The 144,179-nt window shown below is 34.7% G+C and overlaps 1 long non-coding RNA gene across 1 annotated transcript; it reads left to right on the top strand.

Annotated features, from left to right (window-relative positions):
* The first annotated feature begins 47,117 nt into the window (after positions 1 to 47,117).
* LOC140685535 (uncharacterized) lies at positions 47,118 to 105,001 on the top strand. The gene is made up of 5 exons (XR_012058791.1): positions 47,118 to 47,205; positions 50,288 to 50,376; positions 101,634 to 101,705; positions 103,559 to 103,590; positions 104,923 to 105,001. It is a non-coding gene; the product is annotated as an uncharacterized lncRNA (long non-coding RNA).
* Positions 105,002 to 144,179: the final 39,178 nt, after the last annotated feature.

Genomic DNA, 144,179 nt, shown 5'->3' with positions numbered 1-144,179 from the left:
TTGGAAATTCTTAGTGTGCCAAAGAAAGAATGGTTGTTGTTTTTAATACTGCCTTTTCTGGTCTGTTTCCCTAGCTGGTTGTTATATTGTTATGTTATATATGCCATCTACTTTATCTTCCCCTAGCGTGTCTCCACCACATGACTCTTCCCTTTCCTCCTTTTCTTACAGCTGCTATGTGTGTGTTTGTATATACATGTGTGTGTGAACATTTTTTTAGCATTGTTTCAATAGGAAAAGCAGTAATTAATGTACTCAGTCAACCCTCATTAACTACTATATATAAAATAGATAAACAACAATTTTTACCATATAGCACAGGGAACTGTATTCAATATCTTGTAGTAACCAATAATGAAAATGAATATATGTGTGGATATGTATGACTGAACTACTATGCTGTACACCAGAAATTGACACAACATTGTAAACTGACTATAAATTTAAAAAATAAGTAAATGAGCTATATAAGAGAATGGTTTTTAAGTTTCTAATATGGTGTGCCTTTAGAACTAAAATTTATTGCTAAGGGAAAAATCTACCCCTTTGAAACTGAGCAGATTTTTTTTCTTAAATCTTAAATCAGTGTAAAAAGTATTTCTGTAATAATTGCAGTTTTTTTTAAATGACTTAATTTAAGTCTACTTAAAGAGCCAATAATAAGACTCACTGTCTATAAGAGCATTTATTTTTAACCCATCTGAAGCAGGAAACCTAGACTTTATATTCTTTATTGTTTTACACTAAACCGCTGTCTAGCAATACGTGGAGTTCTTTAAAAAGCAGCAATGTAAAATAACCTTTTCAGGGGTGCGTAATATATGTGTATATATGTGTGTATTATCCTACAGGCATGTATTGAATGCTTTTTGTGTGCTGAGTGCTGTTCTATGTACCAAGCATACAAAAGTAAACGAAATCCCCGCTTCCTGGAGCTTAAATTCTATACGTAACCATAAAGTAGGCTCCTATCTCCATAACAGAAACCAAGGCATTCATCTGACACCCACATAAGAGAAGCACTTGTGACACTCATCATGATGTGTGCAGCCTGGGGAAACTTAGGCAATGGGAAGAAATTACTTAGCATGTCTCTGCAGCTCAATGACTTGTGAACTCTGAAACACCGTCTTTCCATCCTTACTTCACTGAAGACCTATGAATAGTAAGAAACTCAAACATAGCTCGAGAAAGCATAAGGGAACAGTGCGGAAAAGTAGTCTGGACTTTAACATACCTAAATTCCGAAGCCTGTTCCTGCTGCTTGCAAGCTTTACATTTCCTGTCAATACAGAAACCCACACTTGCTTATACCATTTAATGTAAGAACTAGTTAATACAGATCCTGTGAAGGAAAAAAGTGGCTCAGACAGAGGTAAAATTTGTTAGTCAGTTGATGCACATCAGGGAAAATCTGAAGAGCAGGTTACTCCCTAAGCAAAGCAGCATTAAAGATTTACAAGTAAGGAGGAGAGAAGGGTACCTGTCCAGGTGGTCTGGCCCACGTCATTGTTTTCTTAATCTGCAGCCATCACAGAATTTGTGGTTGGAATGGCTGGAGGGGGTTCCATTTTTTTCATGTCTCTTGCTTGGGATCTTGGGTTCAATCCCGTTTGAAAAACTGTCAGAACAGCTCTTTCTGGATCTGCTTTTGTCAGACTACTTGTGACCAGATGCTGCTCACACTCAGGCTTATACAGAGCTTGTACACTGAGGGTAGAAGGAGACAGATCTTAGGGATCGTTTTGGAAAATCTCCTGTGATTGATAGATCAGTTGATAGGTTGGTAGATAGGGAGGAGGCAGGGAGAAAAGCTTACTTTATAGGGCTCATTACAAAGCTCAAATGTTATGTCAGTTTAAAAGTGCCCTGGTTTTCTACTGTCTTGAAAAAATGAGAATTGTGAGCGTGATAGTTGAACTGCACTGCTTTACTATGCAAAATACAAAAGGGAAAAAAACTCAAATGGTTGTTGTATACAGTTAACTTGAGAGTAATTTATCTGTAAACCTGCTTTGTCTGGTGATTACCTTAGAAAAGTGTAAACATGTAAAATGGAAATATTTGAATGTGCCTTAATTTAGAAACTTAAGAAAATGTGCACACTATTTTGAGTATCTTCTACTCATTGGTTACATGAGAATTGATGGGCTAATTTCCCCACCTGACCTGGTGAAAAAAATGTGCAAAGTAAGGAGTTTAATTTTTGTTAAAGATGATTCTTGAGAAATAACTATCTGCTAGAAGTCTCTTTGTCCACATTTAAAATGTGCCACACTCTCATTCTTGAAAGCAGTGATCTAAAATTTCTTGCTTGTATTTAATAAGCAGTAAGCTATTTTGAATGAAGGACCAGCATATACTTGTAAGATACCTTTGAACTGTATGAGGATTAAGCAACAGGTGTGCTTCACTAAATGCTCTTTTCCTTCAATATGCGGGTCCTTATGAGCCCTTTCTGTAAATAGTCAGAATCTAAGTATTGCATTTTTTATGTCCTTGCGGCAGAACCAAGGGAAACTTAAATAGGGTCAATGTATTTTGTACTAGAACACTTTGGAAAAATATTCATACTTGCCAGAGTTAATTTCTAATTTTGTACTCTTGAGATAATAGGGTTTGGCTATAATGAAATTACTGGAAGATTTTGCCATTTTTTGTTTGTTTGTAATAAAAGATACTGTAGCCAATTTTTTCCTACAGTTATCATCAAGCAATCAAACGTATTTGCTACAGAAACATGTTTCTTATATACAGACCAAATATTAAGAATATGAGCATGCTGGTTCCAGCGGGAAAAACTGTCAGACGATTTGTTAACATTATGTCAGTAGGAAGCATAACACTGTCAGAATTTTGTTTCCTCTTTAGAATGGAGCTGGGACAGTTAATCCACTATTTTTTCCTTCTGTTTTCAATCCGAAAACCAGTAGATCAAAAATATGTTCAAGAAATAAGAACATACGTAGAGCTGACACAAAATTGTCATTCTTGTAACCAGACCATGCAAAAATTATATCCAACTTAAGTATTTACTCTTGGACGTTTGGATAGACTTCTTTTACATTTTTTATAGTCTATACCAGTGAAGAATTAAATTATGCATGTTTCAATGCCAAGCAGGCCATTCTATCTCCCTAAAGTATAATTAACCAGAGATTCTCACCACTTACATCACGTCTTTTAGAGATTTTTCTCTCCTTCATGCAAAGGTGCTGTAAAGGCATCTGAAAAATTTACATCACATGTTTTAGACTGACACTATTGCCAAAATTGTTAATGCAATTTGAAAAAATTTAAATACCAATAAACTATCTTCTTTTTTTTAAATGGAATGCGGTACCTTCCTTAACAAACGTATCTACTCGCATAAGGTTTCTTTCCCATGATTGGCAGCACCACGCATGTAATTACCAAAGTCAGAAATCAGGGCATCGGCATTCATGTCTCTCCTTGTCAATTAATCACTAAATTGATTGACTCTATCTTTAAATATTCTGAGTTCCTCCACTTCCAACTATCCTTGTTCTCATGTATATATTGCAGGCAAATGTTAATTCTCCTTTGAATAAGTGACAGTCTTCAATCATTTCTCTGAAAGCAGCCTGGGTGAATTTTCCAAAACGTAAATTGTCACCTCTCCTTGCCTGGCTTAACATTAAATTTAAGATGAAGTCTAAATGCTTCGATGAAGCCAATACATTCTTTATTATATAATCCTAACGAACCAGACTTGCCATTTTCTCACTGCTTCTGAACCAACCACAAAAAAAAATTATCTTTGTTTTATTTTTCTTTCACCTTACTTTTAGACTTTCAAACGCATTCTCTCTAGTTTAAAGCTTTGTCTCCTTCCTCTTGCCCCATTTTGTCTATCCATCAACTACTCATAATCTGGCTTTCAAGGTTTTCAGTCTTTCCTGATCCCTGAACTGAGTTTATTGGCTCTTCAGCGGGCTGCTGTTGCTTATCCATATCTTCTGCCCAAATGTCCGTCACACTTTGACACCTTCATGGGCACATCACAGCGACTAGCTCAGTGCCAAACACATGATAAACATTTGATAAATCCTTGTTGAATGAATCAGTGGATGACAGCTAAGAGAAATAGAGGGGAATATAGAATCATTAGTGTATCTGTATTATACAGTAAATTCACTTACATTATTTGTTTTTATTGTTGGATTTTTTTGGGGGGTGGGGTCAGTAGATATCATTTTAAAAAGTATACACATTTCTATTATGTTAGTCTCCTTTAATTAATTCTGTTTCCTCTGAGTAAAATGACCAAGTGGGAGATTTTGAGGAAGATAAAGGTGAGAATTCTAGACAGTAGAACTGGGCATAGATGCATATTCTTTCACTAGTAAATAAGAGAGAAAATGATGACATTTAAATATAGGAGGAATTTAACTCTTTCAGAATGATTGACTAGCAATGGAGCCAACCAGGACAGCAGCAGAGCAGAAGGAGAGGAGCGTCCTCTTTGACATTACTATCTTGGTAGGTACTTCACAGGATTATCCTTGAAAAAGAGGGAATTTTAATCTAATACTGTTAGAACCTAGAATTTAAAAGAGACATTTTATAATTCATAAACATCGATAGTGACAGTCTAGAAACATTGCCAAAAGTGTAAGTCTGAATTTGTAATTTTGGGCACTAATTATATTTCTTAGCATAACGTAATTTTAAAATTATGGTTCTCAGAAAAGAATTATTAGGAAAAATAATGTTAGTGAAAACTTCAAATATACCATATTTCTCACTTTATGAAATCCACTGTAGCAAACACAAGAGCCTTCACATTCATGTGCCCGTCACAGAGATTATTGAGGAAAGATAAAAGCATGTTGTTTTCATGTGAAAAAAAGAGCCAAACAAAGGAATGAATCAGAAAAATTAAGTAAAATGGTCAAACAGGAAAATACTTCCTGTTTCCTTTTGCGCTTTCAGAAGAAATTTTACCAAGTGCCTATAGAGAAATATCTTCATTTTTTAAGCTATCCCATTATTATTACTACTCTATGGGGTATTTTAATTGCATTTAATTCATTACTTTAAATTAAGTTATTAAAAGCACATTGTATATAAATTTAATTTTTGAAAAAATTTTTTTCAGAGTTTTACCTCCATCTGCATATGATTAGCTTGACTTTCTAATTAAACATGCTTCTTAAATTTTGCCATTCCCACCTTCTTCCAACAAGCACTTGCCAAGCTCCAACCCGTTCGCTCCTCAGGCTGTGACCTTCTGCCTCAGGCAGTAGGTTCTGCAGCTCTTCCCCTCCTCCTTACTTCTTGTTTTGTTTTGCTTTCAGTTTTGTTTTTAATTTCTCCAGCTTTATTGAGATATAATTGGCACAGAACATCCTGTAAATTTGTGTACAATGTGTTGATTTGATACACTTAATATACTATGAAATGATTACCGTCATAGCATTAGCCAATACCTCCATCACATCACATAACTACCGCTTCATTTTTGTGGTGTAAACATTTAAGATTTACTCTGTTAGCAACTTCCATGTTTATACAGTTGACCCTTGGACAAGGAAGGTTTGAACTGCACTTATACACAGATTTTTTTAATAGTAATACTGTTGTCCTGCTATGATACTACACTGCCTGCAGTTGGTTGAATCAGCAGATCCAGAACCATGGATATGAAGGGCCAACTGTAAGTTATACATAGATTTTCAGCTGTGAGAAGGGTCGGTTCCCCTAACTCTGCATTGTTCAAATGTCAGCTCTAACAGAGTATAGTCAGCTATGTTCACCATGCTGTGCATTAGGTCCCCAGAACTTGTTTATCTTATAATTGCAAGATTGTACCCTTCATCTAGCATTTCCCCATTTCCACCACCTACCAGCCCCTGGCAGCCACCATTCTACTCTCAGTTTCTGTGAGTTCAGCTATCTTAGATTCCACATGTAAATATCACACTTGATTGTCTTTCTTTGTCTGATGTTTCATTTGGCATAGTGCCTGTGTTGTTACAAATGGTAGGATTTCCATTTTTCATCACTGAATAATATTCCGTTATATATACCACACCTTCTGTATCCGTTCATTCATTTCAATCCAGCAATCCTGCTTCTAGGTATGTATCCAAAAAATTAAAGCAGGACCTTGAAGAGATACCTGCACTCCCATGTTCATGGCGGCATTATTCACGATAGCCAAGATATGGAAACAACCTAAGTGTTTCCTTTATTTTAACTGCGGTTCTTCTCTGAAATACTGGAAGATAGAGCAGAACTAGATGACAGGGAAGAGTAGACAGTTTCCCATCGCCTGCGTTTTGATCTCCTGTTTCCTTCTTCTTTCACTCCGTGTTGCTACTTATGTTTCTAGGACAACCCACTTAATCTCTAATGTTTTGTGAAGGTTTGTCCAGCATGAATTCTTGTCTGCTTAGCACCCCATTATCTCATATCTGTGCTCTTTTCAATATGACAGCTAATTGCTAATGATGTGTAAAAGGAGTATTCATTATTCATATGCTCATAAAAGAATAGGGCTATGCTTTTATAAGTAATTTTTGTATGAAAATATTAAAGCAGTAGTATAAAATAAAATAAAAACTACATTATCTTCACCCCAAAATGACTATTTTCAGCTATTTTATATTTTCAGTTTCTCTTCAGTTGACCATATAATCATACAATTCATAGTAATTAAATTAGTAGTGTGGAATACATTCATCTGTTACTCATTCAGCAAACATTTATTATTTACATTGAGCTTGATGTTTATTGGGTGGTGCTTTGCCAGGGTAGCTTCAGACTACAAGGAGCTTATTGGGTATTTGGAGATATGACTTATGCCATACAGAGTGATAGCAACTGTATTAAAGTCATGTTGGAGTGTTGTGGAAACACATCAGCGAGCAACGGGTCAAATTCCTGAGAAGGATTTCAATCACAAGTGAAATGAGACATAGAGAATACAAGAATCTCAGCATTAAAGATGGACTACGGATTACGCAGTGAACAAGGTTCTAGCAAGAAGGAACAGCCAGAAAGAAAGCAGGGAGAGGAGGGAGCGTGATGTATAAGGGAGCCGCAAGACTGAGTGCAGAGTGCGTGGTAGGCTTGTCCTTGAGTGTGTGCAGAAGGTATCCCCAGTAGGAAGTGTCCTTCCAGATAAGATCAGTGATGTGTGGAACTCTTAGTAAGTATTAAGCACAAAATGATGTGATTATTTATTTAGGAAGTTTTTGTTTGTTTGTTTGTTTGTTTTTGGTGAACAGAGAATAGACTTCCAGAATCAATACTGGAAAGACTGGAGGCATGGGGGCCAGTTATACTACAGAAGCTGCACTAAATCAAGCTTAGAAAAATGAGAGACTGAGTCATAAATAAAGTTAAATTGCTAGACCTTAAATTTGAGGGGAGTGAGAGAGGAGATATTAACGATTCCTAGGTTTCTGGATTTTCCAACTGAAATGTTTACAACTGTTGACGTCTCCATTGGAATTTGTATCAGTCAGGGTTATAGGCTGATAGCACCACCAGTGTGTTCTCCACAGGTGAAAGATTTTGTTCACAATTGTAGGGACTCTCCAGGTAGAATCTATGTCAGTCAGGGGTCAGTGAGCCATGGAAGATGAGTGAGAGTGGGGCAGACCTACAGTGTATGCAAGTGTTTTATCTGAGAGGTTCAGAAGCTGGGAACATTCCTTGCTTTTCCTGATAGTGTTCTTGGTAATAATAAGATAAATGGTGATTAATAAATCGTGGATGGCGTCCCATGGAGAACAGACCTTTTGGTCAGTGAAATTTAAGGAGCTTGCAACAGTTTGTCAGTCCCACCATGGTGCTTCTCTTTGTAAGGAAGGCTTAAGGGCACAATTTGAAAACATATTGCAGTACCGTATGTAGTGTACCTCTATCTTTATGTCCTCTGTGTCTCAAGCTATGTCTAAAGTATCATTCCCTCCTTCATACCTCCCACCTCTGGGGGTGGTGGTTCTCCCAATACCACAAAATCAGTGTGTCCCATCTCAGTAGCAGACTTCACCCTGAGAGTGGGCCAAAGGTTTGATTTAGTTAATTTTCTGGCAGTAGTCTTGGGCAATTGCCTCATTTGATTTTGCCTGTCTCACTGCAATACAAATGGATCATCTTCTAGTAAGAGTCATAAATCTGGCATGCAGTGCTAGGCTCTGCGTCCGAATGATACAGTCCTTTGTTTGCACCCAGTCTGTTACCGTAGATGTGTTTCCGTGTCTGATTTGATAATAGATCCAGTCAGCAGCAGTGGCAATTGGTGAGGTGCAGACTTGATTAGCAGCTTGATTACAGCTGGCCTCATCAGAGACGAGGCCCTTACCATGAATGCTAGTCAATGTCTCATCGATTGCTTCTTAAGGGAATTTGTCTATCAGGAAATATCCCAAGCTGGGCCAGACAGCACCCTTATAACAGCCAGACCCGCACTGCAAAAATCTCTGACATAGTTTTGTCTCCAAATGAACTGTGGTTGGCTTGATATACACAGGAGGAGCTGGGCTATAAAGTTTGCCAGGCAGTGCAGTTCTTCCTTCGCAAGTGTTACATGCCCATGCCCATTCCTTTCTTAGGTGAACAACCCACAGTTCTGATGATTCACCTGGTTTTGCATATAGTGGTTGCAAATTTTGCCTTTTCATGCTTAGTATGGGTGCATGCCTCTGCAACTTTTATCTCAAAGGGGCCTGAAACTTCTGCCCACCTAGGTGGACCTAAGGCTGAAAGTCACAATTGTGACAAAATCCATTGGCCCTGAGGATGAATAGCAACAATCAGGGTACCACTCAAGCAGCTGCCTTTGAATCTACTTTCCAGTACTTGGCCTGCAATTACCCTAGTAATTCTTTCTCATTAACATGCAACTAAATAAAGGACCATTTAGCCTGAATAACCATAAAATTTGGTCATTGTTTTCAGTATTGATTCCCATGGACTTCCATCAGATTCTGTAAATTGGCTCACCAGGCTTCATCCTTCCTCTTCTAGAAAGTGTGTCTATCAGTGTCCCATTCTTATTTCCAAAACTGTCAAGAACTGTGAAGGGTCTGAGATGTTACCCTGTATGCGAGTTTACAAACTAGCCCCTTAAATTTCATAGATGCTGTCAGAAGATGTGGCCCACAAAGACAAAGGAATCGGCCACTTCAGTCGTAGTAGTCAAGGCATCATGTTTGTGTTGCACCTGTTCTGTAAGCCCATGTTTCTGAAGTGTGATGAGAAGAAAGACAAGTAACATCTGCACACACAGTGGGTTAAACTATAGGTGAGGAACTTTTTTCTTAGGAAACCCAAATCTTCTATCATAGGCAATAAGCATTTACAATGGGTGATAATAGGCAGTTATATGCTGGAGGGAGCTCTGTTTTCCAAGGCTGTTTGCTATACAAATATCCTCAAAAAGATAATCTAGAACAAAGGCAGTAAGTGCCTCTGCTCATAAGATGTGCAGGAAGGGAAGACATTCATAAAGAATTGTCTTGCAACATGCAAAGCTGGCAAAAAGAAAAGTAAAGGAGCAAAGAACAAGATTTCCCTTGAATAGAACAATTGAAATGACTTTTTCTGGGACCTTGCCTCATGCATGGATGAAATTCTCAAAACCTGTAGCAAAATGTTTTGTAATAATATTAGATTACAGCATGATCCAGAAAGAGAAATGCAAGACCTGCTCTTGGTAGGCACAAGACTATGCATTGAAACTGTTAAATAATTTTCAAAATTATATTGGAGAGAAATTTGGCATTGGATGTGAAAGAGTTACTGAGACTGGATTTCCCCAGCCATCACTTTTTGGACATAAGAACATGGACCTAAAAGCCCTTCCAAAACTTCAGCGTGGGGAAACATTCTGAGCGGAGCACACAGTCTCGCTGAATTAAGAAGACAGAGATAAATGTTCAGAGTTACAAAGTGCCTGTAACAGAAACTTGTTTGCATCTCATCTTTACAGCTTCATTTAATTACCATTTTTCATATTCCTAGGGTTTCATGAATTATACTATATATTATTTTTGTATTTACTCTAGTTCTCTATCAAGATAGTATAAAAAGAATACCATACAAAAGTTATAAATGTTAAATTAGAGAGTTGATCCTTGGGTGGGAATCAAGATACAGGTACTTATTCCAAGGAGATGGTTTCAAAGTAAAGCATTGAATGTAGCCTGAGGCTTTATATTTTCCCTTTTGTAATGTAATGAAGTTTTACTTTTTTAAATCATGGAGTTTTATGTCTGTCTTTTATGTAAATGTTAGGTTTTAAAAGGTTGTACCTTTTCTAAAATTAATGTATTAATCATATGTTCTTTGGCAGGAACTAACACACAGCCCTGTTTTAATAATGTATTAACATGGCTTCTCAGTATGATTGGAAGCTTACATATAGCTTAACAGTATTTCTTCAAAGTTTGTAAAGGAATTTAGAAGTGTTTTTTTTTCCAATATTTTGATTTAGGGATTGTGTCTATAAGTCTATTTTTAGAAACATTTGACTAATTTATGTTTTTGAAGTAGTGGCTCTGTAATCTTTTTATTAATTAGTCTTTCGGTATGACCACTAATGATAGTCAATATTTGGACTTGCTTCCAACCTTCTGGTTCTTGGGGCATTTCTTCAGTTTTTGAGGATGTTTTTCCCAGCCGTTTTAGTGTTTGTACTTCACTGTTTATAAAAGTTTATGTGTGTGTATATATATATGTATGTGTGTGTGTGTGTCTATGTATCTTATAACCAAGTGCATATTTATAGGATAAAATGTCCCTTTATATGAAGATAATTTAAAGTTATAACTTCTATTGTCATCCTTTTAATTTTATATACATACATATATTATTCTGTACTTTATACTACTTTTATCTTTTTGACTAATGAATTTTTATAAATTGAAGTTGATACAAATTACCATAATAACTTTAAATATTTCATCTTCTATTTAATTGTCACAAATTGGCCAGTGAGGGCCCTTTTAAGATGGCTTCAGCACATCTGACAACTTTGAAAGTATCCTAAATGTCAAGCAGTGACAAGAGAGTTCCCACCAAGCCTTTTTCCTATGCAAAGCAGTGAAATCAAGTTTCCTACAAGGAGCCCTAATCACTTTTCATTGATATTAGTGACAAATGAAAATAACATCTGAATTATTTTGGAGGAATGTTCATGAGAATTTTTCCCAGACTAAAGTGCAGCTATTCTATGAAAATGCTTTTAGAAATGATGGAGCTGGAAGATATTTCTTTTTGTAAGTGATTTCCACATTACAACATACACCTTTCTTACAGTGTGAGACTTCGTAGACACAAAGGATATTCTCATGTCTTGATGGTATGTCCTCAGTTCCTTTTAGACTTCAGGCCCAGTATATCACAGAATAAATCAGCCTTTCTAGGCTTACTTGCTACAATTCCTCAGGCATACATTTAAAGGAACATGAGTTGACACTTTCATCTCCCAGCCCCAGTTTCCAAAGCTAGAGTTCTTGAAATCATTCTTTCTCCCTCATTAACTTTATTCCCCACATCCAATGTGTTGTCAGGTTCTCTTACTTATACTTCCTGGATATCATTAGAATCCACCCTCTTCAAGGTCATTACTGTCACTGCCCGTGATCAGTGACATTTCTCCTCTCATTTATTGCATTATCCTCCTAGCTTGTCTCCATTCCTTAAGCTTTGACCCTCCCCTGCAATTCCTTTGCGGGCTGCTGTCAGTCATTTTTATAGAAATGAACACATGCTGCAGTTTCATTTCTTAAAATGCTTCCACGGTTTTCTACTACATTTAGAATAAAACTCAAATGCCCAAGCATGGCATAGGAAACACTTCATTCTCCTAATAGTCTCTTAAGACTTTCTTGACATGTACATTGCTTGCTAAACTGAAGACACTTTTTCAAAATTGTCACTTATTTTCCCCTGAATCACAACCTTGTCTTAAATGTTTTTGCTAAACTAATTTTTTCTTCCCCTGGGGAAATTTTATATATATATATATATGAGTCCAAAAGAGAAATGTAGTATGAAGTACAGAATTAAAAGGGTGACAATAGTAGAAGAGTTATTTTAAGTTATTTTTACATAAAGGGGCATTTTATCCTATAAATATGCACTTGGTTATGAAACATACAGATATGCGCATATACATAAACACTTATAAAAGTAAACTTTTATAAACTGAAAAGTACAAACACTAAAATGATCTGAATATTTAACACTTTTTTTAAGGAGGTTACCTAACTGCTTCTGTGGTAGGTAGAATAATGCTCCCTCACCTCCCAAGATACCCATGTCCTAATTTCCAGACCTATGTTATCTAATGTGGCAAAAGGATTTACAGATGGAATTAAGACTAAGGACATTGGGGGAAGAATGTGATCCCACATTACCTGGTTAGGCCCAGTCTAATCAAATGAATCCCTTAAAGGGGAGGAGGAAGACAGAAGACTGAGTCAGAAAGAGGTGGCGTGAGGGGAACTGGACCTCCTGTTGCTGGCTTTGAGGGGAAAAGGAGGAGGCTAGAAGCCAAGAACTGTGGCAGCCAAGAGAAGTTAGGAATGGGCCTTAACTTACAGTCAGCAAGAAAATAGGGACGTTAGTCCAGCAGTTGTAAGGAGCTGAATTCTAACAATAATACAGTTGCACAAGGAGATGGATTTTCCTCTTGGAGCCTCCAGAAAGGAATACAGCCCTACCGATATCTTGATAACCCATGCAAGACTTCTGACCTATAGAACTGTAAGGATATCCTTTGTATGTACTCCACCGGCAATTAGGATGATCCTTATTAAAACATTCATCTCACACTATTATGATGTCAGTTGACTTGTCACTGTCCCCAGTAGACAGCACTCCTAGTTGGCACAGTCGAGATTCCTGTCAATTTACAGAATGCCTGGAACATAGTAAACATTCAATAAATGACAGAAAAATTAATGTAAAAATATAACACAGTACATACATTTAATTTATCTTCTGTACTTTATTATAAAGATATTCTTAGATATTTGATTATTAAATTATCTTCTTCCCCTTTGTTTCTTTCTGTTTTATCTTATTTTCATTTTCTAGATTCTTTTTTTCCCACTCTTCCTTTCTCTTATCACATCTGCCTCTTTCCACAAAAAATACTTCCATATCTTCCAGATACCAATAGATTTGGCCATTGAATACTTAAAATTGTTTTCACACGAACAAAAAAGAAACACAGCTCAGTACAAGTATATTAAATTTGACAACTTAATGTAACTTATTGACAACAAAATTATAGCTTATTTTTATAAGCCATTGACAAATAGATGATACTGAGCACAAAAATCATGGGACCAAGCAAGGTACTGTCATATTTCGATTTGAAATTAGATCATGGTAAATAAATGGGAGAAATATCTATAGATTACCTTTGAAGTGACAACTATGCACAGTATCTTATTGCAACTAATTTTTAAAACTTTTTAAATTCCATAGAACTGTAGGTTTACAAGCAAATCCTATTAATAAAGCATTGGTTAAGAACTCAGCATCCTTATAGTGATTATAATTTTCTGTATGTGAACATTATATTACTTATTTTTAGGAATCCTAAGTTTTCCATTGCATTTTCAATTAATGTTAGGTTAATTGTAATACAGTCTTAGAAATTGGTCTGACTTTGATCTGTACTCATTACATGAATACTTTGAAATGCAGAAAGGACCTAGGAAGAGAGAGAGAAAGCGTGTGAAGAAAAGCATGGTATAAATAATAGTGTGTCTCTGTCTTGCCATCCTGGAGAAGTGTTGTTACAAATATCACAATACTTCCATGCCAAGCTGTACACTTGTCCTCTCATTTCCCCTGTCTCAGCATTATTTAAAACTGAGATGGAAGAGAGATATTATTTTTACATCTAACTAAATGATGTTCACTTTGGCAGCCCATTCCCATAAAACTGATCATAATATTTATTTTTATTTTCTTTTTGAATGATACATATTTCTCTCCCAGCAGTTAGACAATGGTGGAACATTTGATAAAATGATATTTAGGAGAATACACGTTAGTTACAGGTAAGCAGCTTCTGTTGGATTGGTCTCCTTATTTTCAATATACTGCTTCAATACATATATTCACTATATTCAATATACTGTTTATTCAGATTTGGAAACTGCTGTATATAATCTAGCCCACCAGACGATGAGCACTTTGTTGGTTTAAGTTGTGCTTTAGTCAACAGAACATGTTTTACTTCTTTTTCTACATTTTTAATCACAGTGTTCAACTACTGAGAAGGAGTCCCCATCATACTTCTTTTTTTTTTTTTTGCTTCTTTGCCTCTTACTCCCTTGTCATGGAACAGGTTTCAGTTCCTCTGCAAACAAATTCAAAATAATGCTTATCTGTTAGTTTTGGTGTTTTTTTTTTCTTTCTGTCCTCCTATTACTCAGAATTTTTTATTTTGTATGCCTTTTATAACACTTACATTTTCCCTTGTGATTATAGAATTTCTTGCCTATAAATTCTTGTTGAACTAATATTTACTCAAATATGATGATCTTTATACATTACATTTGTTTGGAAAGTCCTTTTCTCTTTTTTTCCCCCAAAGCAACACTCTTTTAGGCTTACTTAATAATGACTATTTAAGGACTCACTAACAAAAAGCATGTAGTTTTCCAGTGATTCACACTTGAAGTCCTATGGTAGATGTTAGTAAAATATTCCTACTTCAGCCAAAAAGATGGAGTTGTTTTGAACTTACAAACAACATTTATTTGGGTTACTCATTTTTCTTTATATCAAAATAAAAATGATTAATTACTATTAATTTTAATAAAATAATATTTGCAAAAGAAATCTTATCTAAACATATAGCAAAATACCATACATTACTTCTAAAATAAACTACATTCTCAGCTGAGTGAATGTTTCTGATATTTACAAATGGTCAATTGTATGTGTATCTACTAGTTAACCCCTTTTTATTAGCAATAGCCGTCCCTTCTGATATTTGAAGACAAAACTGCGTAAGTTTATGTTTTGTTCCCTTCCTTATCCAGTCACCAAAAATTAGATTTGCACATGTTGAGGATAAGCAACCTATATTTATTACAGTTGATACAAATGCAGCTTTTGGTTATTAAAAAATAAGGCATGGAAACTCTTTCTGAAAATCTGCTATAATAATGAATCATTAATTCTTGAATGTATCAATAAGGATACCACAAAAAAGAAATTTATTGAGAATCAAAATGAGTTTTTGACCTGAAAACAATGGTAACTGTAAAGCAAATCAGGTTGAAGTATTAGTTTTGCAAGCTCTGAGCACAAATTGATTAAGTAATACCACCTATTACATATAGTGCTGTCTTTCACCTTTATATCCTATTCAATATAGAGCTAGCAAAGCAGAAATAGATGTAAGGAGGGCTAATTTAATGACATAACACTGGCCAAAATTACTCAGATATGTATATATATATATATATATATATATATACACACACACACCAAAGAGAAGTTGATAATATTTAGATTCCTAAGAAGCAGATTCTTAAAAGGTAATATCCAATGTCAAAATATGTAATAAATCAAGAAGCCTAGAAAATACCCAGGTATTATTTAGACAACTAATTACTTGTTTCTTGACAAGACAATAGATAGTGGCATGGATGGCATGATAAGCAAAAGAAAAGGAGTTAAAACTGGAGAGTGGTTGTCAAGCTAGAAAATGAAAAAGTGATGGGAGAGACTATGAATGGGAGAAATATTAGAGGAACAAGGGGATTAAAAAGCAGCTGGCAAAATCTTAAGGAACAATATTTAAAATATGAATTAAATATTGGAACTAGCATTCATAACATTAGATTGTTCTTAGATCTAAAATCCAAAATACCTGGTATGACTCAAAGAGTCCTAGAATGTCTGGATCTTTTACCCGTTTTACCCTTGCATGCTGTATGCTCACCTCCAAACCCTTCATCCTCAGTTCTCATCCCCTTGACTCCAATTCCTAGTCTACACAAACACTGTTATTTTTATTCCTCAGTATACTCAAATAGTTAATGTTTCAGAGATTCCAGTCATTCACAAGGATCTAGACATTGAGATATATTGAGATTTCATCATCTCACTCACACAGTATCTCACTCACATAGAAGAACACAAGAAATTTTAACAGCGTTAGAAATACTCTGGTCTCTCCACGAAGACCAGCTCAGAGGGCTGTCCTTAGGTATTGAATTTCTATCCAATAGACCTGCTCATTGAACACTAGTGTTTAGTAAATGAAGCCTACGTAGACAGCGGGGTTGCCCATTCATACTTAACTTGGCCATATTGAATACATAGTGATGAAATGTGGTTGTCCATAACATTTAAAGAGCAATGTCATATCTGTTATTGTCAGAAGCCCTGTTGCCTTTGTAGGGGCAGAAAACCTTTTCCTTTCTCCCTTCTAGTTTCTTTGGCTGGTCTAATAATTAAATTGATATAAAGTAGATTAGAAGAAGAAAAACAAGTTTAGTTGTGTATGTACAGGAGTCCCATAAACGTATGAGACACAAAGAAGTGACAAAAGCAGCAGCTTTTATACCTTTTAGAAAAAGAAACAATAAATCTGCTATGAATTGAATAGACGAAGAAGTTTGGGATCAGGGTAGTAAATTAGGAAGAAGTAACACAATTGTTTATATAGCCTTCTTGGCCCTAAATTCCCTATTTCTAGTGATTAAGGATGACTTCTACCTCCTGTACAGTGAGAGTACCTTCCCCATGGGAAATTTACTTCTTGTTTTCAAGGGGACAAAGGAAGGTTTGAGTGTCCTTCTTGCACTGGCTGTTACTTAAGCAACTTTAACTTTAAATAACTGATATGCCAAAATGGCATATTTGAGAGTGTCATATCCTGCCCCCTTTCACCTTCATAGATGAAATCTTATTGTCCTAGAATATTCCACTTTCTTGACTGTTTGAATCCCTGTTTGCTTTATCAGCCTACCTACAATACAGCATCATTATCTCCAAATTGTGTCATTGCATTCCAGGTGTTCACATGTGGCCATATACGATGCTCATTAATTAAATACCCAGAGACTTCTGTGAATTACCAAATGCTTCATTCACTGTGATTCATTTGAAACATTTCCATCATAATTGCTTCATTAACCAAGCTTCTACACTTGTGATTTTTTTTTCATTTGTTCCCTGGAAGTGTTTACTGACTCATTGCAAATTAATTATGTCTGAAAATGATTCATCAAACACTGAATTGAAGACAGTCCTTTTTAATAAGACATTGGCTACTTCTGTTGGTTGCTAGTTATTTGACAAAGGTATTGTCATCAGACTATCACCCTAGACTTGCACTTTCTTACTAATCATTAGAAGTGTGAACTTCACTACACCTGAGCTCACAGAGTTGTCTGGGGGTGTATTTTTATGACCTTTGGAGTACTGTATAACTTTTTCAGACCTCAGCTTTCCTTGTCTGTAAATAGAATATAAGTGTGAGCAAATGTTTAGGCTTACAGTGAGTATTAATGAAATAATGCATGTAGAGCGCTTCACCCATTCCTGTCACATGAATGTTCTACAAATAAGCTATTTCTACTTTTATTTTACTACCACTGCTGCTGTTGCTAATACTTCTGTTATTACTGCTGCTAACACATTACTAAAATATGCTTTTAACTTAATTTTGCTAACTTGTCTATTTCATATCAGTCATAATACCATTTAGTGATACTGTATCAGGCCATGTAATTAAAGGCAATGGAAATATGAGAAAAAGAATGACCAACATGGATATCCTTGGCAGAAGTAAATTAAGGAATTATTTGTTCATTTTGACATCTTACATTAATTCATTCAATCATTCCTTTATTCAAATGAGAGACGCTATGTGATATATGTCTTACAGTATGTGTAGGAGTGAAAAAAAATTAATAAGGAATGGTTGCTAATTAAAGATGCTTACATCAGATTTCTTTGATCTATTAATTATCATTGAAGCCTTTGGAATATAGATCAGACATATTTCAAAATTACTGGTGAGGAAGACTGATTCTTATTGGGCCCTTGTATTCTTTTGGTGATAAGAAGAGTACAGTTTAATGTGGATGAAAAATTAAAGTTATAACTTACTTATAATCAGATTGTTATAATAATATTAATCATTGAATCTATTTTCAGAGGTTGAGTGACTATATACTCAGAGCTATAGTATATAGTATATAGTTTATGCTCCCTTTAAAATTCTAAAATATGTCTTTTATATAAATGTAAATTTGTATTTCACAATAGTCTTTTCTCACTTTGTCTCTGGCCCAATGTAAATAATGCATGATGACACATTGTTCCTGTAGAATAAAAACAGAAGAAGAATCTTAGATATTACCCATTTAGGGGACAGTTTCTCCAGTGCTTATGACAAAGTTATAGCTAATGTTAATTGTTGTCTTGGTTACAGTAATTCCTTTTAAAGTCCCGTACAGCTTATGTTGTAATTGTTGCTAGTTGAAAGAATGCTTACATAACATCAGTCACATGTATTTATAAAAAGAAAATATTTGCTTGACCATGTTTGGGATATTTAACTATTTCTCACAGAGAGTCATTTATTACATAGACAAGATATGTGTGCAGATGTGTGTGTGTGTGTATACATATAAACAGAAAACTTGGACTTTATATTTATATGTAGGCACATATTTTCATTAGTATAATGTTTATGTACATATACATAATAATTTTGAAAAATGAATCAAAAATAGTTATAAAATTATATCATTCTGTTTTTTTATGAAATATTTTTCTAAATTTATTACCCAACAAAGTCATTAAATAAGTGCTTAACTACTATCAATAAAACAATGTTCTCAGTTGAAGTATAATTTACAAGTGTGCATTTGATTCCTCCAAATTATTCAGAGCATTCAAGAGATAAATATGACATTCAGATTGACCCTGTTGATAGATTATAACCGACACAGGTCCCCAGATATATCAAGAATGGAGTGAAGATCTGTACACACATTAAAGCTTTATGCATCAACAGTATTGTATTTATTGCCTGGAGAGTGTGAAAGTACTTACATATAACGTAAAATCCAAATATGTAATTTTCACAAAGATAAAGATTCTTACAAACTGAAATACTAAACTTTTTGCGCTTCTGTTGGTTAAATCATCAAGAGGAATAAAAGACACTTTGTCGCAAGGAAATATTGCAAAATTCTGCATTCTGGAAATTTACAAAGCAATAAAATGTAGAGATGAAAAAAGGAATATTTTGGAGAAGTAAAATTATTTTATATGATAGTTGTTTTATATTATAGCTGCCACATTGGATATTAGCAGCGGTAGTAGAGATATGGGAATAGAGGAGATAAATACTTAGAATAAGAAAAAAGAATTTAGAGAACCCCTAGTGGGGATCTTTAAAACCTCAAGGACATCCAGAACCTTATGAGACCCAAGAGTCTTTGAAATCCCCAAAATGAGAATCACCATGCCAAGCCTAACTCATGTATCCAGGGACCAGAGAGAAGACAAAAGACTGAGGCTTCATCCAATGAAGCATTGGAAAGTCCAAGTTACCTATCATTCAAAAACCTTAATGATACATGATGGTTTACTTCACATTTAGTTCAGCACTGTTTTATCATTTCAATATAGTAAAACTGTCTGTTTTCAAAAAAGCATCCTTAGATAGGAATTAAAGCCAACTCTAGAAGAAAAGATCAGAGGGTTACTGTGGTTAATACAGTTGTTAATATACTAATTTATTTAAAAGAATGTATTTATTGTCCTACATCTACACTTTTGGTAATGCTTTTCTTTGTCATTTTAAATCAGTCTTCATTAGAAAGTTAAACATTACTGTTGGAAAACACCTTAAAAACAGATAAATTATAGAAAAATGTTTTGGGTGTTTAAAAATGTTAAAAGTCATAGTTGTGAAACATTCATTAAAGGAAATTATGTCTACTTCTGTCAGTTTACTGAACAATTTTACACTGAGAACAAAAATGGTCTATTTTCGTAGAGCGTTCAAAATTTCAAATAGTGGGTAAAATTAGAGTATTAAAAAAGTTTAGACTTCCGGGCAAGATGGCGGAGTAGAAGGACGCTCATAAGTCACCCTCTCCCACAAATACACCAAGACCCACATCTACAGACCCACTCAGCCAACCAGAGCACCTGCGGAACTCCAACAGATCATCGCCCTCTTCAAAAGATAAAGACGCCAAAAATCTGGTAGGAGAAAAGGAAAAAAGAAAGAACAAAAGGCAAAGCAGTGCGGGACGGGTCCCGCGGGGAGGGAGCGGCAAAGGAGGACTGGCGCTCGCTCGCTGGGTCTCCCCTCTCCAATTGAGAGGCCAGCGGGGTGGAGGGGGAGCCTCCAAGGCTCGGATCTGTACAGAGCAGCCCTTGTCTGACAGAACTAAGTTAAACGGGCACAGAGCGTCCCCCCGACACCCAGCCTGAGACACGGGCCGGCAGCGGCGGGCAGGGCCAGGCTGCACAAGCCGGGCGGAGGACGGGGGCGGCTGCACAGAGGCAGCCCCGGGGGACTGCAAGGGGCTGGGCGCTGTGGCTGTGGGTGTACAGGACAGAACAACCTGGGCCCTCCATAAAACAGCAAGGTTGATGTGCTCTCGGGGTAAGGGTGCATACCCCCATCTCTGAAAACCCGCGGAAACTTTTCAGGGGAAGAGGGGCGGGGCCCAGGCAGAGCCGCCATATTCTCTGGCGCTGAACACCCAGGCGGGGGCAGAGGCGAAACCTGCGTCCGCACCTAAGGGCTTAGCAGCCTCAAGGGCCAGACTGAGACGGGCCTACAGCCCGGGGCAGATAGGACCCTCCCATTCTGGTACCCCAGAGAACTTGCTCCACAAAGACAAACAAGCAGCTGGGTCTTGGCTCGGAGCAGGGACAAGGCTGCCCCTCGGTCTTCTCCGAGCCCACCCGCGGAGCGTGACCAGGGCAGAGCGCCGGCCAGGGTGGGGCGCCGGCGCAGAGCGTGCAGCCGCACAGAGCAGCGGAGCTACTAGCAGCGCAGGCAGGGGGAGAGCAGCCCTCCAGCCTGTCGGGCAGGAACACAGCCCCTGCCCGAGGTGCTGGGAGGGGGCACGACCCGCCCTCCTGCCTGGCCAGTCTGCAACATCTGACTGCGGCATCCGGAGGGGCAGTGACCCGCCCGCCCACAGCAGAGGAGAGCTGCATCTGACCCCGTGTTAGGAGGAGGCGCGATCAGCTAGCCGACAGGTGCTAGGAGCAGCACAGAAGAGGGCGCCAACGGAAGACCTATGAAAACAAGCTGAGCTTCCAAAACAGGATGAAGACAGAAGGACTTCACATTAAAAGCACACAGACTCCAGGAGAACACCGACAACCCCCTTTTTTTGTTTTTTGTTTGTTTTTTTGTTTTGTTTTGTTTTTGGTTTTTGTTTTGTTTTTTTTTAATCTGTTTTTACCTGTTCTATTTTCAATTACTCTCTTAATTTTTACTTCTTAATTCATTTCTATTTCTCTTGGGTTTTGATGTCCTGTTATTGATTAGACACAGGCTTCAAACACATATACTCATCTCCCCATCCCCTTTTTTTTTTTTTTAAGGTTTTAAAAGGACTTCTCCACCCGATTAATACTCTGCTTCAACCCGCTCTTCTATTATTCATTATACCCTGTTTTCAAACCCTCTTTCTCCCTTCTTTTAAAAATCTTTCTCTCTCTCTCTTATTTTTTTTCTCTTTTTTTTTGTTTTTTCTTTTTTTTCCCTAAGTTCTATTCCTAAATAGCCATTAGATAGATAAATTCCTTAAGATCCAAAATAGACAACTGATACTCCATAAACCACAGTGCCAGAGAGGTATGAGCAAGATGAAGAAGCAGAGAAACCTTTCCCAATTAAAAGAACAAGAGGAATCCCCTGAAAGAACGATCAATGAAATAGACATCAATAGCCTACTAGATCAAGATTTCAAAAAAGGAGTGATCAAATTGCTGAAGGAATTAAAAGAGATAGTGCTTAGAGAGATAAAATATGTCAAAAATGAAATTGAAGCTATAAAGAAGAGCCAAGCAGAATGGGTAAACTCATTGACAGAGATGAGGAATGATCTAATAGCTGTGCAAAGCTGACTAGTTAATGCAGAGGAATGAATTAGTGATCTAGAAGACAGGGCAATAGAAAGCACCCATTCAGAAGAACTACAAGATAAGCAAATAAAAAATAATGATAATAGCATAAGGGACCTATGGGATAATATGAAGCGTCCCAATCTTCGCATAATAGGGGTCCCAGAAGGGGAAGAAGGATCACAGGGGATTGAAAAGGCACTTGAAGAAATCATGACTGAAAACTTCCCAAACTTAAAGAAGGAATCAGATATGCAAGTACAGGAAGCTCAGAGGGTCCCAAACAGGAAGAACCCAAATAGACCCACACCAAGACATATCATAATCAAGATGGCCAGAGTCAAGGATAAAGAAATGATTCTAAAGGCAGAAAGAGAAAAGCAAAGAGTGAATTACAAGGGAACCCCCATAAGGCTCTCAGCTGATTTCTCTACACAAACACTACAGGCCAGAAGGGAGTGGCAAGATATATTCAAAGCCCTGAATGAAAAAAAGATGCAGCCTAGGATACTTTATCCAGCAAGGCTATCCTTTAGGATAGAAGGAGAAATAAAGAGTTTCACAGACAAAAAAAAAAACTGCAGGAGTTTAGCAACACTAAACTCATGCTAAAAGAAATATTGAAAGGGCTATTCTAAATAGAAAAGCAGCAGGATGCTACAGAAATGAGAAACGTACAACTGGAAAGGTGATAACTCATGAATTACAAATAAAGAAAACACGAAATTATAAAAGAAGAAATACAAATCACTGAGAGTGGGAGAGGGAGGCAGGGAAATATAGAATTTTTTTTTCTTTCTTTTTAAAATTTTTTTAACAGTAGGATGGGTTTGAGATCATGTTATTATCAGTTTAATAAAAACGGGTATAGGTTAATAGATTTACAAAAAAGGGTAACCACAAGTCAAAAATTTACAAGGGAGTCAAAAAATTAAATAAAATCCATGATAATACAAAGGAAAATTACCAAACCACAAAAGGAAGAAGAAAGGAACAAAGAGGATATACCAATTCAACTGCAAAGATAAGTTAAAAATGGCAATAAACACACATCTATCATTAATTACTGTAAATGTTAATGGACTAAATGCTCCAGTCAAAAGACATAGAGTGGCAGACTGGATAACAAAGCAAGAGCCTTCAATATGCTGCATACAAGAGACCCACTTTAGGGAGAAGGACACATATAGATCGAGAGTGAAAGGATGGAAAAGGATATTCCATGCAAATGGAAAAGCCAAAAAAGCAGGTGTTGCAGTACTGATTTCAGACAAAATAGACTTTAAAACAAAGGCCATAAAGAAAGATAAAGAAGGACATTTTATAATGATTAAAGGAGTGATACAAGATGAAGATATTACACTCGTTAATATATATGCACCCAATATAGGAGCACCTAAGTACATACAAGAATTACTAACAGAGATAAAGGGGGATATTGATGGGAATACAATCATAGTTGGAGATTTTAACACTGCATTAACATCACTAGACAGATCTTCCAGACAGAAAATAAACAAGGCAACAGAGAAATTAAATAGTACAATAGAAAAACTAGATTTGGTGGATATTTTCAGAGCTTTACACCCCAAAAAAATAGAATATACATTCTTTTCAAGTGCACATGGAACATTTTCCAGGATCGATCATGTACTTGGACACAAAAGAAACCTCAACAAATTTAAGAAGATAGAAATTATCTCAAGCATCTTTACTGACCACAATGCCATGAAACTGGAAATCAGCAACAGAGAAACAAAGGAGAAAAAAAGAAAAGCATGGAGATTAAACAATATGTTATTGAAAAAACAATGGATCAATGAGGAAATCAAAGCTGAAATTAAAAAATACCTTGAGACAAATGATAATGAAAGCACAACCACTCAAAACCTATGGGACACAGCAAAGGCAGTGCTAAGAGGGAAGTTTATAGCGATACAGGCCTTCCTCAAAAAAGAAGAACAATCTCAAATAAACTAGTTAACCCACCACCTGAATCAATTAGAAAAAGAAGAACAAAAAGCCCCAAAAAGCAGCAGAAGGAAGGAAATAATAAAGATCAGAGAGGAATTAAATACAATAGAGATTAACAAGACCATAGAGAAAATCAACCAAAGCAAAAGCTGGTTTTTTGAAAAAGTAAATAAAATCGACAAACCTCTGGCCAAACTCACAAAGAAGAAAAAAGAGAGAGCACAAATTAGCAAAATAAGAAAGGAAAATGGAGAAATTACAACAAACAAAATAGAAATACAGAATATCATACGAGAATATTATGAAAAACTATATGGAACCAAACTGGATAACCTAGAGGAGATGGACAAGTTTCTGGAAACATACTGTCCACCAAAACTGAATCAAGAAGAAACTGAACACTTGAACAATCCGATCACTAGAAAGGAAATAGAAGTAGCAATTAAAAACCTCCCTACAAATAAAAGTCCAGGACCGGATGGCTTCACCGGGGAATTCTACCAAACATACAAAGAAGAACTCATACCAGTCCTTCTCAAACTCTTCCAGACGATTGAAAAGGAGGGAATATTCCCAAACTCATTCTATGAAGCCACCATCACCCTGATACCAAAACCAGGCAAAGACACTACCAAAAAAGAGAATTATAGGCCAATATCACTGATGAACATAGACGCCAAAATCCTCACCAAAATTTTAGCAAATAGAATCCAACAACACATTAAAAAAGATTATACATCATGACCAAGTGGGGTTCATCCCAGGGACACAAGGCTGGTTCAACATACGCAAATCAATCAATGTAATACATCACATCATCAAGAGAAAGGACAAAAACCACATGATCATCTCAATTGATGCAGAAAAAGCATTTGATAAAATTCAACACCCATTTATGATAAAAACTCTCGCCAAAGTGGGTATAGAGGGAACATATCTCAACATAATAAAAGCTATATATGACAAACCTATAGCCAGCATAGTTCTCAATGGTGAAAAACTCAAAAGCTTCCCACTAAAATCTGGGACAAGACAAGGATGCCCACTATCACCACTCCTATTCAATATAGTCCTGGAAGTCCTAGCCACAGCAATCAGGCAAGAGAAAGAAATAAAAGGGATCCAAATTGGAAAAGAAGAGGTAAAAGTGTCATTATATGCTGACGACATGTTACTATATATAGAAAACCCTAAAAGGTCCACAAAAAAGCTACTAGAGCTTATCGAAGAATTCAGCAAGGTAGCAGGTTACAAAATTAATGTTCAAAAATCAGTTGCCATTCTTTACACTAACGATAAATCAACAGAAAAAGAAAGTAAAGAAACAATCCCCTTTAAAATAGCACCCAAAGTAATAAAATATCTGGGAATAAATCTAACCAAGGAGGTGAAAGAATTATACACAGAAAACTATAAACCATTGATGAAGGAAATTAAAGAAGACTTAAAAAAATGGAAAGATATTCCATGCTCTTGGATTGGAAGAATCAATATTGTTAAAATGGTCACACTGCCCAAGGCAATCTACAGATTTAATGCAATCCCTATCCAATTACCCAGGACATATTTCACAGAACTAGAACAAATCATAATAAAATTTATATGGAACCATCAAAGACCTAGAATTGCTAAAGCATTACTGAAGAGAAAGAAAGAGGCTGGAGGAATAACTCTCCCAGACTTCAGACAATACTAGAGAGCTACAGTCATCAAGACAGCATGGTATTGGTACCAAAATAGACATATAGACCAATGGAACAGAATAGAGAGCCCAGAAATGAACCCACAAACTTTTGGTCAACTCATCTTCGACAAAGGAGGCAAGAATATACAATGGAATCAAGACAGTCTCTTCAGCAAATGGTGTTGGGAAAACTGGACAGCAGCATGTAAAACAATGAAGCTAGAACACACCCTTACACCATATACAAAAATCAACTCAAAATGGATTAAAGACTTAAACATAAGACAAGATACAATAAACCTCCTAGAGGAAAACATAGGCAAAACATTATCTGACATACATTTCAAAAATTTTCTCCTAGAAGAAATAAAAGGAAGAATAAACAAATGGGACCTAATGAAACTTACAAGCTTCTGCAGAGCAAAGGAAACCAGAAATAAAACAAGAAGAAAACCTACAGAATGGGAGAAAATTTTTGCAAGTGAAACCGACAAAGGCTTGATCTCCAAAATATATAAGCAGCTCATATGACTCAATAAGAATAAAATAAACAACCCAATCCAAAAATGGGCAGAAGACCTAAACAAGCAACTCTCCAAGGAAGACATACAAATGATCAAAAAGCACATGAAAAAATGTTCAATATCACTAATTATCAGAGAAATGCAAATCATAACTACAATGAGGTATCACCTCACACCAGTCAGAATGGCCGTCATTCAAAAATCCAAAAATGACAAATGCTGGAGAGGCTGTGGAGAAAGGGGAACCCTCCTACACTGCTGGTGGGAATGCAGTTTGGTGCAGCCACTATGGAAAACAGTGTGGAGATTCCTCAAAAGACTAGGAATAGACTTACCATATGACCCAGGAATCCCACTCCTGGGCTTGTATCCAGAGGAAATCTACTTCAGGATGACACCTGCACCCCAATGTTCATAGCAGCACTATTTACAATAGCCAAAACATGGAAACAACCTAAATGTCCATCAACAGGTGATTGGATAAAGAAGAGGTGGTATATTTATACGATGGAATACTACTCAGCCATAAAAACCGACAACATAATGCCATTTGCAGCAACATGGATGCTCCTAGAGAATGTCATTCTAAGTGAAGTAAGCCAGAAAGAGAAAGAAAAATACCATATGAGATCGCTCATATGTGGAATCTAAAAAACAAAAACAAACAAACAAACAAAAACAAAGCATAAATACAGGACAGAAATAGACTCACGGACAGAGAATACAGACTTGTGGTTACCGGGGGTGGGGGGGGAGGGTGGGTCGGGATAGACTGGGATTTCAAAATTGTAGAATAGATAAACAAGATCACACTGTATAGCACAGGGAAATATACACAAAATGTTATGATAAATCACAGAGAAAAAATGTGACAATGAGTGTGTATATGTCCATGAATGACTGAAAAATTGTGCTGAACACTGGAATTTGACACAACACTGTAAAATGATTATGAATCAATAAAAAATGTAAAAAAAAAAAAGTTGAAGCCCTCTGGATCTGACTGTGACAGAGTAAAGGTTATCAGACTACCTCTCCCTCCAGTTCAGTCTGTGTTAAATAGTTAAAACATCTGTACCAGGCATTGGACTGCAGTCAACCAGGATGAAGAGCTTTGGAAGAAGGAAAGATTACGAATTGTGACCCATGTCCATATAGCTGTTTTCCTGAGGGCATTTTCCAAACTGCAGCAGAGTGAAATAGCACTGTTTGAGTCTATAATCAGTGAAAATACCTTTAAAAATGAAGGTGAAATAATGATGTTTCCAATCTCCCAAAGGAAAACTTAAAAGGATTTGAAGCTGTATACCTTTCCTACAAGAAAAATGACCCCCTGATAAAATCAAGCAACTTTAAGAAAGAAGTAAAAACACCAGAAACAGTAAATATGTGGGTAAGCAGAAATCCATACTGATACGATAAAACCACATTAATACGATTGTGGGAATGGCATATGTAAAGTAAAATATGCTATAAAATAGCAAAAATGGGATGAGAGGAGTGAATAAAGTTAAACTGGGAAGTTTCTTGCCTTTAGGGGAAGTGATAAAGTACCAATTTAAATTTATATTGCAGGATGTCATTGATGTATGTTGAAAGTGGTAACATAACTAATAAAAATAATAAAGAATAGAGCATCTAAAAATATAATGGGAGAAAAGTTTAACAATGTATTACAACTAAATTATAATAAATAATCCAAAGTAAGATAATAACCTGTTATAGGAGAAAAACTGAATAATTTAAGAGGAAGAAAGAGGGTGAAATACAAGTACAAAAGCATATTGAATTATTAGAAAACAAATAGCAAGGTGATAGACTGAAGCCTATTACGTCAGTGTTTTTACTGAACACAAGTGCTCTGGCAAGTAAAAAAAAAAAAAACATGTAAGGAGAGACTTCTCTGAAAAGACTATTAACAATAGAGAGAGGGTAACAACTGCAGATGAGGAGACATTCTAAGAGAAAGGAAAGTTTCAGGGAAGGATTGGGTGAGCAAAGCTTTTATATGCAGATACCCTGGGAAGGTGGCTGTGGAAATGAAAAAAAGTTTCAGTCCCCCTAAAACAGAGGGGGCTAAAACATAACAAACTGTCAAATGTTCTGATAACAGGAGAGATGAAGCAGCAAATGCTTCTTTGTGATTGAGCACAAAGAATGGAGGTGGAAAACTCCGAACAAAGCTATAATCTGGGGAAGTTCATGACCTAGGTGTCCTAGTCAAGCCAGCCTACAGATATGTCAAAAACAAAGTATGATCATCCATGTCAATTCTTAACAATACAATTAAAGGACAATACAATATTTTTTTTACAACAAACACAAATTGATACTATTAACAGGACAGAACTACATATGAGGAAATAGAAACTTTGTATGTAAAAGACTGCAAAAGTAAATACTATGCACACACTAAGAAATCAAAAGTGTTTTGGGTATACATTAATATAAAAAAATTAGACTTGAAGGCAAGAAATGTTACAAGAGATAAAGAGTAATAGTTTGCATTGATAGAGGAAGTTATTATAATTTAAAAGGGTATACAATTAATTTTATTGCATATACATTTGCAATAAATTAATAGAGATAGAGAAAGATAAATCCAAAATCATGTATCATATCCAAAGATATTAACATATTTTCTCAATAACCAATAGATCAAAATGTATCAGCAATGATGTAGAAGATTTGAATATCAAAAATTATCTCTCTTAAATATTTGGCATATCCAACAATTGCAATAATTCATACTTTTAAATTATACATAAAACAATGATTAAAATAGATGACATTATCATCCATAAACATTCAATAAATTTCAAAGGCTTAAAGTAAGACAGAATTTTCTCTCAACACATTAAGACTCATTAATGTTAAAGCTATTAGAAAATAGTTAGAAACTAAGCAATACATCACTAAATATTCCATGAGTTAAATAAAATAGTAATTTCAGTAGCTTTTAAAAAACCTCTTGACTTAAATGATATTGAAAACTTCAGAACTGTGATTCAAGTATTATACAGAGGGAAATTTACAGCTTTAAATGCATTCATAAAAAGGGAACAAACAATATAAATCAATGATCTACACTTGAAGGTTCAGCTCTGACATTTAAAAGAATTGAAAGTCATAACTCCCACTCTTAAAAAAAAGAAATAAGCAAACTGAAAGTCAATGGCTTGGACAGATCAGAGAACTGAGCTTGTAGGACATACCATCAACTTGAAAACTAGAGAGACAAGTAAATGTAGAATCATAGCCAAGACTGACTTACTTCAAACAGAAACCTTTGAAGCCATAAATTAATAAGATAATGTAAATGGTAATTTTGGTAAATTGCCAGAGTCTGAGTTTTGGACCAACTTAAGAGTGAGAAACATCTGTGGCCACAGTCTTGAGACAGGGCATCCTTTTGTGGATTTTACATCAATGACACATCATGTTAGTATGGCAAAGTGCAAAAAACGAAATCCCTCATGACTCTGGCAAGGGTAGGGGAAACATGGCAAGAGCATTCTTCAACAGAAACCTGCTTCCAAAGTATAAGGACCTTATCCAGCCTGGTGGAATAGCATCAATTAAAAATCGATCCAAGTGTATAACCATAACAACAGACAAAAAAGAAAAATCATAAAATCGTATCAGTTGATAAAGAGAAATCATTTGACAAAAATCCAACAGTAGTCGATGATAACTCTCAGGAAATGATGAAGAGAGGGGAACTTCCACAAAATGACTTTTAAAACATCTTAAAAAAAACAAAATAAACACTATAGCTGACATATAAGGAATGGTGAGAAACTGGACACTTTCCTGTTAAGATTGGGAACAATACAAGGTTGCCCTCTCTCACCATTCCTGTTTAAAATCATGCTAGATGTACTAGATACAGCAATAAGACAAGAAAGGGAAATAAAATGTATATTGAGTGGAAGGAAATAAAACTATTTGTTCACAGATGAAATGATTTTTCACGTAGAATAGCTTAAAAATAGTTTTTAAAACCTACAGTTTAACAGAACAAAATGTTGTATAGCAAGGTTGAATGATATAAAACTTACACATAAATAATAAAAACAAATTGCTTTCTTGTGTACCGGCAATGAGTAACAGAAATTTTAAGTTAACAAAATATATATTACAGTTGCACCAAACAGGAGAAATTATTAGATATAAATCTAACAAATTGTATATACTATCTATATGCAGAAAATTAGAAAACTCTGATGAAATAAATTTTAAAATGTCTAAATAATTAGACATCCTGCTTTCATGTACTGGAAAACTCCATGTTGTTAAAAGGTCAGTTCTTCCCAACTTCATCTTTAGATTTGATGCAGCATCAAAATCCTAACAAATATTTCAGACGTACTAATAAAGTGATTCTAAAATATTTATGAAGAGGCTATAATCTGTAATAGCCAAAACAACAGTGAAGAAGAACAAAGTTGGAGGATTTACACTGCCCAATTTCAAGACTTAGCATAAAGTTACATTAAACCTGACAATGTGATTTTGGTGAAAGAATAGACACACAGATCAGAAGAATGGAAACAGGGCTACAAAAGAGACCCACACATGTAACATCATAAATATTTGACAGAAGAGCCAAGACAATGCAAAAGAAAAAACGATAGTGTTTTCAACAAGCGGTGATGGAACAATTTGGTATCCATATAGAAAAAAATGAACCTATAATCAGGTCTTACAGTTTTTACAAAAATTAGCTCAGAATGAATCATCAGCTTCCTAAACTGAAACTCAAAACCCACTAAACTTCTAGAAGAAAACATAAAGGGAAATTTGCATGCCTTTGTGTTTGGTGATGCTTTCTAGATATGACACCAGAAGCATGATCTATGAAAGTAAAAATTGATAGCCTTGATTTTATTAAAATTAAAATCTTTTACTCTGTGAAAGACATTGTTATGAGAATAAAAAGATGATCCACAGATTGGGAGAAAATATTTTCAAAACATATTTTTGATAAAGGATTTGTATCCCCCCGAAAAGGGAAAACACAGACCTTAAGACTCAACAACAAGTAAACAAATAACTCAATTTAAAATGGGGAAAGATCCAAAGGGATACTTTATCAAAGAAGATACACTGATAGAAAATAGAGATGTGAAAACCTGCTTGCCTGTTTTGTCATTAGAGAATTGCAATTAAAATATCAATAATTTATCCTAAAAACCTGTTGACTAAAATCCCGAAGTTAACAATACTTATTGCTGGCAAGGAAATAGAAAACAGTAACACTGATTTATTGCTGGAAGGAATGCAGACAGTGCATTACAGGAGAATTTGCAAGTCATGAAAAGGTAAGCGTATACATAGGCTTACCGTGATATCTGGCAGGCCTTCCTCTAGGTGTTTTCCCTACTGACTTAAAAATACATATCACAAAAATCTGCACACAAATATTTATAGGAGCTTTACTTGTAATTACCAGAAACTAATGGGAAGCAGTAAAATGGCCTTCAATGGGTGTGTATGTAAACTGTGATAAAGCCATACAATGGAATAATTGGTGATAAAAATACATTATCAAACTATAAAAATACATAGGTAAGTCAATCATTAATGTTTATTGCCAAATGAAGGAAAATAGTCTAAAATGTGTACATTTTGTAGGATTACAATTACATAATATTCTGGAAGAAGCAAAACTAGAGAGAAAGTAAAATGATTATTAGTTGCCGTGTGTTTAGGAGTATTAAGGGAAGAATGAATAGGTGAATCACAGGGGATATTTTAAGATGAAACTGTTCTGTAAGATACTGTAGTGAGGGCTACATGAGATTATACGTTTGTCAAACCCCATAGAACTGTACAGCACAAAGAGCAAACCTTAAAATATGCTAAGGAGGTAAGAATGAACTATGGATTTTAATTAATAGTAATGCATCAATATTGCTTTATTAATCATAATAAATATTCCACACTAATTACTACATTAAAAAAGAGGTAAATTGGGTGCAGAGTATACAGGAGCTCTCTGTACTATTTTAATGATTTTTCTATAACCCTAAACTGGTATAATAACTGAATTCATTCTGCTTAAAAAAAAATCAATGATGTAAAATAAACATCCAGGGTATGAAGCAAATAAATAAATAAATAATAAAGCAAAAATAGTAAAGGAAAATAATAGTATAAAAGCAAAATTCAATAACATAGCAACCAGAAATGTGGTAGAGAAAGTCAACAGTATAAAAGATGGTTTTTGAAAAATACTAATAAAATAGAAAACTCTAGAAAGATGAGTAAGGTAACAGAGTGAGAAACCTCAGATTACAATACTATGAATAAAAAAGGAACATTACTTCAGATTTTAAAGATATAGAGAGAATAATTTGAGCATGTTGCAATAACTTACAAAACTAAATTTTAAAATTTTATTTTATATGAACAAATTCTTTCTGAAAACAATATAATAAATTTTAAGAGAGAAACAGATACAAATGTTTTTACAAAGATTGCTCCAAGTACACCTGGCTTCACAAATAAGTGTTTTTGAAACATTTAAGAAGAGATACTAGTGATCTTATTCACTGTTCCCATCTATAGAATGACAACTACAATCCAATTTTTCTCAAAAGCACATTGCAAATTCTAAACGAAAGTAGCAGAAATAATCCAGTGATATACAGAAAAGATTAACGTTTAGAAGTACAATGTATTCTAGAAATAGAAGGTTGTTTTCACATTTAAATTTTAATTAATATTTTCCACATTAAAGAAGAAAACAATATAATTATCTTACATGCGTTTGATAAATTTTGAGACACATCCCTCATTTTTCCACAAGAATAAGAAACTTCCTCAATTTGATATGGTGTACACATAAAAAAATAGATAGATAACTATTTAATATTTTGCTCCTGAGTGAGAAAAATGGTTGTCCATTATCACCACATCTAGTAACTATTTCACTGTGGGTCTTAAGAAGTATAATAAACCAAGACAAAAAATAACCCAAAAGTTTATAGAAAATCTCTCCCTCCACAAAGAAGCCACTACAAACAGATCATAAGAAGTAATGACTGAATTTAGTTTGATACAGGTAAATATACCTTTGTCAATTACAAAGCAGTTTACACTAGCACTAAAAAATGGATGTAAAATTTAAATAAGTAACTATTTGTTACAGTACCTAAAACAATTAAACACCTAGGGTTGAGTCCAGTAAACATATTATAAATGTACAAAATCTCTATATTCAAAATTATACTTTCATTTAAAGAAAGTTTAAGTAAATGGAAGATTATTTCAAGTTCATGGACTGGCACTAATAAGATGTCATTTCTTCCCAAATTTCACAAGATCCTGCTCCATCCCAGTAAAAATTCCAGTTGTATTTTTTTATTTTTTGGAAATTGAACATATGATTCTAATGTGTAGCTAGGAATGCAGATATCTAAAAGAACCAATGTAATTTTGAAAGTGGAGGATATATGTTACCACTTACCAAGACTTTCTATAAATATATGGTAATTCAGACAATGTCATGTTGGCTCAAGGACAAATGATCCAATCAGAATACAGAGTCCAATTAAAAACCCACACTTTAATTTTTAACTGATTTCTGACAATCTCCACTTTGATTTTTGACAAGGGCTCCAATAATTTTAACAAAGGCAAATTTCCTGGGGGGAAAAAGATCTTTTCAATCAATCGGATATCCATGAAGGAAAAAAATCTTAATCCACTTCTTTCAAATAAGCACAAATTAATTTTGTTGATGCATAAACTTAAATGTTAAATCTAAAGTGATCAAACTTCTAGAATAAAATGTAAGAATATCTTCATTAAGTTGGTCTATGCACAGATTGATTAAATAGTACATAGGAGGCAGTAACTAAAACAAAATGTTGAAAAGCTGTTCTTCATTAAAATTTTAAAACTTCTGATTTTCAAAAGACCTGATCATTAATGAGAGTGAAAAGAAAATCACACCCACACACTGGAACATTCTTACAAATCAGTAAGTAAAAGATGGGTTAAAGAATCGAACAATTAATTCACAAGAAAATAGTAGAAAAATCTTATGGAAATGTTTCATCATCACTATTCATCACAGAAGTGCAAATCAATGTCACAATTTATAATTAATACATACCCCATCAGAATGTCTACTAAATAAAACTGAAAGTACCAAGAATTATTTAGGATGTAGAGTAACAGAGAAGCTACTAAATTGCTGGTGAGAATAAAAATTTGTAAAATCATGAATAAAATGTTTTGTTAGTATGTATTTGAAAAAAAATTGACAGTACCCATCCATACACTTAGAATCAGTAATTGTATTTCTTAGTATATGCCTAATTGAAATGCACCAAAACAGATGGATAGAAGTTTTATTCCTAATAGCCCCAAATTTGTAATAAGGCACATGTTCAGTAACAGTAGAGTGAGTAAATCATGGTATCTGTCTACCTTGGAATTCTGTACAGAGATGAAAACGTTTAAACTAGTCGTGTGTATTTATGAATAAAGCTCACAGATAAAATGTTGGTGTATGAAGTGAGATATAAAAGTGTGTTATATGATTCCATTTATATTAAGTCAAGAACTGACAGAACTAATCTATGGTGTTAGAAGTCAGATGGTGTTAACAAGTTGGGTGTGATCTTGACTGGCTCGTGGCTTGAGGGAGCCTTCTTGGGTAGCAGTTACACCATCTTGATCTAAGTAGTGGTTACATGAGCTACAAATTCTAAATATATAGATTTTATGTGTGTATACCTCCAAAAAAGGAAAATAGGATTAGTTGATCATCTTTGCCTACACCTGTTGTACGATGCATGTTATAAAATAATGCCTTTGACAGTTGGAAAGTATCCTCATTCTACAGTTCACAGAGTAAATTATATATTCTATAAAACACAGATTAATGCACCATTGTGAACTAAATTTATTCTTGATTAGTTTCCTTTTTCCACTATAGTGTAATATTATATTAAAACAATAAAATATTTTAGGCAAGCATACAATTTACTTTAAAAAGAAAATTAGCATCATCTTCCATTGTTATCCTATCCACTAGTATCTTACTCAGAGTATAGTATTATAAAAAGGTTTTAATGAAGTGTAAAATTTCAAGGTTATAAGAACATCATCAAGATTATAAGAACTACATCAAATCAATGTATAGTACCTATATCAGACTGGAATACCTTGAATAATAAAAATATAATTATTTTCCATAGGATTACAGTAGAAATTCTGTTAATATGTGGAAATTACACGATATGGAAATAAAATTCACTAACCTAATAGTAGAAGGAATTCTATCCTAGCTTTTGGAAACTGTTGGAAAATTATATGGAGAGTGCCAATTGTGTGTCAGGCACTATTCTTTATCCTAGAAAAATAATGTATCACTTTTTGTAGTAATAATTATGGTACATATCATTATCCTTTTCATAGATAGATAAGCTGAATTAAAAATTAGTGCCTGCATTTAAAAGAAACCCCCACACTTTTATGTATAATGAATGACATATGGAGGGAATTTATCCTGCAGTCATTATACACAAGTTCCAAACCTATTACAACATTAGCAGTGTGATTATTAATATTGTTTCCACCAGGAATTCTTCCCAAAATGGCATATTTTGGAGAAATTAAATTTTAAAATTTTGGCACATTTTTATTAAAAGTAATGTTTTCTACTTCTGGTAAAGTCTGTGCAATTTGGAGCAAGCCAAAATATCAGAGAATAAGTCTTAATTTTCTTTTTAATTATACTTCATCAGAAAAAATGTAAATTTAAATTGGAATGTAGATAAAAATTTTATTCACATTGTGGTCAAGAACAGAGAACATTCTTAGCTTCTAATATTTGATAGAATGCAGTAAACACCGTTTTCCCTAAGGGGTTCCAAATAAGGGACAAGAGAAAACTGCTAGAGTATTATTTTTTTTTTTTTTGCATTTATCCTTGGTTGTCTCCTTATAGTTCTTTCCTAGACATTTCTTTGCTATTAAGACTCCAGATTGGTTCATAATCCCCCATTTTGCCATATCTTTCAAAAGTGCTCTGCCTCTCTTCAGAATTTTTTTTTTCTGCCAAAAATAGTGGTCTTATTTCTCTTAGTGAATGATCGTTTTAGGCACAGGCATCTGACAGAATTGTAGCAATTCAGAAGTACAGAAAAGTTCAAAGAAAGCAATCTATGAAGGATTTTTTGTTGTTGTTCCTGAAGGAGGTAAAAGACAGGGATGTTCTTTTATCTGCTTCTTGATCCTGTCCTCTGCATGTGACACCTTGAAATGGTTCTGCAGTCTTAGGACTGCTTGTTGGGAATGCATGTGCTGAGGAGGGCAGAACTGAGGGCCACATTCTTATTTAGCAGCGGAATCAACCACACCTGGAATTGCTCTCCTCCAGACTTGTTGCTTTTGGATTTTCTGTAACTTGCAGCCGCAAACATCGTAACTGTTATTTTTCATTTCTTATATTGTGAAGGACTACAAAACGAATCTTTGCCAATTATAGAGTCGATTCTAAGCATTTTAATTTAGCATACTATAAATACAGTAAAAATATTGTTAACATTTGCTATAACTGGGAAGAGAGTCAAAAGGGATCAGATCAGAAAATCGCTTTGGTGGGTTCTCCTCAAGGAATGGGAGCATGGTCCCTGTCCTCAACAAGATCCAAGGCGAACAGTCTCAAAACAGCACCGGAGATATTATGATCAGCCTATGCACATTGGTATTTTGTGAACACAGACAAATATAGTTACACTCAGATGTTCAAAAAATTATGTGAGTATGCTTAAATTAGTTATTAACAAAGGTAAACATGGAAATTGTTAAAATTTAACTTCTTATAAAACTACACTGGACTATGGTACATTCGAAGATCCAGCTTAAGAATGCTGAGGATAATGAAGTACTCAGTCTGTACATGACTTTAGTAGAGGAAGCAGAATTGTCAGTACAGTACTCTCTTTTATCACGTTGAAGGTAGAGTGAAGGCTCATGGCACAGAAAAGGAAATGGCAAAAAGAAGCTTGGCAGAAGTTTTGCGAAGAGTATTTAAAAGTGACATATAACTCTTTGTGATTCCATGTTGCATGTAAATGAGCAGAAGAATGTTTTTACTGGCCTAGCTAGAGGTGGGAGAGAGAGAGAGTGTGTGTGTGTGTGTGTGTGTGTGTGTGTGTGTGTGTGTGTGTGTATACATACATACACACACTGATTCTGTGGAACCCAAGTTTATAAATTTCATAAAAATTTAATACTGTGAATTCCTTCTGAGAAACCTGAAGATCTGTCTGCCCTGAACCTTGGGCCCCGCAGGGCTGAGGCTGCTTAAAGGCTGTGCCCGTTAGCCAGGATATGTACTTCCTCTGCTGTTGGCCGCAGGCCTCACTATTTATCCCTTCTTAAGACATTAAAATCAATAATCAGCTATTATTTACTTTCATACCCCAACCAGCTGAACTCAGTATGGTTGGTGGCCTGGTGCATATCCGTGAAGTGCTTCCAACTTTGGTCTTGGTCTCTTCAGATTGACACTTTCAGTGAACTCACCACAGAGACTTTAATTTTGTGTTTGGTCTTTGGCACTTTGTCTATTTATATTTTGAGTCTTACTTACCTCACTCTGGCTCTGTTCAGGACCCCAGAACACAATTCTTTTCCAGTATCAGCCTCTTTCTGAATTCTGAATGCAGTGTTCAGGCCAGGAATTTGTAGCACATTTTGATACTACGTTTTAAAAATGAAGCGTTGTGTTTTGTTAGAGCACTATTTTCAGTGCAAGCTAAACACTATAAGGAGCTCCATTTTTGAAACAGGACACTAAATCTTTATGGGTTGAGGGAGAAAAAGAAGATAGTCAAAGTGAGTTATTTGTTAATGGGAATAGTAGCTTCTAAGACTAATTATACAGCTTACTCCAGCATCCCCGTCATCATTTTTCCTTTATACTGCTAACTTTTATTGATTTTTGGTTTTTAATTTCAATTTGTAGCACACTTGGGTTCCTTTAGAAATTATTTTATTGGTAGAAGGCATTTTATGGAAAAGATCTGCCTCACATGTAAAATATCAGTTTTTATCAGTGGTTCACATATGCTTTCAACTATGTTTCATCTTTTGCTGTAAGTCAGATGAGTAAAGGAATTTATAATTAAATATATACTATTGATATAGCTATAAAAATTCAGTTATTTATTCAGCGTATGTTTACTGAGCTTCTCCTTTGTGAATTGCTGGAATTACTGAAGAGAAGTGAAATATAGCAGCAGTAAGAATTTATAATATTATATGATACAATATGTTGTGGTGCTTTTACTCTTAAGGCATTCCCTAAATGTTAAATAGTTTGCATGAAATTTCTCTATTATTATTAATGGCTAGATAAAGTAATTGCAAAATTATAGTCAGGTTTGTGAAAACTAAGTTAAACAAACCAAATTATAATCTAATTTCAAACAAAATGAATGCATAAATAATTCCCTACTTCCTGGGTAGGATAGCCCCACATATAGTCTCTATTCCAAAAAAAAATTTTAGCTGTAACTTCTAAGAATTACTCTTTTATTCTTTTCCCCAATAAATGTTCTCATCATTTCTTTTATGCACCATTTCCTATACTTAAATGGACACATTTAATTTCTGTCTCCCTGTCCCTCTCCTTCCCCTCTGCTCCTTTTCCTCCTTCTCTTTTTCTTTTTCTCCTTCTTTCCCTTCCTCCTCTTTCTCCCCCTGCTTCTTTTCCTCTTCTTCTTCTTGCTTTATCACCATGCTCTAAGACTGGTATCACAAATATTGGTGTGCTGTTCAGTGACCTCACCCTTCCAAAGAAAACGTAGTCCTCAAAGAAGGTTTAGCTGAGTATCAAGTGAAGAACAATCAATCAACATGACTAGCCAAAGAGATGTTAAGAAGGGATGATAGTTATTTTTGTATTTATTTTAAAAGCACAGTTACTTGAAATTGATGTTGATGATAGAGTTTTACAATTTGGTCTAATGCTGCTTTTGGGGGGGTTTATAGAAAAATGATTCCATCATTATTTACAAAAACTGTAGACTCTTAAAAAGGTGTACCTTCATTTTACAAAATTCATAGCTGTGTGTGTGTGTGTGTGTGTGTGTGTGTGTGCGTGCACATTTAATGTTAACTCATCTCCAAATTTTGGAGAAAAAATTACCATCATGGCCAAGAAATGTAAAGGTTGTTCAAGAGCATATTTGCATGAACCATAAGGAAATATTTAGTTGCTCATATGGAGATGGTTTCAAAATAGGTAACCGTGAAACAGCATTCATAACATGTTCCAGTGTAAAAGGGAGCATTGCTGGAAAGCCAGGCCACAGAAAAGAAAGCGGGGACACAGAAGGTGCCACTTACCTGCTTACCAGTTATTACCAGACGTGTGGCCTGCATTATCATAAACTCTGAACATTCTGGCTACTAAAGTTTGTTGTTTTTTGTTTGCTTGTTTAAGACGTAAAAGAAGAAAGAATCAGTATACTTATGCTAGAAGCAACTTTACTTGTTACAAATGAAAGTTACGTTAATGATGAGACCTAATGAGTAAAAGAGGAATCTGAAAAAAGGGACAAAGATGACAGTAGAGGGCACCTGTACACCTCAGGGTGCAAATAAGAGAAGGACAAATAGCAATGTAGTACAAAAATCACATTTCAGCCATGGCAGTTTATAGTTGACCTAATGACAAGGTCGAGTATTATGCACTGAGTGTAAAATTAATGTCAAGTCGAAATGGGCTTTTCATCTGGATGGCACTTGCTAATGCAAAGCATTTTAGAAAGAAGCCATCAGCAACACTTGGGGAAAGATAATTTTGAAAGAAGTAATTCATGTCATTTATTTTAAGAGGGAAAATAAACCCTTGAGAGCAGTGCTTTCATTTTCATGCTTAATTTTGAAGAAAAAGAGTCAGTTGCAGACAAAAGTCAGATAGATATCAATAATTATTTCTGTTCACCTGGAACCAGGATAGTAATTTAACTTGTGTTAAGGCAAAAGTGAGCATTTTTCTTTTTGCTGATACACGACCTTTGGTGTAATGTCCCAACTTAACCAAAGCAGCATTTAGGATCCTCAAAAGGAAATGGTAAACAATGGAACTTGGATTAATAACACTTAACGTATTACAGGAGAGGCAGCTCTCCAGTTCTACACTTTCCAGTTCCCCAGAGACAACCTGGAGCCCTGTGATGAGGTTTCATTGATGGGATTTGAGTGGAAATGCTAAGTGACACTTCTGTGTCGAGGCACTTCGGAAATGAGCCACACTTCTCTGTCTTCTCTTTGCTGACCTGCCAGTGAAGGATGAGGGTCCAGATGCACTAAGAAGTGGAAAGAGTCATGGCCCCCGAACCACCACGTGGAAGTTCACTCACTGCTGTAACCGCCCTCATTTGACTGGAGTGAGAACAAGAATAAACTATGCAGGGTTAAGGTCCCCAATCTTTTGAGCTTCATTTCTCGTGCTTAATGAATGTAGCTGCCAAAACAATGCATGCATTTCCCTGAAGAATAATGAGTCCCCAAACAGTGTTGATGTCCAAGATGAGACTTTTAAAATCTGAAATATAATAATGTTCTGCACTGATTTGGTAAATGAATGTCCATCCTTCAGAATCTTGTAGTCCCACATATGAGTGTAATCAGTCTACTGGAAGATAAGTTAAAAGAAGAGCAACTTTCTTATAAAGTCCGGTTTTTGCTTTCTGATTTTCAATTTTATAAATACCTCTTTTCAATTTTTCCATTCAATATATGCTTAGCTATTCTGCAAAACACTCTGTATTTGCTTTACCCAGTGGGATTTGTGGTATAAAATATACCAAGTTTGGTACCTGATCAGTTTTATCAAACAAATTGTGAGAATCTCAGGAATCCATCCTCTTTTTTTAAAATTTGAGTAATCACTATATATTTCGGTGTCCAGAATATCAAACTCAGATACGAATCCAGAGAAATAATCAAGTCAAATTGCGTATTAATAGGTTTTGCAACCAACATTGAGAACTGGATCCTAATATATGCAGAACAACAAGACATCACTGTCAGGAATGGAGTTTGTTTTCTAAAGATCCAGAACGAAGGAGAGTAAAGCCAGGTAGAAAACTAAACATCAGAAAGTAACAGACACACACATGCAAAAATTGTAGATACAAGAGATCCACAGTAGGCTGTTTAATAACTGGGCCCCTAGCCACACTTTTTGTGGTTTTCTCTCCATTCACCCATGATCTGCTGGTTAACACACATCTTTTCTGGTCAACCTGCTTTCTTTCAAGTCTGTGCTTATCATGAATGCCCCCTCCTGGCCCCCATTGCTATTCACGTTGTCCAATGTGGACTTTGTACAAAGACACAGGAGTATTAGACATAAATAAGTGTTTTATAGATTTTATCTCCAAGCTGTTGTTGCCCAAAATGGACTAACATATGTTTTGCCGGCTTCACATAGAGAATTTCTGAATTGAAGTTGTTCACTCTTCTAAAATTATTCCATTCTTAGTTTAAAAAAAAAAAAAAGAAACAATTCTCTAGAGAAATGTATTGAGATATATATCACAGGTTGTATTAGAACCACCTATGCTTAAACTATTTAAGATAATATTTCTAGCAATGGTGCATTGAATTAAAATATGTAACATATTGTCTATTTTTTTTACAGAAGACATTACATAAAATGGCTAAATATTCTTACAGAAGCATTACTGTGTTATTAGCTGTTGTGAAGTAGGATAAAATTTATGCACAGATATTTTTTAAAGAATATTTATTAAATTCTTACTATCTGAATGCAGTGGTTGGGGCTGCATTTTATATTTTGATTATCATATAGGTGCTAGCATTTAAAAACTGTATGGTGACAGGATGTAACTAGACTTATCGTGTCGGTCATTTTGAAATGCTTAGAACTATCAGATCACTATGTTGTGTAACAGGAACTAACCTACCATAATAGGTCAATTATACTTCAAAAACAAACTCATAGAAAAAGAGATGGGGGAGGGGTTTGGAATTGGATGAAAGTGGTCAAAAGGTACAAACCTCCAGTTATAAGATAAATATTAGGGATATATGTACAGCATGATAAATATAAGTAATACTGTTCTATGTTATATATGAAAGTTAAGAGAGTAAATCCTGAGTTCTCATCACACGGAAGATATTTTTTTCTATATCTTGAATTTTGTGTCTATATGAGGTGATGAATTCACTAACTGTATTGTAAACATTTCATGATGTATGTCATTATGCTGTATACTTTAAATGTATGCAGTGCTATATGTCAATTATATCTCAATAAAACTGGAAGAAAAAAGAAAAAAATTTAAAATAAATGAAAACTGTAAATAAGGAACCAAATAAATAGCAATCATACCAGTTTAAAAAACATTCTTGGTGGGGAGGGTATCGCTCAAGTGCTAGACTGCATGCTTAGCATGCATGAGGTCCTGGACTCAATCCTCAGTACCTCCTCTAAGAATAAATATATAAAACAAACAAACAAACAAACAAACCTAATTACCTCCCCCCACACACACACAAAAAAAACTTAAAAAATATTCTTACTATCTGTATATAAAAACTAATGTGACAACTTTTTAGTCTTTAAAGATCTGATATTATAAGAAAGGAGTCAGGAGATTGATTGTTTTAATCTAATATTAATAAAATCTTTTTTTTTAAGTTATTAAAGTCTCCAAAGAAGAAATGTGAATTGTAGTTAAAACACTGGTTATAAATGGGGAGTAGGGGTAGAGTTGTGTATCTGAAGAACCTGGGAATAAATTTTTCAAATTAATACGACCTAGTTGTCTTTCCTGTGACTTCTTAATAAACTTCGCCAGTGGAAAGGAGAGTATTGTTGACTAACCCTTCTAAGGAATTGTGAGGGGCCTTCTGCCTTTTTCAAGAGCATAATGTGTTTTATGATTTGAGGAACTTTCCTTTGCATGGATAACTTGTAAGAAATGTGTCCTATAGATGGGAGAAGGTGCTGTGGACAGGATGGGTTAATGGGAGTATACAGTAGCATAGAAAGAAGTTAATTATTTGTTTGCATAGTTGATGATTTAGCTAAGGAAAATGAATTTAAAAGGGTTCAGATGAACCAGCTCTTGTCTATAATTTTGAGGTTTCTATTTGTCTTCTTTATTGTGGTTCATAAATGAAAAAAACTTCTAAGTTTCTCTAGCAAATGAGGAGAAGGTGTTTTCTAAGTTTCTTGGGATAAATACGTATTTCCAAGTTATTTGGGATAAATGTGTATAAAAAGTGATGAAATCTTAATTTTCTTCAGAAATAAAACTGTGGCAGACTTTCTTTATATACTGTATCATTTAGTCTTTATAGCCCTCTTAAGCCTTCAAAGTCAATGTTTGAATGCTTCGAGAATGACACAGATGTGAGTGATAAGGTGCATGTGCAAGGCAGAAAAGATAACAAACATATGAGGATCGTGACCAGGCAGAAGCGAGTGGAGTGTGCGACAGGTGCAGAAGGTAGCAGCGGGTGGAGAGCACTGCATCTGCGGGAGAGTTTACCTTTGATGTGTGAATGCAGTCACACACTCCATTTTGAATCAGGAGGAAAGAAAGGGGGTAAAGATGGAGGCAGGTAGAGTTACAGGTTTGGAGCCTGGATGTTGAGAACGTTTCTTCCTAAGTGTCTATCATCTTCATGACGTGTGCTACTAGGAGGAAAGGAGGGCTAAAAAATAAGATTTAAGTAGAAGACCATAGGCATGACCAAGTTATTTTAGAAAAGTAGGAAAAATAAATGACCAAAGAAATGTGACAATGTGACAAAATTCCTTTTGTTTGGTGAGCACTCACTCAGTGGAGGTTGCTGATTTATTTATTTATGTTTTATTTATTATGCTGTTCACATAGTAAAAAGCTGCCCAAGCCAGAGAGGCAGGATGACTGGAAGTAACCAGGGCTGTGGGTCTACTGTGTGGGTACTTTGGAAAAGAAAGGCAGAAGACAGTTAAGGGCATTTGCAAGGCACTGTAATGATAGAAAGTAATTAAATTTATGCGACTTTATTCAGTAGATTTTTAATAGTAAATATAAGAGAATCATGTAGAAGCTAATGGTGTTAGACTGAACTGCAAGTGAGGTATGAAAGATGAAAAGATTGTGTTTAAATATGCTACACTGATCACAGAAAGTCAGCAAACAATAAAATGTAAATGCATGGCATTTTGAAAGTTATATTATCAGCCCCTTAATTACACAATATGCCTGCATACAAAAATACAATGATTATTGACATGTTAGAGAAAATTCAACATAAACCTTAAACTGTTAAAATTCCTCAAAGTTTTCTATAATCCAATGTAATAACAAGAACTAAGCAAATTATATACTTTCTGTAATATCACCCTTGGAATGGTGAATAAATGAATATTTTATGCCAGCATGTTACTGGGGATTTTTGAGCAAAGTTTTATGTTTTCAGCCATATTTTATCATAGTTTGACCAATGTTGAAAGGCATATGAATCAACCAGGCAAGATTAGGATGTTTTGTGATATAAAGAAGCCCAAACACTTAGTGGCTTAAAGTTAAAAAAAAAAGTTGCCTTTGTTTGATTTTTGCTTTTTGTTTCTTAATTTCTCATGCAAGTCACATATTTAAAAGAGCCACCTACAGTCTCTGATCTTTGTCATTGTTATCATCACAGAGTAGCTACTAGTAGAAATACTGCCTCAGGAGAAAAAAATAATGTCACAAAGCATCTTCTGGATTTTAAATAGTTCACCCACAAATGAGACAGATCACTTCTGCTCACATTTTACTGGAAATAATCACAAGAAGAAATGTAATTTCAAGAGGATGGAAAAGTGCAAACAGAATGGCTGAAAAGAAAAAGAGCTAGCATATTTGTGAAGAAGTCTAGTGTGTATTAGACTCCCTGTAAAATAAAAGATGTTAAAACTTCTTATTGTGTAAATGTCAAAACTCTGAGGTAAACATTCGTTTTTCTGTGTGTCTTCCTGGTTAGAAAAATTAATTTACTTTCTCAATGTCTCATATCAACTAAACCTTACAGTTGAATTTGGAATTCAAGACTACCATTTAGCAATTGGTTGAGGAAATAATATTCTATTTTCTCAAAGTTAAAAATGGGGAAAGATTCCTTGTAGAGTTAACTGAATGCAAATGGCACTATAAATTTGATGCCAGCTCTATTGAAAATAAATTCCACATTTATGTGCTTCCGTAATTAGTTCCAATCAGCATGCTATAAATATGTAACAGTTTTACCCATCTATCAGTTGCATCTCCAGTTTTAAAGCTCTTCAGTTGAAAATAAAAACATAAATTCTGAGCAGGTATTACTTTGGTGTAGATTTGACTAAGATTGAAATAAATCTGCAGACAACTGCCTATTTTCTTGAGTTTTAAAGTTTTATTCTTCCTTCTGCTAAATATAGCAGTCATTGTTCTCCAAAATCAGAGAAAACTAAAAGAAGTAGTGTTAAAAATTAAATTTGAAAATAAAGAAAATTCGGTTGTCATGGAGGCTTGAGAGATGGGAATAAATCTTCTTTATAGTCGTCTAAAGGTCTACCTGATGATAGTGATAGCTGAATAGGAGGAGAGCGATTGCTTACCGAGTATCTAGCTGAAAGTGTTGGGTTTCCAGTAAGTCTTTTACTTTGCATAGCTCTCCTTTTTAAGTCAATAGTTTTTAACATTTTTGCAGCCATGAAACATTTAAGAAGTCTGGCTCACCTCCATCAGCAGCAATGCTGCACTTTTGCTATGATCCTCTCAGGGGTTTAGAGGTGGGGTGGGGCTCATCACTGAAAGGATGCTCTGCGTTTTACAGTTCCCTCAGGACAGTGATGCTTAAAAACATGCAGGGGAAGACTCTCCTCTCAGGGGATTCTGATATACTCAGCTCCCACTCAGCTATTTTGGTTGAGAGTAAACAGACTATTCCATCACTAATTTTCTTCAGATATAAAGTAGAAAGTCCAGAATGAAAATTTCAGTGAGTTCATATTCCTAGCAATTGTCAGAATGTCACATTAAGAAATTTACTAGTAGTTTCCAATCTGTGTCATCGGAAGTGACAGTGTAAGCAAATAACCCCCAACAACAGCAACCCCAAAAAACTGCGGATGGAGTGTGATCATTCCAGTATTGCTTGGGCTAGGCAAGCATAGATACAATCTAACAGATACATGTGCAGCTTGCGAATTTATTTTACATCAGGGAATGAGATTTTGATCTCAGAACCAGCTTAAATTTGGTGTGGGAAGACCTCATTTTTATAGATACTACAGACGTTCAAAGATACTCTCTCAATTTCTCAATATAAACTTAGCATTTTCTAAAGTGTCCACTACCCATTCGTTCATTCGTTTAGAATGTGTTTATAGAGTATCTGCTGTGGCCAGGCATTGGTAATAAAAATGTGAGAAAAATGATACACCCTATCGTTTGACAGCTTACAGCCTAGTGGCAGAAGACAAAGAGTCACCCGAGTAATTAAAAATTGCAGAATACAGTCAATGTTTATTAAAAAAAGAAATAATAAATTACTGCTTTAAAAGCGTATAAAGCACATCTGGCTAGTTTGGGAGATGAGGGAAGGTTTCCTGCAAAAATAACTTTTAGCTGTAACAAAGAATTTTTAGAAGTTACGTAGATAAAGTTCAGTGTTGGGGAAGAGGAGAATTTCTAGCAGAGAAACAGTACACGTGGACGTTCTGAGGCAGATGACGAGCGTGGGGTGCTTGAGGAAGGCATGCCCCGCCAGTGAGACGGGACCGCAGGAGGCTGGAGAAGAAAAGGGGGAGGTGAAAGCAGGAGGTCTCAGAAGGACGAGAAATACTAGATCTCACAGGCCCCGTTCAAGGTGTGTGTTTCGGGCCTTGAATAATGAGAAGTAAAACAGATTTTATCAATGTAGTGATATTGTTAAATTTGCATTTAAAAAATAACTTTGTTTGCAATGTCGAGAACCCATTGGATGTGTGAGACAGAGTAGGCTCTATGACTTACATAGCTTATAAAATATTCCATCGCCATAATCACCATGACACTAATATACAGAACTCTTTTTTTAGTAAAAATTACTCTAAAAGTAAGACCTTACCGAATAGTGAAATATGTTTTTTTAAAATCACTGAGGACATTTTCCATCTGAATATATACATATACTCAGTATCTGAAAAGGGAAGAATAAATTGGAGTCATTGCTATTTTGATTTAAAATGAATAACTTAAAAGTGAAAATTAGCAAAAAATAATTGACAAAATATATCGCACAGGAAGAGACATCTACAAAGGTTTTCGTTTTTATTTTTTATTGGAAACTATTTTGGAGCACTTTTACACTTACTATGGTACTGTAACTTTTGTAAAACTCATAAGATACGGTGTTGACAAACCCACTATATATTATAATGTATTATATGTTACACAATATTAGAATATATTATATTACAGTAAAGATTTATTTCCCTATCTATACTAAAATAAGCATTTTTCTATTAAAGCAACAGAATCTAATTAGTTAAATAATTATAAAATTTACTGAGGGATACAAATAAATAGAAGGTGTCTTATTGAGTTATTAATACAGAGATCAAAATGTTAAAAATCTAATTTTTGTCTAATCAGGCAATGATCATATTAGTTCAGATAACATAAAAACGTGATTTTAAGTTATTTTTTAAATGTTAATAAAATTATAGTGTGTGAAAATCATGTACTGCTTTACTCTCACTTTAAAGAAAAAGTGTATTATAAGTAAATGATGACTTCAAAAGTCAAATTTTCTCTTTGACTACCGCAAAAAGAAATAATGAAAACTCAGGAACCACCTCAAAAACCTCTGTTCACATATTCTAGAAAGCCAAGAATGACTTCCAGATGAGGGCATAATTGTCCATTTTATGGTTTTGGTTTTTTTTAATAAAATGAGCTTTCTCACACTTGGCAGTCTCCAGTAATACATTAAGTCATGACAGATACTAATTAACGATGGGTGCCCTTCTCTTGACATCATGAGTCTCAAAAATACTTCATCTCTCACTAGATTAGAGACTGTAAGAGATGAGTAAAACCAAGAATAGAAATTAATTAAAGATTTTATTAACCTCAAAGATAATGTCAGAGATTTGCTTTCAAGCTGAAAGACAGCCATGACAGAATCAAGCTCAAATCAGGTGACTTAATCTAGTGTCCACTAAATGAAGAATCTAGTGTTAACATCATGAAAGTAAATAAACAAATATAAACCATGACAGCTCTTGATGAGATATGACTACGTAGGAGAGTCATTTAGAATTTTATATTCAGAAATGTGACTAGAGATGCTTTTTATTTCTGTCACCACCATATTGAGGCATTCAGATAAGTAAGTGTATGTTGTATTTCTAAAATTTCTAAAACAACTTACATACATTCAAAATTAACACCCATGGCTTTCTTTCAATAATACAGTGCATACAGTTAATATGTAAAATGTGGGGCAGTAAAATGGAGAGACTGTTCTGTAGTTCTGTCACGATGAAGTATGTTTTTACTCTAGCCACACAGCTTTCTTTTTGTCATGAATGTTATCATATATGTAGGAATAAATTTACTTTCTCTATTAGTCAAAAAAACCATAATTAAAACATGTCTCATAGATATCATTTAATTGAACCAAAGACTTTAACCAGAAAAATGCTGTAGAAGGAAAATGCATTCAAAATTGTGACCTTTTCTGCAATATTCTTGTCATTTTGACTTATAATATAATGTACTGTTCTCCAGCTGGAGACTCAGTGAGTTTTTACACCTTCCCCTTCTCAGACTATTCCCCTAGAAACAACAGCAGCAAAATTGTTTTCTATTAGTAACGGTCCTTAATAAAACAGATGTGAAAATCATCACCCTAAGGCACAGCAGTTACGTCCTTATTTGTACGTCTTTACAAATTCAATTGAAATATACTTTTTTCAAATAAGCACCAGAAAATGCTAGTGATTTTTAAGCCTTGACTTTGTCAAGAGGAAAAAAGAGTTTTTACATCCCTAATTTGTAACAAAAAGGATTTATATCATATATATTTACTGGCAACTTCCCTCTATGTGAAAGTGAGAGTGTTTATGTATGTTAAATTTGTAGCTTCAAAAACTGAAACATATGACATCCAAACTAATCTATTGCTTGAAAAGATGCTATCATTTGGCAGATTCCAGTAATCAGAAAATAATTGCAATCTCCTTGCTTAGAAACCTAAATAGACATAGATATGCTTATTCTCCATGGGCGACACAGGCTATAGACACTAGACAGGGAGGTAATATTAGTTCAAATCTTTTATCATGTGGTGAAATGAGAATGTCACTGGGAGTTAGCACGTGTGACTTCTCATCTCGTTACTGCTTCTCAGTTGAGCAAATCACTGAACTGTCCAAATCCCTAAGTTCCTCATGTTTATCTGTGCAATTCTCATTTAGACTGGAAATCCTCTAAGGTTCCTCATAATCTAATATTCTATTATCTTAACATTAGCATTCCCAGAAGTAGAAAAACCCTAAATCTTTTACTCAGAGATACATAGGTACTTTGTATGGGTTTATGGAATGATAATTTTACACAGTAAACTATTTCAGGGTTTACCCACACAAGACTCTGACTATATGTGTCAAAATGAATAACATTTTATAAAGCTTTTGTCCAGTTATTTAAATGAACCTCAGAACTTTACTGAGCCTCAAAACATCCTATGAGATGAAAATACAGATCAATTACAAATGTAATTGATTCAGAAACTGATGCTGTCTTATTTGACTTGTACAAATTTGTAAGTGTAAAAAAGTCAACACTAACACCAAAAATGTAGTTATCTGATTTATATATCAAAACAGCAATCATCACTAGTATAACTATATTTTCAATGGTTTTTTTCCACATCCATATTATTTACCTTCTCATTTGTTTAGGCTTGAGAGCCCGAGGAAGATTGAAACCATCCACTTGGGTACCAGTGGGAACCAGAAAAGTTGAACATACAAGTTGAGCAGTTAATAAGGTACGAAAATGTAACATATAAATAGAGATAAACAAAAAAAAAAGAGGAAAGATAAAGGAGGAGGAGGAGAAGGAGGAAACATGTGGGAAGTGATAGATTAATATTGACCAGTCATTTAGGATTTATTTTATGGCAACTATACAACAGGGACCTTGAAGCAGGAAAAACTCTTCTGTTGAAGGATTCGGCATCAGTGATATTTGAAAAACAGCATAAAAGTTTTATTATAGTCAAGCTTTAACAAATCCCAGCTTATTCCATATTACTTAAGTTCACAAACTGACACTTGAAAGTAAACTCATATACGTGAACTAGTTTTGATGTTCATTCTTCATTCAACAATATTTCAAGTACCAATTGTATGCTAAGCTCTGTGCTAGGTGAGCAAAGTGTTCTTAAGTGCTATCTGCAGCAGAGTGGTTCTTAAATTGTAACTTGCATAAGAACCACGAAGGATCTCGCTAAACTGTCCATGCTTGAGCCATAGCAAAAAGAGTTGGATACATTAGTTATAAAGTGGACTCTAAGAATGGGCATTTTTTAATATGAACTCAAGTGATTATAGCTCCACTATAGAAAAACACTGGTTTAGAGTCAGTTTGTTTTGTGCAGGCAAAGTACAGAATAGTATCTAAGGAAAATTTAATGCAGCCCGAGGTGAAGATTAAGTAACACTTACTTTGAAACCTGGAAGATGTGTTAATACTTAGACAAAAATGTTAGGGGGCAGGAGAGATTTTCAGGAAGAGGAAACACCAGGTATGAAGATCTCAGTGATTAGAAGGAGTTTGCCACATTTGTATGTCAGGGGAAGTATGATCAGAACCCAGAGGAAGACGGCCAAGGAAAGAGCAATCGAAGGTCTTCACCACTCACGTACCCCTGGTCTCAGATGGAAATCCTCCAACCACCCAAGGTCAAAACCTTCACTGATAATGCCTGGCACAGCATGGGGCCATCAGCTGGGGTCCCTCCTGGCCGTTTCGTGACTGTGCTTTACCAGTGTTTAAGTAAATCACTGTGTATGGATAGAAGATAAAACCAGAAATATAAGTGAGAACTGATGATGGGAGACTTTTTGGAGAATGTTAAGGATGTTTAACTGCATCCTGAAAGTGATTGGAATCCACCGATGGAGTTCAAGCAAGTGAATTCCATGATTAGAAATACCTCAGAATCAAAGCATCTGGGTAAGAATATGAAGGAACAGAGGCAGAAATTTTCTTACCTTTCCATCAGAGCAGGACAAGAGAAATGTACAGAGGTCTATTACACCACGAATGTTGAATATTAATTCTCAGAACAAGGGAATCAAATTAGAGTTCTCATCTAGTCACACAATATTGAAATAGTGTCTAGACTTGCTGATTGGCATCTGAGTGCCTGTTTCTCATTAAAGTATAATACTCTAGCTAAACATGAGAGTGGTTGAGTCTTCAAATAAGATTTTCTATTCAAAGCTGGTATAATTCAGTTCTTCCCTCACTGAAGTCTATTATCACTTTGTCAAATTATACCACTGTATAGCATAAAATCTAGTTATAGAGACTTAAAATCTAGATTTGGCAGCATTTAACACATTTATATCTTGCTCCAAAAATCTTTTACCACTATAAGCTCAAGCTTTTCACCCTATCACATGAAGGCAGGAATTGAATACACAATTACTTCATAGTTCAAGTCATAAACTTCGCACCATTATGCAATGAAATAATGTGTATTATGATTTTTCCCTCAATTTCTTTTCTTTGAATATGTTCTCATTTCTGATTTTAATATTAAAATGTTTTCAGTCTTGCCATAAAAATGTGTAATGTGACTGTTTGCATATATTCTCTGCCCAGTGAATAATGATGTCTCCAAATATTAAAATGTTCTTATAATTAGTAGTGTCTGCTGTATCCATTTATTGTTGGGTGTGTTTCAATTTCTTTTGATGCTTCTGGTAATTTACTAAAGCAAACTGCCTACTGTAAATGAAGTCAGTCATTATATGCTGTACACTATAAACTAATGAATATACATTTAAAAACCTTTTTTATCTCCAGTGACTTACCGTTGTATTTTATTCACTGAAAATTATGGAGATGTTTAAATTACTACTGAATTGATTAGCGAAATTTGATTATACAGTTCATCAATGTGACACGGCGTTAAAGCAGTTTCTTTCCTGTTTTTGGTTTTGTCTGATCCTTTTTGAATGTCTTCATTGTTGACATGACTTCCAGAAAATTAATTCTTCCCACATTTTATTTGTTCTATCAGCATAACAGAAACAAAAACTTCCAGCCATAAATTGTACTTGCAGTTAGAGCTCAGTGATAAATAGGTTCTTGTTCTCTGCTACTTCCAATGATGAAATGCTATTAGCACTGGACTCTTACTATACCACTCTAGGCCCAGTGAATAACATTAATTGTTTTATAACCCTACACCAGCTCATTCTGCCTGATTCATAAAATAGTTATGCACCATTTAGAAGCATTTCTCAGTAGGCTTCATCTCCCCTTAAAACAAGATTTGACTTCGTTAATCTGCATTTTTTTTTTCACAGAATGCAGCGTAAACTTTGAATTGTATACTAAGTATTCACAATTCTCATAGTCTCTGAATTAGCTGAAGAAGGGAAGATTTAAACTACATTCAAATGTAGATTTAACCCAAAAGCGTTGAAGGGAAGTTATTCAATTATTTTTAACAAGTACTTTTTACCTGAATTTCCTTAAACTGGGATATTTTAGCACATACTATACAAAAGTGATATTTGATATTAAAACCTCAAAGAACAAAAGTATCACATATTGATTGATGATGGACACCTAAACATCAAGTGCTCCTCCGTCCAGTACTCATGAATATGAAGAAATCATATCAGTTCTGTATCTGTGGTTTAATTAGTAGAAGTGAGAAAAGTTGGATTTAATTCTTGGCAAAGATTCTGAATACTTCAGTTATGTAACCTCATAATCTGGAAGGGCAGATGGAGCAGGAAATGAAATGAAATTAATGATTAAACATCTTTTAGAAATCTGTAGAGCATTGTATAGGGAATTTCCTGAAGAATGTTGTTGTTCACTGTAGAATATAGATGGTTAAACCCATGTTTAATATGCTTTAGTTTAGAATGCATTCTTCTAAGTAAATGAATTAGGTATTAATTTGTATTAATTATTACGACCAAATGGCAAAAATTTTTAATTCATTTTTCCTTATTTCTCTGTGCAGAATAAAAAAGATGAACGAACAATTATTTCTGTTTTGAGCACATATTAAATTTAAAAGCTTAATGAAAATAAGCCACCTCATGAGAAATTGGCCTGTATAAAACAGTTTAAAATGATCGGGAGTGGGACAGACTCTCAAAGAGGACCCTGTTTGCAGGGCAAGACTGCTGAGGTAGGCATCTTGTTTTATTATTCAGAATGCAGTATTGGAAAATAATCAGCCTCCTTTTTTTCTGCATTAAGAAAAAAAAAAACACTGAAAATCAGGATCAATTTAAATAATGGTGGTCCAAAATGAGTCACTACATAACATTCATTGTTAAAAGTATGCTAGTTTTGAGAGAAATCAGTCTGTCCGTGACCCCAATAAATGGGAAACATTGATTCTTCAGTGATTGGAATTGAGAGTACTCAAAGCAGTTGGATCACCACAGAGGATTGAAACAGGCAGCCTGTATTTATGGGCATACATTTAGCTGCCATAGGAAACCTATGCACTTCTAGAATCACCTGATTTTACTAAAAGAGTATTTCTCAATATGTTCTTAAGTTCTTGTCTCCATAATCATTCAATAAGATATTGACAGAATTGAATTGACTAAGATATCATCAGTCTTGATCTTCCATCAGGAATTTATAAAAAACTGTTTTAGTCAAGGATCTAAAGAGCATGTTTGTGATGCAATATAAATAGCAATACTAATAAGTAACAATAAGAACAGAGAAATATACTTGAATGTTTTAATTATATTAAATAGACATGTGCCCCGTATCTATTGAGAATCATAGATATAGATATATAGATATAGATATAGATATATATGAAGATGACTTCTGCAAAGTAACTCATCTCTTTTTTCAGTTGTAAGTGGAGTAGAAAACTGTATAATCATCCATTTTCATAAATATTAACACTGATGAGAGGTACAAAATTCTATGAAATCATAGAAGTAAAGGACTGCGAAGTGTATACATGCTTTTACTTGGTGGAAAAGGCTGGAGAAATGACATAGAGGGAATGAGTACTGTTATACACTGAATGTTTGTGCCTCCCCCCCCCATTTAAAAGTTGAAGTCCTAACTCCCAATGTGATGGCATTAGGAGGTGGAGTCTTTGTGAGGTGGGTAGGTTTAGGTGAGGTCATAAGGATGGGGTCATCATGATGAGATTAGCGCCCTTATGAGTAGAACCCAGAGAGTTTGCTTGCATTCTCTCTCTCTCTCTCTCTCTCTCTCTCTCTCTCTCTCTCTCACACACACACACACACACACACACACCCCACCATGTGGGTACACAGTAAGAAGGCAACAAACTAGGAAGAGGTTTCTTACAAGAAACTTTCCAGCCTTCAGAACTTTGAGAAATAAATGGCAGTTATACAAGGCACCCAATCTGTGGTATTTTGTTAGAGCAGCCCAATCAGACTAAGACAAGCACAGTTGCAAAACATTCTAATAAAAAATTCCATTTAGTGTGTTATGACTCTGTTGCATATGTGTGTACCAAGTTCCATATTAGTGTGTATAACAAATTCCATTTTAGTGAATGTGTGTGTGTGTGTATGTTCTTCATGAATAACTATAATAAATGTACTGTTTGAATAAGAAGGTCTTTCTTCAAATTTTTTTGGAGATTGCTTTGAGCTCTGCATTGTGTTAACACATGGGAAGCATTTAATTTTTATGTGATTAGTTTCATAAACTTACAATTGTATAAATTATGGTAGAAGAAAGCAAAAAAGTAGAATTGGCTTGAAATGGCTAACAATGACTATAATGAAAGAAAATTAGAAAAAGAAAAATAGAAATTCAAAGATTTCAGTAGTGAATCTGAACTATTTTATAGCAAAATGGAAATTTTTATCTCTTAGGTTTTTTTTTCCCCTTTCCTTAAACACATGAGTATGAAGTGCAGTGCAAAATGCAATTCTCTTAAAAAAAAATTGCCTTCTAAACAATGTAACATGCAAAGGTCAAGCTTATATATGGATATTTCTATACTTTCATTTTCTTATACATTCAATTGAATAAAATATATTCATGTCAAAGTTATAATAATATAATAATAATAATTGCTACCATAATTAAGCAGCCATGTATTAGATGCTACACTGATTCCTTTGTAGGCATGCCATCTTTAATGTGTACAGCAAACATATGAGATAAATTAGCATTTCTTGCAAACAGATAAACTAAAGCACAGACAAGGTAAGATGGGTAACTGTGCAAAGCAAAATCTTAAATTGAACCTAGAATTTTCTTATTCTAAATTAATTCCTGAAAATACCATAAAATCACCATTCCCACAAATATTCTAATGTTGAAATCCCTGGAAAAAACGATCCTTGACGATAGTAGGACTTTGGGAGTAAGTTTATGGACTTTGGCTGTAACTTGGAGTGTAATAGGAAGCCATAAAGTATTTTGAGCAGGGGAGTGATTTATAATTTTAATGAGATCATTCTGGCTGCTATATTGAAAAGAGCCAATAGGGGGCAAAGGTAGACACTGAGACTAATTATGAAGCTATTGCAATAATGTAAGTGAGAAACGATAATGTTTTGCATAAGGTGGTAATTATGGAAGAGGTAAAAAAAGCTCTATTTCTGAATTTATTTTGAAGATTAAGCTAACAGTGTTAACTACAGTGATATATAGAAAAAGAAAGGATGACCCCATGAAACTAACCTTGAGCTAGTGTAAGAATAGAATTTTCATTTAGTGAGTTAGGTGATACTAAAAGGAGCAGGGGACTAGGACAGAAAGTCAGCAGCTCAGTTAGGGACCTGATAATATTTAGATGCTAATAAGATATTTAAATGGAGGTGAAGAGTTGGCGGCTGGATTTGAATGTGCTGATTTGGGAAGGTCTCAGAACTTCACTAGTTTATTTCTTTAAAACCATAAAAATTATTATGTAACTGGGAGGGGAAAAGGGAAGATAGAGAAACAGAGACACAGAAGAGAAATACAGAAAGAAAGGAAGGAAGGAATAAGTAAATAACAAAACAAAATTTTAAAGTATTATTTGAGAAAATTGCTATGATAAACAAAACCCTGACAAAACTGATTAAGAGAAGAAGAAAGGGGAGCAAAGAGAAAATAAATAGAAACCATGAAATAATTAAATTTATTCCAGAGCTTTAAAAGTAATGATAAGATTATATGAAGATTAAATGGCAGATGATAAAATTCTAACTGAAATGGATGAAGTTTGTGAGATTTATAATAAGCTAAAATTGTAATAAATGTTACTTTGACTACTACGATAAACATTTTGTTACCGAGTCCAAACTCGTTCTGCTTGCCTCACGACAGGCCAATGAATCGGGAGACAAGGTGTTGGGGCAAGGAATAGCAACTTTATCCAGAAAGCCGGCAGATGGAGAGGATGGCAGAATAATGTCTTGGAGAACCGTCCTGCTCCAGTCAGAATATAGGCTCCTTTTATACAAAAAAACAAAACAAAACAAAACAAAAAACAGAGGAGGGAGTGTGGTTGGTTGTTGCAAACTTCTTGGTGTAGGAATTCTGTGTTCCTGCAGCTGTCCAGGTGGGCCAGCTCATGGTGCTCCTGCAAAAACTCCAACAAATGTTATTCTCTATTCTGCTACTTGTTATCTTTATGTGAGTGCAGAGCTAGCAAGACTAAGCCTAGACTACAGGGCACAGCCATCAACGCCAAAGGAACAGATCCAATATAGAGTCAGATTTGTTCTTCTCTAGTACACAACTTCTCTCTCTGTCTGGCAAAATTCTATCTTATTTTGTGATTCCGGGACTAAATTATAAAATTAACCACCACACATAGCTTATACAAAAAGTAGGAGTACACAAGAGGGAAAGTTAAATACTATGCAGAAAATTATGATTGATCCAACAAGTAAGGAAGACATGTGTATACTTATTGGAGTCTTCCCTTAACCATACTGATAATGACATCAAAAAGCAAACAATTTCCTTCCTCTTTTACCTTCAGCCAGAAATTCAACATAGCCATGTTATTTTCCTCTTGTAGAAACTCAAAGCTTTATTCTTGAAGAATCTGCCTTTGATGGACTAGTCAGAACCATCCCACTCACTTTTATCAATTGACTTTAACAGTACTAGGATCCGTCTCAACAGATAACTTGGGTTCCAGATGCGTTCTGTCATGCCCGCAGGGTACAAACCAAGCAATCACACCTTCCTATTTAGAGGCCATCATCCCAGCCAGAATAGCAAAACTATTCATTGCCTCTTTGTGCCATAAAATGAGAAGACAAATTACTAACACAAAATATAAAACAAAGGTATAAAATAAAGATGAGGTCATTGGAAGTACCTATTTCCAGTTTGATAAAAACAGTATTGTGGCTCTTGGGAGAAACTGTTCTTCATCCTTCACATGAATACTTTTAATCCAGTAGCCTAATGCCATTTGAGAAGACATAGAAATTTGGGAAGTGTGTCAACTCATTTCAATTGTGAGAGTACCATTCCTACCTCCACGCTTTGGTTATTGTACCAATGTAGTCAGGCAATTGGGAAAGAGCATCATAATATACCATTGATGAAAAATAAATACTATAGGCCAGCATCTCAAACTCAAGGGTTTTGTTTGCAGCTTATGCTATACCCAAAATTTTAACAGGCAATTGACACATTCTAAGTACAGCTATTTCTGAGTAAAGAGGTACCTGATAAGACCAATGCCTTGTTCTTTTTGAGTTTAATCATATCTTTAACCAGAAACAATTTTGTATGGGATTCCACACACAAATATAAAAGAGCAGGCTATATAGGGCCACGAGAGCCAGTAGAATGAGTGTACATTTCAAATGGCATTGGAAAGCAATAATAGGATTTTGTTCAGTTGAGTAAAGTGATTTGGGATGGCACTGACTCTGTTCTATGTAAGATGAATCAGACAGACCTGTAAATGAAATTGTGAAAGACAGAGAGAAGGCAGTAAGAGTAATCCAGGCAGGAACAAATTTGGACCAGGGTGAAAACAGGGGCAGTGAACAGGACATACTGACACATGGCCATGTGCATACATATGTACATAATATTGAAATTTGAGACAGATTTTCATGAAAGTTAAAATAGAGGGAGAATTGGCAAGAAAAATCCAGTTTGACTAGGTAAAGTAATTTATTATTGCAATAAATATGTATAGTTTCCTATAGATCCTTTGAAAATATAACAACTTGTCTTTATGACTTTTAAATATTTTAAGGCATTCAGTGAAAATATTTTATATATTGATACTCTGCCTCAGTTTATGTTGCAGGTGGTTATTTCAAATTTATTTATCTTTCCTAAACTTTCTAAGTTCAGTGGCTAAGCAATGGCTTCTTCCAGTGATATCAAAAAATGCCTCCAACTATTTGATATATTTTGAAGTTCAGAACAAATGTCAAGCCAAGAGATATTTTAGCACTTGACAATAGAGCTTTCAAAATGAGAGTGCATACATCAAATCAAATTTTATCTTTAATACTCTACATAATAGACCATTTTTCTCAAAGGAAATTATTTGCTGTATCAAATTTTTCATAATATAGCTTTTCAAAAAAGAAAGTACAGATCACTTTTATCTCATTTAATTATTAAAGAAAATTATTATTTTCAAATAAATTGGATCTACTTTATATTAAAAATTGAAGGAACTGCTAGTTTCATCATTCTGTGACTCTGTTTGCCTGCTGCAAAGTTGTTTCAAACTAGTGTTAATGGGCATTATATAATTTATCCCTGTGCTTTTTGTGTAATTTGGGGTGATAATCTAAGTGACATAGATTAGTAAGTTTATTGGACTCTATTCTGATTTTATGTTTAAATAACCACTGAATCATTATGTTTAGAATCATAATACTCACCTTTATTTAAAGCAAAATCATTTTCAGTAATCCTTTGATATGATCCAAAAACTAATGGAGTATATCTTTTGAAAGAAACATTGAATAAATAACTTTCACAGGGATTTGGCTAATAAAACATTCAGAATGTGCATTGTTTTATTTAAATAGACTTTGCCCCCTTATTTCTGGCAGCAAGGGAAAGGCATATTTGGAGTATTCAATAATGATGATGATTTTCTTTTTAAAGGCATTGATGAAGAATCTAAGTGTTCTTCAGTTGTTTTTAGAAAAGATATCTAAACCATAGACAAATATATATACATATATAAAAATCATTTTATTCTATTGAATTCCTTTTATAATGTAGCAGCATTTTAAACTCTGTGGTGTCCAGCTTTGCATGTACATGTATATGTGGGTGAGGTTTCTTGTAGAAGTACTTCAAAGGCTTATGTTTAGTTGAATTGAGCTTGTGGTACAGTTATTTCCTTAAAACATGAGACATGAAAGAACTAGGCCTTTGTGAATAGTATTTCTTGAAAGAAGTCTTTTTTAGTGAATATGTCACCTGAGGGCATTTCTGGATCAAACATTTGAAAATATAGCACTCATCCATCATTCATTCATTCATTCATTCTATTCCTAGTTTCATTCCAAGATCTAAGCATACAGAGCTAATCAAGGCAAACAAGATCCTTTCAGTCATCTTCACTGGGGAAGAAACAGACTAGAAGCAAGTAAATTACAACTGAAGAATGTAAACTCAAAGAATGATAAGTACTACAGCAAAAAGTAAAACTGGGTGATATAAAGAAAATGTTCATTTTGCAGTAAAAGACATACAGTCGAATCTAATCATGTCTCCTTCTTTTATCAGTGTGTTTAGTACTCCAAAATGTTTCAGCAGGAGTGGAATGGACATTGTTCTGAAGTTACTAGACTTATTTTCCTAGTTAATAACCCTCAAAGCATTTTTTCCTTTGGTTGAATTAAAGGGAAAGAAAAAGAATAATCACAGATAAATGCAGCCATCATCTATTCCAATTCTATACTTTCAGATCATAAAAGTCCAATCAGTAGTGCTCCAAACTCTCCTCCCTCCCCAACATGCTTCTTCCCTACAATAATATATACCAGGAACAGAGAATCAGCAGCAAGTCATGAATGCAGGCTAGTTTATCCAAATCTTCCTTGTCACACTACATAATTAAACACACACATCAAAATTAGAGAAATATTTATTGTATTTGTGAACATAAATAGAAATGGCAGCAACTACCCATTCCACCATGATCCTACCTTCCCTTTCCTCCGTGGCAGTTTTCATTGTCTGACATTCCCATATTCCAGTCCCTCTTCCCAGAGTATATATTCTCAATGCCTGGGCATCTATTCTTGAGGATGGATATGGCTGGTGACAGATAGGATCTTGGTGAGCTCTCCTGGTCCATGACATGACTTCATTGCTCTTAGGTTTTCCCTAGGCTTCATCTGAGAAAATTAAAAGTGTCTGTTTGAAACTCAGAACATCAATGAGACAGATAGCTTGTCTGCCCAAGGCTCCCACTGTTATAGTGATTCCTTTCTATTAATTTCTGCCCACAAGAAATCTGTCTATTCCTAACTCTCCCTTCTTTTCAAAGACAGAAGTAAGTGCTAGCTTATTTCCTCCAAAGACACAGTGAGTAAGTTGTGATATTTAATTATTATTCAAAACTATCATCTATAAAATAGGCATTAAGTAGTGAAAAATATTTCTGATTGAACAAATATTCCTAATCAAATACTCAAAATATGACCTAAATAATACCAATATCTTCTGGAAAATACCCCTAAACAGTCTAACACTCATTTTTCTTCTTCAATTTGCTAATGAATGCTATGAACTAATTATAAAGAGAACTGTATCACATTTATTAATAAAGACATCCCCATAATTAGCTACTTCTTGATCAGATACTACCTACCACTCTTGGCGTCCAGGCTAACATGAAAAAGAGTTAAGGTGATTTCAGGTTCTTCACAAGATGAATTCCTCTTTCTCTCCATCCCCAGACTAATTCTTCTGATTATTTGTTCTCCAGTCTTCCTCATCCACACAAGTCCATCATCGTACAATGACCTCAAACAATACCTGCAACCAGGGAGGACATCACCCTCTTTTATCACCCCTCCTTTCTTTTCTAACCACGTTCTATACTAACCTAACTCCAGCAGTCCTTCAAATATCCCACAACCTGTAATCTGTTGATCCTGCTGTTTTTAACTATTTCCTTTTCTTACTTTCCTCCTACAGAGTGCATATTCCATTATGATGATGATGATGATGATGATAATGGTGCCTTTCTTGTGTGTATCCTCAATTTTTCCTTGTTCTCTCCTCCTCTACCATACTTTCTAGAATCGTCACCAACCCTAGTTAAATCCAACTCACTCTCCATTTCATATGTGCTAGATACTCTCCCTTTCCCCCTACTGATCTGTTATTCTCTTATTCCCTCTTGACCTGTCCCAGAAGATTAGCTTCTAGGGACTGCTTCAACTGAGCTCCCTGCCCTCTGGTTTCCTATTGGGATCAACAGATGGAATGAAATAGGAGGAGTTTGGAAGGTGAGGGAGACATATTTCAAAGTACTTACACTTCTCGCTTGCTTCCTGTCAGGCCACGAGTTTGCTGGGGCTGCCAGTCCTATAGCATAGCCACTGTCCCTACTGAATAGCCTTTTCATACCTTTCAGCTTCGAGTCCTCTCCAGGTTTTTAATTCATTTCTAAACAGTGGTCTCTGAACCAGTCCCTGGGCATCTCTGCTCTTCCTGTCTTTCCTTCTCTAGTGATTGCATCCATTTTCAAAACTTTAAAATCCAACTTTATGATAGTAAGTGTTAACGTTTTATCTCCAGTCCAGACTTCCCTCTTGTGTTCTAGAATGGACGTACAATAATCAACTCAGCCATTATAGTGGGATGTCTGATGACATACCAACCTTAATTAATCTAACTTAGAACTCCTTATTCAGAGATCTCAAACCTGCTTCATCTTCAGGTTTTCCCACATTGGTTAATGGCAGCTTCATTCATCCAGTTGCTTAGACCAATTTGAGGCTTTCTTCCCTCATTTCCTCTCACTGCCACCTCACTCACTACTTTCAGTCTCAGTCTTCACCTTGCTCATTCCACTTCTTGCAGCCCTTAAACATGCCAAAGGGCTTTGAACTTGTTACACCATCTACCTGGAGAACTATTTCCTTGATGTTTCTTGGTTCACTCCATCTCTTCAAGTTTGTTGTTTAAAGTCACTTACTCAGGAAGGCTTGCTTTCACCGCCCTGTGTAAAGCAAAAAACATCCCCCCATGATAGGCCTGCCCTATCTCTGATTTTGCTGAATTTTTTCCATAACTCCTATTACTACTTAACCTGATTTATTTGTGCTTGTCTACTGCTTTTCACTGTTTATTCCCAGTTCATAGAATAATGTCTAGCATATAATATGTGCTCAATAAACATTTGCTAAGAGTTATTGAGCAATGAATAACACAATATAGTCATACATGTATATTCATAATTTATATATAATCATAAAAATATGAAAGGTATATTAATGTTCTCTCTTCAATATAATAATGAAACATAATGACTACAGTATAAATGGCACATTATTAACAGTCTTCAAGTATCTTCAAGGACTGTGATGTTGAGAATGTAATTGTCTTACAAGTGAAAGCAACTGGGTATTCCAGCAAACTTATATTTTACATAAATTAGAAATGACTTCTTCTCCCTATTAAATCTTTCATGTCTTACAACATAATTGAATGAACATAGTCCTTTTTATTAGAGACTGACAAATAATATGCAATATGAATGGCTTAAATGATGATTTAAAAAGACATGACAATTGCAAATATATCAGACACCAGTACAGTTTTAGGCTCCTCTAAATTTTTGCATCACCATTTTTACTTAAATGTTTGTTTAACTTATGCTAATATAATATAGTTGATAGATATTCAAAGTATGTAGACATTTGCTAGGCTTATAATGACTTTATCATATCAGTAAATATATACATGAGAGGTGTATATTTTCATTACGGTATTTATACAAACCTATACAATTTAAATGACAAAAGTACATGTTTAAAACATGTTATAGCACAAAATATATTAGAAAATCTTCCTAGATAAAACCAGCAGTATGTCGTCAACTCCATTAATTTACTTAACACAAGTGTGGTTTTAACTCTCTATTTTATGCAAAACAAATTACAGAATCAGAAATACTTTTCTGCAGTTGCTTCATAATATACATAGGTTAAATCAGTCAGTTGGTCACAGTTGTATGTCTGGCAATATTTTTAATTTATAGGTCACTGTAAACAAAAGAGATAAGAGTAAAAAGTTATTGGACATACAGTTTTTATCAGGGTAGAATAGGCAAAAATGCATTTTCCTTGATCCAATACATAAAATGTTAAGAAATTAACAAAAACATATAAAGATATTATATACAGTTATAAGTAATTTTTAAAATCTTAAAGTCCTAATAGATGTGGGCTAAATTTTGCTCAGGTATTCAAACTTCCCTCCATATGTAGGCATTTGCTTTCTTTAGTCAAAAATTATCTCCCCTAGTCCCTGGGAAACAGTGGGGGCAGCTACAAAGTCTTCCTGCCCACGTAACCTCTGCTTACTTGTCTAATAAATGCTCTGTTTAGCCCCTGCTATCAATATTTACCTTAGTAATTTGAAATGAGCAGCCTTAGAATAAACAGATTATGGCATATCCTCAAGAGCTGAATGCTACATGGCAATTAAAAAGTGAAAGAAGTTACAAAAAAAAAAGCATATACTTTCACATTTCATTTACTCCAAGTTCTAGAATAGGCAACTCTAAGCTCTGGTGGAAGGGATCAGAACAGGGGTTTCCCATGGGGTCAGAGAAGAGGATTGACAGGAAAGAGAGGATATTTTCTGAGTAATTGAAATGTTCTATAACTTGATCATTTTGGTGATTACTTAATGAACTGTTTACTTAAATTTGTTGTAGGCAAATTATACCTCAATAAGCTAAGAAAAAGAGCAGTTTCCCTGCTTTAACCCTGGTGATTTCAAAGTCTAAGGGTTACTCTTCATCTTTACATTGTGTGTGAAAAATCATGAGTGCTTGAAGGCGTCTAGTTAATATTGCTTGAGGAAGTGATCCCTTGTCAATGAGATATCATTACATGACATTTAAACCATTTTATCATGATTTCTGGAAGGCAATATATTAAATTTGAATGTTTTCAAATGATTGACTTTTGAAATAGATTGTAAGGAAAAATAAGTAAATGAAAAGTCTGACTTCGTGAGAACCTGAACATACTTTATTATAACACATTTTTATGAGAAATTTGTATGTGAAATGTTCTTCCTATAAAGTGCCCTATTATTTCAACAGCAGTTGTATGGGATCACAGAGAAACTCAATACAGCCATTTTTCCTTTTTACAGTCATATCCATACTACTCTCAGTGTTTTGTCTGATATCAAGAGTACATCATAGGTTTTCTTTTTTCAAGCAAGAGAGAAAGATGAAGATAAACGTAGCATAAGCACAGTGTCTGCACTATTATTAACAGGGTTTAAATTTTTTTTTAAGTTTAAGCAAATATAGACCTATACAATCCCTGCACCCTTGATAATAAAATATTGTAAATAACTTATGTATACATCACTAACAAAAGTCAAAATAAGCAAGGCTAAGGATGAATTGCATTGCATTTTCTTTAACTTTTCCACCGCATACTTGTTTTGTTATTGGCAATGACAGATCCCCTCTTACTGTAGTTGGTTTTCCTTTGATATTGCAACCATGACAATAGACTCAGAAGTGGAACACTATGGGATGCTACAGAGTGGGTAGTATGCCAGAGCATAGGGTAATGTGACCTTTGCAACAACCCCTGGCAATACTTACCAGTTACTATGAAGGAAAATGCAGAAGTATAGAGAATACGAAGTATTTCACTTATTACATATATAGATTTTAAAATCAGGCCAGGACACTGTTTAAAGGTTTATTAAAGAAACATATATTTGTTTCTGTATAAAAGGCTTGAGAGAGATGGGTAATGAATTTGTACCAATTTCTGATCCAGTTTCACTATATCCATTACATGATTGAATGCAAATGGGAGGGGGGCGGTTCAAGCTGTTTTCTTTGTAGAAAAAAATACAAAATGGTATTTTTAATTTACTTGCTTGATTTGTTTTGCTATTCCATTGTACTGAAATTTAGAATATGACCACATTGAAGTCTCTGCAATCTACTGTTCTTGGGCTACATGGATTCATTCTATTACAAATATCCTTGGATTTAGTCCAAAATAACAGTGTTTTATAAAGAATGCATTTCTATTAAGAAGAGCTATGGCTATAATCCTTTAGATTTTTCAAATGCAAATAAAATATATTGTTTTATGCTTACAAGTGATTTAGGGTAATTGAGATTTTTAGCAATAACAAGGTTCACTTTGTATTTATGTGTGTGTGTGTATGAAAAGTCATTATACCATCCTGGAATACCAGGGGACCTTTGTTTGGTAAAAGAACAGACTTCGTTTTATACAGACTTTCTACTTATGCTCTTATGAGGTTATACTTGTCTGCTTTGCCAGAACATTGGATAGTGACTGCCTTTACTACAAACACAACGCCAAGAATTTAACTCTTGATTGAGAAACACCACCAGATAATTTTCAGACATAATACATTAAACTTTTTAGGTATTCTCTTCCTATATATGCACTATCCAGTTTCCCTCCTAAAATCTTGTATATTTTCCTTTCAGATAAAAAGGTTTATGGAAACTTAGCATTGGATGAAATAGAAGACTAGGGTGACTTCTGTTATATGACATCTGTTATAATATTTAAAATAAAAGAAATTTCAGAAAATAAATCATTAAAAAATAAAAGATTTTTCTGAAGATAGTACATCAACATCTCAGAGAGATTAAGCACAGAAAGAGAGAACTTAATTCATAATTAAACAAATAGGTACTTTTATACACACCTGTATCTTTTTCTATGTTTTCACTGTATCTGACAAACACAAAATTGGGAATTACTCCTTTAAGCTACAAAACTTAAAGGCATTTAAAATATGGACCATTAGTAATAAAAACAATGATGTTTTGTCAAGTATATTTCTAGCTTTGTACTTTATTCATTCTTTATGTTATTTTCCACATACGTTTTGTTAGGAAATTGCAAACAATAAACATGGCTCAATTTGTTAGGCAGGAATTAAATTTTTAACTAGGCCGCAAGATAAGCAAATTATTGTTACTGATAGGAATAAGGAAAATATGCCAACTACAAACTAAATAATGTCTCTAAGTACTTAGACTGTCACTTAACACATAGCACTCACTGTGTACTGGATATTTTAAAATATTATTTTAAACTTTAATTCATCAAGAGGTATCCTAAATATTATTTTTAAAAATTTCTTGTTTTAATGTGAATGAACATCTAAAATATTCATTTGTATGTGGATTTTTTTGTTTGTTTATTTGATATATTGTAGCTTTAGATGTGATGTAATAAGTAGAATATCTATTCTCTAGAATCTGAGACTATTTCTGTCTTAGCCTTCTGAATACCCTTTTAATACCTTTGAATTTTGCAGCATTTGACCCTAATAATATAATTCAGGCTATGATTAATTACAGTTGTCTCACAAGGTACATTTACTTTTGGAAGTGAAAGTTGGTTGGCCTGAAAATGTAATACTTGAAAGAGTTAATTCATCTTCCTGTGCTTGGTTACCTCTTACCAGAGATGTGACTTGGAGTCTACACTGTGGAAAACAGTGCCAGATAAACATTAAATCAATCTATCTATCTATTGATGAATCAAAAACGACAAGGAATGTTGGCTTCTATTCATCTTCTTGGAAATTGGATTATAGAACTTATTTCAGAGCCAAAACAGAGTGTGTCACAACAGCCCTAGCAACCAATATTCTGAGAAAAAGACTGTTACGCTGAGAAAACTCGAATGTGTTATCACCCTATCAATGCAGGGAACATCACGTTATTAATTTTCCTAGTGCTACAAATATCTAGCATAACAAAGTTGACAAATACTTTTCAGTGTCAGACTAAAGGCATTTTAGTATCAGAGATTGAGTTTTCTACCCATTTTTTTGCTTCTGACAGAGTATAGTTTGTTTTCAGGTGCAAAATATACATATCCAAAAATTATGATAAGCCTCAGTGTAAAGCATGAAAATTTATTTATATAAATTAAATAATAATAATAAGGGTCTACTTATTTTCCTGTGTTGTATAATAATAAAATCAACATTTATCTGATTCAGCTCCTCAGCATAGTACAAAAGATATTAATGTCTAAATAAAAAATTCATGAGTTCATAAACCAGTGTTGTCTATTATAAAACAATAAATGGGAAAGCACACATGACAAATGAATACTTCTTAAATCATCATTTTTATCATGATACATTCAATAGTCCTGAAGGGAAAAAGAACAACCAGAAATATCTGAGAGAGGATAAAAATCAGAACAAATACAGACATCTTAAAAGTTGTTATTTTCACTTCTTGTAATACAGTCAAGGAAAAATAATATTGAAAGCCCTCGGAAAAGACATTAACTACATGAATATTAAACAATTGTTTGGAAGCACTTAAATACTTGGGTGGAGTGAATGTAAGTAATGGGAAGAAGTACCCTTCAATCATTCAAGACAGAAGAAGCACGTTAAAAGGACAATGCACGTCGATATCTGATCTTCACTAACCGACACTGTGACAGAGTCTCCAACTCAATCAAATGTAAATGGGCACTTCCTAACAGACAGTTGTTCTAAGCTGAGCCTTTTAATCAGAGTTGACAGGAAAGGTATTAATATTATCTTTCCCAACACAGTCATTTTGCAGGTAAAGAGACTGAGACTGCTTGGTGCCTTCCAAAAAATGAAAAAAAAAATTAAATTAAAAGTAATCAAGCAATAAAAAGAAAAAAATTAGAATTTGATCCTGTATCTTTTGATTACAAAGTCAATACATTGTATAACATGAGTGACATCTGGCCTGTTCTCAAAGGTAGAAATATAGGGTGATTTAGGGAAGATGGGTTGGACACGGTGATGTGAAGTGAAACCTGCAGCTTTGGCTCCAGCTAGGCAAAGCAAGGAGAACAGATGTTCCTGGCAAGTTCAACATCCTGGCTGTAAGAGATGACACAAAGTTTGAGGAATTCAAAGGAGTTCAGTTGAACAGCTTTCCATCTTTGCCTCCCTCCTTTTTCTGAGACAGACTTTGCAAATCCAAGATGGGGATGGAATACGGAGGAGCAAGGAGGGGATAACTGACAGACAATGTGTGACCTAAGTAACACAGGCATACTCCCTGGGGCCTCTATCTGGCAGATGATGAGGTACAGATTCTTTGTGTATTTGTGGTTTCTCATTCTTCGCCTGAAGACCTTCACATGCAGACGTCTGGCACAGGTGGCATGGTCCTGGTCAGCTGCTTGTAATTACCTCCCAACACTTGTCTTCTACTGGGTCCCCTCTCCTTGATTTGCAGATCATTAGCATTTTTTTTAGAAGAGAGAAAGGTACCTAGTCCTGAATATGCCATGCTTTATAAGACATAGAGCAGATTTTCCAAAGGTTTTTCCAGATCTCCTCACTTGGAGGAATGAGTGGGAATGCTGCCCTGCCTACTCTCAATAGGAGGGGGAAGTGCACCAAATACTCAGTACCAACTTCTCTGCCCACTGCTATGGCTTCTATTTATAAGCTCTCTTATATGTTCAAATTGCGTGATAAGAAATGGTTTTCTAAACTATACTTTTGGTAGTTAAAAAGTTCATCAAATCTTAAACATAAAGTTATCATATACCTCAGAAATCCACTTCCTAGTTATATACCGACAATGAGTATGAAAACATAGGTTCATTCATAAAAATAAATTATATGAATGTTCATAGAAGAAATCATAATAGTCAGAAGATGGAAACAACCCAGATGCCTATCAGTGATGATGGATAAACAAAATGTCGTGTGTCCATACAATTGGGTATTATTTAGCAATATAAAGGAGTACAGGTACATACTATGACATGAGTGATCCTTGAAAACATCATGCTAAGTGAAGAAGCCAGACACTGAGTACTGCATACTGTATGATTGAATTAATTGATATATCAAAAATAGATTAATCTATAAAGAGAGAAAATAGATTAGTTTTCACATAGGACAGAGAGTGGGTAGATGAGAACTGACTGCCAGTGGGTTTGGTGTTTCTTTTGGGGTGAGGAGAATTCTGAAAATTGATTGCAGTGACAGTTGCACAAACTCTGTAAATACACTAAAAACCGTTTAATATTACACTTTATGGGTGAATTTTGTGGTTTGTGAATTACATGCCAATAATGTTAAAAAAAAGTCCTTCGTAGATCATGATGCACCTTGTTTCATACTAGCATCCAGGATTACTTTGCACCTGTTGTTCTCAATTTTGAAACCTCAACCCGAAGATAAAGTATTTATTTTAACATATGGATACAATTTTACTCTGTCTTTTTTCACAAATAACTAAGGGTGGTTTATAAAAATACACAAAATACAAAAAGGTCAGTAGGTTTTTGATGAAGTCATGGGTCAAATATAAAACTAGAAAATTGGTAGGTCAGGAAAAAAACAGTAATTTTGGGGAATGCAAAACAATAGAGTACTATAAGTTTTTTATATAATTTCAAAACCCTAAATATATAAACACTAGTTATCAAAAAGTTTTCTAGAGGCTGGAGGAATAACTCTCCCAGACTTCAGAGCTACAGTCATCAAGACAGCATGGTATTGGTACAAAAACAGACATACAGACCAATGGAACAGAATAGAGAGCCCAGAAATGAACCCACAAACTTTTGGTCAACTCATCTTTGACAAAGGAGGTAAGAATATACAGTGGAATCAAGACAGTCTCTTCAGCAAATGGTATTGGGAAAACTGAACAGCAGCATGTAAAACAGTGAAGCTAGAACACTCCCTTACACCACATACAAAAATCAACTCAAAATGGATCAAAGACTTAAACATAAGACAAGATACAATAAACCTCCTAGAGGAAAACATAGGCAAAACATTATCTGACATACATCACAAAAATTTTCTCCTAGAAGAAATAAAAGCAAGAGTAAACAAATGGGACCTGATGAAACTTACAAGCTTCTGCACAGCAAAGGAAACCATAAGTAAAACAAGAAGACAACCTACAGAATGGGAGAAAATTTTTGCAAATGAAACCAACAAAGGCTTGATCTCCAGAATATATAAGCAGCTCATATGACTCAATAAAAAAAATAAACAACCCAATCCAAAAATGGGCAGAAGACCTAAACAAGCAATTCTCCAAGGAAGACATACAAACGATCAAAAGGCACATGAAAAAATGCTCAATATCACTAATTATCAGAGAAATGTAAATCAAAACTACAATGAGGTATCACCTCACTCCAGTCAGAGTGGCCGTCATTCAAAAATCCACAAATGACAAATGCTGGAGAGGCTGTGGAGAAAGGGGAACCCTCTTACACTGCTAGTGGGAATGCAGTTTGGTGCAGCCACTGTGGAAAACAGCATGGAGATTCCTCAAAAGACTAGGAATAGACTTACCATATGACCCAGGAATCCCACTCCTGGGCTTGTATCCAGATAGAACCCTACTTCAGGATGACACCTGCACCCCAATGTACATAGCAGCACTATTTACAATAGCCAAAACATGGAAACAGCTTAAATGTCCATCAACGGATGACTAGATAAAGAAGAAGTGGTATATTTATACAATATTTATACAATGGAATACTACTCAGCCATAAAAAAACAACATAATGCCATCTACAGCAACATGGATGCTCCTGGAGAATGTCATTCTAAGTGAAGTAAGCCAGAAAGAGAAAGAAAAATACCATATGAGATCGCTCATATGTGGAATCTAAAAAACAAAAACAAAAACAAACAAACAAACAAAAACAAAGCATAAATACAGGACAGAAAAAGACTCATAGACAGAGAATACAGACTTGTGGTTGCCAGGGGGACGGAGGGTGGGAAGGGATAGACTGGGATTTCAAAATTGTAACATAGATAAACAATTATACTGTATAGCACAGGGAAATATACACAAAATGTGGTAGCTCACAGAGAAAAAAATGTGACAATGAGTGTGTGTATGTCCATGTATGACTGAAAAATTGTGCTGAACACTGGAATTTGACACAACATTGTAAAATGATTATAAATCAATAAAACATGTTAAAAAAAGTGTTCTAATCTCTGGTTTAGCACTATTGTAAATATAAATGTATTCATCCTGTGGCTGTACTAACTTTTAAATAATTGATCCTTAAAATCTAGGGGGAAAATGTGCTCTAAGCATCTTACCCACCGAAAAAATAAGAAATTATCATCAATTAATTTTTTTTTAAGTTTCTAAAGGTTAAAAGAAAACAAATAATAAAGAAAGAAAGAATGCAAACCAAATTTCAGAATAGGCAGGATATTTCCCCAGTACAGATAACTGAGAAATTTTTCTTCCAAAGGACCTGATAGAAATATTCTGCAAGATACAGACTAATGCACTGAGTTGATCACCAATATATGTCCCTTCCGTTATCACACTGAACTTTCTCTCCAGTCTCTTATTAGAGCCAATGAATATGATACTGTAGAGATTATTATTTTTAATTGTTGGATTCAGAGTGAACATTTTAACACCAGAAACAACAATAATGATAATTAATATTAATTGGTTGCTATGGACAAGACACTGAGCTAAAGTGTTTTACTTTTACTTATGTTATTTATAGTCTCACAAGAACCATGGAGATAGATAGACTCTCCATTTTGCAGATTGAAAATCTGAGACATAAAACATTGTGTTGCACAAGATCACTGACTTGAAAACAGAAGAACCAAGATTTGAATTAGACGTTCTGCCTTCAGTACCCAAGCATATAGCCCTTATAGCCCTTAATATTAATGGATTATTTATATTGCTTTATAATCCCAAAACTCCACATTTACTTTCCTAGTCTTGGGTTTACAAGAAAAATTTAAGAAGCATTTTTGATTAATCATGCAGGTTTTGAAAAACATATTTATTGATATGCTGAGACAAAAAAAAAACATTGCAAGAGGCAATAGTTACTGCCCTTAGAAACCATCTGCTTCTCAGTTGTTTTGTGAAGGTTTAGACAGAGCAGATGACCAATGGTAAAAGCTTTTAAGCATTCTAACATATCATTTAAATAATATTACATCATTTATATTTTTATATTGTCTGTGGTTTTTAAGAGAATAATGATAACCAAAATACCCAAAAAAAATATATATATATCTTTTTTTCCCTTCTCTAAAATGATGACAACTTAAGGAAATTAGAAAAATACGTAAGAGATTTACATAAAAAAATATACTAGCATTCTCCATTAATTATGGCTTTTCACTGGAATGTTTCAGTTCAGTATTCAATATTTTATGAACTCCTTTACAATGGATATGGAAATTTCAAAGCATCATTATGTGGATTTTTTTCATGATTCCACACACTAAATCTTACCTGGTGGTGCTGAAAATGTTTTTTAAAAGCATCTGTAGGTGCATAATTTACAAGTAGGGGGTTACTTAAACATAGCACAAGTATGGCACTGTAAGTCTGGCACGGATTGGGTTTTGGAGTACAAAGGCTGCACCTGGCAAATGACACAGTGGATGCCAAGATAATTTTGAGGAAGTAAGTTATGACAAGTCATACTTTCCTGCCATCTCCTGTTTCCATAGTGCTTTTATCTAATGTGATTTTAAAAAGATGCGTTCAACTTCTGTCTACGTCTGACTGTTCCCTGTTCTGATTAACGGCATATTTGGAAAAGCTACTGACACAGGAAGGTAAGAGGAAGTGCCACTCTGTATGAAGAATGCAATCATTTTTGTACAAGTAAGAACATTTTACTATCCTCACCGTGGGTTTTAAGGATATGAATACTGAAGACATTTCTGTAATATATGTTTCTTAACAGCATCTCTCTCCAGACGTTGTGAACAATTTTCCTTCACTGACTGGGGGAAATTAGTTTATGAAGAATGTGAATGACTCTCTGCACAAACCAAGAACTGAAAGGCGATAACTAGCAGCTGGTAGAAGAAAATGAAGCAGCTGGGAGGAAAAATGAGTGATACATACTAAGATGACAGCCTCCCTCATCTTTTGACAAATACTTAAAATGGTTGCTCTCTGCACTTTGTGTTAGTGTCTGTCTAATGGGAGTTAAAATAGTAATTCATAACTGTTTGTCTTGGTTTAGAAAAGGCACTATGTATAATGTAGCACAATTAATCCTCATAGTTTTTCTAGGTACCCCTATATTTTATAAGCAAAAATGGTTAAGACTCTAGGTAAATATCCACAAAGTATGTCATATTTTATATACTGGGTTGAGTTTCCTTCTCTGCTCTATTCTCACTTGAAAACACTACATAGAATAAACTGTAAGTGGATATGAATCGCAGTGCAAGTCTTGACCATCATATCCTTTCAAAACTGTATCTTCCATTTGTGACAAATCAAAATTAATGAACATGAAAATAAAATGCCTGAGGCTGAACTCTCCAGAGAGGCTACGTGGACCTTCACTGCCTGATTTTGTAAAGACAGCCCTTACTTCTTTGGTCCAGCACTGGAGCAGAGTTGTTCCTCACTGGGTCAGTAGTGTCTGTGTGCATGTGGAGGGCACAGGTGAAGTCATATGTTACACACTCTATTTGCTCAAGAACTCAGGTAGTCCTCGTTTTAATATCTGGTATGGTATGCTGTAGCAGAGGAACTAGCTTCTTTCCAAAGGATAGAGGCATACTTGCTGAAACAGTTTGGTGATAAATAATGGTTTCTTTGAGTGCATATACATGGGAAAAAAAATAGTTCTGGACTATTGGACTTCTGAAAAATTCGTGAAAGTGATTATTCCAAATTTATAATTGTTTGTTTGTTTGTTTTATAATAAGCTTCAACTTTATTTTTAAGATGTCCTAATTACTTAGGTTTGTAAGAAATCAGAATATGTGAATCACTTTTAAGAGAACAGTTTCTCTAGTATCCAAGGAATCAAGTCATTAACATTTGTTGTTACCCCTACTACTACCTAGTAATAGATGAAAATCAGTTCGAAAGAATATTAGTAAAAAGTATTTGTTTCTTGCTCATCTTAATTCTACATGCAGTACCTGAGTTCTGAATCCGTAATCTAAATGTTACTTTCAATTTGGTTTTCCTCCTTCACAGGAGAATAATTATAACATTTTCCCCCCAAAGATTCCCAACTACAAACCATACTTACTAAATGTGAATCTTTACCCACCATAAAATAGCATACATAGCCAAAAAAAAGAAATATAGGATGAGTTTTTTTTCTGATTCTTCTGATTCTGATTTTTATATATTCTTATATATATAAATTAAAGCATCATTGACATACATTATATTAATTTCAGGTGTACAACATCGTAATTTAGCGTTTGTACATATTGCAAAATGATCACCACAGTAAGTCTAGTTAATATCCATCACCATACATAGTTAGAGAATTTTGTTCTCTTGTGATGAGATCTTTTAAGATCTACTCTTTTTAGCAATTTTCGAATATGCAGTACAGTATTATTAACTATAGTTGCCATACTGTGTTGTATTTTACTATTTATTTAATGCTTTTGAAAGCAATTTTTATTTTTTCTTATGAAGTTTAGAAAAATTTTCTATATTAATACTGTATTGTCTGAACACTCTCATGCCCCCAGTTTCTACATCTGTATTTAATCAGACCATGTAGTACACAGCACTGCTTTCAGGATGAGTCTGTATATTTATTTCTAGACTTCTTTCCAGTATATTTAATTCCTTTACATATCACCAATGAATTGACATCTCCCGGTAGAAAAGGTTTCTTCAAACCAGCAAGTAATTAAACACACACACACACACACACACACACACACACTCACAGACGTGCTCACACACACACAGATACCCAGATTGATAAATAAATAGATAAATGGATCTAGATTGCTGAGATCACAGTTTGGCAAAATTTATATTCTCTTTTATATCAACCATTCTTTTATGGATACAATTTATATTTTACTTATTTGTTTGTATACTTATGTTTATGAATATAACCTAATTTGTTTTGCTTTTATAAATACTTTATTTTTTTCCTAAAACAGCATCCAGTTTTGTTCATGTATTCTATGAAAAACAACCTTATTTCTGGTCACATGTTTTTAAAATATGATATATTAGATCTGCCTGTTTTCCAAAAAACACTGATATAATTTCTGGCAAATGTAGCTGGATATGCTGTTCTCCAGATACATTGTAGGTACTTTAAGTTTAACTTAACCCATAGATAGCAATAAATAGGATCAGTTTAAGTCATCTTAATGTGTTTCCAATTTGATAGGCAATAAATATACTTACATTTTCATTTTATTTTGTATTTAATAATTTACTGATGAAGTTGAATATTCCCAGTATTTTGAAGTAATCATGCTTTGTCTCACATAAAATAAAATGTTCTGTATTTGTACTGTTTAACTTATAGCATTTTTAAGGAAACTCATAAATTCAGCTATTCCACAGAAAGAAATTCAGAGAGATGAATGCTCATAATTAGTATTTATATTTGTTTCACAAGAATCCGTATCAAACATAGGATATATTCCTTCGGCTCGCCACATTCTCTAATCATGTAGATAAGTCATTCTAAGCAACAGAATGATTGAAATATGCAGTTACTTAGCATCTCGTAATAATTTACAGTAACTTCTAATGCTTTTGTAATGAAAATTGCCAGAAAGAGACTCTTTTAACTTATATGAGATGTTAATTTTTAAATGAAAAGGACTGCCAGTAATACAGTTTTGCATCTTGCATTTTATTAATATTTTAATACTAGTATTTTCTCTCTCCTCTTCATTTTCTGAATTATCACAAGTTTTGAAAACTTATCTCTAGGTCATTTTGTGATTATCTACTTGTTAAATGAATGGAAGCTTGAAAGGCTTGCTGCTGTGGCTACTCAAGTTTCTGTCAAGTTTCTTAGGACCAGCAGCTCTACACATTATCAGTGGTTGATGAAACATGCTTGGATTTTCTCTATTAGTATCATGTGATACAACACCTCGGGTCACTTTCAGACAACCTGGTTTATATAATTGAGAAAAAAATATCTATTGTTTCAGTATTTATGTGTATGACTTTGGAAAACGGTTTCTCTGTAAGAACTCTGTAGTCCTTAATATTTATAGACTTTAAACATAAGTTTCTTTTAATAGTTGCTTAGGTAACATCTTCAGATTTTAAAAGTTCTGGGAAGAAAAGAGACAAAAATAACTAGTGATCTTATTTTAGAAATTATAGTGATAGCCAATGACATAAAAGATATAATCATTTTAATCCTTATATAAGCAAACATTAAATACGGTCATATGAGAGTAATATTAATAATGAACAAAATGTGCAATTCATATGTTTCAATATTTATTGTTCAAAGAATCTCTATACCTATTATGCTTTTTAAGATAAATCACAGGTTTCTGTTATGCATGTGTACATTTTTAAAAACTCGGCATTAGGGAAAGTTGCACTCCCTCCAGTCACACAGTGTGAGGTCTTTTAAATAGCTGCTTTTAAAGGACAGTCAGGAAACTTGTATGGTATCATGGTGATATCAGTAATCGGCTTTTGACGTAGAGCACTGGTAATTCATTTTATTAAAAAAAAACTTGTAGGAACACACACACTGTTAATAATTTTAATAATTAAAATAATAATTAGCTGTTTTAACTCTTGCTGATCAAGTGGTAATCACAACATACGAGTCATTGTATTCTGATTTTTCTAACCAAATTGATCCAATTTACCGAGAGCAGCAGCCTCTAACCAGAAAACATCACAACAATATCTCTCTTCTCATGTGTTCTTCTGCGTTAGGAGCTTGTCTCCCCCCAGTCGAGAGCTGGAGCAGTGTGCTTCACTCACGTGAGTCTGGCCAGTAAAATATTGCAGAAGTGATGCTGGGCTAATAGGAAGCATAGTCTCTAAGTGGCCCAGCAGGTCACATTTACTGGGAACCCTATAGAAAGTTTGCTCACCCTGAGACAAACATCCCATTAAAAGCACCAGATCTTCTGCGTCCCTTAAGACAGTGAGATGACCTGTAGAGAGGAAGCAAGAGCACTAAGGTGTGTAAATAAGGAAACCATGTAGGAAACAGACCCATCAGTTCCAGCCACTCCCTTTACTGCCTCATAGAACATACAAGAACTGCTAAAAAAATCACGAATAAATTAAGAGTTTGGTTTGAACCATTACATTTTTAAGATTAGTTATGCAGCAGTCGATATCTAAAACTGCTCTGCTCACATGAAAGAATTACAAAAATGCAATGAAAATATAGATGCTTGAATTCTAGTAACAATTGAGAATAGTGGATTTCTATTAAAATTAGACTTCAATTATTTATTGACTGTTTAGTTTCTTTTTTCTTTCAGGAACTATCCCCCTCAACAGATAGTGTCAACATTATCATTGTCCTGCACTCTTTTTTGTAGATAAGTGACCCGGCATAGCCAGTAAGACTCCACTCCTCCTGAATGTGGTGATTGGATAAAAGGTTATACAAAACTAGATAATTAAGAATCCTTTTTATATCATTACTGATTCTATGAAGAAGCGAATCTCTGTTTTTGAAATGAATATGACTGAGAAGCAAGTGATCTTTGGGCTGCCAGTGGGTATTAAGGCCAACATACGGAGAAGACCTGACTAAGAATTAATTTTTAAAAATATATATAAAATGGATCAAAGTGAGCAAGAAAGAGATAAACAACTGATGACATTTTTTGAACTCCAAGACCTAGTCATGCCTTAAGCAAGAGCTTTCCCTTTGATTTCACAGATGGACAAGCTGCAAAATGTCTTTTTTTTTTTTTTTGAACTAGTTAGAATTGGTTTTCTGTTGTTGAAATCCGAAGTCCTGACAACCAGACTATATGGAATCTTATGTGATCTGTGGAGATGGAAAGAAATCATAGCAGAGATCCTGCCCACCATAAATTTATTATCAAGTTAAAATTAGTTTGGAAATTGTATCAATATTCATTTTAAAACATTATTGACCATTTGTGCAAAAATATACACTAGACATATAGCCTTATACATACATATCCTTATGCAAATTCTCAAGGAATTAACAATATGTTGGGAATTTTATGTTATTAAGTAGATAATATAAAAGCTGTAAGTTTTAAGAGCATGAGAATTTTGGATGAAGACAGAGCCATTTGTTATGAAGTGTCCCCATGGGAACATATACCTGTTAAACACTGGAAAATAAATTAGTAGATGTATACTTTTCCTCTCCCTCTCCATATGTGTAGTCCAATTTTTTTCCTTTCAACTAACTGACCTTATAGGGCATAAGTCTAAAGAAACTAACATGTCCATGCAACACTATAGTTGTTTGAGTGCATTCAGCACTATCGCAGGAAAAAAAAAAAACAAAACAATTCCAGAATAGCTCTCTTATTTTTAGTGACTCTTTGGCATGGAAGGGGGGACTTATATAGATGAGAGTATCAAATCTTTAGGAGAGTATGTTTTCTTCTTCCATCACCAGATCCACTAGCTATTCTGGTGTAAGGCACCTCCATCATGATATAAGCTATGTTATAATTTCTTCCACTTACTAGTTTTTAAAATACACTTAGTGATATAATTTTACCAGCTGAATCAGTCTCCTCTCAGTACCGTAATTATTTTAGTAAATTGCTCTTCTGAAGAACTATATCCCTGAGCTTTTTGACTTGCTCCAATCAGGGCTCAGTGTTCTCCAGGCTTATTGGATATCTGACATGTTTGAAACACCATTAATAAAAACTACAATAATGATGGCACATGCACATAGTGCTTAGTATTTCCTGACATTTCACAAAGTGTTTTGCCTTTAATAATTCAAGTAATTAAAAATATTTTATACATGAAGATTCTGAGGTATATTCAGAAAAACTTACTTGCCCAAGATCATACAGCTAGCAAGTGACAGAGGTGAGAGTGTACCTAAACAATGTATCTCCAGAGAGCTTAGAAGGCCTGAAAATAACTTTTAAGTGATAGTTTGAGGGTATAAAATTCTGTTGGAGATTACTGCCATATTGTTTCCCTGCTTTCTGCTTTTTGAGAAATCTGATTGACGTATCTGCAGCCCACCTAGACTGGCAGCTTGGCTTCTTGTAATCAGCAGAATCTCTCCTATATTTGGTCTTGCTGACAGGCTGAACTCTGTAGATGTATCTTCTCTTAAATAATTCCTTCTGGTCAACTTGCTTGCTCCTGTTGGGAATGCAGCCCTAGGAATCTTTGGGCGTCAGATGGTGCATCCAGTCCCACCTTTTTATCCACCATTGATTGTTTTTTCTTGTCAGGGTGCGCACCTGACATTGGATAGCAAAAGTTGACTACCTTTGTCTGAGATTTGCAGCTGTGTATGTCCTTCCTAGAGTTCTTCAAATAATACTTGTTAAGGTTTATTCCATTTTGTAACTCTCACTCATAAAGATTCAAGATTACAGATATCTAGTAACCACTAGCAGTCCTTTTTGTTCTGACATTTCTCTGTAACCAAACTGCTGATTGGATACCTTTTTATTATCTTTATCCCCTTGTATATTCCTCCTCACCTATTCATATTCACTAACATTACTTCTCTGTACCTTATTCTTAAGTCTGAGTCTACAGTGAGATCCAGATGCATATTTTCAAACTATTTGTATCTGCATCTACAATGTTAAGTAAACAAGCAAACGAAGCAACGTGCCACAAAGCAACTTATCCCCATAATTTCTTATCCTTAAGTGTGTACTATCTATCTCCAGGTATTCAGACATTCAGCACCATTATTCTGAGCTCAAACTTCAGAGTCATTTGCTTCTCTCCCTTCTCATTTTTACTTACATCCAATTAGTGACAAATTGTATTGATTCTACTTCAGTAGTCTTTCTAAATTTCCTCATTTCAACTGCACTTAACTCTTCTATCTCATGACAGATTATCTCCCTCCTACCACACAGTGTAGCGGTTTTTCTGCAAAAGGAAGATTTTGAAAATTCATCCTTTTTCTGATAATATTTAGCATTTTATAAACTATGTAATTTACAGATAAAACCATAATAATATATAATTATATAGAATATTATATATAATATATAATGTATATACTAAAAAAAGTCATGGGATATATACAGATTTTTAGACATGTCCTTATTTTTCCTCCAGTAATTTCACAAATGAATTTAGTTCCTGAGAAAATAGAGACTTCTAACCATTGTATATATATATTTAAATATCTAAGAAGTCAATTCTCAATATTAATTAGCAGTCATCAACAGGGAACTTAATTTTTTATCTTCTTCAAATAGATTCATGCTTTATGCATACAAATCTGTATTTTATTTCAAAATATAACTCTAAAATAGAAGAGAAAAAATATATCTGGATAATTAGCAAGCTTGTTCAAATAAATATTAATTTTTTTTTAAATTACAAATTGCTTGTTGTTTTTTCTTAAAGATTGTAGCAGAAAAAAAATCTGTAGAAGTAAATATGCATCCCGTTGCTTCCTAATTGACTTTTGTTAAGCAGAATGAAAAGTTGATAAACTCTGTATCAGTGTTAAATAAAATTATCATAAATTCCATATCCTTCAATATCTATTTTTCAAGCATGCTAGTAATGTTTACAAGGTAATATTTCTTTAAGTTACACAATTATTTCTTTTTATTTATGCTTAAAATTAAACAAAAATTACATTTTTAGAAGCATACTGTTTAGAGTTATAGAACCTTAGTAGCATATGGCTCAACTATTTTTTAAAGTTTAACAGAATAATAAAAGTGCTGTGTAATCATAAAACACTCTGTTTTGTACTATGTTATTATAGATTTTATTTTACACATGCCTAATATCAATGTTGAATTATGAAGTTAATATATTGTATATGTTCTCAATTGAGTTTTCATGCTATAATTAGTATAAATGTATATTATACTAAATATACATTGTATAAATGTATACTTGTATAAATGAGGCCAGCATTTACCTTGGAGATTGAAGAGTGAACTAGCCCTATGTTAAATGAGTGATAGCTTCTGTTTGTCTCCAAGAGAGGTACACTTTGAAAAGGATTTAATTCCAATTTAAATTAAGTAATGAAATAGAAGGGCATGGATTTTAAATGAAGCCATATATAAGAAGAAATTGTTACCCCTATACTCTTCAAAAGATTTGCTCTGATTAACATTGTTTTAGGAAGACCTCAAATGAGTAAGTTCTGTATTCGTACAAATTTTGCATGTATCTTTGATTATATTTAATGCTAATGTGTGTTTACTTTCAGTCATTTATGCCTCTTTGATGTGGAGCACTGTCAATTTTTTTTATCTACTTAGGGTTTATAAACCTTAAAGTATTTAGTACATAGATAAATCTAATACATAACTGTTGCTGGAATTTCAAAATTCATTGACTTCTTAAGTAGTAGAAACTACAAACAAGTTTCTTCCATTTTTTATCTTTAGCTTAAAGTATTATCTATTGTTGACATAATTACTGAAATTCTTTGAACTGAATCTCTATTTTTCTCCTTCCTTTTCTCTTATCTCCATCCCCAAAGTCATTTGATTAAAATTCAAAGTCTCTTAGCAAAACTTCTTTTTGAATAATACCCACATGCTTGTAGGAGTTCCTGTGGGGTTTTGTTCAATTAAAAATATCATATGAGATATAGCAAATTCAGAAGTAATACTCAGAACATTTCTTTCTCATTATCAGAAAAAAGTGTTATAAATAAGGCACATCTGTGCCTGGGACAAACTTAAATCTAACCCAGATAACTTTGTTAAAACAAAGTAATATAAGATATGGTAGACATTTATAAAGGATCACATTTAACATTTAAAATTGGTTTTCATTTGTGGATTTTTTTAACATTTTTTAATGATTCAGAATCATTTTACAATGTTGTCTCAAATTCCAGTGTAAAGCAGAATTTTTCAGTTATACATGAACATATATATATATATTTTCATTGTCACATTCCTTTCTCTGTGAGCTACCATAAGATCTTGTGTGTATTTCCCTGTGCTATACAGTATAATCTTGTTTATCTAGTCTACATTTTGAAATCCCATCTATCCCTTCCCACCCTCTGCCCCCTTGGCAACCACAAGTTTGTATTCTATGTCTATGAGTCTATTTCTTTTTTATATTTATGCTTTGCTTTTTTGTTTTTGTTTTTTAGATTCCACATATGAGCAATCTCATATGGTATTTTTCTTTCTCTTTCTGGCTTACTTCACTTAGAATGACATTCTCCAAGAGCATCCATGTTGCTGCAAATGGTGTTATGTTGTCAGTTTTTATGGCTGAATAGTATTCCATTGTATAAATATACCACTTCTTCTTTATCCAGTCATCCATTGATGGACATTTAGGCTGTTTCCATGTCTTGGCTATTGTAAATAGTGCTGCTATGAACATTGGGGTGCAAGTGTCATCCTGAAGTAGGGTTCCTTCTGAATATATGCCCAGGAGTGGGATTCCTGGGTTGTATGGTAAGTCTATTCCTAGTCTTTTGAGGAATCTCCATACTGTTTTCCACAGTGGCTGCACCAAGCTGCATTCCCACCAGCAGTGTAGGAGGGTTCCCCTTTCTCCACAGCCTCTCCAGCATTTGTCATTTGTGGATTTTTGAATGACAGCCATTCTGACTGGTGTGAGGTGATACGTCATTGTAGTTTTGATTTACATTTCTCTGATAATTAGTGATATTGAGCATTTTTTATGTGCCTATTGATCATTTGTATGTCTTCCTCCCTTTAAACTGTTTAGCTTTCTGGAACTGAGCTAGAGTTGTGCTACGTAAAGAGAGAAACAATGAGTAGGGAATACAAGTTGATGTGGGAAATGATTATTAACAGAATATATCTTAGGTAGTATCTTATTAAAATAATGACCTTGAAATCAAGTAGAGATATGAGAAGTTAAGTTTTATTTTATGTTGGAAAGTATATAAAACTGAAATAATTAACTGAGGTTTAATTCAATGGGAAAAAGATTTTTCTTTAAATTTGGGGTGAAACTGCATGACTGTAAAGAATTTTTGGAGTCTGTTCTATCCTTACCCTGAGGACTCTCCTCAAACGATTAATTGTGGTCTTTTCCTCTAATTGAGATTTAGTTTGACTTTATTCTAATAAATTAGCCTGTGTTGTGCATCATTTTAAATGCTCCAGTGAGCACACACATTTTACAATTTCAAATGAATTCAACTGATGCATTGCCGTGAATGTACCTTGATGCTGTGGTTCAATATTTTTCAGGGAGACTCAACTCTTCATTAAAAAAATGTTTTAGGAAAGAGGATACAAAATGTACTCCACATTGTTGTGGATTAATATATCTTTTATAATATTAAATCTGTACTTCTAACTTAGAATGTTATATCTCAAAATGTATAAAAGAAGATGTGATGGCAGTCAAATAAGCTGCATTATCAGATGTATAAGTAGCTTTAGAAATGGTTCACTCTGGATTGATAACACTGGTAATTTGAAAAGCCTTCTAGTAATTTGATACACTGGAGGCAATGAAATGGTGTAGCTTCTAGCAGTATAACATGTACTTTTGAAAAATTGAAAATTATCTCGCTATTTTGTATCATGTAGACAAAAGTTTTCCAGCAGTGTCTTTAATAATTACTTCAGTTAGTTTATTTTATCATTATCTATAATATCCAGCTACTTTTGATGTCAAGCATGTATGTAATTTCATTTGCTTTTGGGTATTTGTAAGACAGAACTCATTCACTAGACTTCCATAGATTTTTGCACCCAAAAGAAAGTACAGACCAGAAAATTGTGAAAATATTAACCTTGTATTTACACTCAGGGTACTCCGTATTTCCCCCCACATTAAAGTAAAACTAATTAGCATATCATATAAACTCTTTCATGACCTAAACCCTATTCTCTGTTCATTTAATCTTACAGTGACAGCCATGTTTGTAATTTCCATAGTATTTCTCACTCCGGCACAGTTGTATGTTCATTTCTATCTGACATTTTCTTTCCCACCTCCACCCTTTCCCATGATGTGGATATATGTCCATTATGATTCAGTTTCAGATTTCTCTCTTGTGCTCTCAGGACACCTGTGCCTTTTCAGGTTAGTTAGTTCATCATACTGTCCTTATAGTAATACAGCATCTTCAGCAGCTGACACACTGCATGGAATAACAGAGGAGAGCAGTATTCAATGCGTCTTATTAGGAGGCCAATACACACTCTTTGTGTGTTCAGCACACAAAGAGGGAGGTCAGTTTGAACAGATATTTTCTGTGAGGCTTTTTAGAGTGAAATATGTTTCAGGCAAATTATGTATGAATAAACCTTAGATATTCAGAGAGGACAAGAACAGTATTGCAGAGGCACTGGATTGAGTAAACCTTTCAAATTTAAAATGATTGCAGCCTGCTTGGGGAATGTAAATGAAGTAGATGTGGGAATGCTCAATGGACTGTTGAGAGGTTCAGATTTGATCTTGTCCGTCAATAATGTAGACTGGGGATATTTTGGATCTACCACCAGATCCCAAGGCACAGCAAGCATATTGAAAGTCAGTTATATCTCAATAAAGGTAAAAACATTAAATAATTTTAAAAGCAGAAAAAGAAAGCAAAGAAAAAGAAGGGCATTGTTGAAAATTGTGGAAAGCCACATGAGACTTATCAGCATGATGAAATGACATGCACTGGGTGATGGTACCCAGGATGGATTGTAGTGATGGTCCTCAAACTACTCCATCCCAGGCCGCATGTACACCATGCAAATGCTGAAAAAGTTATTAAAAACCCAAGACTTACTGCATTTATGTGAGTTATATCTCCCGAGATTAATGAATTTAGAAATTAAAATGGATAAATATTTTAAATAATTATTTAAAAATAACAAAAGCAAACTCCCTACATGTTAACATAAAAAACATATTTTTATATAATATGGCTAAATTTGTTAAAAGAAAATGTAGGGATTATTTTGCAATTTTGGAATTTCTTTAATAAATATCATTATAGTAAGACCACTAAACTCTAATTTCCTTCTCCATCAATTCTGTTGCTATATAACATTTTGGGTGAAATCTATAAAGGAAATTCTGTTTCACACAAATATGTAGTTGGAAAAAGGAAAACCTTGAGGACCTCAGTAGTTGTCAGATCACACATTGATAATGATTGGATTAAAGAAAATATGGAAACCAGCTAATTATGAGACTGTTATAACATCAAAACTGTTAGGTGAAAGGCAGTGTAAATCACTTCATCCAGTTGCTTCACATACAAATCAAAATGTTTTAACTAGCCCAGGACTAACCCCGAAATAAAGACATTTTTATCTCTCTAATGTACACCCTGAAATAGAACTGAATACTCATTAAACAAGTTTTGTGCTGCTACAAGGATTCGAGTCAATACCATTAAAACAAATTCGAGAATGGTAGTTTTATGAATATCTTTTATGCAGTTAGACTCTTTGCTTTGTAACAAGGCAGAGACAACATCACTGAGATCAGAGGAACTTTCACTTTATCCCCATTAGAGTACCATTACGTCTCCTGGCGGTGCTTTCTCATTGCAGCTGGGTATTGTCACCATGACACAGAATATGAATCTGTGCATCAGGTGGTAATAGAGAAGCATTTGCTTCTATTACTCCACATTTTCCCAACTTTGAATTGGTCACATCTTTCTCAAATATCTGCCCCCGCCCCGCCCCACCCCACTGTGTTCATGAAATTTTCTTCATTGGTATTTTTATTATTTACTTATGTCTCATTAACACCTTCTTGTATGTGCAGCATCATTCTGAGCTTTATTTTTTAGGCAAAGAAAGATTCCGTCTGTTCCTTAGCATTTCTGTTGTGACATTTGGCCAGTCCATCACTGTGCAATGCTGACTTTCTCCTTGATTAACTTGTATGGAATAAATCCTATATATTTTCAGAAATATCTATCTTAACTACAGTTGTCTATAACTCAGTCTTTTCTACTTGCATTTTTCTAATATATATATATATAAAACATAACAACATATATATTGGATATATATATATATATATATATATATATATATATATATATATAAAATGTGTAACAGGGATGGTATACACTTCAGAGAAGAAACTAGACATTTATACATGTCAAAGTATCTGTATGAAATAATCTAATAAGCCATAATAAAGAAAAAGGTAATGAATAAGTAACACAAATGCTTTTTTATAAAAGGAAAAATACCACTTTTCCTCAAAACACATAACCATATTTTTTTCTGTCTGAGTTGTTGTCTTGAACAATCTGTGCTCTTCTTTCAAGTGTGTCCCAATAGTCACATGTTTTATGAGCTCTTGATCTGTTTTTTTTTCAGAACTCTACTCACCATTGGATGATTCTGGCGCTCTACTGCTTTAACTTTTGCTTTTGTGCAGATGCTTCCTGAGTTTATATTTATAATTTTCACTCCAAATCTGACAGGGAGCATGACCAGAGATTATTCACCTTGGAAACTTTCTGACCTCCAGTCTTTGCTTTGTGTTCCTTTCACTAGTATTTAGCTCACGGTCTCCATTTGTCTTGTTTTAAGTATTTTTATTACGACACTGAACAGCTCTCAACTCATTCAAACACTCACCATTTTATCTTCCCTAAAGCAGAGGTGCATTTTGCCATTCCACTGTTGAAATCCTTTAATATGTCTCATAGGCTAACATTTAGACCTATGAGTATTAAAATTAACATACCCATTTCTTTCCACCCATTGCTCTTCTTTTAAAATCCCTTATTCAAATAGATAGAAGGCTGAATGAAAAACACAGTAGATGGAAATCTGTTAAAGTAATTAAGAGGTAAGCCAGCCAGCAAAGAAATGTTACAACTCATAGCTGAGCAAGGAGAGGGGTGGTGAGGATCAGCTGCCTTATAGATAACTTAGGAGTTTAAAGGAAGTTTCCTCTTGACATTTGGTGTTTGTGGAGAGGGAAAGAGGAGGCAGATCATTTGGTTCCATAAAGATGAAAACGTATTTAGGGCAACTCCTTTAGCAAATGCCAAAAAAAAACCCCAAAAACCCAAAAAGCATAGCTGGAAATTTTCAGAGGCTTTGACAGGCAAGCCAAATGACCTGACCACATGAGTAATAGCCAATAAATAAAGCTGGATTCAAACTAATGTATTTGAACCTGGAGGCTGTGGTCCATGTCTGATTCATCTATCTTTACAGGAGGTTGAACCCTCCCGTTCATCCTCTATTTGGCTGTATTTGGCCATGACATACCAGTATGGTCAAGGAGATGAGGGGTGCGTGCACTGTCACCAGAATGAAGTATAAGTGGCCTTCAAAAAGTGGCCACATGGGTCAACAGTCCCTAATCAAATACTTTGTAAAGTCAGAGAGCTCTTCAGTTGGTAGATAATCTTGAACCTACATAAAATCTTTTGACAGAACTGATACAGGTTTACTTACGGTCATTAGTTACCTAGTCTAGTAAGGATATATAGATATTTTGGTCTCTGCAAAAAACTGAATATGGTATTATAACTAGGGATGATACATAATAGAAAATACACATATATGATGTTACCATCCTAAAATACGAAAAAAATTGAAATCTTAATTTTATGTCACCATAAAGATTTGGGTTAGCCCCAGTGGGATGGCGAGCCTGTGTAGCTGTATTTGTTATGGAAGAAAAGGACGCTGTAACTCTTCACAATCAATCTTGAAAAGAGATCGCTCCTTTAGCCTCATTGCCCATGGGAATGAGTTGTTTTCTTAGGCATAAGTCTGCAAGCATGTTAAGTGGAAAGGATGATCATCTCTTTAAAATTACATGTTCCCATCTTCGAATCCACATAGGGGAACGGAATTGATCTCTATCTGTCTATCTATCTAGATGTAAAATATATATATATATATATATATATATATATATATAAAGTCTGAAATGAATACGTTTACTGTAAATCAGTATACTAACAAGCATTAAAGTCTATCCATCCTCCTTATTATCAAGAAAAGATGTCATTATATTTTAGCTTTTACATCCAGGCAAGACATACTTTTACAGTTGACGATATTTGTTTTCTCTTTAAAATCTCCCAGGGCAAAATACATAATACATATAATGAGTTAGAAATGATCATTATTCATTTACAGCCTCTCCAGTTAGAGTGAAATGCTGTCGTTTTTAGGTCATTGTATAATGGCGTTTCTGGCGAACGTGGATTGAATAAAGTAACTTTCAGTGCCAAGGTTAATGTATCAACTTCAGGTAGTTGCAATGTTGAATTTTGTTAAATATTCTCGAGCTTCTCTAACCCTCTGAGACAGACTGAAATGAAAAGGAATTTAATTAGAGTGTGCTGGGAATGTAATGTGATACATTAAGTTTTTATTAAGAAAACTGGTACTGAACCACAATGGTATTGGTTCCGACCTTATCCTTCTAGATAAACAAAGTACACATATGTGTAGAAAAGCAGAGTGAATGTAAAGGAAACTAATTAAATAGTATTAATTCAATGAAAATGTATATATAAAATGATTTTGAAAGAAGAGAGCTTTCTCGTACCATGTAAAATTCAAAAATAAAGCTCCTGTTTCATTTTGGAACCACTGTACAGGAGCCATTATGCTATGCCCGTTTTAGTCATTGGAATTCAGCACTCCTGTGATTAATTTCAAAGGCACATTGGTCCAGGGTTATTATTAGGTTAGTCTGTTAATGCAAAATCTGTCAAGAAGGCCTTGAAGTGGAAATCACACAGATGCATACAAAGTTCTAGCTTAAAATACCTTTAACTCCAGGATTTGACTTTTTTAGTTTCATTTGGCGGAGGGAGTTCAAAATTAAGACAATTAATTCAATCGACCTATGTTTTTAGCAGTATGTAATACATTTGGGGGAATAAAAACACTGATACTCCTTAAAAAAACTTTAATTTAATAAAAATCTGTTCATTCAAAGGAATTCATATGTATTAGATAATTATTAATATTATATTAATAAAATGAATAAGATGCATATGAATAATAATATGCAAAATGATAGAGCTAACTAAATCTCATAAACAGAAACCATGCTTTCCAGAATTTTAAAATCTCACTTTGAAATAGTAAGAATTTTTTTCCCCCTGTCTCATCAAGCTCACAGACACTGTTTACATTATTTTGCTATTAAATAGTCATGGACGATCATCTCTTAAATAGCAGTTGAAATTTAAATACATCTCCAATTCAGATAACCCTCTGCCACAATTTTTTATCTGCTGTATTTAGTTTGCTATAATCCATTATTTAAATTACCTGAGTAATTATTTAATCTTACTTTTAGTTTAGTTCTGTGTAAATACAAGGTCATAAAATAATAAACTATTATAAATTATTGTCACTTTGACTATCTCAGTTATCCATTATTGGAAATTATGGGCAATCAGAGTATTTTATATAGATTTTCTAATTACTTTTGTGGTTTTATTTAAAAGAGGAAATTTCATCTTTTTGACTGAAACTCCATAAAATGCACTACCACTTCATTGACTTTTCTTGTAATCAGTAAGTTTATTTTCTGAAGAATACTGTTTCATCTTTAAGTTTCTTTCAAAGTGACAAATATACCTAGTTAAAATGAATTGGATACTGAAACATATTTAATACAAACCTGTGCAAATTTCAAATCTATTAACCTCAAAAATTGTAGATCCCTTGATAAATATGCCACTTTTAGCTGTTATATTTAAAGATATTTAGTAACCTTTAAAATACGTTTCCAGTTTTTTAATATGGTGAATAAAAAATTAGACATACCTATTATATGTAAGATAAAATTATTTTTCTTACTCTTGCATAAATAATATTTTTAAGTTTCCTTTTTAAAACTCCTTTTTAATACTGATGCAAATATATATTAGAATTGACAAGTATATTTCTTTTAATAATAGATAAATTATATACTAATTAGTATATTAATGCTATATAGTGTTTTCATCTACATCTCATAATTTTATCATTTTCCTAATGGTAAGAAACTATGGCATATTTCTACATAGGGAGAAGACAGTCAGTAAATATTTGTTGATTAGATAACCATAATTAAAATTGGAAAAGTTTTTTTTAATGAGCAGTAGCTATATATTTTTTTCATTGCTTAAAATATGTTTTGTGTGGTTTGTATCTTATTCTTTGTTTAGAACATACTCCTCTGTTCCCTCACTTTCCTTGACTCTCTGTATTGGTTTCTATACATTAGATAAAACAGTCATCTCTCCACATTTTGGTGGAGTGGCCTTGGTAGGAGACGAGCCTTATCATTCTACCCCACTTAGCTCTTGGTTGTGTCTCAAATCTTTGTGAGGCTTTGGAATTTCAAAAATTCTGAAAAAGAAAGTATACAAAATGATTCTTTATGATTTCCTTTTCTTCTTACAAAGATCTACCATTTTCAAGGAAGGCATGGTCTTTTTGTAACATTAATGGTAGCTGATTAGAAGTCATGCTAGCAGATTATATTATCAAATCTTTGTCCTTTCTGGCTTTCTTGGAGTCATTTTCAACAAGTCATTGAATATCTTCATTATTCCATTGCCCTACTGAGATATTTTCATCTTAGTACTTTTTTGCCAAGAAAGATACCAAGAAAATACATGATTCAATTGAGTTAGTTTATTTACGAATACAAATATCATTGTTGAAAATACGTTCTTATCAAAAACAAGTAGAAATGTGTGTGTGTGCCTGTGCCTGTGTAGTTGGGACTATGTTTGTTATTCACATAATTGAGATTGAAACAGACATTATAATAAGGTAACTAATAAGAAGTTTATAAACAGTACCTGAAGCACTTCCTGACACACTCAATTTTATATTATTCAAGGTGCATGGGTGTAGATACCCCTGATTATTTATCCTACTTAAAACTCACAAAATGCTGCTTAAATGTATATAAATATTTTAAATGCAGAAGTTAACTAACAAAAGTGTGAAGAAAAGGAACAGAGATTTGTTATTTTTTTAATGTAAGTGAGATTATTGAGAGGTGAACTTATAATAAAGTGACTTTTCATCTGCCACCCATGAAGAGAGTTCTTACCATGACCTGAATCTTCAGACTTCCCAGCTTCCAGAACTGTGAGAAATGAACAAATGATGTTTAAGCCACGGCATCCATGGTACTTTGTCATGGCAGTGTAAACTGACTAATACATCAGCCAGCATCCTATTGCTACCTCAGAATGAATTACTCACCAAAACAATATGTAATGTAAATTCTGGATGAGAAGAAAACTGTTCAGGGTAGTGGGAATATACATAATGTAGCCAGTTCTTTGTGACTTTATATTTTTTGTTAGTCACAACATTAGCAGCTGTGTTTCTCCTTACTGGAAGATCCTAGAAATAAATGCAGGTGTTCCTGGAGACACATGCAAATGATATCAACTTCCTCATTTTTTAATCCACTGAGTGTTTAATTATGGAATGCTGTCTTTAGATTTTATTTATGTTAATTGTAATGCCTTACAAAATAGATGAAGAGCAAGAGTTAAAACTTCAGAACAGTTCATGAATTATTCTTACCATCCGTCTTGTCACTGTTGACAAATGTTCCATATGTTCACAGCTTCTCATGCTTTCCTTGATTTTAATGTGCTTTTAATATCAATACTTGAATAAAATCATATCTAAAGGAGATAGTAAGCTACTATGTTATTTTAAATGCTTTTTTAATTTTTCTTCTTATCGTTACAAGATTCCAACTTATACTTCTTGCTGTATTTGCCTACGTATCTTACTCTACTAAAATGTGGACTATGTAAGGCTAGACTCCATGTTTTATACTGTTTTGTGTTCTTAACAATAATTAAAAGGCAACATTTCAAAAGGTGTTGTGAGGTAGTACACAAAAATTTTACAAATGAAAGTTATATATAAAATATTCTGCCTTTCTCCGGCTGACATTTCATTAAGGCATTGTGATTTGAAAGTCTTAGATACTTCGTATGCTTTGATAGACTATGAGTTTAGGCAAGTTACTTAGTCCCACTGTGCCTCAATTCTCTCATCTGAAGCAGAGGTGTTAGGAGTACCTACCTCATTTCTGCTGTGGGACTTATAGATGTTGTAAACTGCAAAACAGAATGTCAGATGCAGAAGTGCTATGTAAGTATTAGCCATGACTTTCCTAATAAACATTAACCATATTATTAACTTAGTTTATCATTGATGAAAATCTGGATATATGCTCGAGGCTTCTCTAAAGAGCCCATGAACACAGAGGGGAAGATAGCAGACCCAGGGCGAATGACTAGATGTCAGTAAGACCCGAAGGAATTTGGACTGTGAGTGGGCATCACGGCGCATCTCATGCTCCCTCTCACAGCAAGAGCAGGAAGGCCCTACGCTTGTCACTGTGAGTCAGTTCTCTGGTTGTAATCAGATCCACCCCTCCTGGGGACTGATTTATAGAAATAACCCCAAGTTCTCTAGTCATTCTGTCTTCTCCCTCCCTTTAACCTTTTTCTTTCTTTTATTCTGTAGTTTCTGTAAATTCAGGAGTGAATTAGTAAGCTCTGTACTGGTGTGGACCGACATTTTACATGAATCAGTTCACCTTTGCACTGCATCTTTTTTTCTGAAGCTACTATTTATTTTTGCCAGATGGAGTATTATGTTTTTATAGTAATTTTTTTCTAATTCTCACAAAACTTATACAAGAACTGTGTGGGGAAGCACACATGGAAAGCCAGTGACTTGCCCAGTTTTAGGCAGTTAACAAATGACCAGTGTTTGTTTCAACTCTGAGTTACAGGACTCAAAAGCGTATGCTATTTTTTAAAAAATGATAGAAAAGGGATCATATAAGAGGAGTGAAAACTCACATTTCACACAGTTTAACAACTGAAGAAAATCTCACAAAAGAGTAACACAAAAGTTTAATTATGCTATTAACTACTACACTAACGTCTTATGAATGAGCTTGAAGTAATGATACAGGGCTCATGTTGTATCACAGTGGGCTAACAGACCCTGAGGTACCAACTGAAACATGTATTAGTTTGCTTTTGTTTTTGTTTTTGTTTTCAGAATGTACTCATTAACCACTTACTGTCATGGTTTTAAGGTCAGAGGAGAAACAGACTTTGGAAAATATCCAGTCATTTGCAGTCATCATGACTCGTATGTGCTGAATGGGCAGAAACGAGATATAAAATATAACAATAAATAAGTATACATAAAATGAAAAGAATAAGGATGCAGTAAAATGGGAATAGAGATGAAAGAGCAATATCTCTTTATGAAACAAAAATAGAAACTTTATTACATGTATGAAATGCTTCTTGATAACCTGAATGAGTATTCTGTTGAATAACACTTCCAAGATGGAAGACACCACTTGTTAAAAGAAACCTTGGGCAGTGACCAGAAATTTGGTTTCCATCCTATTCAATCTGGAGAATGACTGTCTATGAAACTGCTTGTCATGAACCAGGGGCATTTCAGAATTAGATAATAGAGAAGTTCAGTGAACTGTAATGTGCATTAAGAAATAGAGAATTTCTGTGTTACCTTCGGGGAAAATGTCCCTTGGTTCCACTGAGATACGCTGTCACTGAGCAGCATTAAACATAAAATGTAATATTGATTTTTAAATGCATTCTAAATGTATTCTCCACATACTACTTAGATGAGAAATCTTCTTTTATACTTACAATAAAAACCTTGGTGTTTTTACATTGTGACTCCACCAACCAATTTTAGATTAATTCTTTACGAAGTCACAATGATTTAATAATTTAGCGAAAACATATGAAATTAATTAAATCTAACATCTTGTAATTGTTAAGATGGGTGTTCTTTAAGTCAACTCCTGCTACATATCCCTAATTTGACTTAAACAGTGGGCTAAAAATATATTTATTTTAAAAAATCACATTTGAGGAGATTCACCATGTGTGAACTGACAAATGAAATCTATCCAAATTAAATGAGCCCTATTGGTTACTTGCTTGCTGTGGTTTTTGCTAGGTAATGGTAGAATTACTAGAAAAAAATATTATTTCAAGAGCAAAAATGTTGTCTTTCTTTACAGTGTTCTTCAGTCATTTTTTTTTGCATTTGATTGTTTAATTATTTCAGCTCTTTTTAAACATCTGCTCCATGCCAAGGTGACAGACACACTACTGGAGTGGTCAGAATTTTTGCCAACTAGCTGTTCGGGTTTAATAAGGAAAGCAATAATCAATTAATCACTAAAAGATACCACGATATGTTATAAAATGGAGGTGCACTTATTTCGATACAAACTTGTAGTTTTGAAGTTTAGAAGTCTTGTGCAGGAATGCACCTGGCATACTTTGAAGCACTGAATGGCAACATGGTGATTCAGTTGTTTTATTGTTATGTTATATCTTTGTAGAACAATAATGTAGTCAATCAATGAGAGTCCCCCCCCTCCAACTGAGAATTCTCTGGAAGGATCTGAGAGTTTCCTGTTGAGCTTGTGATAGACTTTAGTTGATGTGTAAAGAACAGGTAGAATTTATTCGAACAGAAGAAAATTGCAGAGCTGACTGTGAGAGGTAGAATGCACACTGAAACACACTGAGCCTGGAAGCCTGGTGAGCACAGAAGAAGATGGTATCGGTTCTGCCTTCAAGAAGCTTCAAAAGAAGATGCACCAACAACGTAACTAAAATGGAGATATAAACAAAGCTTATGGGAGATTATGCAGGAATTCATTCTGATCAGGGACAGTGTCAGAGCAATAATTCTAAAGCTGTATTCCAACCTCTAGAAGCGTTACAGACAATGAAGAACTGATTGCTAAAAGTGTACAAAATGGCTAAAAGGCTATTAAAATGCTTGAAATATTTTTTAACATATAGGGCAACAAAGGAAGGATGGATGGAAGAATGGGAGAAAGAATAGTAGAGAGGGAAGAAGAATGTTAATTGATATGCTAAAAAAATCACATTTGAGATATACTGAAGCTTCAGACCTTTAAAGCATTTCTCATCAGCCATGGAAAACTAACAGAGAAAAAAAGGAGAAATCAAATTCAATCTTTTCCCAATCGTCTGTGTGAAAAGTTCCCGACAAATACCTCTATGAAATACAGTAGAAATGAATTACCAGAAACATAAAATGAAAATTAAAAGGCATAAAGTATAGTTTAATTTTATATCCAGATTCAAATGACATAAACTTGCATTTCAAGTAATACAATGAGGACAAATATAACATAAGGAAAAAGAAAAATCTTACAAAGCTGTATACCTTACTTATTGAAAGCATGCATACCAGGGGTAAGTTAAATTTAAAATTTTGGCATTGTGAAATTATAGCCAAAAAAAGAACTTCGAGTAAAATAGAAATTCTTTATATTAAATACATACATGTATATATATGTATATATGTATATGTGTATATATGTATATGTGTGTGTGTGTAATTTGAATATTAACAGTAGTGTACCAAGTTTTACAAATTTTAACATGACAAATGAGCTTGGGTCTTCTTTTTAAACTTATCTAATTGAAAATGGTTTGATGGTGTTGCTGCACCAAGGGAATGTTTAAGTTGCTTCTATGCTTTAAAAAAAAACAGCTTTATCAAAGTATAATTAAAATGCAACAAATCATACATATTTAAAGTTTTTAACTTGATAAATTTTGACTTACTTATAACCTATGAAATGTCATCATAATCTAGATTGTCAACAGATCCAACACCCCCAAAAGTGTCCTCATGTTTCAGTATAATCTCTCCCCATCTTACTCGCTCCAGCATCTCCTAGAAACAACTGATCTACTTTCTGTCACAGCAGATTATCTCACAGTTTCTAAAATTTTGAGTAAATGGAACTACACGTTATGTACTTTTAGTCTGGATATTTTTACACAGGATAATTGCTTCCGGATTCGTTCACGTTATTGCATGTATTAATCATTCTTTCATTTTTATTGCTTAGTAATCACGTTTAGTGGATATACCAAAGTTTGTTTATCCGTTTACCTGAGTTGTCCTTAGATTGTGATTAATACAAATATAGCCCTTATGTGTAAAAGTCTTTGTAAGGACCTGTGCTTTGATTCCTCTTGGGTCTAGGAGTAGAATGGTTGAAACGTAAGGTAGGCATCTACTTGACTTTATAAGAAGATGTCAAACTCTTTACCAAAACAGTGGTACCTTCCATGCCCACCCGCAGTGTGTGAGCATTCCACTTCCTCCTCCGCAGATGAGAACGGGCACTATCCCAGGCTCTGTCACTTCCAGGTGTTACATTACCCATGAGAACAGATGGCTCTTTCCCCAGGCTGCAGTAGTATCTTCACCACCACGTGTTAAGCAGGACTCAGCTGAACCCAGGGGGGCTCTTTCTAAGCACCTCTCTTATCTCCGCTCCTCTGTTCTGCAGACTAGCTGCCTTGGTTTCTACAGACACTTACCTCCTTCTCTTTCACCTCAGGAGCTAGTAGGGTTCAAACTAGGCTCCAAATTCCACGCTGCAGTTAGGAAATTCTCTCATCATGGTAAACTGAGACCACAACCAAAGGGCTCACTGCCCTTCATTTCCTGATGTCTAGTATCTTGAAATCCATTGTTATGAATATATTATCTGTTTCAGGAAGGAGAGTAAATTTGGTCCAGGTGACTTCATCTTGACTAGAATTTAATGTTCTCTATGATACGTCAATGCATGTGAAATACAGAAATTGTCAAGTATAATCTTTCTGAGGAAATATGATGAAGATTGAAGAAGATAACATTTTAAAATTCAGGAATCTTGAGTTATATACATATATATTAAAATAAGTGAATTAGGTTATATGTTTAAAATTAATTTTTGACCCTTCATCAAGGTCATGTTTCAACATTATCATATAACTCTTAAGTTAAAATTATATGTATATGATTCACTTATTATTTAAATGGATTTTGGATCCATGAATTTTCTGTATAAGGATGTTTATTTGATGTAAAGTAAAATGCAAAATGCTTTTATATGGTGTTGGATGATGACTTTTAGCAGATGTCATGTGTGTACATGATTACTTATCTCATTGTTAAAACATTGTTAAATTATGAAACACATCATAACTTGTTGTAGAAGCTCTGTCTTTCCCTTTCGAGGAACTTCCATACTATTTGGTTTTAAGGACACAGGATCCAGCTTGAGGGCTATCACTGGCCAAATCTTGAATAAGTAAAGCTTAAAAATAATTAATATTATTAGTAGGTTATAATCAATGGAACAATAGGGTAATCCAAAAATCCATACTTATGTAAATAAAGTAAAGAAAGTGAGACTTTGATGAAGATCAGAAAACTTGTAAAAGATTCAGATTTTTTTCTAACAGTATTTATCAACTTAAAAGAGAAAATGTTTAACTTTACAGTACAGATGCCAGGTGGGTACTGGCTTAATTAAGTGCTCAACATTAACTTCACTGGTTTGGGGGAAAAAACAAAATTATGTGCTGCTTGATAAGATGAAACAAGGAGAACCCAACATCAGTGATGATATTCCTGCCAAAGACACAAACTGAACGTCATCATAAGGAAATATTCAAATTAGTCAAAATTCAGAATAGTCAAATTCAAATTGATAGGCATTCACTAAAATAAGTGTCCTACAATCTTAAAAAATGTCAAGGATATGAAAGGCAAGAAAATACTCTGGACTTGCTCCAGATTGAAGGAGATTAAAGAGACATGAAAAATTAAATACAACATGAGATAAGGCATTGCATTATTTTGTTGTAAATAATATTATTGAGACAATTTGTGAACTACAAATGGGGTATAAGAATTAGATATTAGCAGTGTATTGATTAATTTTGATAGTTGCATTGTAATTATATAAGAGAAGATCCTCATTTATAGAAAATATACACCATTAAGTGTGATGGGACATAATATTGGCAACTATCTTTCCAACGACTCATGAAAAGAATGTCCGTTGTACTATATTTGTAACTTCTCTCGGTGTTAGAGTTGGCATCAAAATTTTTTTAAATATAAAAATATATAAAATATTTCTAACAAGAGAAAGAAAAATGAAACAGCGGTGACTTGAATGACCATGAAGTTCAGAAGAAGGCTATTAGAACAGGAATAAACTGGATTTGTTTGTAATCCTGAGAAAATAATCCAATAAAAATGATAAAAATGAAGATACACAAAATATTGACCATATGATTTGACATTTGAAATAGTAAAGTGCCCAGTGGTTTCAGAAATTACTGAGTCTGTCGCTCCAAGAGAATGGGTGGGAGTCAGCATTTCTTCAGAGTGTGGGGGAAAGCGGGAGAGAGAAGTGAAGTGAAAGGAATGTCTTCCCATCCAAATAAAATGAAAGCCTTCGCATCTGAAGACCTCTATTTCCTTAGTAAAGTAGGAGGCAATGCAGAAGTATAAATGCCTGAAACTCTTAGTCATCCTTTATTGAAATGAATTGATGAGCGAACCTCAGCACACAATGAGGGTGGGAAAAACATGTGCAATACAGTCAGCTGGCGACGAACATGAATGAAAGAAAAGTAGCACTAATGGTCTATCTGCAGTTAGACGTTACTAATTTGCAGAGAAATAATATGATTTTCTTCTGCCTATTCTCAGCTTCTCTGATGGAGGACTGAACAATAATGTTAGCTTATATTTGCATAGTGCTTCAAATTTACAGTTTCTGACTTAATCCCATGGAGACTGTGAGTAAGCTTCCAGTATTCTGACCTGGAACTGTGAGGTGCACAGTTATTATGTGGTATTCTAAGACCTCAAGATGAAAAGTAGGGGATGGAACTAAAATGTCTACTGAGATCACTTGAGTCCAGTATTCTGTGATCAGTATTCTTCATGTATTGGATATTTCATTGTGATGATGCTGATCTAAGAATTGAAGGGATTGATATTGGTAAGGAGAATGTGTCTGAAATGTTTGCAGTGTCTGGTCTCACTGAACTATTAATACAATGCAGGAGAATTCAGATGGAGAATGACTGGGAAAACAAGTCAATCAGGAGTTTGCCATCTTGGTAAAGGGAAAGAGTTAGGGTTTAGGGGTTTCATGAAGATAAGACATTGGAACAGAGGTTATAGATGGATTTTGCCGATTCTTTATCTGTAGGAATTGTTTATTTCATAATCTTCATCCTCTCCACAAGAAGAGTTGACCATATTCCTTATACTGTAATTATTGTAAAGGTATCTACTTTAGTAAAGGAGAATGTGCCTCCACACCAGTCTAGCTGGATTAGAACAACAGCCAAAGTCCTCTGAAAGACTCAACATGCAGAGTAGCTGTGACTTGATTTTCATCTCCCTGATTTAAATTTTTAAACCCTCGGTAACGTTACTGCCCAGGAGTGACGGGCTCCAGCACAGGAAGCCACACTTTGTTGCCAAGCCCAATTCAAAGAAAGTGTAAAAATGCTTCGGGCTTTTTGATATTTCATTGAAGATTCTGTAATATGCACAGAGGAATGGAAGTGCTCAAGATCACACTGAACTGTACACTTAAATCCACTGCATTTGATAATCCATGAATATCTCTGGTACAGTGTGAGGAATAGAAATAGAAGTACTCTGGCTTGTGGAATAATAAAATAGGTTTAGACAGAATTGGGGGAATATAATATCTTTAAACTGTAACTTTTTATGATTTCCAAAGTTGTTTCATTTTGTTTTTACAAGTATTTTCCATCCTGACCTAGGAATTTTTACATATGGAAGATAACAAACTGGCCATGTTGATACTCCAGATAAGGGTACAAGATGAAAACCCACCAAAAACTTCTGAGTGTGATTATCCTAAATTGAAGCTCCGTTCAGAGATGTGCTTCTTTGTGTCTGTCAGACACATAGGACCACTGATACACAGCTGGAATTTCTTTAAGTAAACACAAACCCAAGATGATTGTCTTTGGAATCTGGAAACATAGGGAAAATATTGTATAATTCTGTTTGAAGTAAACTTAATTCATCCATTTGCAAACAGAAAATTGCTATTTCTTCTTATATAAGATTGTTATAATGGGTGCAGAAAAGATGTAAAACAGCATGTAGATGGTTTTGAACCTACACTGCTTAAAATGGAAGATGCAAAAATAATTTTAATGCTTAAAGCAGCAGTTATGATCAATAATTAATTACTAATAACATGAATGTTTATATAATCTTTCAAATAATTTCATATTGTGTATATATATCTAATATATTAGTGATTGTATTCTTGTCCTAATAAAATATTAAAGAATATTAGTCATGATTTGGCTTAATGTTTTAGGGCAAGTGAACAAAGTAAAATTAAAACATGCCCCATCTAGTGGCCAAACAAAATATTGCCCTTTAATTTTAGTATTTAGTAAAGAGAGAAGGAAATATTTATTTACCATTCCACCTTCCTTTCCGAGTAATGTGGAGGAGTATGTGACCTGTCAAAGAAAATTTATACCCAGGAGAAGTTAAACAGGAAGGGAACATTTTATTCAAGACTACTGCAATAGGGGTTGTCAACCTCAAAAATAAAATAGCCAGTCATTTTACCAGCAACATGGGTTTATTTGAGAATAGCAGAGAATTGTAATCTGGGACAGGCAAATCCAGAGAACAAAGGAGAGGGGATTGCTTTTATTAGGTTTTAGAAGGAAACTGGGGAGGGTTCGTTGGAGAACAAGAGTTCCAAATTGTGGCGGGTTCTCTGGCCACAGAGGGAGGTTACTGTCTTGTTAGGGCAGAGAGGGATCGTCTTCCGTTTTTTAAAGACAGGAGATACAATTCTTACATGAACAATGTCCTCCCTTATCCCAGAAGAAAGGTAACATTCTTATCTTCCTTCTTCCTGCTGGTTATGCAGGCTGCAACCAGTGGTATATGCCTGAGAGCTCCCCCGTCCGGGCTTCCTGACTCCATTTAAAATGAGGTTTCTTTTATTTATTTTCACAGGGTGAACACTGTTGGCGCAGGAAGAGAGGCAGAACTCAACTCTGCTGAAAGGAAAAACACAGCAGCCACCCGGTGAGTGAGACAGTGGGAAAGCACTGCAGGACTTCAGGGCAAGTTGGTCAAAGAGATTAGGCTCTATTTGTTTGCTAATGGCTCTTCGAAAGTTAGACTCCTACCACTCTCCTGGCGCATGACAAGGCACAGCCTTCCTTGATGATCACATTTCAAAGGACTGACTCCCAGGTCCTTAAGAAAGACTTATCCTGAGTTCCAGTCAAGAGGCTGAGACAAGATTTCATCTCAAAAGGATGAAAGAAAAATACAGTCCCACATTTTCTAAAGTAAATGCTCTAAGAAATAGGAGGTCAGAGGACTATATTCATGGGGGGAAAAAACCTGTCTAAAGTTTATTCAAACAGGAGAACATTAATGCCATCTTGGTCAACACACACACACACACACACACACACAAACACTTCATTTTTCCCTCTTCTGCACTGTTTCTGTTTAACATGGTCAGGGGTTTTGGCAGTGGATTTCATTTCCATATAATTATTTGCAGGGACATATGTCCAAGGTAGTTCAGTTTCATATGTTCTGTTTATTTTCATTGTTTTTTTTTCATTTGTTACTTGATCACCAGTCACTAGAGAAAATACCATAGAATATATAAAAGGAAAAGTTTCTGGAAATCAAGGTATGTATTTGGAAACCAAGATATGCATTCAAGAATAATTAAAGCACAGTTGAGTTTTTTAAAAATTAATTCTGTTATCTCAATTTCTACCTACCCGCAATTTGTGACAATCATACCATATAACACTGGTATCTTGTCCACATTCTGCCTTCTCAACCACACTGTGAGTTAAAACAGGAGTCAGTGGACCAAAGAATGACCTGGGATTCATTGGCGTATAACCTTATTTGATTATTTCACTTTTATATTTTTCAAGCTTTCGATGTCTGTTTGTAACATGAAATTGAAAAATAAACTTAACCAAAGTATTATCCTGAAGGTAAATAATAAAAATAGTTTTAAATGGAAACATTTATTTGATGGCAAATCACTCATAATCAAAGCATCAGTTAAAGCAGTTTTAAAGTAATTAGTTTATTCCTTTCATCTGATCACTTACCTCATTTTTTGAGGAATTTGTTGTTTTAATCTCACATCCAGTAAAACCTGTCATATAGCTGTTCATTCAGGCTACAGTATACTTACCTCTAATACCATCAATTTTCAAAGCATTTCTGCTTTATTGGCGCTTTTGATGAACATCACATTATACACAGCATGAACAAAAAAAGAAGTATGAATGTGTTCTTTCTTTTCTTCTAAGACGGAAGAGGTGTAATTTATTGGAGGGGAATTAAGGGAGAGATCTTTACATATAGAATGCCACTCTTAATTTGATCAGTTATCAGAATTTTGCATTATATTTATTTTCACAGGTATTTTCAGAATGAATTTTTGTAGTTTTCAATTAATTTATTATATCTAAAAGTTAAATGATTGATTAAAATGAATAATTTATCAACATTTTAAATTTATTTTAAAAACACAGTAACTTGGGATGGAAGAGAAGTCATACTTACTCTCAATCATTTCCAATATGACTTTTTGTTGGTGGGCAATTGGAATTTCATTAAATTCTGCTTACTGTCTAGAAATTATATTGAGACCCAGAACGATTAGCTTGTCACTGAAGAAACTTGGGCAAGCCTTGTGAAATACTGTAATGTATCTAAATTAAATACATTTCTGTTTCCTTCTTATTTCTTTTAACTATTCTAAAATCTTCAAATGGTTAACATTTAAGAAGTATATTTCATTCCTCAGTGTTGAGAAAACTATATTTCTTCATGCAAGCATGAAATAAAGCATAAGACATTAAAACTCATTTTATGTTTTGTATGCTTTCCAGGTGACAATGAAACAAGGAATTTAAATAGGAGGGTGAGTATTTAATTTCCTTCTATTAATTTTTTCATTGAAAAAGCCTTTTAAGATGTAGAAGACCGAAAAGTTCATTTGAATATAGCAATATTCCAATTTCTGTGCAAGCTCCAACTGCATTCTTTTATCATTTGTAGAACTGAAAGTAAACAGAAGTGAAAATATTTCACACTACAAACGATGTTGATGAAACAAGTACACCCATATCCTGTAGTCGTCTAGCATATAATCTGATCTGCAGCATTGCTATGACTTGCTCGTCTCCTAATCAAGGAGCGGCCGTGATGCCATTTCGTTCTGTTCAACAAATATGTTGTGCCTTTTCACAGATCATTTCAGATGCACCTGGAATACCTCTCTTACTCATAAAAGTCATTTCATGACAAAAAAAAAAGTCATTTCATGTCACCTACACTTTGAGGCCTTTATAAAACTCTTGATTAAAAAAAAAAAAACACTCCCTACTCTGTGTCCCTGTTATATCAGCACCACCCCTACTGTAACATCTATACACTTATAAATCCCTTCCTCAATTTCATGGAAGCTCCGAAGAGAAAAACCATTTAATTTATTCTCCCACCATCAGGATCAAATGAAAGGCACTGATAAAGCTAATTATATAATTCTATTAGACACCAGGAAGGCATTTTTTTCTCCTTTCTTCTCTTTACTGTTTTAAGAAACAGCTGTATAAGATGATGAATGTGTGTGTGTGTGTGTATATATATATGTAGATGTATATACATATGTAGATGAGTGTTAAATTCATGGATGAACATACTAAGTGGGAACCAAGGAATTAGAGCTTGAATTTTTGTTTCATATACTTTAAAAGTCAATAAATATACATAAGATACTTTTCTTGTAACAAGATGTTTTCTTTGAAAACAAAGTGATAAACTTAGACTAAGGGTCTTTTTATTTACTTTTTTACTGTGAAAGTTTGATAACATTGTTACTTACAGCATGATTTTTCATAGTATTAAAGGATTCTATGATGAAACAATGTGATTTTGTAATTTACTCCTTTTCAATATCTTTCCCCGCAGAAGCCATTTTGTATTTCCTCTGATCAAGCATTTCATTGCAAAAGTGAGGAAATCTCTAGCTTTAGTTGAATTTTCCAAAGGAAAAAACACTGAAAAAATTTGAATTCAGTGATGTGAAGAGGGAGAAAAAATCTGATTCATTTTTAAATTCAATATTTATACATTAGCTATAAAGAAAGCTAAACATTTTTATTTGGTAATGATCATTTAATAGTGTAAAATCACTGAGAAAAAATACAAACTTGCATTCAAGTTTATACTAAATTTTCATTTCTATTTCCAGATTGCAGGCTTTTTTTTGAAGAAGATTCCGTGGAGTAGAAGTTTAGCATACAAGAAGTTTCTCAGTGGGTGATCTCCGGAACCAAGGTAAGGAGTAAAGGCAAGTGAGAATGGGCTGAGGAAGAAGTTAAACTGGTGCGTGGTGGTCACGGAGTGTCAGCCCATCCCACAGGCAACTCTGGAGCTGAGATGGACCTTCAAAGATGGCCTTTGTTGAAGTAAAGGGTCCAGGACTTTTACTCCCTCATCACCCACTTAGTGGAACTGGCAGTTTCCAGGAAGAGGGACATTTCCTTGAATGAGGCCACTCCCCTAAACCAAGGCAAACCTGTGAAGGCACTGTACTGTGAGCCCCTGGCATCAGATGAAATGTGTGCCTCTGTCCTGAAGGGTGTGTTTGGGTAGTGCAGCCACTGCAATTTGCAAAAGAAAATGGATAAACTGAAAAAATGTATTTAACATGTGTAACTAACTATAGTAAGACAGGGTAGGAGAAATAGGAGATTGTAAAGTGTAAAAACAAAGAAAACTTACAGTGCAAAATTCCATTATGTTGAATAGTGAACCTATATCTTTTCTTTCCATTTATTTTATAGAATAGTTGAAAAATTCTCCCAGACTCCATCTTAGCATACATGTTGCATACTAGGTAACTCACATGTGACTTAATTAAATATTATCTCTAGTAATAATCTTGAAATAAACATGCAGACTTTTAGTTTCCTTCCAATTAGACCGACAGAATTTTTTTGTCTTTGACCAAGAAGGGGGAAAAAAAACTTTTCACCACTTGAAGTGATATAACTCTTTTCTTTCTTTTTTTTTTTTTTTTTTTTGCTTCTGCACATGTTTGATGAATTTCTGTAGCTTCTATTAGTTGGTTAGATCTTCTAGTATATTTTCTGATCCTTCATTGTGTGCTGTATCTACAATGTGTCCCTTCAACTCCACCATCAGGCTCTAGAGGGTAAGGTCAGACCTTCCGTATCTTTGTAACTAAGAATGACAAGAACTGGGTCACAGGTACTAAATCCATGTCAGATACTCGATTTTCCAGTACTGCTTTCGGGAACTTGTTTTTTGAGAAAATGTGAAAATACAGAGGAGCAAAAATACATAAAAAATAATAAAGTAAATCACTTATATTGCCATGCCTAGACCTGACAACCATTACTACTATTTTGCAATTTTCTAAGGGAATTATAACTTCTTTCTCTCATCAAATAGCCTACATGTATGTATTTGAGTGTTGTCCTTCAGAACCTTCCAATAAAATAATTTGGAGTAGGTTTTTTAAATTAGTATTAATTCGTTTGTCTTCCTTATTACTGCATTTCTTTATGGATTTGGGAATTTGGTTTTGCCCACACATTTTGAGTAAAGACAGGAACAGGTCTTAGCATGTCAGTGCTGCCCCATGGCGAGGAGAAAGAAAAAGTGCAGTCATGACAGCTGACATCTGGCATCTGGTCTAGTTCCCATCAGCTAGGTTGTCATGCTCCCTTGCTGAAAATAAACATTTTCACAGAATATCAACATCAGATGTAGGCTCTCTGTGATCATGATGGAAGGAGACAAAAACAAAACCATTCTACAACCAAGAGCATGAAAACAAATGCACAGCACAACCACGGAAGTGACCAGCCTCCCTCCCCTCCAGCTGACCTGAGTGGCTCCTGCTGCTTTTCCAAACACAACTCAGCTCAGCTTCTTTCCTGTCACCTCCTACGTAGAAATTGCATGACACCCAGTCATATGACATGCCTTTTCACAGATCATTTCACAGGCAGCACCAACTTCAAAGCAGACCCCCGTTTTCCCTGATCCCTCCTCCCATTCACGTAGGGCTGCCCAGCGCTTACAGCCAGTGCCTGCTGATCACCTTTCTGAGACACACCATGGTTCCCATGGTTCGCAGTGTCACATCAAGTGTTGAACACAGCTCTGATTACAAGTGCACGACTAATGATCTTTGCCCTTTTTGGAATTGAAGATGCGATGGAATAACTTAGCCCGGTTCATGACCTCCAGTTATGTCTGTGTTGTCCTTCTCTAAGTCCATCTATGTAGCTTCCAGGGGAATTCAGCCTGAGTATTTATTCCGCTATCTCTTCACAAATTGATGAAATATATCCATGGCCTCTGGCTTTCCACATTAAACCTGGATCAGTCTCTCATGTTAAGAGAAACATTTTATTAAACTCCTTTATTATACTACTTTGAATCAAAAGCCAGCAGATCTGCCACTTTAGCCTGCTCACCATTTTTGTTTTTAAGTCCTGCAGAGATGTTTATCTTGTTTGAAATCCTCATTGAAACTTACAGCTTTTCTCTTATCTGTTAGTGTTACTTGTTTAGGGAGGGCGGGACAGTTAAGCATAACAGAGTCATCTTGACCAATCAAACAGCACTCATATGTTGGCTGTATTTCCCTCAAGTTTTTAAACAAAATAAAATGAACATAAGTTATAAAATCAGCCTCTTTTGACAACCAGCACAAACCTATGACTTTGTTCTACCCCAAGACAATCACTTTCATGAGTATGTGAGACAGCTTTCCCGTTTAGGTTTTTCCACTTTTCCACACAACATGTGCAGCCATGAACAATATATTATTCTTAGTCTGTGCTTTAAAATTTATGTAAATTTGTATCATTCTGTAATACTATTCCTTCACTCAGCAGTATCATTTTAGATCATATCTAGGCTTGTATCCATAGTTTTAAGTATTTCCTTTTAACTGCTGCATCACAGCCAATATATTTAAATATCACTTTTTAATTAAAGGACATTGTCACTGGAAAATAAATATACTATTTTATATACATAATCTGAGAAAGCACATGTACTAAAGCCATTTGGAGATGTTCAAAGCAACCTTTAGGGTATGTTTACTTTTTCCAAAAATATGATGCACATGAATGATGCATGAATTTCCCACATTTACAAGGTTTCTGAAATAAACCTCCTTATGTATCCTATTTTCTACTTTTCACAATTAAGGCAATTCGAAATTTTTTGCAAAGCTGGGCTCCTTTTAAATCTTCTCTTTCCTATCTTGGCTAACTTTAGTTGCTTTTCTCCATTTGAAGGGTTAATACGTAAGTGAATAAGTTGATCTGTCTAATACTCTGGCACAAAGAATATGTAACGAAATTTTTAAATTCTACAGAACATTCTGCTTATCTTCCTGAGGTTTAAGAAAATCCTTAATTACAATTCTTAACTTGACTCTAGATCTGAAATTTAAACTGGGCTTCTGTAGATCTGCCTTCTGCCTTGTGGTCTAACAATTGTACACTGTGATCGTTCCTTTTCTGAGAAAACCTAAGCGAAGTATAGCTAATTTGGAAGATCAGAGAAAGGAGCAGAAGGAGTAAGAAGATGGTATCAGTGTGTGTGTGCAGACGTGTCTGGTTAGAAGGAGAGAAAGATGCAGGAGGGCAAGCTTCAGAAGGATACAACCTTGGAGGGATCTGATCTTGGATTCAGAATTTTATTTTGGAACCTCTACATACTAATTAAAGAAGCTATTTAATATTTAATACTTCGTCTCCTTTTAGCTCGAGTTCCTCCAAGGTACATTAATTTTTAGCTCTTGACATATAAAAATTTTCCTATAGCAACTATTATTTGAAGTCAGAATTTTGCCTTTTATAAGAATAGGTGCAACTCTGTTTAGGAACTAGAGGTAATTCCAGAAGGAGACTCTGGATTTGACATAGACATTTCCTAAGAATAAAGAGAAGCCGTGGTATTTGGTCAGCAGTGGTTTACAATGTCTTGGGTTTCCCTGCCAAGCAGAGGCTAGGAGGTGGCCATAAAGATGACAACCTGATGACAGCTGACCCCAAAACATGGAATAAACACAGTGTCAGAAAGTGGTTTCATGAAGGTTCAATAGGAAACCCAAAGCACTATGGACAGTCCTTTCCCACAAAGGTTTAACAGAATTCTAACCATTAGTTTTCAGAATCAGATTTCACGTCCAACATTTCTACGTTATTAGATACTAAAATAGTCATTAATTATAAAGAGCGTATACCTGGGTTTAAAAAAACTCAAGTCTCTGGTTTTAAGTTGTAGAGTTTAGTCTCTTTATATTAGCTTTTGTTACTGATAATTTTAGATTTATTCTAACTTTTTGGTTCTCATTTACTATGTATGTTCTTTGCTTATTTTTATTTTTTCTCTGATTTTCATAGTTTTTAAATTTCTGTATTTCACCATCTATGTGAAATGTACCCATTTTACTTTTACTCTTTTAATGACAATTTTATTATTAACATGTGTATTTATCATAGATATTCTAACAAAGAACTTTAACTCCCTGCTGATTCACAACCCAACTTCCACGTTTTAAAATTTATTGTGTTATTTTCATCATATTTTAAGATAATAAATCCTTATTATTTTATAATTATGACTTAGGTTTATATCACTGACTAATTCTGTACTCACTTTGGATAATTGTACCTTTCTTTCTTTTCTAGTCTTAGTCCACATAACATTTTTACTGGAATATAAGCTTTAATAACTGTGGGTCTGTGAGCAGTAAGAATTATTAGTAATGTATGTCTAATTTGCTTTTATTTCACTCTTACTCTTGAAGGAAAATATAACTTGTTATAGGATTCTAGGTTCCACTTTTTAATTTAGCATTTTAAAGCTATTACTCACACCTATTGTGCTTAGATAAGAAATCTGAGTCAATCTCTTTGTTATTCCATGGAAGCTAAGCTGACTTTCACTCTTAATTGCTTTTCTGCTTTTTTTCTTACCCTCTTATTTGCAGGGTTTATTCTTTCTTAAAATGATTATTCAATGTATGAATGCTAAAAATGCATCCTTCTCAGCATACTTCCAATTTTAACTATGAGGATTAATAGCTTTCTTTAATTCCAAATAATTTTCTGTCATTTAACCTCTTCCATTCTCTAGTCTCAGTTTTGAGACTGCCAGTGATGCAGGTTTTGTTAGTGAGACCCTCATCTCTTAAATTTTGCGTCTGGCTTATATTTTCTATCCCCCTAACTCTTTTGATGCATTTCGAAACATTTCTTCGATTCTGCCAACTAGTTTGCCAATTCAGACATTAACTGTGCACAGTTTTTAAGACTTTCTGTGTTTTCCCCCAATGGCTATGTTTTTACTAAAACAATTTCCATTTTTTCAAATGTGCCTGTTCTTATTTAATGGATATTATCACACTACTCTACTTAAACGATATGATTTTTTAAATATTGTTACGTCTTTTAAAGAATTATTTTTCAGGATTCACTGTTAGCCCAATTTAATCAAGCAAAGATTTGCCCATTTATTGGACTTGTTGAAGTCATATCATTCTTGTATTAATCATGGGTCTGGACGTCCCTCTTGGAATTCAGCATATTTTTCTGAACTCCTCTTGAATATAGTTTTAGATCTTCAAAAAATACATATTGCATTACTTTGTTTATCATAGTATTATTGGAAAAAATGTGGAATTACATGCAGCTTATTCTGCAAAAACTGTTTTAAGGTTTATAGTCATTACAGAGATACAGCATAAGGGTCTCTCACCCATATTTCTTAAAATTATCTATGGCTGGTAAACATGAAAAAAATTGGTGTTGTCTCTTCTAGGAATGATGAAGAAAATTTATTCCTGTGTTGATAACTTGTCAGTTGGTATAGCTGTCTAAATTCTTACCGAAAAAGAGTTGGACCCTACTTCCAGGCTCAGCGAATAGTGACTTATTAAGGGACACATGGTTACCACCCCAGTTCTAGAACATTGGTAAGTATAAATGCATGCATCAATCCATTATGCAAGAGTTTTAGCTTGCAAATAGGAAGTCTGATTGTAAAGAACTCTTTGATGTCAGCGCCTTTCACACTGAAGACATTGAGTTCTGTGTCTTGTCTTCTCCACAACATTAATATACTCATTCCTTCTCTCTCTGCAGCCCATCATCAGCATAAAGCAATTTGGAATTGCAGCAGCAAAATAATCAGGTCCAGTCCTTGTTGTCAGGCCCACAGTAAGATGCCCGCTGCTTTGGCAGTTTAATTTAGTTCTTTTACCTCAACTCCCAATAGTACCACCTTTAAGCTCTTTTCATCCTCCTTTTTTTTTTTAAATCATTATCGAGTTCTGAGTAACCTTCATGAAATCTGCGGGGACCACACTTGAGGAACTATTGTTCTAAAAAGTAGGTTAGTGTTCTTTTGTCTAAAAGAATTTCTTCTCTTTCTCATGCACAGATTTTGATTACTATAATCAAATTATAAGAATACATATAAAATAAGTATTGGTCATAGAAATAATAATAAAAATTGCTTATGATATTTTTTCTATAGAAAATTATTCTGTTCAAGATAAATCTTTCATATGCTGCTCCAAAAATTTGGTTACTGACAAAGAAAACGAACCTAATTATAAATTTATCTCACAGTTCATTGCCTCTTATGCCATCGTTAGAGAAAACCTTGAGCTTACACTGATTCAGAACGTATCAGATGGCCAAAGTATTATTTATTAAACGATTTCTTTGTGATAAATGCATTGTGTACACAAAAAGAAGAGGAAAAAAGTCAAATTATTGTACTCTGTTTTGCAACATATTTTTATAGAGTACAGATTACTGATAAATGTAAATAGTAAGATATGTAAATTCAACAATAAATAATTATTCATCAGTTGACAAGTAATAGGTACAATATCTGTTGTATACATAGTTTCAAAGTTCATTAATTTTAGTGGAAGTCTCACTTTTTTATATAAAAGTATGAAGTAATTCGTAAGTCTTCCAGCACTACTAAGAGTGGCTTTTTTCAGTTTCTTCTGCATAGGTTGATTTTTCCATTCAGTGTAGGAATTAGTTGACTCAGCTAGGAATCTAAAAATTGTGTTTGCTAGCAAAGAAAGAAGGAAATTGGCAGACATTCACAATCCAGTTATTGTTTGACTTAAACACACTAGCTGCCAACTACAAGAGAAAGTGAAAGAAAAAGAGCAGGAATAGGCTTAAAATTTATTTGTTGATTTGGTGGAAAAACAGAATATAGTCTCACTATATTAGCTGCTTTTCATGTTTTCTTTCATTTAACTTTTTTTTTTTTTGAGTCTTGAGGATTTGAAAATGATGGCTTGGTACAAAGTTATAATTTAAATCATGTAGCCATTTGCTGTTTTCATTTAAAGAGAAACAAATTCCCGGCGGAAAGAGAAACAAATTCCCAGCGGAAATAAAAGGGAAACAGAAGTTCTTGCAGCATCTTATTTATTTAATCACTGAGAACAAACAAGTGTTTGACTCTACCAGAAAATCCACAGATGCTTTCTGGCTGGTTGGGGTGATCAAAGATTCAGGGAGTTAAAGCATCTTCTAATAAACATTCCGTTGCAGGAAAACTGTGTAAGGGTGGCAACAAGTACAAACTTCCATATAATTCTGAGAATTTTAATGCTACATTTGACCCTTTACCATTGTACACAGGACAGAATACAAAAAGCCCGAACTCCACATCCTGTTTTCTGTTTCTCTCTCTTCTTAAAGTGCAGAAGCTCAACCTCCCACTGATTCTGTGTGGTAACTGCAAGCAAGGTGCTTAAAAAGTGCTTTTCCCTTCATTTTTATGGAGGTGGAAACCATAGGACATACTCACTTTGAGAGTAAGCAACCTCTGTTTTGCAAAAGATCCAAATGTTCCCAGAGTGTTTAAAAACAAAGCAAAACAAAACAGCAACTTTAAAATTTGTCTTAATGTCTCCTTCTAATGAGATCTCCTTAAGTTATTAATGCAAACAAACATAGGTTAGTCTTCCCCATTATGGGAATTGGAGTTTTTCCATGACTGGTAGAATGGGCTGTGGAAAATGTTGCAATTTTATAAAATATGTTCTAAAAGCCTTTAGGACCTTTAGTGTAGAAATGGTCAGAAACTATCAATTAAAGAAAAAACTATCAGTCTGCTCATTAAAAGTACAGATATCATACCATACCAGCGGAATCTGTATTCTGAGGTGTGGGACTAGGAATCTGAGTTTTAAATGTACCCCCCAGTGAATCTTGTGCACACTAAAATTTGAAAACTATTTTTCAAATCTACATCACATATACACTTCTTTTACCTGTCTAATCATCAGATATCTAGAAGTTATCAGCCAAGTATGCCAAATAATTTGCTGTTATTAAAAATAAAGCTAAAAATAATGCTAAAAATCTTCATTTAAGAATTTTTACTCAAGGGTGATGCGGACTCAGCTTCCATTTTTCAAATTGCTCTAAGACTTCAGGTAAGTTACTTTGCCCCTTAAAGTGTCAGTCTGTGGCTTTTATAAAGGATTACATAAGTCATCTATGCAGAGCACTTGGCACTAGGCAAAATGATGTTAGACGATGATTAAACACTACCATTTATTGATAACTTAATATATGCCAGGATCGCTCCTAAGTGCTTTGCATGTATCAACTTATTTAAATATTTCAGCAAACCAGTGAGACATTTGGTTTTATATATGTATTTTATAGATGAGCAGATTGAGGCACATGTGAGATAATTTATTTATTCAAAATTACAGAGTTTGTAAGTGGTAGACCTAAAAACTAGCATTCCAGAACAAGGGATTTATTTGAGAAATGCAAATAATACTGGTAGGGGAGTGTGGAAGTGATCATAGGGAAGCAAAGACAGTCAGAAAAGGGTTCACCATTAGCTAACACTGTAGGCATGTCAACTAATATAAAGGGGAAAATCTGGAGACAGTGTAAATGCCTGGGAATTATCACACCAGGAAACAGAAAGCTGGGGTAATTTTAGAGCAAATGTCGAGCCATTAGTTGAGGGATGCTCCTGTTGATTTTAACTCCTGGGCCAATCACATATGGGCAGTCTTGCTTTCCATTGATGAGAAAGGGAAAAAAACCCTTCAGGTACACAAATGCAGATTCTGGCAGTAGGAGACAAGCAGAAGCAGACAGAAAATTCCCAGGAATTTGGACTGGGCATGAAGAGCCTTTGCAGCAGCGGGCCAGCTGGAATTTTCTTTCTCTACCTCAATAGCATAAGATTATATCTATTATAGCCTATTGCTTCTCTATATTTTAATCCTGGCACAAATGTAGCTTTCATTGTTTTAATATATTTCATATGTCCTAACTAATTCTTTTTTTTTTGCTATTGTCAGCCATTTTTGTCTCTGATAGAGCAGATTGCCTGATTTATTTATTATCATATTTCTAGGTGTTGAGTGAATCAACATGTAAAATAAATTGACTCTAAACTCAAGGATCATATATCCTAAAAGAAATATTAGACAAATTCACTGATACGTAATGCACAGCTACTGAGATAAGTTAAAGAATTTTGTCTAGAGTTAGCAAACTCTGTAGTGTTCTCTAGTTGTAGTATTAGGTCATAACTTAATATGCTGAATTAATGCACTATATGTAATTATCGAATGCCTTCTGAGCCATATTTGTTCTAAGCAGTGGGAATAAAATGAGAAACTAGAATGATAAGGCTCATATTGCATAGGGAGACACAGAAATAAGTATATACACATATAAATAAAAGATAATTTCATAGAGGTTTAAGAAAATATGAAAAACAATACGACAGTCTAAATGAAGAATCATTATGCACAAATGGTTGCTCTAGCTTTGATGATTAAGAGCAACCTTCAGAGCAATTAAACGGAGAGAAGAATGATGAGAGGTAAACAGCTTTGCAAAGATTGAGGGAGATCTGGAGCTCAGGAGGATGGTCAAGATAGAAACACAGAGTAATGAAAACTTAAATTTAAGTCAGGAAAGAAGGTGGTAATAAAAATTAGTAAAGGCTTCCATGTATCAAGCAACTACTCTGCATCAGGACACTTACATCTGTCATTTGCTAATTTCTCAGTAGTTTTGCAAAGTGATGCTATCCATGCTTTATAAATTTGGGAATTGAAAGGTAAAATAAAAATGATTGAACTAAGATTACACACAACAGTGGCAAAGTCTGAACCCAGATCTGTCAAACTTGAAATTTCTGTACTTGTTCAGTGGTTCTTAACCCTGAATAAAGAGGAATAAACTAGGCGATACCCCAGCTGATCCCTGGAAGATTCAGGATTAATTGGTCCAGGTTGTTTGTAGGCATCAGCATTATCTCCTGGGCATTCTAATATGGAGCAGGGAAGGGTCCGTTGTCCTGCATCTTGCTTCAGACAAGACTAGAGGACAGGGACTGACCCTCTGGTAGGCATGCTGTGTATGTCATCTCATTTAATTCTCAAGTCAATTCTGCAAAGTGTTAACAAACTCATTTTAGGACGGAAGAAGATGGTTAGGCTCAGAATATTTGAGCATAGCGCCATGAAGTGGCAGAGCCTGGTTTCTGACAAGCTTCTTAAGTAAAAGTCACATTCACAAGCCTATTGATATTCATCAATACTGATGAACATTTGTGAATATCCTAGAATCTAGAGACAGCCGTCTAGAAGGACTCCATGGCTTCACGAGACATGACCTTTCTTGACCCAGTCAGTGTGAACACATTCTACTTTTTCCAGGAGGATTAAGGATGCATAATATATTATCACAAAAAGATTTTAATTCATCGGTTCATCAAGATGAGTTTGCCATCTTTTAAAGTACCTAACAGATCTTTGGTATCATGCTTTAAAGCATGCCTACAGAGCTTTCTACTAAAGCTCTCTCTCTTCTTCTCCTCTTAGAGTATAGAAGAGGTTCCATGTCAGGTTATGTCCAACTAAGTGTTTTGGAAGACTCTCCCACTGAGGACTGATAAACAGTAAGGGGGAAAAACACTCTCTGTTTCAAAACTTTAGAGTGCTAATAAGGCAGTGGAGAATGTGTGGGTCAAGGTTTTAGAGATACAGGTTACCAAGGAAAACTACAAACACTTGGATTTTCTGCTTTTCCATTAGGGTCAACTGCCAATTCAAGGATCAACCAACTTTTTTCTGCAGAGGATTAGTAATAAATATTTTAGGCTTTTCGGCTTTTGAAGTATCTGCCATACTTTTCAAATCTGCTGCTGTTGTAGTGAGAAAGCCGTCATAGACAATATGTGAATGAATGGGCATCACTGTGTCCCAGTAAAATCTATTTACAAAAACAAGCAGCATGCCAGATTTGCCTTCTTGTCTAGGGAGAAGAAAATCTAGTTTGCCAACTCCTGATCTAGTTGGAGGAAAAAGGGCTTTGGGACTCTCTGAAGGCTGAGCTATCAGGGTTAGATAGTAAACAGTTAGAATTTAGGTTGAAACCTTAAAGGATGAAATAGTGTGGAAATAGTGTGGCTCTCACAAAATCTGAAAACCAGCTTAAAATTACTACAGTTCTGAATAATGTTGCTAAATCGTCAATAATGTTGTTTACCTTTCTGCACAAAGTAAATATAAATCTTCTCTGTAGGAAGCTGTAAATATCCAAAGTTTTAAATTATATGTGTGTTTTTCATACATGATGTCTTAAAATCAATGAAAAATAACTAGGTACATTGGAGACAGGTTCACATGATCAAAAACAGTAAAGTGCATCTGTGCAACAAAGTTGCTAGAAGCAGACTGTAAAATAACTACACTTAAAATGTTCAAGAAGGAAAAAGGCGAATTTGAAGATTTTAGTAGATAACTAGAAAATTTAAAGGCCAAAAAGATAATTTTTATAATTGAAGAACAAAATTCCATAACTCTGTTTCAAACAGCAGATTAGATCTAGCTGTATATAGAAGAAATAGAACAGAATATAGGTAAGAAAATCTACAGAATATTGCCCAAAGATCAGAAGATTAAGAATATAGAAAAGAGGGTTAGGGACATAGACTCTAATGTGAAAAGATCTGTCATATGTGTAATTAGAGTCTCAGAAGAGGAAGAGGAAGAAAATGGAATAGACATATAAAATATATTTGAAAAAACAATAGCTAAGGAGTTAACAAAACTGATGAAAGACACAAAGCTAGAGATGTAAGAAACTCAGCAAACTTTAAGCAGCAAAAATACAAAGGAAAGCACACCCAGGCACATCACAGTCAAACAGCCAAAACCAAACGCAAAGGGACATCTTAAAAGTAGCCAGAGACGGTGGGAGTGGGGTGGGAATGGCGTCTTAACTTTCAAAGGGGCAACATATGAGACAGGCAGCTGACATCGCAAAAGAAATGCTGAATGCCGCAAAACGGAAGAATTGTATTTTCAAGTGCTGAAAGACCTGTTAGCTTAAAATCCTATACACAGGGGAATAACCATGGGAAAGTAAGATAAAGATACTCTAAACAAACAAAAATTATCAGCTGTTTGTTACCCTAGATCTATAGGAAAAAAAAAACCACAATAATTCTCAAGGGTGATCTTCAGCAAATTCTACCAAATAACAAAGGAAGAAATAACACCTATCTTAGAGAAAATCTTTTAGGGAGTAGTAATAGAAGAAATATCTTGCAGAATATTTTACAAGATTAGCATACATTTCTAACTAAAATCTGACAAGAACATTATATGAGATAAAAATCAAAGATGAATGTTCCTCATGAACATAGAGCAATATTAACCTACAAAACAAATTCAGCGAACCTGAATTCACTGAACTGAACCTTCTTATAAAACAAGAACCTCCTTCACAAAGAATTTTCACTCATTCTATTATAATACTATTTTAACATTTGAAAAAAATCACCATAATGTACCATCTAAAGAACAAAGAAAAATCACGTGTTCAATTCCATGGATGTAGAAATACCATTTGATAAAATTCAACATCTCTTTATTAAAAATAGAAACTTATTTTAAAAATTCTTAGCAATCTTAGCAGATTGGCACAAATAGTGAACTTCCTCAATCTGAAAATATATTTTTAAAAAAGCTGTATCTGACATGATACTGAACCATGACATATACTAGGTGCTAAATAACTTCTTCCTTCCCTACCCTTAACACTAATGTACTGGCCTAAAAAAATAATAAAGTCTAATGCTTACCAAGTGCTTATTATAAATGAGTCTCTACATTTTACATGCATTATTTAATTTAATCATACAGGCATTCTCAGGAGCTAGAGTTTCTGAAGTTTAAGCAGCAGATAAATACAGGGTAATTGTACCATTAAACTAATGAAAGATTTAAAGTGTTTACATTCTCATTTCTCTTTTAGAATATTTCAACACCTAACCAACTATGAGAGTAAAATTTAAGATAAGCAAAATAAAAAGCAAGGAAAACTAACAAAAGACAACAATGCACCCTACCTTTTTATCAGTTGCAAGCTACTCATATTTCACATTTATCAGAGCTACTCATATTTCACATTTTGCCAATGGAGTGGTCATTACTAGAATAATTTTTAGCTTTACTTTTTGGTCAGATGTTGTGGAAATGCTTATTTTTTTCCTGATGAATAGTAAACATTCCAAGAAAATCACAGAGCCATTTTTCAGCTAAAACCATTCAGCCCTGAAGGTTTGGCTGGACAAAGCTTCCAGAAGGGTTTGCTGTAGCCCTTATCTTTATTTGCTTTGACTCTAAATTAATCTCTGTCATTGTATAGTTTGCTTGATTCACCATCATTATGAAGGGTTGAAATAAGGCAAATGTTTCCTTTTTGGACATTATTGCTTCAATTTGGAAGGAACTGATTCCTAACAATTCTGCTTCATTGCATAAAAATATTCTAATCACATAGATCCAGGTTAAAAAGCTTTGCAGTCTGGACATTTCTGCCTCCTTGTCGTAAGTAAGAATTTATAAGTAGCCCTATTTGTTCTGTTTTCCTTCCTGTTTTAAGATGATTAGGGTAGCTTTAGCTGGTGGCTACTTATCTCAAGATATGGATGTTTCTTAAGATTTGTTTTATTATTATGCTATTTTTCTAAAAGAAATCTAGTCTTCTATCCATTTTACTTGATTGCTATATTAATACTATTTTGCTGCAATATAAAAATTACCTAGGAAAATGACATATTTAAAATATGTTAAAATTACATACCTAAATTCCTAATACAGAACACTTTGTCTTGCTTACACACAAGCAGATAAATCAGTCAATTAATTTCGGACCAGTTCCCTTCACTACAACAAAAATAATTATCTGTTCAACATATCCCTCTATTTTGCTTTTGATGCCAGTTGGTAAAAACAGGTGCAGACAACGCCTACATATCCATTTTTCTATGTTTTAGAATTATTCATGCTCTTTAATAATTTTTCCACATCTTGCTTTGCCCGTCTCCACCGCTGTGTTCTTTTCCATTCCCTCCATTCAGCAGGTAGTGGAAGCAGAAAGAAGTGAAGCTTGAGCTAGTAATTTGAGACTTTTACTGCATCTTCAATTAGGCACAATTCACTGAACAAGTTGGACACTTTGGTAGAGTACTTATGTAAATAAATAAAAGTTCTTTGCCTCACTTGTAGGACCTGTACTTTTCCAGCATTTATGACACATTGCATTAACTAATTTTCCTAACCACGTATATTTTGATTTATAAAGATTTCTGTAGGAGCTCCAGATACCCAGTTCCTGTTAAGGATGGAGTTCTTGCAGATAATTTAACAGAAAAGATAATTGAAATTTATGATTTATGAGGGCAGATAATGACATGAATATTTTGTATGGGTAGCAGTAAAATGTAGATCCCAGTGGAATGAAACTGCATTGGTCAACCTAGCTCCAGGCAAACTTTGGTGCTGCCCCAGCTCTATTTCTGTGTGATTTCCTTTTGGCCACTTCAGCAGCCATTCCCGAAGAGAGTATTGCTGCCCTGAACCCAACCTGTAATTGCCTTCTGGACCTTTATAGCCCTAAATGGAATACAATTTGCTAACCCACAACACCAGTTCCTTTTGAAAGGATGCAGTGGGTGCCTTCAGTGCTCTACATGGGTGTCGTCAGATAACTTTTAGTATTTTGCAGTGCTTTTTCTTAGGATATCTGTGTCCTTTGATTTCAGCAGCTGTGGTTGCCATGCACTTCAGAGGACTAACTTTGGGCTATTAGACTCACTTTGCCTGGACATCAGTGACTGAATTTATGCCCACCTTCCCAAATCCAGGTCTCACTGGGCAAAGTTAGCCAAGATTCAGTTTTATGGGAGTAGGAAGCCCAGTTATCTTGCCTTCAAGCTGGACTAACAGTGAGATGTAATTTATATTCCAGAGCTTCCCTGAAGTGTCAAACTGAATTTGGACATGGCCTGAAGTTACCCATTTGCTTGGTTTCTACCTCTTCCTCATTGAGTTCTCCTGCTCCATATCATGTTCCCTGGGGAGCATTTCTGTAAAGCACTTGCACCTGGTCTCATGATTTACTGTTGGAGAACTTGATTTAAGACAGGCAGTAAAAATTGTTAGTGGTCATGGCCATGTAAACCCCGACAGTTTAAGTGAATTTTGCAACATCAAGTCATCACTGGGTGGTGGATTAGAAAGTTGAGTCCAGTTCTTGTCACTTTGAATACAGCACATTTTCAGGCACACAAACTGCCACACACATACCAATTATACATTCATATGATCACCTGTGGACTGGAACTTAATATTGTCAAAGTATCCACTAGAGCTTATAGTCTAATAAGTAGGGGAGACAGACAAGTAAAATTAAACATAATGAATCAGTATGATTTTGAGGTGGGAAGCCCATGAAAAAGATGGCAGGACCCCCAGGCAAAGCCACTACTCTCCTGCCAGCACCATCCGGTTCCCTGGCCCAGCAGCATTATTTTGCTTTTTGCCTCTAAAACGGCTTGCTTCTAGGAAAGCAGAACTTACCCCTAAGATTCTGCTGGTTCCCTGAGCTAACTCCTGATTGGTCCATTTATAGTGCCTCATTTGCATGGAGCTCACTCCTGATTGGTCCATTTCTATCACTCCTGACTGGTTCAGTTCTACAAAGCTCATTCCTAAGTAGTCAGCTTTTGTTACACCTTATTTGCATATGATGTTGCAAAGTCTAGACTGGCAGCCTATAAAATCCTGTGTAAACCTACAGACGGGGGCCAGAGCTTGGATTATTAACTCCTCTGGGCCCACCAGCATAATAAACCTGAGTTCTCCAACTTTCCAAGTGCTGCTTGGTCTCTTGTCAGGATCCAGGTTGCTGTCACAATTGAACTGTAACACTGACTGTAACACACTTTGCTGCAACAATTTAAGGTTATAAGTGCTATTAGGAAAAAAAAAAGAAATATCAAAAGATTTTAAGGGAGATTAAGATCACAAGGTGCTGTAATACATAGAGGTATAAGGTAATATGTTTTTAATCTTTCTTTAGAATATTGTTTCTCATTTGGCTGGCTATTTAAGAGCACAAATTTCCCAGATAGGATTTACTATTTAATCTGTTCATCTTTCCTGAAAACTGGCTAAAAACCAACCCTGTGGCCAGACCGTTTGGGAAGAGAGCCAGAGAACTACAAAACCTCATGCACCACTTAAGTTCATGGTACCCATCCAGTTAATTGTCAGGTTCTACCCCATTTAACGTTTAGCAAAATGCAATATTTCAAAAAAAATTTCCTCAGACTTGGGGACTTTGAGAAGGAGAAATTGAAGAACAAATGCTCAAGGGCTGTTCATCTGGTTCATAAGCATCAGTTTTCACGGATTCCTTAAGCCAGTTGGCACTTATGCTATATTGAGTTCTCCCCTCCTGTCTATCAGAACCTGAGCTGTTGCAAAAAATTTTCTGTGTGAGGCACCAACATAGGAGAAAGAATTAGGTGAAGTAAAATTACTCCTTTCAAGTTACCCTTTTACTGATACCTTCATATCCATCTCCATCTATGTCACCAGTTCAAGACAGATTGCGTCTAAGGGTTCCTAAAAGCATTTTGTTTGTTTCTGGCTTATTCTTGAAATATACATATTCTACTTCTAAATTACCTCTGGGGTTGGCTCAATGGAAAGCTAGCGTGATGCTAGTTTGCCATCAGGATAGGAATCAGAAGTACTTTTTTATTTATTACATTTTTAAATTTCTATCCATCCTTTAATATCCTCTCTTCCTTATCACAACTCCAGCTTTCTCCCATGAACTCTTATATATAACATTGCCTTTGCATAGCACATTTGTAAAATCTCAAACTTGTTTGCAAAATAGAGATTAGAATTAAGCATTCTGAATAATAGAGATGTTGTAATAGTAATAAGCATTCCTTTTATTATCACCCAGATAATGTTATTTTGTGCCCTTGTAAGGTACTCAGCATTGTGAATAATTAATATAAATTATAAAACAAAAATATGAAACACTTCTTGCCCTTGATAAATGTATGATATAATGAAGAAGTTAAAAGTATTATATAAGTGGATCAGAGTACAACAAGCAATGGTATAATGAGTAGTATCCTTCTTATAAAAAGATTACAATTCATCTGTACATATATCTGTTATTTTCTGCAGCATTAGAGCTCTCACATGCAAGTAGTATGTGTAATTTATTTTTATCATAAAAATTCCTAGGGTTGCCAAATTAGTGTTCAACGAATGAGTTCAAGATTTTATATAAAGAAAATACCCATGAGGCTGCAGTAGTGAAAGAAGATCATGAAAGTGTCAATTTCTGAGTTTGGTCTTGAAGTTTGGTCCTGAAGTCATGAGTTTGCTCAGGAAAAGGGCATAAGAAAGGTTAATATATAATTAATATTTACCATGTGGATACATGACAATTAATAGGGAGAGGATAATGGTAAAAGGAGATAAGAGCAATTTTGTTGGTATCACAGGAAATGATGTTTAATAATGAAGATCATATCATGCTATAGAAACTGGAGGTTTCTAAAAGTATTTTGTGGCATTTATTTCTCAGACACCGTACTAGGTGATTTCCTAAAGTATTCTTCACAATTTAATCTTCACAATCACAGGCCCATCAACTTCAGGTTTCAGGGGAAGAAACCAAAGATTGGAAGAAAAGAGAGACAAATTTAAAATCCTACAGAGTAAATATGAACTTCATGTACAAGGTAGAGAAATTGTGAATCAGAGAGAACCAGGATCTTAAGATCACACAAGAAAATTTTGTAGAGTAATGAGAATTGTGATTTCATGAATTACCCCATTTCTCTGCTGGGTAGTAAGCTGGAGAAGTTTGGATTGGCTATTATAGAATATAAGGATTAATTTTTTCTTACTGGGAATAATGGAAGCATAATGAAAATAATATCTAAAAAGTATTAGCGAAATGACATTTAAGAGAGTAAAAGTACTTGCCAGTGCCAGGCCTTGTCCAAGCATATTGTCTGCACTGTCATCACTTTCAGTGACGCATTCTTATCCTTTTCTTGTAGTAAAGCCAAGTGTTTATGGAGATTGTCCAAGTTTGTTAAAGCCACATATTTAGTAGGTAGTGAAAAGTGCAGTCCTATCTTAACTTGAATATTTTGCCACAAAAAATATAAAGAATTAAACTCATTTTAACAGTTTAATAATAACGCCATGGAGTGTGAGTTTCTCTGCGGAAAGACTCTGAAAGACTTTGAGGCTCCATTTAGGAGATTAATGAGACAGATGAGTCACTTGGAACTAAATCTATTCTGAACCTAATCTAGTCTTTCTTTGATGATTCAGAAAGCATTTTGGGATCTTCATTATCAACACAAATTATCATTATACTAGTGTTTTTAAGATGCAGGACGATAGGAATATTCTACAAAATCTCATAACATGGAAGTGATTCATTCATGAATAGCTAATTTTAATAGATTATATGGTTACATCCAATCTCAAAATACCCTTGTAAAAATCCTCATACTATTTTAAGAGGGGATGAAAATTGATTAAGAGTCTTGCCCAAAGTGGCATGAAAAATAACAGAACCAAAAGTAAAATCCAGCAAAAGTAGTAAAGCTGATTTAAGTTTTAGTTACCAAAATACAGTGACCAGAGCAGATCAGAGCAGATTGTCCTTAAAGGTGATTATCTAATTCGAACCAGAAATTTTTATTTTTGAAGGGGTCTCTTATAGATGGGTTAGTTTCAATGTTATATATGATAAGGTACTTAAAGCGTAACTGAGTATAATATTCAGGTTTACCAAGAAATCTAATTCAGAATTCCACTAAGAATTCTCGTAACTCGTTAGTGTTGCAAAATTCCCAGTATCTATGTACAGACATAGGTGATTCCGTTTGCCACAAGCTTTGAGATGAACACCTTGAAATTAGTGCATTACAGGTATTATCCTGCAATTATTTTGGCTTCAGTTGCTGTGATTCTTGAAGATGACTGGTAATTTTGCCTCAACATCATCTTCTCAATTTCTCTGAGGTTTTCTTTAACACTCAGTGGATAAGGGTGTATACTAAAAGAGGTATATTGATAATCTTGCAGAAAATCCCACAGCATTCCCCTTCATTGTAGTTGAACTGTTTGTGAATTGGTGATACTTAAATTATTCACAAAAGTAATAAAGTTACTGGGTTAGTTTTTAGTGACTAAAACAGATTAGTAAAAAAAAAAAAAAACAAATAGACAAGAAACAAAAAAAAAGTTTGTTTTAAATTTCCTTTTTCTAGCAATATGTTGGGCTGAAAAAATAGGAAAACCCATGGAATAGCTAGTACCAAAAAATTGTTGAATAAACTATATCAAACAAACGTCGGCAATATAGCTGACCTCCCAGTTAGGAAAAGGATTTCTCAGGGGACACAAAGAAGAGGAAACTGAAAACCAGACTGGTTCAGGGCCTGGACAGTTTAGTTGTTGGGAGCAAGACAAGTAAATTGGAGTCACTGTAGTTGGGAGATGGGTTTAAATGTCACCCTGCCACATAGGGAAAGGTTTTCAACCCAAACAAAGCAGGGCAGTAAAACTGCCAAATAAGTGGCTCAAGGACGTGTCACAAGCTTAGTGAAAGAGTACACCAGGAAAAAAATCTAGACAGCAAGAACAAAAAAATGAAATGAAAATGAATCTTATATGTCTTCTGGATTCTGGATAAACTTTTTAGAAACAATTATACTTTATGATCTGTACAGAGAACTGCTCTAAGATTTGGAGGTGGAATTCATTTTCTTCCCGGAATCACCAAACTCAGAAAATACTATAAAAAGTTCAAAAGTTAATGCCTTTCAGAAGAATGAGAGTCAAGGGATTTACATTTTTAAATTTTGCAAGATTGCTGTGGAAAAAAATAATTACAGTATTAAGGGTAACACTAAATAAAGTGATTGAATTCAACATGCTTATAAATAAGAAGCTTCTACATTGTAAAGGTGTCGATTATTTTTAAATTAAGTTATAAGTATTATGCAATGAATTGCAATCAAATATTTTCATAGTGGATTTTGACTAACTGATTTTCAAATATTGGTGAAAGAACAAAGAATTAAATGTAGAAAATGTTTTGGAGACAAGAGCCAGGTGAGAGGATTTGCTGTACGATATATTCGTTCTGATAATCAGAGGAATTAAGGCAGTGTCCCAGTAGTGGAGTCTGTGGAGATAAATATACTAATAAAATAGGGCAGATAGTACAGAAATCGATTCATGTTTGTATGGAAATTTGATAGAATGCGGAGATGCTGCTGGAAATTTGTGATGAATGCAATGATTTCTCAATATACTGTGATAAGTTGCCTGGTTATGAATAGGAGGGTGGAAAAATAGATCCCTAAAGTACATCAAACACAAAAGTAGTTTTCTGTGCATTCAAGAACCAAGTGTAGAAAAAAAATATATACGATTATCTATGTGGCATTGATATAAGAAATAGTTTTATATAAGACAAAAATATTTTTAAAAGGAAATGTTAACTCCAGTTTACATCAATATTCCATTTTCTGTATATACACAAATTGAAATGCAAAACCCAGATGGGAAGAAGATATTTGCAGTGCATAAAACAGAGAAAGATTAATAACCAGAATATATAAACAGGCTTTAAAAATAATAATTACCAAAAATAATCTACTTTGTAAAAATTGGTGAAAATGCAATTCAGAGAGGAGGAAATCTGAATGGTCAGTTAAACTGGAAAAAACTTCTCAAGCTGAATAGAAATGGGGAAATTCGGGCCATGATGAGGTCTATTTGCAAACACCTCAGATTGGTAAATTCTTAAAATTCTGACAGTACCAAGTACTGGTGGGCGAAAGAGAATTCTCATTCTGTTGTTAAGAGTGGCAGCTGGTAGGACCAGTTTGAAGAGCAGTTCTGTGATACCTGATACATTGGCAGAAGCACATTTTTACAATCTTGAGAAGCAGATTTGGAGGGCCCTGCAGGCTGGTGTATTTCCCCTTTTTGTTAGAGGAGAGGAGAGCCAGGTCAGCTGGCACCGGTCAGCCTGCACAGAGACAGCAAGGCCTCGGGGTAATGCCACATCCGCAGAATGTGTGGCTCTTCCTCTGGGTGATGCCCTGTGTGCTCTGCATGTTTACTCGATGGTGTAGTTTCTGTGCCTGGAGATGCCTTGAAATCTCCTTCTTAATCAATTAAAAGAGCTGTTCCCTAACCCCAGTAGGCTAATCTAATGACTTCACTGACGATGAAGAAACCCAAGTTTTGGTAGGGTTTATCTCCTAACCACTGGCCCACTTGTTTCTCACTCAGGCATCTAGAAGACTTACCATGTCCTGCCCACCAGGTATAACCAACATACTATTGATATATTAGATTAGCATAGTTTTCTGGAAAGTCCAGGCAATTAAAGCCTTTTTTGTACTTGACTGTGGTAGAAAACAGGAGAGGTAACATAGCCTTTGGACAAGGAAATTATTAAATACTGATGCCTTGACAGGAAATAAAAAGAATGCAGTCACCTTATCCATAGCCATGTGCCAGGTGCCAGAGGCTATTTAATCTCTTCCAGAAAACATACTCCATTCTGCACAGCAGGTACAATTGAAGGTTATCACTAGGTCAAGTTTAGTGGGATCTGCAGTCACCTGCCGTGATACAGCCCGTGTTTGCAGGAAGGGCTCAGACAGCAGCAGCCCTGTAACTTTAAAATACCCTTTACTGTTCCACGTAGGGCATGGCTATTGCTTCTGATTAACCTGGCCAGGGGTCTGAAATGACTTCCACGTGGCCTTTTCTATCGTGATAGGTTTTATCTCACAGAGTAAGAAACCAATACTATAAGATTTCTGTGAGCTGGTGTGTATATTCATCCTGAGGCTGCAGCTAAGAAAAGGAGAAATGACCACAGAATGAGACCAGACTCATTCATCCCACCATGAGATGAGTGTGGACCACTACACCATTTATCACCTTGTCATCCTATGACCCCTCTCTGAAAGGAGACTTTGATGACATTTGGGACTCCCTAGTATCAGTGCCAGGTAAGACCCTTTAATCAGCATTTTCCTAAATATCTCTGAGTTACCCTTCCCCTGGTGCATAATTACATTGGTAAATGCCATAGGTCCCATTGAGAAGGCTTGGGAGAGCAGCTACCACAAAAACAGGTTGGCATTGCAGGGTCCTGCCTCAAGAGCATCTAGTTTCCCTTCAATTGATGGTGTTATGTCTGAGAATTATTCTAGGTCTAGAAATTGGGTGGGGGGGAATCATGGGTTCCTTTTGTGACTGCCAACATCATCCTTCTCCTTAACAAGCGACCGTCTGTCTGGCATGTATAATCCAAGCAGTATCTTCAGTGGCTGTCTGTCTGCCCCTAGAAAAGCCATAGTCTGTTAGTCACTGCGATAGATCCCTTTAGGTCAGGTCCCTGGTTGCCACTTCAGGCTTGCTGCACACACTGGAATTAGACCCAGCTTGTCTCTGACAAGGTGAGGTGCTGCCACCTGGCCCTTGTTATTTGCACTGACACTAGTAAGCACAGTTTCATAGAATTATCTCCCATTATCCAGTCTGAGCTATGGTGGACAGCTACCACTGAGCTTTTCACAATCCCAGCTTTCCCCTCACTAGCACATTCCTCATTGCTTTAGTGAAGGGAGTGTCTTTAGGGTCCCTAGGGAAATGTAATCAGTAAAGGAGTTCCCTGGTCTTTCATAATTAATCTATTCAATCACGTCCTTATCTCCAAGCCTTTTGATCACATCCTCAAAACCCTGCCGAGGATGTTCCAGCACGTCCATCCCATTTACTACAAGCCATTACCATGTCCAGGATTCAAAGTTCCATTCCTGGCATCCTTGCTAGAGAATTCAATTGTGAGTCATGAAAGAGTCCTTCTGTATAAATTCACTCTCCCCTGTCCTGCCTTGTTTTGTACACCCCTGCTCCAGCATGTTTAGAAGCAACTCACTTACATGCCTCCTGATCCATTCTGGTAAATATTACCAAAGTTCCGCAGGCCTTTTGGAATGATCTGTTTCCTTTCATTTATTCTTTTGGGCTGTAGTGAGTCTTGATCTTAGTTGTTGGTCTAGAAGCAGTGAGGACAGGCGGCAGGAAAACCTTAAGGAGGGCAACTGTCAGCTCACAAGGTGTCCACCTCAGGTGTGGTCTTTGCAGGTCTCCAAACATGTGGAGGCTGCTCTACTTGAGAGAAAGGAAGGGGAGTGCTTTTATCAGCCTAAGGGTTTACACCAGTATGTGGATTCAAAGCTCTTAAGCATATCTTACCCAAAGTCCCCATACCTGGACTCCCATGATTTTCACATTAGGACACTGACTTTGCCACTCTTATGATCAAATGTGGAGTCTGTTTCAGCATAGTCTTCCCTTCAGGTGAAGGAGATGATGGCCTCTTTAAATGCTGAGATGGGGGATCTGGGGCTTTTACAGTAATGCCTGAGTTGATAGCTGGATGACCTAAATCTATCCCACTCTTTTTCAAAGCTCCTAAGAGGGTAGCCAAAAGCTACCCAACTCCACAGTCCTAATCACCATTGTCCTGTATATGTCAAGTGCTAAAGGTATTATATAAGCCCGTGCTTCCGTTTCAACCAGCCCCATCCTGATTTCCTGAAGGTGAGGGTCTTAGGAATTGCGAAGTTGTAGCATGTGAACAGTGATCACATGTACTTTATACAACAGTGAATACTTTTTTACCACTGGATAGGCAAGCAGCCACGTTGTAGAAACCCTTTTTGAGTAACTGCTTCTAGAACCATTTCTGGTGAAGCTGTTTTAGTTTGGGTTCCCCTCAAAAGCAGAACTTGAAAAAGAATTTAAGTGTAAGTATTTTAATAAGGAAGTGATCCCAGAAAGGACTGGGAAGGGAAGGGGTATAAAATTTAGACAGGGAAATGAGCAAAGCAGATAGAGTGTATACCTGTGGTGGGGTTACTGCTGTAGGTAACTGGTTCTAATTTGTCTAGGGACCCTCTGAAAAACCATGAAGAACATGACTCAGCACTGCTGAATCTCGTTGGTTGATATTTCCCTTGGCCTTATGCTGGCCTTTAGAAGGACATGAGAGGGGGTTCCTGTATTCAGAGAATATTCTCACACAGAGAAAGCCTTCAACAGGTGAGCTCCCAGGGAGGATGGGGAATATGGGCAGGACACCAATAGTATCTCCAGCTTTTGTTCAACAATGCAAATTTCAGGAGAGACGGAGGTCTCTAACTCTGACCCACTAAAATGGAAAACTATTTTTTGTGTGCAAAAGGAATTTACTGTATTTTCCATTAGATTAGCATTTCAAGGTAGTTACTGGACTATAGTGGTTCATATAGGAAACATGAATTAGATAATCAGGAACACTGAAGGTAAGAGAAATTATGGGTTTTCAAGTAATCAATTACTTAACAGTTTGTCCCCTCATACTTTTGTAATATCTTTAAAATTAGTGGATTCTGATAAAAATTATGAAAATCTACGCTGGTAGATACAAGATTTTTAAGTTCCATATATTTAAGCAGAGTGACTACTCATGCATGTGTTGAATCTTGATAGCCAAACATTCTGTTCTAGCTCTAGTGATTTAAGGTAGAAGACGTAATCTTTCTTCTGATTAATTACACCGTAGATTTTAGGTTCTAGGTATACAACAGTTTACAAAATAATTATATTTTAGTGAGACAATTAAGGAGAAAATTCTTTATGAACCCCTATTATGTGAAAACTTTGGTATTAAAGACTAAAAAGAATAAAACATTCAGACAAGGACTATAAAGTCTATATTTGTGAACAATCTTGAGGAGCTAAGTCAATAAGAAAATAGCAAAGAATGTAAATCAAAATTTAAAAATCACAGGAACAATTTTGATAGATGATAATAGTTTCACCATTTGCCAGTATTAGCAGTATAACATGAATTATATGAGTTATGAATCACAATTAGTTACTCAGGTATATTTATGTAAGAAAATTTAAAGAATTTTCTCATATATCATCTAATGTGAACACTGTAGAATTTCAAAATATAAAATCATACATAAAAATCAATAATATGTTTACTGAATGTTCCTATATGCTCAGTGTAACTCTGTTGTACTTTATTATCTATAACATATTGAAATATCTTAATTTTTTTGTTCTCATTTTAAACATTGTGACCTGTGTTGTATGTTTAAAATTTTTGTATATTATATGCAATTTTCTTTAACTATTATACTTTTTAATCACTAATATATCTCATAATAGTCTGTGTTAGGATACAGAATTCAGACTAGAATTTTCAACTCTTTCTATCATTCAATACATGCATTTTATATTTGACATGTAGATGGTGCCTGAAATTAAAAATGTATAATCCCATGTGTGTGTGTGTGTGTGTGTGTGTGAGTGACTATGTTTAGAGAAGACTTGGGCCCATTATGACTTTTTTCTACAAGTAAAAATATTTCACTTAACATCTTAACATCTATTTTATAAACTAGTACAAATATGATTTATAATAGGGACTGAGTTCTGAGGGAAATATATTTATTATGTTATTATGCTTTGCTAATGTAGGAAATACATCATTTGTTTGCAAAATACTCCCCAAAAGTAACTGGTAACAAAAAGTTTTTGCATTTGGAGAAATGTTTATCATCCAGATTGATACTTGTTAAAGTTTGGCAAACTGAGGAGTTCACAAAATACAATGCTTAATTCAACAAACAAAACCTATAGCCTTTTTTTTTTAACTTTGTAATAAAATCTTTATTTTTTAAACATTTTTTATTGATTTATAATCATTTTACAATGTTGTATCAAATTCCAGTGTAGAGCACAATTGTTCAGTTATACATGAACATATATATTCATTGTCACCTTTTTTTCTCTTTGATCTACCATAAGATCTTGTATATAGTTCCCTGTGCTATACAGTATAATCTTGTTTATCTATTCTACAATTTTGAAATCCCAGTCTCTCCCTTCCCACCCTCCACCCCCTTGGCAACCACAAGTTTGTATTCTATGTCTATGAGCCTATTTCTGTTTTGTATTTATGCTTTGTTTGTTTTTGGTTTTTTTTAGATTCCACATATGAGTGATCTCATATGGTATTTTTCTTTCTCTTTCTAGCTTACTTCACTTAGAATGACATTCTCCAGGAGCATCCATGTTGATGCAAATGGCGTTATGTTGTCAGTTTTTATGGCTGAGTAGTATTCCATTGTATAAATATACCACCTCTTCTTTATCCAGTCATCCATTGATGGACATTTAGGCTGTCTCCATGTCTTGGCTATTGTAAATAGTGCTGCTATGAACATTGGGGTGCAGATGTTGTAGGCCCCCAACCATGTGAACAAAGGAATGAGCCTTGGGCCAGAATGGTAAACAAGTTATAAAAAGCTGCAGACTCAGAGGTGAGAAGGCTGGTTAGCAAATGACAGGTAAGATTCCCAGAAGGGGGCAACCTAAGACAGGCACAACTGCCTGAGTCCAAGAAGAATGTTGTGAAGCAGCCGTTTATCATACATTCCACCCTGATAAGTTGTAAGGCTCGCTGGTGGCAACACGAACATGATTTACCAAAACATAAAGGGTCTTCTGACCTTGAGTCAGACACTGCCTGTTAACCATTTCCCTTGTTATTCTTCTTTGCTATATAAGACTGTGTAACTTAATAAAGCTTCAGAGTTGCCATCAGCTCTCTCCACATACGGTGTGTATGTGTACATGCTATTGTGACACCAACAGGTGTCATCCTGAAGTAGGGTTCCTTCTGGATATATGCCCAGGAGCGGGATTCCTGGGTCATATGGTAAGTCTATTCCTAGTCTTTTGAGGACTCTCCATTTTGTTTTCCACAGTGGTTGCACCAAACTACTTTCCCACCAGCAGTGTAGGAGGGTTCCCCTTACTCCACAGCCTCTCCAGCATTTGTCATTTGTGGATTTTTGAATGATGGCCATTCTGACTGGTGTGAGGTGATACGTCATTGTAGTTTTGATTTGCATTTCTCTGATAATTAGATACTGAGCATTTTTTCATGTGCTTTTTGATCATTTGTATGTCTTCCTTGGAGAGTTGCTTGTTTAGGTCTTCTGCCCATTTTTGGATTGGGTTGTTTGGTTGTTTCTTATTAAGTCGTATGTGCTGCTTATATATTCTGGAGATCAAGCCTTTGTCGGTTTCATTTACAAACATTTTCTCCCATTCCATAGGTTGTCTTTTTGTTTTACTTATGGTTTCCTTTGCTGTGTAGAAGCTTGTAAGTTTCATTAGGTCCCATTTGTTTATGCTTGCTTTTATTTCTATTGCTTGAGTAGACTGCTCTAGGAGAACGTTTTTGAGATGTCTGTCAGATAATGTTTTGCCTATGTTTTCCTCTAGGAGGTTTATTGTATCTTGTCTTATGTTTAAGTCTTTAATCCATTTTGAGTTTATTATTGTGAATGGTGTAAGGGAGTGCTCTAGTTTCATTGCTTTACACGCTGCTGTCCAGTTTTCCCAACACCATTTGCTAAAGAGACTGTCTTTATTCCATTGTATATTCTTGCCTCCTTTGTCAAAGATTAGTTGACCAAAAGTTTGTGGGCTCTCTATTCTGTTCCATTGGTCTATATGTCTGTTTTTGCGCCAATGCCATGCTGTCTTGATGACTGTAGCTCTATAGTTTTGTCTGAAGTCTGGGAGAGTTATTCCTCCAGACTCTTTCTTTCTCTTCAGTAATGCTTTGACAATTCTAGGTCTTTGATGGTTCCATATAAATTTTATTATGATTTGTTCTAGTTCTATGAAATATGTCCTGGGTACTTTGATAGGGATTGCATTAAATCTGTAGATTGCCTTGGGCAGTGTGACCATTTTAACAATATTGATTCTTCCAATCCAAGGGCATGGGGTATCTTTCCATTTTTTAAAGTCTTCTTTAATTTCCTTCATCAATGGTTTACAGTTTTCTGTGTATAATTCTTTCACCTCCTTGGTTAGATTTATTTCTAGGTATTTTATTATTTTGGGTGCTATTTTAAAGGGGATTGTTTCTTTACTTTCTTTTTCTGTTGATTCATCGTTAGTGTAAAGAAATGCAACTGATTTTTGAACGTTAATCTTGTAACCTGCTACCTTGCAGAATCCTTCAGTCAGCTCTAGTAGTTTTTGTGTGGGCCTTTTAGGGTTTTCTATACATGGTAACAAGTCATCAGCATATAGTGACACTTTTACCTCTTCTTTTCAATTTGGATCCCTTTTATTTCTCTCTCTTGTCTGATTGCTGTGACTAGGACTTCCAAGACTATGTTGAATAGGAGTGGTGACAGTGGGCTTCCTTGTCTTGACCCAGATATTAGTGGGAAGCATTTGGGTTTTTCACCATAGAGTACTATGCTGGCTGTAGGTTTGTCATATATAGCTGTTATTATGTTGAGATATGTTCCCTCTATACCCACTTTGGCGAGAGTTTTTATCATAAACGGGTGTTGAATTTTATCAAATGCTTTTTCTGCATCGATTGAGATGATCATGTGGTTTTTGTCCTTTCTCTTGTTGATGTGATGTATTACATTGATTGATTTGCATATGTTGAACCACCCTTGTGTCCCTGGGATGAACCCCACTTGGTCATGATGTATAATCTTTTTTATGTGTTGTTGGATTCTATTTGCTAATATTTTGGTAAGAATTTTGGCATCTGTGTTCATCAGTGATATTGGCCTATAATTCTCTTTTTTGGTAGTGTCTTTGCCTGGTTTTGGTATCAGGGTGATGGTGGCTTCATAGAATGAGTTTGGGAGTATTCCCTCCTTTTCAATCTTCTGGAAGAGTTTGAGAAGGACTAGTATGAGTTCTTCTTTGTATGTTTGGTAGAATTCCCCAGTGAAGCCGTCCGGTCCTGGACTTTTATTTGTAGGGAGGTTTTTAATTGCTATTTCTATTTCCTTTCTAGTGATCGGTTTGTTCAAGTGGTCAGTTTCTTCTTGATTCAGTCTTGGTGGACAGTATGTTTCCAGAAACTTGTTCATCTCCTCTAGGTTATCCAGTTTGGTTCCATATAGTTTTTCATAATATTCTCATATGATATTCTGTGTTTCTATTTTATTTGTTGTAATTTCTCCATTTTCCTTTCTTATTTTGCTAACTTGTGCTGTCTTCTTTTTCTTCTTTGTCATTGTGGCCAGAGGTTTGTCGATTTTATTTACTTTTTCAAAAAACCAGCTTTTGGTTTGATTGATTTTTTCTATGGTTTTTTAATCTCTATTTTATTTATTTCCTCCCTAATCTTTATAATTTCCTTCCTTCTGCTGCCTTTTGGGGTTTTTTGTTCTCCTTTTTCTAGTTCTTTTAGCTGGTGGGTTAAATTGTTTATTTGAGATTGTTCTTCTTTTTTTGAGGAAGGCCTGTATTGCTATAAACTTTCCTCTTAGCACTGCGTTTGCTGTGTCCCATAAATTTTGTGTGGTTGTGCTTTTATTTTCATTTGTCTCAAGGTATTTTTTAATTTCAGCTTTAATTTCCTCATTGATTCATTGTTTTTTTAATAGTCTATTGTTTAATCTCCATGTTTTCCTTTATTTATCCTTTGTTTCTCTGTTGTTGATTTCTAGTTTCATGGCATTGTGGTCAGTAAAGATGCTTGAGATAATTTCTATCTTCTTAAAATTGTTGAGTTTTCTTTTGTGCCCATGTACATGATCAATCCTGGAAAATGTTCCATGTGCACTTGAAAAGAATGCATATCCTATTTTGGGGGTGTAATGCTCTGAAAATATCCACCAAGTCTAATTTTTCTATTGTATTTTTAATTTCTCTGTTGCCTGATTTATTTTCTGTCTGGAAGATCTATCTAGTGATGTTAATGTGGTGTTAAAATCTCCAACTATGATTGTATTCCCATCAATATCCCCCTTTATCTCTGCTAGTCATTGTTTTATGTACTTAGGTGCTCCCCTATAGACTTTTTAAAAAAATTTAATGTTAATGATCTACTCATAGTTTATGTCACAGGTAAACATAGAAAAACATTTTAAAATTAATTATGTATATAGCACATGTAGATAGTAAAAATATCTTTGATTTACCATTATTAATATCAATTCTAGAAAAAAAACTTGTTTATTCATAATGAATTACAAAGGAGAAGTCATGTACATTATATTCTATTTAGCCATATTTTCTCCGTGGTAAGTATTCTACAAGTAGAAAGATTAGCATGTCAGTGCCCTCATCACACCATTAGTCTTATTTCTGCCTTGAAAAGATCTCATTCTGTAGGGATTTGACTAATGAAGTTTCAGTGCTGGAACAATAATGAGTTCCTCCGAGCAGAGACTGCCAGCTCAACCAAATTGTGCTGAAATGTAGAGAACTGTGCCAAATTGTGTGTGTCTACTTCAGAAACAAGCTGTTCATTAAAAAGGTAAAGAAAAAAGTAAGCAGCAAAATACATTTTAAATAGTCACTATGAGGTTCTGGCAGACTTTAAAGATTTGATTTCTTTCCCCACGGTAACAAAACAACCAATGGAGCAGTTTCTTTCAGAGGATGAACAAAATTAACAAGCAAACTTCAGTATCAATTTTATTATCTAATCTATATATAGGAAAATGAACATTTTAAAAGGCAGGTTGCAGTTTTCAGTAGTGCCTCGGTGTTCAAACTCCTTTATTTATTCCAAAGTAAAATGTTCCAGTGCAACGTTATGCCAAGCACCATACTAGGCACTGTATACACCCCTATTTCTCATTTTCTGTTTAAAAATATGTTTTAATATATTATAGGGAATTAAAACTCTGAGTTGTGAGTCAGAGTCCTGTAATGTCTTATATTAAAATACTGGGCAATCTCAGAGTTATTTTGTCTTTTGCATCACCATCATGCTCTCTCATTTTGTTACTATTTTGTATAACTATTATATGACTAATAAATTATATTTTTTCTTTGATAGCAATTTTTTATTGACAATTTAATTAATTATGAGTTTAGGGATCATTTCTTATTCATCTTGATCTTCCCTATTTCTAATACTGTTCCCTGCCAACAGGTTGTATGATTTAAATCTGTGTGTATTGCATACAATTAAACCAGTCAGTTGACAAATAGAAATTAGGAGGTCAGGGAGAATTCAACAACCAAATTTTCATATGCAGAGTACTGCTAAATTTCTATTAATTATATATACATACACAGTCAATTTATATTCATCCATTTTAAATTTATGGAAAACCTTGGGTCTTATTCCTTTATTCTTCATCTTTTAAATATTCTTTTATTTTAATCATGTTTCTTTAATTATTTAATAAATTAATAAGATATAAAAACCTTTCTGTTTCCTCTGTCATAGTAGGTACAAGAGAAGTTGTGTTCTCAATTTCTGGAATGGGCAGTCTATTTGGGCAAAGCAGTTCATGCCACCTAAAAATTCCATTTATTCAAGGCAAGGTAAAACTAAGGATTTTATTTGCAATATTTAATTCTTACATCTGTTGTCACTGAAATTGATTAATAGTAGCATTTTTAAAAATTATTGTCATAATTTGCTTTTTAATTTCCAAAGTTTACAAATAAATGTATTTATGAGCCTCAGGCCATCATTAATATCTTTATTTTCTTTTTGAAGCCATATTTGTTCTTCCTTTCTCTATTTTCATCCTTAGAAGTTTTATATAAACAATTTTTAATCATTATTTAGAAATGTTAGCTCTCATGTTCAAACGACTTAAAAATTTGCAACAGTTTAATAATTGTCTTAGGTAGATATTCCAAATGATGCAGAAGTGAAGGAGGCATATAAATAATAAGCCAGCGGTTAGATTTTATGATAACATTGTGTGTCCCTCCAATACCCAGCTTTGAATTGTGGGGTCTGCGTCGGTAGGGAGAAGCTTCAGATCATCAATGATAATACTGGAGAAGGTGTCAGTCAGCAAAGAAATCAGATGCAGTGTGCTTCGAGTGGCCTTTTTGCTCAGAAATGTGAACAAATAAAATTATATGTCATTTTACTTTTCTGAAACAGAGAATCAGGAATATCTTGTCATGTTATTTTCCAAAGGCATATTGTGTTCTCTGGTTGCTGACTTTACTTATCCATCCATTTGACAGACATTGACCACGTAGCAGTTTATGCCAATGAATGAAGAATGTGAACAGATGTGTTCTCTCTTCTAGAGGAAATTAGCATAGTCAGGGAGGGTAGGAGGCCAACATAAGCCGGTATCTATGCACAAGATAAGCACAGATTAAAATGAAGACTATGGAGAAAAATAAAAATAGATGCTGTGGTGGGTAGTAAAGGGGACTTCAGCCAGGGTGTTTGTGATCAAGGAGCTCTTCTTGGACTTCAGGAAGGAGAAGTTGGCTGTTGTGTGAAACTAGAGGTGGGGGCTGGTTTGAGAAGTGGAGGGAGTCAGCTCATTTGGGGAGGTGAAGGCCAGAGCTTGGTGTTTGAATAAGACAGAATTTTAGAAACTGGAAGAAGTTTCTATGGAAGAAGTTTAAGCAGGCATATTGAAAGGTCTGGTTTGATTTCTGAACAGATGACTCTTGCTAGTAGCTCCTGTGTAGAGAAAAGATATTAATACCAGAGGCTGGCACTTAGGTGCACTTTAAAGGTTGGCCCACTTTCTGGAGGAGTCAGCCTGCTGGTAGCTATCCATGTAGAATTTTGGAACTTGCAGTGTGTGGGTGAAAGAATTCAGTCAACAAAGAACCTGGGTCAGAGCTGAAAGTTCTCAAGAAACAGGCAGGGAGCAAAGCAGTATCTTTGGGCCTTGGTTAATCGAGAAGAGTGGTGATAAATAAGGTTGGGGGTAGAAATGACTTCTGTTATGGAGTTTGCAATTTATTTTCATTGCAATAGTACATTATTGCAAGATTAAAGCAAGGAAGGAATATCATCAGATTCATATTTTCAAAAAAATCACTCTGGAGAATCCAAGAGTGAAATTTGAAAATGCAGATATTATTCCTAAAAATGTGGATGCAATTCCAAAAAAAAAAAAAAAAAGATTCAGGCAAAGTCACCAAAAATGCTGTATGATGCATATTTTATTTTCAGAAATAAACATCTCAGTATAGACTTATTTTTACAGTTGCTATTTATAATAAACTCCAGAATTTCAGGCTTTTCTTTCCAAAAAAAAAAAAAAAAGCCCTCTACCCATTATCTTTTCAGCAAAAAGGAGAGAAAATAAAGGAGAGCATTTCTGTAGTATAAATGTGAGAAATACAGCAACAAAAAACTGTCTTAATTTTAATAATTTGTGTTTTACAAAACACTAGAAATTGACAGATTCCGGAAACTCAGGTGCGACATCAAGTTGTATTGGTTTTCTTTGGATAATTAATTTGTGTGCCTTTATAAAGAACTACTTAATTATATTTTTACTTAAAATTGAAAAAGCCTAACAATAGGTAAAAGAACATTTGCTGTGCACCAATGACTCTTCTTCCTTTGAATCTACTGATTTCTAGTATAATCATAATTGATGCATTTTGTTAAAAGGCAAAATGAGGTTCTGCTGGCTTGTCTTTCGAAAATTATGCCTGCATATTAAAGGGAAATAAAGAAGAAACAAATTAGAAAAGAAAAAGAAAACAGGGAAAAGAAGGTAATAAAGAGAAACAATACTAATTAATTTCTGACAAAGACAATCATTTAAATTGCTGTTTATATGGGTCATGTTTACTTGATGAACTAACAGGAAGCTAAGTTCTTATTTGTTGTCAGGGAAAATGCATTTAGTTACATAATAAAAACTGGTTTTAAGCCTGTTACTCTTCTAGTGTTCCCCACTCCACCTGCCATTAGCAAGCAAGTATGCAGTCCAACCCTGTTGATTGGCGTTTTCCTGCTCTTGCTGGTGTGTTCATGCGTATCTCTGAAGTGCGTCTTCTCAGAGAGAACCATCCGAGATAAAGTAGTCCTGCCCTCCATGTGCAACCCAGCCTAGTGCCTGTTTCATTTTCTTCACTGCACTTACTCATATCTGAATTTATATTTTCTATTTACTTGCAGATTGCTTACTTTCTGTCCTATGACAATAAGCACAGAGCCTTGGTCTGCCCGGCACACTGCAGCATCGGGGACGGGGCCCAGCAGGTAGTATGTGCTTAATACATATTTTGTAGAAAGGTGACTGAAGGAAGGAAAGAATAATTAGGCTCATAACGGTGCGCAGATAGGGTAGCAGGCATTTTTGGCCTAAGCTATTTTGTGATCTAAGCCTGGCCACAGTGCTTGTCCTGGAACAGGTCTCAGTAATTGATGATCTTAAGGGAAAAACAGAATGCAAGAACAAACGACTGTTCTCAGGGAAGAGAAATAACAATGGCAAAGATGTAAAGACTCCCGGTTCTGTTTCAATGGTGACCTTAGCCCTAAATACTCCACCACCAGCTCAGCTGGAACAAAAGGGATGACCGACCCTTGTGACTTCAGTCACCTAAAGCTCGGACACTGTGGACCTTTGTCCCAATTCTGTGCTGAATTATCCTCTACTCAAGCCCCTTCGTGAATATGCATATCACCCTAACTCCTTCATGAGTATGCATGTATCCGTAGCTTAAAACTTCCCCCGTTGGGGAGGCACTGCTTTGGGAAAGATCCTCAGTGTTCCCTTTACTTGCTACAAGTAATGAATCTTTCTCCTCCAGATCTTTGACTTGGTTGTGTCTTTTGGCTTGGCATCCACCAAGAAAGGAACCCAGTTTTTCAGGTAACATAATCACAATGTAAAATTAAAATCGGGCATTTTTTTTTTAACTGTACATCTAGATTCACCAGTGAGCAAATCAAAATCAGTCTGATTCTGCACAGTTTTGAGAGCCAAGAAAGGTTTTTACAATGTAAAGGATTGTAGAATAAACGAGGAAGAATATATGACAGTGTGTGGCAGACAGCATAGACAGTTCCTTATCTGGTCTTTATAGAGTAAGTTTGCCATTGCTGTTCAAGGTAAAGTCTTCACTGATGCCAAGTGTTACCTGAATAATTTTGGCTTAGTTTCTCCTTCAGTTTCCTCCCATGAGCAATTAGGGAGTTGGAATAACAGACCTTTTCATTTCTTTCCACTTTAGACTTTTGATCATTTTTCTGAGGTGAATGGAGAAACCACACCTCTCTTCTTTAGTCTCCGGGGGACAGGGAGACAGAAAAGAGAAAGTGTAAGAGTGAGTAGACAGGAGAATTTACAAAGAGCAACGCATAAATCTAGGCTTCTCTCCAGGGAAGCTGAAGCAGTGTAATCACTGCCTAGAACTTCAGTTGAGGGTATGTTGCCTCAAACGCCTAACTCACATTAAAATGCAAATCTCTCTTCCTGAATCTTCAACTTACACACCCCAGTTGTCAACATACAAGTAAGATGCATAAGAGAAAAGTCAGTGATCAGTTAGAACAACATTTTCATGCCGATGAAAAGCACAAACCCCTTGCCAGTCTGTGTGGGGTCAAATCCTGGCTCCACCAATGAGTAGGTGTGTGTCTCTCAGCACACCTAACCTCTCTATTTCCATTTTTCAAAAATCTGTAAATTAGTGATAATCGATCCCCTTCCATATAGAATTGTCAGGAGTCTTACATGTGTTAATATTTGTAACACATTTAGACAATAATGCCTGGCACATAGTATGTTCTCACAATATCTTGGTTGCATAAAATAGAATTTCATTGCAGACTTACTTTATTGTTTATCATCTCCCTTAGGCAATAAAAATATGGGGCAAATAATACAGTGCTACAATCAGATTTTCTCATATTTCTGTAACATGCATGCCTAATGAAGGTTGCATCAGAATTAACTTTGTATTAAATTCTACAGTTAGTTTTTTGTGTGAGATGATGTATTTGCTTTCAAGTTATTTTATCATTGTTAGGAAGGAAAGCTCTGCCTTTTCATTCCCATAAATTCCAAATGAAAACTCAATTTCACTTGCAGAACGGTTTTATTTTAGCACATCAGAAAAAAAGAACACAAAAAGATGCTTATGGGTTACAATTGCTCTTAATCATTTAAGTCACAGGAAAGCACAATACAGAGCAGATCCATAACATATTTTCAAGGGAGAACATTTCTAATTTGGCAAATAATGATGTCCTCCAAATGCTGCTCCATCCTCTGTGCTGCTGTGACTGCTGTTGTTTTTCTTTCTCTGGTTTAAGAAATAATAATGAAATAGTAGAATAGAGAGTTAACCCAGCAATAGAACAGTCTACCTAGACTCACTTCCTGCAAGATCTTTGTCTGTTAAATACCCGTCATGTCTGAAGAGGCCACGTTCATCTCTACAACCTGAACCCCATTTTTGCTTGCAGACTTTTGTATCCAACACTCTCACTAAGATCGCAAACAACAAGTTCAAAACCAAATTCTTGATTATCTGCCAAAGTTTTTTTTTCCTCCCAGTTCCCATAATACTCTATAGCAAGTATATTCTTTCAGCTTCTCAAATCAAAGACTTTGGGAGCCGTGAGCCATCATGGAGAAGCAGCAGAGCCCCGTGATTGACAGCTAGACAGCAGCGCCAGACTGCCTGCCTGGATTGGAATCCAAGATCTGCCCTGTGCAAGCTCCAGTAAGTTAGACACTCTCTCAGTATCTTAATTTCCTCACCAGTAAATGAGAAAAAGAGTGTCTTATTTTAGGAAATGCTTTTTAATAAAATTAAATTAAGTAATACAGTTAAAACACTTAAAACAGTGACAGGTTCATCATAGATGATCAGTAAACTGTTAGCTAGTATTTACATCATCCTAACTCATCCTTCCCTCATACCCCATATCATATCCATCAGCAAATCCTGTTGGGATTACCTTCAAGGTACAACAGAACCCAACAATTTCTTTTAACCACCCCTGCTATCCTACAGGCAAGCAGTAGCCTTTTACCCAGTCTTCTTCCTTTCACCCTTAATTTGGTTAGTCTTCTCTGCTTAAAACTTTTCAGTAGATTCCAGATTCATTTTGAGCAAAATTGAAAGTCATTAAGCTAATGGGACACTGCAGCACCTATGTTCCAATTGCCTCTCTGACCACATTTTCTAGTACTCACCCCTCTTGCTCACTGGACTTGAGATGTGCAGTCCTTCTCATCATTGATGCCTCAAGGCCTTTGCACTTGCCCTTCCTTTAGCCTTTCATTACAAGATTCATCTTTTTTTTCTATCTCCTTAAGATGCTTTTTCAAGCCTCTTCTCTGTGAGGTCTTCCTGACTGTCTTTTAAAAATTACACACCACAAACAAACACACATACACCCACTGTATCCATTTTACTTGTTTGCTTCACCTCCATGACAGATATATAGCATATATCTGATATGCTATGTATTTTACTTACTTAATTGGTATTATATGTATCACTCCATTACTATCTGAGCACCATGAAATCAGTGACTTTTGGGCAGTGTTTCTGTTTTGCTTATTTTTTCCCTCCTTCTCTGCTTATTTTGCCTGCCATAAATGAGACAGTTAATAAATATATGACGAATGAATAAATTATCACAAGACAACTTATGGATTTATTTAACAGATATCCACTAATCTTTTATTAGGTTTAAAGGGTTTAGAATATAAGACTTACTTTCATACAGTTCAATATGTATTGGTGAGATAGAACAGTAAAAAATGCTAACATATTTCCTTAAATGTTATAGCAGATTTTAGTTGTTGATGCTGTAGTAGTTATGTGCATAGAAATGAACCTAAATATTGCATATTTTGCACATGCATGCATATTTACACCTACTTGTGTATGTAGATCTTTCAGAAATGAGTGTATACTCATATGGTAGCAAATATCTTTGGTTTTAAAGATGTTTCTTCATCCTCCCTTTATTGTTTTGCTTTTTTCTTTTATCCATTTGACACTTTGTTCCAAACAGTCCACTGGGACCAGTTAAGTAAATACCTGTTCCTGTTGTGTGGAGGCATGGGATGATTGAAAATGAAAAACTTTGCTCACTCAGAGGTTACAGGTAGTGGAAGATTAGTCTGTTTCATTTTTATGTATTGTTCTACGTGAATAGATAAATTTATGAGTGATCAGAGATTGCTAGATGAAGATTAAAATACACTGTTAGAAACTAATTGTTACCCAGGGGTTTCAGGTCCAAAAATCTAAAATGCTCAAAGATTACAGACTTCAGATTCACTGGGGTGACATAAGTAGCATCTGTTTCCTTGCTGCAAAATGAGGCTTCAACCTTGTTAAGCAACTTGAGTTCTTGCCATTCTCAGGAGATGTTCGAGCCGTTCATCAAGGGATGTGGAAACATCAGAATAAAAAAGAATAATCATGATAAAGTAAAAGAGAAAAATAAGCTACGGCAGGAACTAAAATCTAATGAAAACTGTTACAGACAAAAAATATACCATCAGAAAATTCACATTCCAAAACCAGGAAGATTTTATATAGATGTGGCCACACTCCTCAATGGCATGACAGTGGGCCATCAGTCTAGCAGGGAAAAGTACCAAGCTCAGAGACATGATTATAAAGCACATTCCTTAATTATGTATCGATTAAACATTAAGTCCTTTGTGGAGTGACCTAGGTAGTAATTTTTGATGCATAGAAACTTAGGTTGCTACAGTTACCAGATGTAAGGTTTAAAAACGCAAGGATCTTCTCTGCTTATCAAATTATACACATGGCTTTGTAATATCATTTGTCTAAGCAAACTCGCTATGAAAATCTTTAATCTGAAAATACTTATACCATTATTGAAAGTAATGTTCCCCTCTTTTCTTTGCTTTTTCTCATATATATGAGCATACGTATTTTGTATATTTCTATATATTATATACTTATACATATATGTATATACACATATATAGTGATATATGATATGATCATAAATATATATGTATACACACCCACATAAATATAATGAGTATATATATATATATTCACTTTTATATCAGAGTTATTTCTTGGGTCAAAATTTTCATGGCCCTAATATGAAGACAGTGCCCTATTAGTAATCAGGTATATACACATGGGAAGAGAAAAGCACAGTAGAATTTCAGCTT

The sequence above is a fragment of the Vicugna pacos genome, chromosome 14 (genome assembly GCF_048564905.1).
Source record: "Vicugna pacos chromosome 14, VicPac4, whole genome shotgun sequence".
NCBI lineage: Eukaryota > Metazoa > Chordata > Mammalia > Artiodactyla > Camelidae > Vicugna > Vicugna pacos.
Note: the sequence above shows the minus strand (reverse complement) of the source record. Positions and strands in the feature narration are given on the sequence as shown.